This window comes from Mesocricetus auratus, unplaced genomic scaffold (genome assembly GCF_017639785.1).
Source record: "Mesocricetus auratus isolate SY011 unplaced genomic scaffold, BCM_Maur_2.0 Super-Scaffold_100007, whole genome shotgun sequence".
NCBI lineage: Eukaryota > Metazoa > Chordata > Mammalia > Rodentia > Cricetidae > Mesocricetus > Mesocricetus auratus.
In genome coordinates this window covers 71,867,324-72,010,893 of record NW_024429191.1, presented here as the reverse complement: position 1 = coordinate 72,010,893, position 143,570 = coordinate 71,867,324, and the positions used below count along the sequence as shown (strand labels likewise).

The following is a 143,570-nucleotide window of genomic DNA, read 5'->3' as shown; positions in this document are numbered from 1 at the left end:
GAGACAGAAGGATTGTGAATTAGAAGTCAGCCTGAGTTATTTAGTACTTAGTGAGCACCAGGTAGGCTTGGGGTACAGAGTAAAGCCTTGTGTCAAAACACACAAACACTTTAATCCCAGCACTCGGGAGGCAGAGGCAGGCGGATCTCTGTGAGTTCGAGACCAGCCTGGACTACCAAGCGAGTTCCAGGACAGCCTCCAAAGCCACACAGAAACCCTGTCTCGAAAAACCAAAAAAAAAGAAGAAAAAAAAAAACCACACCCAAACACACACAGATAGATGGGGTGGATGGATTGATGGATACATAGAGGAGAGAAACTGGAAAGGTGGTTTAATGGTGCTTACTTAGAATACACCAGACCATAGGTTCAATTGTCAGTAGTGCAATAATGAAATAAATAAAATAATACTATGGATTCAGGGAGAAGTAGATCCAGTGGAACCATATAACATGTTATAAGAGAGTTGAAAGAAAATGGTTTCGAAGTTAAGAAACTTGTGGTCTCCTATGGACTGTCATTATGAACAACTTAGGTGGGGTGGGAACCAACGAATATTTACTGAGCACCTGCTCAGTGCCAGTCACCACAGTAAAGACTAGTGGGTCTTAATTTCTTCATTTGTAGAATATTGGGTTTTTATTTGTTTTTATGTCCAATGGTATTTTGCCTCATGTATGTATGTCTGTGTAACCCTGAAGTTATAGACAGTTATGAGCTGCCATGTGGGTGCTGAGAATTGAACCCATGTCCTCTGGAAGAGTAGTCAGTGCTCTTAACTGCTGAGCCATCTCTCCAGCCCTGAATATTGGGATTTGTTAAAGACTGAAGTTTTCAGCAGGGTATTGAGGTAATATATTATTTATGATTTATTAAAGCTTGCCTGAGGATTCAGAAAACAAAGTCAGCCATAAGCCATAGAAGCCAGACACACACACCTTTAATCCCAGCAGCCAGAGTCTAGGAGGTGGTGGTACATACCTGTAATCCTAGAACTCAGGATTAATAGGAAGATGGATCTCTCTGAGTTCAAGGCCACCAAGGGATACACGAGATTGAATCAGTCTAAAAGAGTAATAGATCACACGCCTTTAATCCCAGCAATAGAGGGGTATAAAAGATAGAAGCAGAGTCTTCAGTGTTCAGTAGGAGGCATTCAGTCTCCAGCTACTCTGAAGAGAGCTTGTGGGTCAGCCCTCCCAGCCTGAGGTAGAGGTAAGAATTAGTGGCTGGCTGCTTTGTTTTTTCTGAACTTCAGCTTGAAGCTTGAACCTCAATATCAGTCACTGGGTCTTTTATTTTTTTGTACTACAGGGCTTGTTGATGCATAGTTTGAATCCCAGCACTCAGGAGGCAGAGACAAGCGGATCAATGTGAGTTCTAGGCCAGCCTGGTCTACAAAGCAAGTTCCAGGACAGCCAGGACTGTTACACAGAGAAACCCTGTCTTGAAAAACCATAGACTGATAGATAGATAGATAGATAGATAGATAGATAGATAGACAGACAGACAGACAGACTGAAGTTTTCCTTCCATTCTAGGATTCTGATTCTGAGGCCAGCAAGACAGCTCAGTGAATAAAGGCATTGCTGCCAAGCTTGATGCTATGTATTTGATTCCTAGCACCCTCATGGAAGCACACATAGTAAATGTACATCATACACAACACAACACACACACACACACACACACACAGAGAGAGACAGAGACAGACAGAGACAGAGACAGAAAGAGAGAGAAATTAATAAGTAAAATCATGACTTTTTAGTATAGTAGCAGGAGCTTGGTAATCAGTTCCTAATTATGTAGGCAATAATAAATCTCTTATTCCCAGATCTCATGTCTAACCCCTAAAGACCAAGAATTATCAAGGAAAAACAAGCCGCATTGGATTTTGGAGTGTTTACTTTTTATTCCTAAAGGGAAGGAAATTCCATTCCAAGAGATTCCTTACCCTTGCAAAATTAAAGGCGACAGTATGGAAGTAGTTGAGGGCAGGGCAGGGAGTTGATGAGGGAAGGAAGGGAGGAGTTTCTTCCTAAACACAATAGTTATAATCAGGGGAAGGCTGGAATTATCAGTCCAGTTGTGTAGCCAGCCTTATGGAGCCTTACAGTTATTTCTATCTAACTGCTTTTTCTTGTTTCACACACTTGTGTTCCCACCTAGGGAGAGAGAGAAAGTCACAAAGAGAAAGAGAGCTCCCAGGGCTTGAGTCTGCTGGAATGACTATATGCAAAACCAAGTGACTCATCGCGCCATACGAACCGAAACATGTTTGGAGAGGCAGTTTAGTGATGGAATGTTGGGCTCATGAAAAGTGTCAGAGTATTTTTCAGAGTGCCCTATTGCCTTTTCTTTTGAAAGGCTTGCTGCTACTGTTGGCAGTGCTACAGAGCCAACCCAGTGCCTGGGACATGTTAAGTAAGTGCCACTGAACTACATCTGTACCGCCAAATCTTTAAACAGATATCATGAGGGATGACCTTGCACATCCATTCTTGTTAAGAATTTAACATTTGCCAGGCATAGTTGCTCACACCTGTAATTCTAACACTCCAGAGACCAAAGTGGAAAATTATTCTAAGTGAGAGGCCAGCCTAGGCTACACAGTGAGTTCCAGAACAGCCTTGGCTCAGAGCTACAGAGTAAGAGCCTGTTTGGGGGGGCTGGGGAGAGGAGAGAAAGAACTAGTAAGCTAGCTGGAACCTGTCCTCAGGTTGCCACATCATGGGGGGGGATGACTGTATAGGAAATCACTGTACAGACTGTAAAGTGCAGTCACAAAGGTTAGTGTCCACTCCTACCCATCTGAAAAGTGAAAATAAATAAGCAAACGGCATCTAGACAAGGTCAGTCCATAAGCAGAAACAGGATATGAGCAAACTGAATCACAATACGTTGCTGTTGAAAACATTTTCTATTTAAGGTATAGAGTTTATCTGAAAGAAAAAGAAAACAAAAAAGGGGCTGGATGGAACAGGGATGGTGTCTGTTCAGAAGGGAAATAATACACAGAGCCTTGGTGACCTTTGTCACTTTTCCTCCACATGGTCATGTATAAAAATGACTCAGCTTGTCTGACACCAGTGGCTTATTTTTAGTAGGGACAACAGAGCCAGATGAAAACCTAAGGGTAGTATCCATTTACCAGCCAACCAGCAGCCCCGCACATCAGAAGCAGGGAACAAATACTCATCATTTTCAGTTTAACAAGGGACAGCAGAGAGTCTGCTACTTCCAATCACCCAGAGGACCAGAAACTCCCAGCAGGATGCTTACTCCTTGCTATGTGAGACAAGTCGGCCTTAGGAGGTCTGTTAGACTGCACAGAAAGCCATCATTTACGATGGAGGGCCCAGCTGTAGTTTATGGCCATGTAGAAACCAGTGTCCTGAACCAGTGACTCTCAGTTCAGTGCCCTCATTACATTCTACTGCTTCAAGTTCTCAAGTCAAAGGCCAAGCCACGTGACTCGTAGGGTAAAGTGTTCACTACAATGGACACAGTGGCAAGCACTGTGGCAGATGCATTTAATTCCAGCAGCTGGAGGCAGAGGCAGATCGCTCTGAGTTTAAGGCCAGCCTGCTCTGCATAGCAAGTTCCAGACTGTCAAGGCTATATAGAGACCTTGACTCAAAAAAAAAGTGCTTATCAGGCAAGCTTGTTGACTGAACACACACACACACACACACACACACACACTTTCAAGGTTCTAAGTCAAAAGCAAACAATATCCTGTTGAACATAATACTGTGGATCTGAACAAAGAAGATTTATCCATGTAGATATCCTTCTAAAGTAACAAGAGTTTTATATACAAGGAAAGAACAAGCTTGCCGTGGGGGCACAGGATTATAGTTTTGTCATGTGAGTGACTGAAGCTGCAGCTCATGCCTGTAATCCCTACATTTGAGAGGCACAGTCAGGAGGATCACCCGGAGCTTCAGAACATCATGGTCTATACAGTGAGTTCCAGGCCAGCCAGAACTACATAAAGAGATCCTCTCTTTTTTTTAAAAAAGGCTTGGGTTCCAGACATGGTGGCACATGCCTTTGATCCCAGCACTCAGTGGGCAGAAGCAGGCAGATGTCTATGAATTCAAGGCCAGCCTGCTCTAAATACTGAGTACCAGACCAACCACGACTATGAAATAAGACCCCATCTCAAAACACACAGGAAAGTCTTGAGTTTCCACCAGATGCCAGCCACAAACCTTGAGTACTCTATCAACCTTCCTAGGAACATTGAAAGACTTTCTGCTCATAGGCCAAAGAATGCCAAATCTATCAAGATCAAGAAAAAGAAGGATGGAGGCTGGGGGATGGCTCAGTGGTTAAGAGCACTGACTGCTCTCCCAAAGGACTTATGTTCAATTCCCAGCACCCACAGGGAGGCTCAGAAACATCTGTGACTCCAGTCTTAGAAGATCCAACGCCCTCCTCCCTCCTCTGTGGGCACTGCATGTACATGCTACAGTCATACAGGCAAGCAAAACATCCACATATATAAAAATAAATAATTTATTTTTGTTTTTGGTTTCTCGAGACAGGGTTTCTCTGTGGCTTTGGAGGCTATCCTGGAACTAGCTCTTGTAAACCAGGCTGGTCTTGAACTCACAGAGATCCACTTGCCTCTGCCTGGGATTAAAGTTGTATACCACCACCCCCAGCATAAAATAAAATAAAATAAATTTTAAAAAAGAAAATAAAAAGCCGGGGTTGGTGGTACACGCCTTTAATCCAAGCACTTGGGAGGCAGAGGCAGGCAGATGTCTGTGAGTTCGAGGCCAGCCTAGTCTACAGAGTAAGTTCCAGGACAGCCTCCAAAGCCACAGAGAAACCCTGTCTTGAAAAAAAAAAGAAAGAAAGAAAATAAAAACAAGCTTGAAAGCTTAATGGATGTCCAAAATCACTACCACAGATACATTCATTTCTACCCTGGTGGTCACAGACAAGGAGACAGAGACACTAAAGCAGACCCTTCCCCTTCATTTGGCAGTGAAGATGCGGAAATGAACTGGATCTCCTCATTTGAATATACTAAAACCACCCAAAAAAGTCTTACTTCCTAAATGTACTACCTTAGAATTCTAAGGATTTCAAAATTTTATTTCAAGCTAACCACTTTCCCTTTTGCTACTTTCCCTAATTTTATTTAATTTATATATTTTATTTATTTATGTCTGTTTGGCTTTTGGTTTTGTTTTTTTGAGACAGGGTTTCTCTGTGTAGCTCTGACTGTCCAGGAACTCATTCTGTAGACCAGGGTAGTCTGGAACTCAGAGATCAGCCTGCCTCTTCCTCCTAAGTGCTGGGATTAAAGACATGTGCCACCATCACCTGGCCTACTTTTTCTAATTTTAATATTCCATTTCCATGGGCCCTTTATTCCCAAAGACTAAATGACTGCTTCCCCCCATGAGGGACCCCCAAATCTCATATGCAATATTTCACACTGACCCATGCATCTCCCTACCACTTCTCTTTGTGTACCTAACCTTCAATATTTTGACCCTATGGTGGTTTGAAAGAAAATGGCTTGCTGTGGAATAATCCTTCTGTATACTGTGAAAATGTATTGCTCTTGTTAATAAAAAGCTAATTAGCTGATAGCTGGTCAGGAAGAGATTGGGCAGGAGAGCCAGAGTAGGAGGATGATGGGAAGAAGAGAGGAGTCTCAGGAGTCTCCAGAGATGCAGAGAGAAGCAAGATGAACATATTCTGTTGAAAGAAGCTATTACCTCATGGCAGAGGGTAGATAAGAATTATGGGTTAGGGGCTGGATAGATGGTTTAAGACCACTGGCTATTCTTCCAGAGGTCCTAAGTTCAATTCCCAACAACCACATGGTGGCTCCCAACCATCTGTAATAGGATCTGATGCCCTCTTCTGGCATGCATGTATATATGCAGACAGAACACTGTATATATAATAAACAAACAAATCTTTTAGAAATAAGGAATATGGGTTAATTTAAAATGTAAGAGTTAGCTAATGACATGACATGCCTGAGCTATCAGTCAAGCACCTATAATTAATATTAAATCTCCATGTTGGTTATTTGGAAAAAGGTAGGCAGGAAAGAAAAGCCCACCTACAATGGCCCCAAAAGGGAGTGGCACTATTAGGAGAAAAAGTATGTCACTGTGGGAATGGACTTTGAGGTCTCTTTTGCTCAAGCTTTCCTCAGTGTGACAGTCAGCCTACTTCCTGTTACCTGCAAGATGTAGGATTCTCAGCTACTTCTCCAGCATCATGTCTGCCTTTACACCACGTGCCACCACGATGATAATAGACTGAATCTCTGAACTGTAATTGAGCCACCCTAACTAAGAGTTGCTGCGGAACTGGAGAGATGGCTCAGAGGTTAAGAGCACTGCCTGCTCTTCCAGAGGTCGAGTTCAATTCCCAGCAACCACATGGTGGCTCACAACCATCTGTAATGAGATCTGGTGCCCTCTTCTGGCCTGCAGACAGAACACTGTATCCAGGCTGAAGAGATGGCTCAGCGTTTAAGAGAACTGGCTGTTCTTCCAGAGGACCTGGGTTTAATTCCTAGCAACCAATGGCAGTTCTGACACCCTTTCAAAGACATACATGCAGGCAAAATACCAATAAAGTAAAAAAAAAAGAAAAGAAAAGTTGCTGTGGTCATGGTGTCTCTCTCCATAGCAATGGAAACCCAACTAAGACAATAAGCCTTACCCATTTCTACAAGAGGTCATGAGGCCGATTTCCCAGAGTTCTTTGAAACTACAGTGATTTATCTAACTCTAGGAATGACTGAAGGACCTGACACCCAGAGGTGCTTTCACGCCTTTTGAAGACTGTCACCTCAAGGACAAATCAAACAGAACTACCATGTGACTTGTTCTCTCCACCCTGCAATAGTGTGCTTAGGTTTTATCTTAAGATAACATAGTCACATACTGGAATAGCCAGGTTCCCAGGGGAAAAGGTGCTGACCCTGAAGTCGACTTGAGATGGTGGGGACAGTTTGGTTTTGCTTAGTCATGGACACTTGGGATTTCTTTTTTGTTGTTGCTATATAACCTCGCCTAATACGATAAATACAAGAGGTACTATAGGGACATGGTTTTCTAGAAATAATAGGTCATATGCCATTGAGACTCTAAACTACAGACACTAGGAGAAAGAGCTAAGCCCGTCTAGAATTGCCCTTGGGGAAGACAAGAATCTTCAGAGACCCCAGCAGGCATCCTAGAGACTTAAACCACATGAAAGTAAGAAAGAAATTAATACCAAGTCACTGGCCTGAGTGTCGAGCCTCTTCATCCATAGAATCCTTTTCCCCAGAGAGAATTATCCTGAAAACCAAAACCAAGGTCAGGACAAATATACAGACTATTACAAACCAAAAGTTCATAGTTTTGCTAAAGGTTTTATTGAATCTAAGCTTAGAAAGTGGAAATAAGCCTGGTGTTGGTGGTATGGCACTTTAGTCCTGGCACTCATGAGGCAGAGGCAGGCAGATCTCTGTGAATTCAAGGCCATCCTGATCTACAGAGCCAATTCCAGGACAGGCTACAAAGTAATACAGAGAAACCCTGTCTCAAAAAACAAAACAACAGCAAAAGAAAATAAGCTTGTGTATTGATGCACACCTGTAATTCCAGTACTGGGGAAACTGAGGCAGGAGGATCAGAGTTCAAGACCAGCCTGAGCTATATAATGAATTCAAGGCCAGCCAGGAATACCTAAGAGCCTGCTCAATCACCACATCTAATGTCTTTCTCACACCCATGCATGCACCCATGCGCATACACACTTACTTTTTGGAGAAAGGGAGAAATGAACTCACAACCAAACCTTTGAGGTCAGGGCAGTTATTTAACCTTCTTATATCTTAGTTTCTCTGTCTGTAAAACAGGATTAAGAGTAGTGCCCACAAACTGGGCAGTGGTGATGCATGCCTTTAATCTCAGCACTTGGGAGGCAGAGGCAGGCACATCTCTGAGCTCCAGGCCAACCTGGTCTACAGAGTGAGTTCCAAAATAGGCAGGGATACTCAGAGAAATAGTATCTTGAAAAACAAACAAACAAATAAATAAGAAAGGAAGTCCCTACTTCCTATGATTGTTGCAGTAGACTGTGTGTGATAAACAGTCCCAGTCTCTCATATCTTTCTCCAATCAGCAAATAATGCAAAATTCCCCCAAAGCCATCTGCCTCTCTCTTTCAGGAGAGACTGGGGGTGGGGTAGGGAGTGCTGAGAAAGCAAAGGCCGATGAACTTGTGAAGCTCAGGCAATCACCTTCAGAAGAAGATCCTACTGTTTGATTTGTAGTTTGCCCCGGGAGTCAAAGGTAGGCGGGTTCATACTTCATCCTTGATTATTGGCAGTGAAAGTTCTCCAGGGGCTCATTCTCAATTAGTGTTATAAATGTCTTGTCTTTGCCCTGCCTCCCAGAATACCTTTCTGTTTCACATGCACAGGCATAATGTATTAGTTGCTCTGATTCTTTAAATCATTAATAACCACGCTTCTGTGTCCTAGATCAATTCCATTCTCGGTTCAGTATTACAGCTAGCTGTCTCATTTGCCTCAAATTCCATTGAAAAACAATTATGTCATCTTCTTGTCATCCCATTCTGATTGATTTGCATGCTGTAATGACCTTCTCCAGGAGTGAGACCCAGGAATGAAGCCTTGTGTAATTATGAAGCAAATCACATGTGGTTAAGGGCCACAGTCTGGCAGTATGGAGACTGGCTTGAAAGTCTGGTCCTACTCCTTCCAGGTATCTGCTTGTGACCCAGTAATCTGCCCCTTATGAGCCACATGAGGTTTTAGGTTTCCTTGCCTGAAAAGAAAGGATATCAAATTTTGTTGCTATTGTTCCTGGTTTTGCAGCACTGCTGATGAGACCCAAGGCATCCCACATGCTGGTAGAGTACACTACTAATGAGCTACACCTGAGCTCAATAGTAATAAGGTCACATGGGCCAGGCGGTGGTGGTGGTGGTGGTGGTGGTGGTGGTGGTGGTGGTGGTGGTGGTGGTGGTGGTGGTGGTGGTGGTGGTGGTGGTGCACGCCTTTAATCCCAGCACCCCAGAGGCAGAGGCAGGTGGATATCTCTGAGTTCCAGGGCAGGCTCCAAAGCAACAGAGAAAACCTGTCTCAAAAACAAAACAAGGTCATGCAGTTGTGTGATGAGTTAATACAAGTGAAGTATATAAGCATCATGGTACATGCAGGTAACCCCAACACCTAGGAGGTAGGGAAGATCAGGGGTTCAAGGACAGCCTCAGCAGCACCATTAAGAGCTCAAAGCAATCTTGGTTTATGAGACTTTGTCTCAAAAACAAACTAAAAATCAAAACATTTTGTTTGGCATAGTACAACTTTAAGAAATACAGACTAAGCACAAACCAGTAATTCCAACACACTGAAAGCTGAAGCAGGAGGATCACCTTGACTTTGAGATTAGCCTGGGCTACAACTACAAAGCAAGATCCTGCTTCAAAATAAGGAAACAACACCTCCCTCACAAAACGCACATCAAATGAATGGTAATTAGTGTACTAATCTTGATTCATTGCCCGGCCTGACCTATGAATGAAAATGAGGACACAACCACTCTAAGGTGTGGTTGAGAAGGATTTTATTGTAGATATGAATGAAGGTAAGTTCAGCCAAAAGCATCTGGAAGGATCCAGGCTGACCATGGCTAGCAGGCCATGGGAGGAGGGGGGGGGGGAGTGAAAGAGAAAGAGGAGAGGGGGCAAGCAGACCAAAAGCTAAGAGATCCAAGGGTGTGCAGAGCCACGAGCCAAGACCGCAGATGGCCAAAATGGCTGCTTTATATAGAAAGCAAAAGTTGGGGGAAGGGAAGCAAAGTCCAGCCCCTTGGCTGGAGAGGTTTAGGGTGGGGGTGGGGAGAGAAGTGCTGGGAGGAGCTACAGGTATTGAGTGGGCCTTGTTCTGGGTTTCTTTGGGACCTGGCAACCTCATAGCAATCCTTCTGTTTATTTTTCCTTTTCTGTTTTTTGCTTTTTGAGACAGGGCTTCTCTGTGTAATTGTCACCGTCCTGGAGCTCACTATGTTGACCAGGCTGACCTCACAGATGCTAGGATTAAGCGTGTGCAGACCATTGCTTGGCCACCTTTTGCTTGAGTGCTGGAATACCTGATTATCACCCCTTTTAAAATACTTTTAAGGTCCTATAGATCAATTCCAAAATGGTTGTCCTCAAGCCTGGCATGTCTTCTAAACCACCTGTAGTGGGCAGAGCAGAACACTGAGTGTCCTGATCGGATAACCTGAGACAGTTTCTCACTGAACCTGAAGCTAGGTGGGTGGCCGAAAGCCTTACTGATTCTTCTGTCTCTACCTTCCACAGCTTTAGTATTACAGACATGTGCTCAATCATGCCTAGTTTCTATTGCTGTTTTTAATGTGTGTTTGGGGATTTGAACTCAGTTCCTTATGCTTGGGCAGCAAATGCTCTAGCCCACTGAGCTCTCTCTCCAGCCCAGTTGCTGGACGCTTTCTATTTCAGTCCTCCACCAGTAACATTACAGCGAACCATGGTCCTCTAGCTGGCCCACTCTGTGCTTTCCTAGTTCCATTACTATCACATTGTCACAGTTTCCAAGGCTGACATTTACTATAGTATATCAGTCTGTTAACTTTTCATTGGATTACTTTATATAATTCTCACAACAATCTTTTTTTTTTTTTTTTTTTTTTTTTTTTTTGGTTTTTCGAGACAGGGTTTCTGTGTGGCTTTGGAGGCTGTCCTGGAACTCGCTTGGTAGTCCAGGCTGGTCTCTAACTCACAGAGATCCGCCTGCCTCTGCAGTGCTGGGATTAAAGGCGTGCGCCACCAACGCCCAGCTCTCACAACAATCTTACGATGGGGCTATCATCTTTATTTAACAACTACAGAAACTGATTCTTAAAAATGTTGAATAAAAGCTGGGAGTCGGTGGCACATGCCTTTAACCCCAGCACTAGTGAGGCAGAGACAGGCGGATCTCTTTGAATTTGAGGCCAGCCTGGTCTACAGAGTGAGTTCCAGGACAGGCTCCAAAGCAATACAGAGAAACCCTGTCTCAAAACAAAACAAAAACCCAAAAACAAAACAAAAAAGAAAAAAGAAATGTTTCTAAAAAAGCCCCTTCCTCCATTTCCCTCCAAACCCTGCTGCATCTTAGAAAGCCTGCCAAATGATCATCCTTCCCCCAGAGATGCTCAAGACAACTCCCACAGGGTATTCAAACTGCTCCCTAGAAACCAGGCTCATGGTTTTCCCTGTTTCTCTTTCTCCTCTCCTCTCTGGGGGTGGGGTGGGGGGTGGGGGCTGGAAGGCCATCCAGGAGTGCTGTGTCCATTAAACGTGGGCTTTTTCTAATACCGTTTGAATTGGTCCGATTTGAATTGCTGCATCGGTGGAAAGACTTATCAGGGTGCAGAAACTTCAGAGTCCAGGGATCAAACTCAGGTCATCAGGTTTTGTGGCAAGCACCTTTACTCACTGACCCCTCTTTTCCCTTTGATAATAGTTGATATCATTAATAAAGTTCATTTAACATTGCTTCCTTTATTATTTTTATTATATTTTTAATATATTCAATATCATTTTAGCTATGCATGATGGCTCATGCCTTTAATCCCAGCACTCAGGAGTCAGAGGCTGGTGAATCTTGTGAATGAATTCCAGGATAGTCAGGGCTACACTTGAAAACACAAACAAAAATTTTTAGCGGGTATGTGTGGTGCTACTTTGTTATGATCTACTAAATAAAGCTTGCCTGAAGATCAGAGTGCAAAGCTAGCCACACTAGTTAGCCATAGAAGCCAGGCAGTGTTGGCACACACTGTTAATCCCAGCACTCGGGAGACAGAAGCAGATGGATCTCAGTGAGTTCAAGACCACCCTGGGCTACATGAAATTGATCCAGTCTAAAAGAGAAACAGCTCACACAGAGGTGATCCCAGCACTTGGAGTGACACTAAGGAGGTCGAGAGAGGAGTGATATGGCTGGGCGGAGAGAGGAATATAAGCCAGGAGGAGATAGGAGCTCAGTCTGGGGAGCAGTCTGAGGATGTAGTCTGAGGAGGCAGTCTGCGGAAAGGATTGACCCTTTGGTCTGAGCATTGGTAGAGCTAAGAACTGGCCACTTTGCTTCTCTGATCTTTCAGCTTTCACCCCCGATAGTTGACTCCAAGTTTTTTATTATTATGACCAAAGAGAATTCGTGTTACAAGAGTGTTGGCTATTCTTTGTGTCAGCTCAACTACATTCAGACTTAACTGAAGCCCAAATGGCTGGGTACACCTGCACATGTGAGGGATTTTTTTCTTAAGTAAATTGTTTTAAGTGGGAAGATCTGCTTTTAATCTTGGCCACACTTTCTGCTGGCAGCCTATATAATGAACAGGGAAGTGCTAGTGCTCTCTCTGTCTCTGTCTGTCTGTCTCCCTCTCTGTATATGTATATGTATATGTATATGTATATGTATATGTATATGTATATGTATATGAGGACATAGCTCAGTAGAGTGCTTACCTAGTATTCATGAAGCCCAGGGTTTGATTCTGAGTATCATAACAGCACACACACACACACATACACACACACACACACACACACACTGCCACCATTACCACACCACCACCACAAAGAAATTATGTAGGAAAGGCTGAAGGCCAGTAAGTGACTGCCAGAGGAGACGGTGAACTCCAAGCTGTGTGTTTCAGGGTAGTCTGAAATCCCTGCTAGGGTTTCTGGACAGGGCATAGGTTAACATGCCCACGATGAAGCCGGGCGTTGGTGGCTCACACCTTTAATCCCAGCACTTGGGAGGCAGAGGCAGGCGGATCTCTGTGAGTTCGAAGCCAGCCTGGTCTACAAGAGCTAGTTCCAGGACAGCCTCCAAAGCCACAGAGAAACCCTGTCTCGAAAAACAAAAAAAAAAAAACAAAAAAAAAACATGCCCACGATGGCTAATCTTTGTTGTCAGCTTGACTACATCTAGAATCAACTCAAACCAAAGCATCTGCGCATGCCTGTGAGGGATTGTCTTGATTAGATCATTTGGAAGACCCACTTAAATATAATGTGTCTCACCATGATTATTGATGATGCCAGCATCTTCTGGTGGCGGCAGTCCATGCCAAGGACACGGAAGAAGGAAGTTTTTTCTTTTTGCCTGCCAGTTTTTACTGGCCAATTCATTTATCCTGATACGAAGGCATTCCTTCACTGGTATGAGAATGTACTTCTGATTCCAATATAGACTGAAAACCAACTAAGACATCCAGCCTCTTGGACTGAACAACTACCAGATTCCTGGCCTTCGTTGCACTAGGTGGGCTACAGCCTGTAAGTCACTCAAATAAATCATCTGCAGAATTCTATCAGTTCTGTTCCTTTAGAGAACCCTCACTAATACTACAGTCAAAAACGTTTCTTTTACTTTTAAATTCTTGGCATTTTCTGACTTGGGTCATAGAACATTTACCTGGAGAAGGCCCTGTAGGTTGTGCAGTGCTAGGACAGTGAGGGGAGAGTCATATAAGCATACAAGTCCTGGAAGCATAAACATGCTTCCAGGAAGACAGGAGACCTTAGCGTCTGCCTCCCAACTCCTAGTAAAGCTTACTTAAATCCTCACGTTAAAAGAACCTGGCTGAAAAACAAAACAAGCCAGTGAGATGGCTCAGTAGGTAAAGGCTCTTGTTGCCAAGCCTGAAAATCTCAGTCTGACCCTAGAATCCACAACGTGGAAGGGTCAAATGGGCTCCTTCAAATTGTCCTCTGGTCTCTGATACACATGTCAAGGCACATGTCCCTCCACTCCAAATGTACTTAAAGGTTTTTTTTTTTAAACAAAAGCCGGACTGTGGTGGAACATACTTTTAATTCCAGCACTCAGGAGGCAGAGGCAGGTGGGATCTCTGTGAGTTCGAGGTCAGTCTGGTCTACTGAGTGAATTTCAGGACAGCCTCCAAAACAATACAGAGAAATCCTGTCTCGAAACCGCCCCCAAACCGCCCCCCTATCAACCAGCAGAATGGGACCTGAGTTTTAGCAAATGTCCAGGTGATCTTTTTGTACACATATTGGAAAAGCACAAGTCCATACCAACCATTAAAAAGGTGATTTTATTTTGTTTTGTTTTTTTTGAGACAGGGTCTTATGGATCCCAGAATTACCTTGAACTCACTATTTTAGCTGAGGATGACTTTGAACTCCTGGTCCTTCTGCTTAAGGTACTGGAATTATATATGTGCACTATCATGTGTTATGGAACATTAGTTTAAGATGTGTTACATTCATTTATGCAGTAGAATATTTGTTTAATGATGCAAAGATGTGTTGCATTCTTCTATGCTGTATTTGTTTAACTCTGTAAACTGTGTCACTTAGCCTACCTAAAGCACCTTATTGGTCTAATAAAGAGCTGAACAGTCAACAGGTAGGCAGAAGAGGGCTAGACAGGGCTGCCAGGCAGAGAGAATGAATCTAGGCTGGGGAGGGGAGGAAAAGGATGGAGAAGCAAGAAAAGGAGGAGAGGAGGATGCCAGGGGCTAGACACGTAGTAAGAAGGAAAGAAATATATAACAGAATAGAGAAACGTAAAAAGCCCAAAGGCAAAACAAAGTTAAAGAGAAACAAGATAACTTAAGTTAGAGAAGCTGGCAAGAAACAAGACAAGCTAAAGCTTGGACATTCATATGTAAAAATAAATCTCTGTGTATTTACTTGGGAGTTGGTTGGTGGGCGCCCAAAGATTAAACAAATAACAACAAGACAACTAACTACAATCATGCAAACCCTCTTTTTAAAAAATGGAAATGGAAAAAAAATAAACAAAAACAAAACCCAAACCAAAGATCCCAGGAAGTCCTCATTGGTTGCTTCTTTTGCTCATGTTCTATATCCAGTTTGTTTTGTTTTGTTTTTCATGACAGAGTTTTTCTGTGTAACCCTGGCAGTACTGAAATTAACTCCTTAGATACAGCTCACCTTGAACTCAGAGAACTGTCTTTCTCTGCTTCCTGAGTTTTGGGATTAAAGTCATGTACTACCATTGCCTGGCCCATGTTCTACATCTTGACTATCACAAAGACAGGGGCTTGATGCAAATATATATCCTGAAACTACTTGTATCAGTACTGTTTGCAAACCATCTTTGTCCCTTGGATTACTACCTTAGTTTCAACTAATTTTTCTTATTCTGCCACTGGCAGAGGGAGATAGCACTCAATTTCGGTTGAGTAGCCTGAGCAATTCTCCTCAGAGACCTCTACTTAGATTTGATCAGGATGTTCACTTGTGCCACAGAAAAGTTTTCAAGACAAAACATTGTAAAGAAAAATTAGAGTAGCTGGCTGCTGGTGGTGGTGGCCGAGGTAGTGTTGCACACCTTTAATCCCAGCACTCAGAGGTAGGGACAGGTGGATTTCTGAGTTGGAGGTCAGCCTGGTTTATAGAGTGAGTTCCAGCACAACCAGGGCTGTTACACAGAGAGACCCTGTCTTGAAAACACAAACAAAACAAAAAAAGAAAAATAAAGAGTATTTTGTTGTACTGGTGACTGAACCTACAGGCTTGGGCAGGCTACGCAAGTGCTCTGCTACTGAGTTTACATCCCTGGTTGTCTTTGTCCTTTTTATTTTGAAACTGTCTCACAAAATTGACTGGATTGTCTTAAAGTCAGTTGGGAGCACTGGCGTGCCTTGAACTTGTGGTTCTTTTGTTTCTGCCAATAGCTGGGATTAAAGGACTGTGCTTGCTTTGTTGCTGCTGTTGTGTGGTTGCCGTTGAGACAATGTGGTGGACTGAAGGAGAACGGCCCTTCATAGGCTCATGTATCTGAATGTGTGGTCCCCAAGTGGAACTGTTCAGGAAGGATTTGGAGCTGTGGCCTTGTTGGAGATGTGTCATTGGCGGTGGGCTCTGAGATTCCAAAAGCTCATGCCATTCCCAGCTAGCTGTCTCCCTCCTACTTGCAGATCAATATGTGAGCTCTCAGCTTCTGCTCCTGCGTCTCATCTGCCTGCCTGCTGCTATGCTTCCCACCATGATGGTCACAGACTCTAACCCTCTACCACAGTGAGCCCCAAGCTAAATATTTTTATTTAAATTAAAAACAAGCTTGCTTCGAGGCCAGCCTGGTCTACAAAGTGAGTTCCAGGACAGCTTCCAAAGCCACAGAGAAACCCTGTCTCAAAAAACCAAAAAAAAAAAAAAAAAAAAAAAAAAACAAGCTTGCTTCACATGTCAATGCCAGTTCCCTCTCCCTTCCCTGCTCCCCTGGCCCGCCCAAGCTAAATATTTTATAAATATTTTATATGATACTTTGGTCATGATGTCTTATCTTGGCAACCTAAAAGTAACCAACACATACAAGGTATATTAATTTTTGTTTCTGTTATTCCAACTGAATGCCCTTAAAAAAGACAACTTAAGAGACAAAGTTGGTGTGTGTGTGTGTGTGTGTGTGTGCTTGTGTGTTCGTGTGCACACGCATACACTCCTAGTTCCAAGTCACAGTCCAAAACAGCAGAGAAGTCATAGCAGCAGGACCTTGAAGGAGCTGATTGCACCCACAGTCAAGAAGCAGAACGACAAATGCATGCTTTTTTGTGCTCAGCTTACTTTCTCTATTTTATATAGTCCAGGATCCCCTGTCCTTAGATCCCTAGCACCACAGAAGCTAGGTGTGTGGCAGACACCTACAATCCCTGCATTTGGGAAGAAGATGCAGGAACATTGAAGTTCAACGTTATTTTGGTTATCTAGTAACTTTAAGGCCAACCTGGGCTATAAGACAAACTGTCTCAAACAACAAACAACAACAATAACAAAACTTAAAACCAAGGAATTAAGCTGGACATGGTGTCTCATGCTTATAATCCCAGAATTTGGGGAGCTAAGGTAGAACTTCTGTAAGCTGTGGGCTATCCTGGGCTATATAGCACATTAAATCTATATAGAGAACTACCTCCAAACAACAAGGAAAACAAAAACCCAAACCAAACTGATGGGAAAGTCCTCTGTATATGTCAATAAAGCATTGTTGGCCAATAGGGAAGCAAGACAGATGGGACTAGGAGTCGAGGAGGACTCTGGGAAGGAGAAACACAGGGAGTCAAGATGTAGCTGCCATAAGGGTAAGAAGTCCAAACCTTTTCTCCAGTAAGAGAAATACTTAGAATTACAATTATGGGGTAGCCGGGAGTTGGTGGCGCACGCCTTTAATCCCAGCACTCGGGAGGCAGAGGCAGGCGGATCTCTGTGAGTTCGAGGCCAGCCTGGTCTACAAAGTGAGTTCCAGGACAGCCTCCAAAGCTACAAAGAAACCCTGTCTCGAAAAAAAAAAAACCAAAAAAAAAAAAAAAAAACAAAACACTTATGGGGTAAATACTTAAGTCAGAGCTAGCCAGTATAAAACAAGCAACGCCAACAGCTTCATAATTAATACACCGTCTTGTGTGTTATTTGGGGACTACAACGCGGCAGACTGGTGGGGAAAAACCAAAGCTGCTGGCAAGGAAAAGGCTTCTCTCAACACCAAACCAAAGCAAAACATAAACAAATCCAGAAAACTGTCATTCTCGTTACCCACAAGAATTCTGCCCACCACAGTGTTCCTTTTGCTCTTTTATGTCATGTATTTTTGATTTCTTAAAATTTTGTTACATGTGTACAATTGCTATCACAGTCAACATGCAGAAATAGTCTAGCTACAAAATAAATGAGGTTGCCGGGCGTTGGTGGCGCACGCCTTTAATCCCAGCACTCGGGAGGCAGAGGCAGGCGGATCTCTGTGAGTTCGAGACCAGCCTGGACTACCAAACGAGTTCCAGGACAGCCTCCAAAGCCACAGAGAAACCCTGTCTCGAAAAACAAAAAACAAAAAACAAAAAAAAAATGAGGTCAGTCTGAGCTACATGAGGCTCTATTTCCAAACAAACCACAAATAAACAAAACCTGTAATTAACTATCTAACCTACCAAACAAAACCTAAACCAAAGCTTGCTAGGTTAGGCATGGTGGCAGGATTTCCTTATGGCTATAGAACACCTACTGTTATTGCAGAGAACCTGAGTTTTATTCCCAGCACCCACATCAGATTACTTACAGCTGTTTGTAACTGAAGCTCCTGGGGATCTGACAACTCTTTATCTTTGTTTGGGTGTCTATTGCTGTGAAGAGACACCATGGCCACCATAACTCTTGCCTGGAACTCACAGAGATATGCCTGCCTCTGCCTCCCGAGTGCTGGTATTAAAAGCATACGCCACCAATGCTTGGCTTCCACCGTAACTCTTATAAAGGAAAACATTTAATTAAGGTGGTGTCTTACAGTTCAGAGATTCAGTCCATTATCATCAAGGCAGGGAACATGGCGGTGTACAGGCAGACTTAGTGCTGGCTACCCCTTGATCTGAAGGCAACAGGAAGTTGACAGGTAGTAGGTGGTATCCTAGGCATAGGAAACCTCAAAGCCCCTCTATAGTGACACACTTTCTCTAACCACTCCAACAAAGCCACACCTCCGAATAGTGCTACTCCCTATGAGCTTATGGGGGGGGCAATTACATTTAAACTACCCCACCCTCTGACCATTTCATACACGAGAACATATAAGTAATCACAAATAACACTGGACGTGACGCCTTTAATCCTAGTATATAGGAGGCAGAGGCAGGTGGATATCTGTGAGTTAGAGACCAGCCGGGTTTACATAGCGAGACCTTGTCTCGGAAAAAACAATAATAATAATAAAAAAATCCTCCTACAACAAAAAAAAAAATTCTCCTACTAAGTTTCCTACCATCCAGGGCTCACTATAGTTCTCTGCTCTCTAATAATAGGCTTGGTGATTATAACTACACTTCATGTAAATCTATTTGGTTTCACTTCTGCAGAGATTTCTCAACCTTATTTTTCTTCTCTGCTCTGTTCTTTCTTCACAGCACTTACATAACACCGTGTATTCTCTATCAATTTCCAGAAGCCTCAAGTGAGCTTATTGCTTTATCCCTGGGTTCTAGAACAGGGCCTGCTGGGCACATAGTTTTTTAGCACATTTGTTGCTTGACAGGACGAAGGGGAAAGGGAGCGACGGTTCTACTGGGGCTTTAGTTTTACTCCGTGCAGTGTGAGCGCCACCTCCCGGGAAACCAAATTTTCTCGGGAACGGAGGAAGTGAGTCACAGGACAGTAGGATGGGAACAAAAGATGGCCGCCAGCGGGAAAAGCTGGGGAGGCGGCGGGGGAGGGGGGGTCGACAAAAACAAAAACCACACCCAGTGCCGGAAGTTAAATCCTGGAAAGAGTGCCCCCTAGAATGACATCCTACTCACTGGAGGAAGCGTGGGGCTGGCGGTGTTCCACGGAAAGGGCTCTCCTGAATCAGAACTGCACGAAAAGGTTCCGTGCGAGCAGCTGCTCGGAACCACGTGAGACCAGGGCGCGTTTCCGGTGCAGCCGGAGTAAGAGAGACCTGGCTTCTGAAGGGGTGAGAGGGGTTCGAGTGCTGAGGGAACGTTGAGGGCCTAGGTAAGCGGAGTGGGAGGTGAGTGCTAAATAAAGAGAAAGGGGTGCATTCTCTGAGAGGCGTTCAGGAAGACCGCAGCCTCGACTGTGGACAGGTGCAGACCTGTCCACTTGACACGTAGGCTCGCCTTTGTCCGTGGCCGCAGTTCCTGTCCCACTGCGCCGGCAGGGCTGTGCCTCACTCTCCTCCCAGTGACACGAGTGTGTGTGTGTGTGTGTGTGTGTGTGTGTGTGTGTGTGTGTGTGTAGAGCTTTTCATGGGGGCTGTTTCTGTTATAGTAGGCCGTTTCTTAGGATTCTATGCTTGCTCCACATTCCTTCAGAGATTCTCCAGCTAGTCTGCAGGTTCTGTCTGTCTTTGGAAGGCATGATTGGCCGTTGAAGGCATCCTCTTTGCTCCTATTGCCTTCGAGGTCCTGTGACTTGGAATCAAAGCAGGGGCTGGAGTAGATAACTCTTTATGCAGGTCACAGACCGGGGAGGTGGGAGAGGGGAGGAAGGCACCAACGGAAATGATCATTAAAAGATTATGTATTATTTATTGTATGTTCGTTTGCATGCATGCCTTAGCACACATGTGAACACCAGAAGACAACTTTGTGGAATGGGCCCGAGGGATCAAACTCAGGTTTGTGGTACAAAAACCTTTGCCCACTGAACCGTCTAGCTGAGTCAGGCTCCATTCTCAAGGTCTCAAGGTATAAAATTAGAGGTTAACTCACGTTTAGACAGCCAGAGTCAGGAGCCGGTGTCTCTATTCTCTTAGGTATTGTCTTTCAAGGTGGAGTCGCCTTTCATCTTGTGGGATTGTGTTCCCTGAAAATGGAAGGTTCTGGAATGATGCTCTCCAGGTGTCTTCCTTCAGTGATGATGTCCCATGTTAGGAATTGTGCTGTGGGTATCATAAGCCACCGTTCATTGAATATTCATTGCACTTTCCCCCAGTATATAGTTTAATAAATGTTAATTGCTGTTCTTACTAATGAACCTTCAATTTTCTTGTCCTTTGTTCTCTGACAATTTTATACATGCATGTAATAGTCACCCCCCCCCATTACAATCTGTTGAACTTCTTCCCAGGGAGTCACCTCCTACCTTCACCTCTTATGGTTTTTTTTATGTTTGTTTTGTGTGTGTGTGTGTGTGTGTGTGTGTGTGTGTGTGTGTGTGTGTGTGAGAGAGAGAGAGAGAGAGAGAGAGAGAGAGAGAGAGAGAGAGAGAGAGAGAGAGAGAGAGGGTCATGGGTGGAGGAGTTAATTAATTGCTGGAGCAGTTTACCCATGGCTGTATCTCTGAAGAAGATGATACCCACTCAGGCAGGGGTAAGGCCTTGGGCCTATGCGTCCCTCCCCATCTACGATGGCGTATAGTCATTGTATCTTCTTTGTTGGTTTTTGAAGTCTTATGTAGCTCAGTTCAGGTTGGGATCACTGACGTGGGCTACCACGCCTCGCCCACTACACTCAGTTCTGTTTTCATCCCACTTTTTTCTTTTTTGAGTCAGGGTCTTAGGTTGCCCAGGCTAGCCTGGAATCCTTTGTCCTTTTGCCTTAGCCTTCCTAGTGGTGGGATTATTGGCATGTATCCTCAGGCTTGGTTTTCCTCATTACATCTTAAGGTGTATCCCAAACTGCATAGGGCTGGGAAATCACATTCTTTGTATAATGAAGATGGTTGTTATGACATAGTCTCTAAAATTCTTGTGGGTTCTAATGCTGTAGGCCACACTGTGTTGAATCAGATATAACTTTCAGTAGGAAAACCATATCATTGCAGTTTCCCCTACCTGGTATTATGAAAAAAAGGGATGTCTTTTTGGTATGTTTTTTACAGATTTATTTATTACATATACAGTGTTCTGCCTACATACCAGAAGAGGTCATCAGATTGAATTATAGATGGTTGTAAACCACCATGTGGTTGCTGGGAATTGAACTCAGGACCTCTAGAAGAGCACTCAGTGCTCTTAACCTCTGAGCCATCTCTCTAGTCCCTGGTATGTTTTAGTTTTACATTTCCCTTTTTAGTTCTATCAGAGTATCAAGTACACAGAAGCTCAATAGGAACTTATGAAATCAAGTGAAATAGAAATTACATTTCTTCTTTTGAGCCCTTCGCTACTTTAGGATCAAAATTCATTGATCCCAGTTAGCTGGGCAGGGATTGGGATTTTACTGGAGAGACTTAAAGTAGACATAATATATTAAATCCAGTTTTAGGAGAGAGTAATCTGATTGAGAAGGATCATGATGAGGGTAGAGATTCTGTCCTGTTTCATTCCCCGCTTATCTCTCCAGGACCATGGCCAACAGCGAGCGCACCTTCATTGCCATCAAGCCTGATGGGGTCCAGCGGGGGCTGGTGGGCGAGATCATTAAGCGTTTTGAACAGAAGGGGTTCCGCCTTGTTGGCCTGAAATTTATGCAGGTGAGTGGATCTTACATTTCCTGTTTTGGTTCTTTGGAATATAGTAGAATGTTGCAGAGTAACTTCTGTGTTTGCTTTGTTTCCTGTCTAGACTTCTCCATGGTAGGGTGTCCTCTCAGTGACTAAGCATGTTGGCTGAAGCTTGGAACAAACCAGATCATTTGGGGCTTTCAAAAATAGTCTGTCTTTCCCCCAACTTTGTAGAATTCCACATATTGCTGCAGAACTGTAATTTCTGACTCAGCTCTGGGTGTTTTGGAGTTCTTGGTCTCTAGCCTCCTAAACGGATAATTCTAGAAACTATCCTTCCACCCCCATGCTTTACTAATTACTACCTGATAGTGCCTAGCATGAATCAGGCATGATACATGGGGCTTTGTGGGGAAAGCTGCAATTTGGCTTGTGGGGCGCTCCTGACAGAACAGAGAAAGGAAACAGTTCTAATACTCTTGGTGAGCCTCCTTTCTGAGTCCTGGGATTCTGTGCATAAATCATCCACTCAAATAACAATATTCCAGTAAATACCAAGGATTGGTTGGCCTCTCCTTCCAGAATGTTGGGATTAAAGGTATGTACTACTGTGCTCAGATACACTGTTTTTTTTTTTTTTAATTTGTATTTATGTGTATGTCTGTGTGCCTGCTCGTGTGTAATGTGCACCATATATGTGCAGGTGAATGTGGAGGCCAGGAGATGGTATCAGAGCCCCTGGAACTGGAGTTATAAATGGTTGTGAGCCACCTGATATGGGTGTAGGAACCAAACTCAGGACCTCTGCAAGAGCAGCAAGAGCTTTTAACCACTCCTCCTCCTCCTCCTCCTCCTCCTCCTCCTCCTCCTCCTCCTCCTCCTCCTCCCCCTCCTCCCTCCCTCCCTCCCTCCCTCCCTCCATCCCTCCTTGCTGAGATAGGTTCTTATGTTTCCAAGGCTGGACTCAAATTCACTATGCAACTGAGGATGACTTTGAATTCCTTGATCTTCCTGCTTCTGACTCCTGAGTGCTGGGGTTATAGGATACTTACCCTCCCCCCCCTTTTTTTTAATTTAAAAGCTTTTATGTATATGGGTGTTTTGCCTGCATGTATGTTTGTGCATGGCTTGTGTAGCTGGTGCCTGTGGAAGTCCAAAGGCGTTGAATCCCTCAGAACTGATTGCAGATGGTTGTAAAAATGCCATGTGGATGCTGGGAATTGAACCTGGGTCTTCTTGATGAACAATCAATGCTTTTAACCACTGAGCCATCTCTCCTTTCTTTAGCAAAATTATTTATTGCTGTATGTAGGTAGTTTAGAGGAAGGTACATCTGGAAATTACACAGTCATTGCAGTGGGCCTTTATATCCTTTGAATACATGTCAGGTGTCTCTGGGAGATGGCCAGGTTCAGTTTAATGCTCCTCTAATACAGACTACCTTCCTTGTTTCCATCTAACATTTTAGTTGAGGTATTTTCTGGGAACAAAGAGCCATTGAATTGTTACTTTTCCTTTCTAATAGTGGGTTCTTTTTGTTGTTGTTTCAAGACAGGGTTTCTCTGTATAGCCCTGTCACTGCTCCCCTCTGGTAGGGTAGAGGATGAATCTAGTTATAATGGCCCCGCTAGCTGTGAGCTCATGGTTCAGACATCAGGAAGAATGGAGGAGAAACTAGCTTGCTGATTCTTAACGGCCTGGGGCCAGTTCTCACTGTCCGTCCTTTGACAGGCTTCAGAGGACCTTCTCAAGGAGCACTACATCGACTTGAAGGACCGTCCCTTCTTTACTGGCCTGGTGAAATACATGCATTCAGGACCAGTGGTTGCCATGGTGAGTATTTCTGTGTGGGATGTTGATGGGAATGACTCATTTGGGTATAGAACAGAGTGAGTGTTGCATTTCCTGTGCTGGGTGCCAGACTCTCTTTGTTGCAGAGGAAACAGGCTAGTGGGATAGCCGGTTAGGATGAGAATTGGCTCTCTGACGCACCAAAAAAAGTTTACATTTGCTTGCCAAGCTGAAGACCCAGGACTGGAAGAAATCAGGAGAGATCTGCTTGATTGAATTCCCATGGAACAGAGGGAGCTTGGTTTATTACAGTACCATACCATATACTTATTCAAGAATGAGCTTGCTATATTTATGCCAAGTGCCTTGTTTTCATTCTTTCTTTCTGAAAATGGTTTATCTTAGTATGTATCCCAGCCTGTATCTTATAATTCATTATGTAGCTCAGGCTAGCCTCAAATAGTTCAGGCTGGCTTGGAACTTTTTTTTTTTTTTTTTTTTTTTTTTTTTGGTTTTTCGAGACAGGGTTTCTCTGTGGGTTTGGAGGCTGGCCTGGAACTCACTTGGTAGTCCAGGCTGGTCTCGAACTCACAGGGATCTGCCTGCCTCTGCCTCCTGAGTGCTGGCTTGGAACTTTTGATTCTCCTATTTACAGTGTATTAGGATTACAGACTTGCATCACTGTACCAAACAGAACTTTGGTTTTTTTTTTTTTTTTTTTTTTACAAGACAGGGTTTCTCTGTATTGTTTTGGAGGCTGTCGGTCCAGCCTGGCCTCGAACTCACAGAGATCCGCCTGCCTCTGCCTCCCGAGTGCTGGGATTAAAGGCGTGCGCCACCAACGCCTGGCTGTTTTGACTTTTTGAGACAGGGTCTGCCTTAGTTGCTGTTCTTTAGCTGTGAAGAGACACCATGACCCCAGCAACTCTTATAAAAGAAAGCATTTAATTGGGGGCTTGCTCATAGTTTCAATGTGTTAGTCCATTATCATCGGGGCAGGCAGCATGGTGGCGTGCAGGCAGACTGGTGCTGGAGAAGTAGCTGAGCGTTCTACATCTGGATCTGAAGGCATCAGGAAGAGTGAGCCATTGGACTTGGATTGAGCCTTTGAAACCTCAAAGCCCAGGGCTGGAGAGATGGTTCAGGGGTTAAGAGCACTGCCTGATATTCCAGAGGTTCTGAGCACAATTTCCAGCAACCACATGGTTGTTCACAACCATCTATGATGAGATCTGGTGCCCTCTTCTGGCATGCAGGCAGAGCACTGTATATATAATAAATAAAAAAAAAAAAGAAAGAAAGGAAGAAAAGAAGAAACTATTTCAGAGGTAGAATAAAAAAAAGGGGGGAAAAGAAACCTCAAAGCCCACCCTGGTGACACACTTCCTAATCCTTCTTAACTAGTGCTAAGCATTAGTTTAGCTTATGACTAAGTATTCAAATATATGGGCCTATGGGAGCCATTATTCAAACTACCACATTCCATTTCCTGGTCCCTTTAGGCTTATAGCTATATCATAATGCAAAAATGCATTCAGTCCAACTTCAAATGTCTCCACAGTCTATCACAGTATCAGCACTGTTTAAAAGTTGTTTCTCTGTAGACTCATGGCATTCTCTTAATTTTAACCCCCTATATAATCAAACTAAAAAAAGCAAATAACCAACTTCCAACATAAAATGACACAAAATATATATTACCATTCCAAAAGGGAGCAGCACAGTGAGGAAATACTCTGGACCAAATCAAGACCTAAAACTGGGAGGGCAAACTCCAAACTGTGTGTCCATGTCTCATGTCAAAGCACTCTTCAGATCTCCTACTCCTTTCAGTTTTATTGACTCAGGACTTAGCTCCTGAGCCGGTTCCACAATTCTTACGCAGCTTTTCTTGGCAGGTCTCCCATGACTCTGGCATCTCCAACATCTTGGGGTCTCCAACACAGGGTCTTTCTACATAGCCCTGGCTGTAACCTGGGACTCACTCTCTTATGTAGACCAGGCTGGCTTTATAGACCAGGCTGGCTTTACCTGACTCTACCTCTGGTGTGGTGGGATTACCTCAGTGGCAATATTTAGCATTTAAAAAGGCTGTCACATGAATGAATCTGGGGAGGATAAGAGTAGGGGCAGGGTGACCAGCATCCCTAGTCCTGGAACAAGTAGGCATTCTGTCCAGTGAATGAGAGGACCCAATTCTGGTGCCTTTTTCTTTTGTTTGGAATCACTAGATGGCAGGTTTTCTACTGAGTTTTTCTTCCTTGACTGTGTCTTCTCTTGTCCTTGGAGGTATGGGAGGGGTTGAATGTTGTGAAGACAGGCCGGGTGATGCTTGGAGAGACCAACCCTGCAGACTCTAAACCTGGGACCATTCGAGGAGACTTTTGCATCCAAGTTGGCAGGTAAGAATCGGTGTTCTTCACCTTTTTCCAAAATCCAAGTTAGTTGCTATAAGAATTTGAACCTTTGAGGCTAGAAATGGACATGATACCATCTGCAGGCCAATTTATTTTTATTTTAAAGATTATTTATTATGTATACGGTGTTTTGCCTGCATGTATGCCTGCAGGTCAAAAGAAGGCACCAGCTCTCACTACAGATGATTGTGAGCCACCTTGTGGTTGCTGGGAATTGAACTCTGGAAGAACAGCCAGTGCTTTCAACCACAGAGTCATCTCTCCAGCCCCCTATTTATTTTAACTTTTTTTTTTTTGGTTTTACGAGACAGGGTTTCTCTGTATTGTTTTGGAGGCTGTCAGACCAGCCTGGCCTCGAACTCACAGAGATCCACCTGCCTGTGCCTCCCGAGTGCTGGGATTAAAGGCGTGCACCACCAACGCCCAGCTACTTATTTTATTTTTTACTTTTTCTTCATGTATATGGATAGTTGCCTGTATATTTCTTGGTGCCCAAGGAGGCTTGAACAATGCATTGGATCCCCCAAAACTGGAGTTACAGATTAACTGTGAGCCTCATGTGGATGGTGGGAACTAAACCCAGGTTCTCTGGAGGCCTAGCCAGTTCTTAAAGTCATCTCAGTTGTTTTGTTTGTTTGGTTTTTGATATTTTGAGATAGGGTTTCTCTGTGTAGCCTTGCTGTCCTGGAACTAGTTCTGTAGGCCAGACTGGCCTTGAACTCACAGAGTTCTGTCTGCCTCTGCCTTCCCAATGCTGGGATTAAAGGCGTGCGCCGCCGGGCGTTGGTGGCGCACGCCTTTAATCCCAGCACTCGGGAGGCAGAGGCAGGCGGATCTCTGTGAGTTCGAGACCAGCCTGGACTACCAAGTGAGTTCCAGGACAGCCTCCAAAGCCACAGAGAAACCCTGTCTCGAAAAAACCAAAAAAAAAAAAAAAAAAAAAAAAAAAAGGCGTGCGCCACCACCATCAGGGAAGTTTAGTTGCTTTTGAGACAATGTCTTAAGTATGCTAGCTGGCCTCAAAATGGCTATCCTTGAATTCCTGAATAGTCTTTTCTTTCTCCTTCCTTCCTTCCTTCCTTCCTTCCTTTCTTTCTCTTTCCTTTTTCCTTTTTCTTTCTCTTTCTGTCTCTTCTTTGTCTCTTTTCTTTCTTTCTTTTTACTTTTTGAGACAGGATTTCTCTGTGTAGCCCTGGCTGTCTTGGAACTCTATCTATAGACCAGGCTGGCCTCGAACTCAGAGATTCTCCTGCCTCTGCTTCCTGAGTGCTGGGATTAAAGGCTTGAGCTACCACTTCTTGGCTCAGGTCACTTTTAAATGGGAGTTTTGTCTTCCTGCCTCTGAAGGTGGAGGCTGATTTGGAGGCCCCCCTGTGTTTGCTTGTCTTCATTCCATTGCCTATACCTTTCTTAAATGTAGAGTCTGGCCAAAACCTTTCTGAAGACTCACACTCTTCTGTCAGGGTTTCTGGGAGGGTCACTTACAGGAAGTCATTCTATGATGTTTTTCTTTTGACGTGTTCTGAAGTACAAGGCACTCTGGCTTTTCTGCTGCCATGGCTTTCTGGTCTCAGCAGTGGGAATACAGGGGACTGTGGGCAAGTTCATCTTTCTGGTTTTGGTAATGATGCAGTATCTCTCCCCACCCAGGAACATCATTCACGGCAGCGATTCTGTGGAGAGTGCAGAGAAGGAGATCGGCTTGTGGTTTAAGCCTGAGGAGCTGGTGGATTACAAGAGCTGTGCACAAAACTGGATCTATGAGTGACAGGAGGGCACCTGCTTTCCCCCTCTGCTTACCCCTGTTCTTACAGGCAAGGGACCAGCAACTCTAGAATTCCGGGAACTTCCTTTGACCTGGAAGGAACCTCTGGGAGCTGTGACTTCCTGTGCAGTGTTAAGTGCCACTGGTTGATTAAAGTGTTTCATCTCCAGTATTGGGTCAGCTAGCTACTTTGTATTGCTGTATGATTTTGCATGCCTTACTTCCTCCTCAGGCTCCTGGGTAAGCTGAACTGACAGGATGTAAATAGTATGCAAATTACTTACATTGACCTCACACACACATAGAGACTCTTGGTTGTCCTTGTGGTTTGAGCCACCGTCCTGGGACGCACAGATATTTCTTTGCCTATCTTTCTTCTTATCCGCTGCACCCCTATTCACTCTTGGCAGTGAGCCAGTGAGGAATGTCTGTGTGAGGTCCATAAAACTGGGCTGCGGACAGAGGATTCATCAGAAATAAAGATGCCAACTCAAGCATGTTAGCTCAGGCCTGTAATCCCAACACTCAGGAGACAGAGGTAGGAGGATTATAAGTTCCAGGCCAGCCTGGACTACAGAGTGAAACCTTGTCAAATCAAAACAACTGGGTGTGGTGGAGCAGGCCTTTTAATTCTGGCACTTGGATCTCTGACTTCAAGTTCAGTGTAGTCTACATATTGAGACTCTGCCTCAAAAAATGAAAACAGGAATCCCCCACCCCTGAAACTGGGGAAGTAGCTTAGTTGGTAGAGAGAATGCTTGTGTGATATGCATGAAGCCTTGCGTTCTATCCATCACTACATAACTGGGCATAGTAACACTGTAATCCCATCACTCAGGAGATAGGATCAGAGGTTCAAAGTTACCCTCAGCTTTATAGTTTGAGGCCAGCCTGGACTATACAAGAATTTATCTTTAAAAAAAAAAGTGAAAAATGGAAAATGCCCATCTTGTTCAAAGGTTCTCAGAAGGGATGGGGAATTGTAGCTGGGTGTGGTGGCAGACGCCTTTAGTACCAGTACTTGGGAGGCAGAGTTCGAGTCCAGCCTGGGTCTACAGAGTGAGTTCCAGGACAGCCAGGGCTACACAGAGAAACCCTGTCTTGAAAAACCAAAAAGAAAGAGGGAATTGTGAGAAGTTGTAGCTACCCTCAAAAAAGAAAAGCCATGTCTTCTGTAAGCCTGGGATGGATCATCAGTTGGTGTCATATGAAGTGGTAGAGACTACTATTACAGGGTAGGGAGGTATGTGACCTCACTAAGGGGTAAATGGTAGATAGATACTGTAGTTGGTTTTTTTACTCTTTGGCTCTTTGGTGGCCTACCACACAGCTCCCAAATAAATCACACAGAGTCGTTTTCTTTCTTATAAATGCCCGGCCTTAGCTGGGTGTTGGTGGCGCACGCCTTTAATCCCAGCACTTGGGAGGCAGAGGCAGGCGGATCTCTGTGAGTTCAAGGCCAGCCTGGTCTACAAAGTGAGTTCCAGGACAGCTTCCAAAGCCACAGAGAAACCCTGTCTCGAAAAAACCAAAAAAAATAAAAACAACCAAAAAACCAATCGTGTTTTAGTCAGGCGAAGTTAAATGCAACATAAAAGAAGGCAACACATCTTTTCACCGTTAAACAAATGTCCCACAGCACAAATGAATGTAACACATCTTGAAAGAATATTCCGCACAGATACATTCAGTGAATTTCCAGACTCAGGACAGTTGACATTTGGTAGCTCCAAAACCAGACCCTGGTGTTACATGCCTATAATCCTAGCATTTAGGAGGAAGAGGCAGGAGGATTGCAGCAAGCTTGAGGCCAGACTGGTGTAGTCCAGCCAGGACTACGCAGTGAGATTATCTCAAAAAACTAACCAGCAGACCAACCAGGTAAACAGTGAAGGAAATGGCCCCAGAAAGGGGACTGGTGCCAATCATTGCCAGTGATCCTAGGCTGATGCTCTGTTAACTGAGGTCTGGGATGGGATGGTGATGAGGTTATTAATTATCCACTTGATTACTTAATAATGAGCCACCATGATTAACCTCAGTTCTGAGGTTAGCAGACTCTGAGAGAGCCTCCTATCTGAGGCTGTATTGGTGTCAAAGAGAACATGAGAGAAGGGCTAGCTGGTTCCTGAAACATAGCACTCCTTGGGAATCAGAAAAAAAAAAAAAAAAAAAGAATGTAGGCCAGGGTGCCCAGTACAAAGCCTGTATGAAGGGACTTTAGAGTATAATCATTCATCTTAATGGTCAGAAAGCAAAAAGATGTCCAGGTGAGCAGCTCCTTAGCCAGAGGTGATGGAATGGAGTTGGAGGAGGGTTTTAGACATTTTGACTCATCTGGGCTGGGCTCAGTGTTTTGGGCAACACTCTAAACCTCTTACTGGGGATGTTCAAGGCCCCAGCGTGAGCTCTAATCCCACTGGGAGAAGAAGCAGCTGGTTCTATCTATTATTTCCCTCTGGACACAGAAATGAAGCAGTGACACGGGTGGGGACCTTTAGGGTGCCGGTGGTTTGCAAAGAGGACGAGAGGTGAGGAGTGTCTGCAAGCTGACTGGCAGGACTTCTCAGAGTATAGAATCTGTTTGGAATACTTAAGGCCTTGTGCACGTTACACTGGTGGGCCTACCACAGAGCTCAATTTTAAGTCCTCCCCGTCCTCATGTAGTTCAGCTGGTCTCTAATTCCAGGGTTGCCAAGGATGCACCACCGTACCTAGGTTATGTGGTGCTAAGGGTCAAACCCAGGGCCTTGTGTATGCCATGCAAGTCCTAAAAGAACTCCGTCTTCAGCCCCTCATGTACATATTTCTCAAAGGTTTACTTACTTTTTTGGTTTTTCAAGGCAAGGTTTCTCTGTGTAACCCTGGCTGTTCTGGAACTCTCTGTGGACTAGGCTGGCCTCACACAGACCTGCTTGCCCCTGCCTCCCAAGTGCTAGAATTAAAGTTGTGTGCAACCACTGCCTAGCTTAAAGTTTTATTTTTAATTTTTTGGTTTGTCGAGGCAGGGTTTCTCTGTGTAACAGCCCTAGCTACCCTGGAACTCACTTTGTAGACCAAGCCATGAAAGCATCTGCTGCCACTCCTGTTTACTATTGTTTACATGTAGGTGTGTGTGTGTGTGTGTGTGTGTGTGTTGCTGGAGGGCACTTGGACTCGGAGATGAGAGGCAGCAGATCCCCTGGAACTGGAGTTACAGTTGTGAGTTACCTGCGTGGGTGCTGGGTGCTGAACTCAGTTCTTTGAAAGAGCAGCAAGTGCTCTTAACTGCTAACCCATCTCTCTCTGACACCTTTTGTGTATTTTGAGATATAGACCAGGCTGACTTTGAACTGTGTAGCAGTGGCTGTCCTTGAACTCCTGCTCCTCCTACCTAGAGTTACAGGGTATCTGTCATCTATCACACCTGGCTTTGCTTCTTTTGAAGCAAATTGTCCAGGCAGGCCTTGAATTCTTTCTGAAGCACAGGCAGGCAGTCAACTTTTGGAAACTCTAGGCTTGCCAGGAGTGGCTCACGAAGAAGCGGGTTGTGCTGGGTGGGCAGCGAGCCCAGTGTCTAGGTGGGAACAGGATGGCTGATGGAAGCTGGAAAGGTAGGTGGGAGACAAACAGGAGGGGGTAGATCCTGGTGTCAAAAGGTATGGGTTACCTTAGGAACTGGAAAGTCCTTCTGAGACACAGACTTGAACAGATGGCCTTCTGAGGAGGGGCTGAGGGACAGACTTGGCTCCTAGGGAAGCTGTCATTTGGATTGCTAAGAACTGAAGCAGAGGGGAAGGAATAGAGGGTTGATTTTCAGAGTGGGAAGGACTTGGGGTACCCTAGGGTGGTGAGAGTGCTGCTGGGTGCTGGTGCCCTAGGGAGGAGTGAATGAAGATGACTCCAGTGATAAAGAATTAAGGACCAAGCCGGGCGGTGGTGGTGGTGGCACATGTCTTCAATGCCGGCAGAGGCAGAGAAGTAGAGAGGCCGAGGCAGAGACAGGTGGATCGGAGTTCGAGTCCAGCCAGCCTGGTAGAGCGAGTTCCAGGACAGGGTCCAAAGCTACATAGAGATCTGTCTCGAAACACACACACACACACACACACACACACACACACACACACACACACACGCACACACACGCACACACACACACACACCCCGCCATCACCACAGGGTCCAAAGCTACATAGAGATCTGTCTCGAAACACACACACACACACACACACACGCACACACACACACCGCTATCACCACCACCACCACCAAAAGAATTCAGTACCATTATGAGGCCCCTGGTGTTGGAGCTTGTACTAGGCAAAACGCAATACTTGGGTGGGGAACAAATCACTTCCTGCCTCTCAGTCTCAGAAGCCTTGCCAGGCAAAAGCGTGCACCGCGGGCTGCTGGGCGGGGACAGAGACTACTGGCAGATTAGACCGGCTGAGCGTCCCGGGTTGGGCAGCGGGTTCTTCGGGGTGTGGCGTCCCTTGTCCCGCCCTGCGCCCCTCCTCCTTTTCCCCCTCTCCGGCCGGTGGTCGCTCAGGTCTCAGCTCCCATCGCTCAACGCAGGCACCAGCGGACCAGTCGACTTTCGGTAAGGCTGGGATGCACTCTCCACCCCAACATCTCCCCTCCTCAGGCTACCACGGTCCCCTTCCTGGGCTTCTTGGGTGGGGAAGAAGTGCCCGGAAAGCCACGTGTCCTCCGCAGCGGCGGCGGCGGGAGCCCACGTGGCCTCCTGGGCCGGGTTGGTTTGGCCGGGCCTGTTCGACTACTCTTCTTGCCCCAGCAGGACCATGGCCAACCTCGAGCGTACCTTCATTGCCATCAAGCCAGATGGCGTGCAGCGTGGCCTGGTGGGAGAGATCATCAAGCGTTTCGAGCAGAAGGGGTTCCGCCTAGTGGCCATGAAGTTCCTTCGGGTAACTGCCCCTAGCCTTCCCTACCCTTCTGTTGTTGGGTCCTTGGTGTTTTGCCCCTTGGCCAGTGGTTTGTCCAGGTCGCCTTTTGGAGTTGGAGTCAGGCTTCTTGGCTGATTTCGCTCCCAGGAGAATCCTTTTGACCTCCGCCCCTCATAGACGGTGGTGGCCGGCTGGCCCCTTCCCAGGCCCGGGAGGACAGATGCCCTTGGGAAGGTTAAGCGGAGGTAACGTGATTCAGGCCTGGCTTCTCTCTGGCTGAGTGTCCTGGATCTGTCCAGGTCCTGTCCGTCTAGCAAAGGGTCTCCACTCTTCTTGTGTGTCTTCTGGGGCAGCAAGGAGTGGCGACAGCCTGAGGCCCACAATGTACAGTCTTGCAATCTTTTGGTGCTTTAGCGGAAACTTTGGGATCATAGAGGTGTTAAGGATTAATCCCTCCATGGAGTTGGAGAGCTGAAGGTATAGTTCATTTAGTATAGTGAGTACCATACATGAGGGCTTCAACTGGATCCCCAGCCCCACATAAACAGTCGGGCGTAGTGGCAGGTACTATAATCTCAGCACTTGGACGGTGGAGATAAGAGGATCAGACGTTAAGGGTCACCCTTGGCTAACACACCCTGACACCCAGACTAAAAAGGAAAAAAAAAGGGCTTACCTGTCCCCCCCCCTCCCGTTTTTCCGAAGTAGTCCTGGCTGCCCTGGAACTCTCTGTAGACCACATTGGCTTCGAACTCACAGATCCGCCTGCCTCTGTCTCCTGATTGCTGGGATAAAGGCATGCACCACCAGTGCCTGGCTAAAAGGTTACTTTTATTTTTTTTATTTTTTATTTTTTTGGTTTTTCAAGACAGGGTTTCTCTGTATTGTTTTGAAGCCTGTCCTGGAACTCACTCGGTAGACTAGGCTGGTCTCGAACTCACAGTGATCTGCCTGTCTCTGCCTCCCGAGTGCTGGGATTAAAGGTGTGCGCCACCAATGCCCGGCTCAAAAGGTTACTTTTAAAGTATAAATATCTTCTGAAATTTAACAAAGGGCATCAGTTTAGTTCTTGGGACTGGAGAGAAGGCTCAGTTGTTAAAATACTTTACTCTTCTTGAGGATGGGTTCAATTTCCATCACTCACATGTTAGCTCAGAACTGCAAGTCCAGTTTTGGGGATCTGGCACCCTCTTCTGGCCTTTGTGGGCAGAAGGTAAGCAAAGGATGCACACACGCAGGCAAAACACCCATACACATAATTATTAAAAAACAAAACACAATGGGGCCAGGTGGATGGCTCAGAGGTTAAGAGCATTAGCTGTTCTTTCAGAGGATCCATGTTCAATCCCCAGCACCCACATGACAGCTCACAAAAAAATCTGTAACTCCAGTTCTAGGGGATCCTATACTCTCATACAGACATACATGTAGGCAAAAACACCAATGCGCGTGAAACAAACAAAATAACCAAACCAGGAAAGCTTCTCAGGAGCAGAGGCACGCAGATCTCTGAGTTTGAGGCCAGCCTGGTCTATATAACAAGTTCCAGGGCTACACAGAGAACATGTCTCAAAAACAGAACAAACAGGATTCCGTGGAGTTGGAGAGATGGTTCAGCAGTTATGAATACTTGTTGCTGAGGCCACAGGTTTGATTCTCAGCACTGGACGGTGGCTCACACCATTTCTAACTCGGTCCAGGGGACCCATTATCTTCTGGCTTCCTGGGTACCAGGTACAAATGTTTGTTCTTTTTGGTTTTTCGAGACAGGGTTTCTCTACAGAGAAATACATTGTTTTGGAGGCTGTCCTGGAACTTGGATCTGTAGACCAGGCTGGCCTTGAACTCAGAGATCCGCCTGCCTTTGCCTCCTAGTGCTGGGATTAAAGGCGTGTGCCACCAACACCCGGCTCCAAATGTTGTTATCTGGAATGTTTGAAGGTTCACTTGACCAGGGGAACCTCGGAGGTGATCTATTATCTGACACATTCAGCCAGCACTTCACGAAATCTTGCCTCAAACCACTTTAGTGTTATATATCCTTAACATCACTGACAATGTGAGTCTTCTGTGTAGCCCTGGCTGTCCTGGAACTCGTTCTGTAGATCAGGCTGGCCTTGAACTCAACAGAGATCTGCCTGCCTATGCCTCCCAAGTACTGGGATTAAAGGCACACTACTGCTACCTGGCTGAGTCTTATTTTTTAAAGGCAAGATCTCTGTCCCATGCTGGCTTTAAACTTGTGATTACCCCTGCCAGTCTCCCAAGTGCTAGGATTACAGACATGAGCTACATGCAGAGTTTGTTGTGTAAACACTTGCTCTTTTTGTCTTTTTTTTTTTTTTTTTGGTTTTTTGAGACAGGGTTTCTCTGTATTGTCTTGGAGGCTGTCCTGGAACTAGCTCTTGTAGACCAGGCTGGCCTCGAACTCACAGAGATCCACCTGCCTCTGCCTCCCGAGTACTGGGATTAAAGGCGTGCACCACCAACGCCCGGCTTTTTTGTCTTTTGCATGGTGTGTGAATGTGTGTTTTGTCCCATTCCGTTTGAGACAGTTTCTTGTTCATTGTTGTATATTCCAGGCTAGTTGGCTGGTGAGCTTCCAGGAAATCTCCTGTCTTTACCTCTCATCTCTGGGTGGGAGGTTCTGGGGATTCAGACTGAGGTCTACAAGCCTGCACTTTATCCTCACATGATTCCTCATGGAGTCATCCTCCTTTTAGTGACTGGTGCTGGCTGGGTGTTGGTGGTGCACGCCTTTAATCCCAGCACTCGGGAGGCAGAGGCAGGTGGATCTCTGAGTTCCGAGGCCAGCCTGGTCTACAGAGCGAGTTCCAGGGCTACAGAGAAACCCTGTCTCGAACCCCCCCCCCAAAAAAAAAACTGGTGCTGAAGAGTGAACACAAGGTCTTTCATGTGCTAGGCATTCCCAGCTCAAGGGTATCTTTATGATCAAAAGGGTTTTTTTGGGGGGGGAGGGGGAGGGATCCAAGACACGTTTTTTCTGTGTACCTTTGGAACCTGTCCTGGAACTAGCTCTGTAGGTAAGGATGGCCTTGAACTCCTGCCTCTGCTGGAATTAAAGGCATGCGCCACTACTGCCTGACCGCCAGAATAGTATTTTTCTGCTGTAATGGTGTCAGTTTCATAGGATGGAACCTTTTCAATGTACTGAAATACCAAACCTGGAATTAAGAACCTGAAATATGGGATCTATCCTGTCTGCCAGGCTTCTGAGGAACACCTGAAGCAGCACTACATTGACCTGAAAGACCGGCCTTTCTTCCCGGGCCTGGTGAAGTACATGAACTCAGGGCCTGTGGTGGCTATGGTGAGTATTTGTGAGGGACTAACGGGAATTATTACTCTGTCCTCTCTTTTGGGACTGGCTTTTGCTGTGTGGCCCAGGCTCATCCAGAACTCTGTCTACCTCTTTCGTGCTGGGGTTGTAGATAGGAAGGAGTTAACTAGGTGTGTGGGAGGGGAAAGGAAATCAGATTCTGAAAATCTCTTGGACTGGACAGAGTTCAGTGGTAAGAGCTCATGCTGCTCCTGAAAAGGTCTGTAGTCAGGTTCCCAGCCTCCCACCACCTGTAACTCCAGCTCCAGGGATCTGATGCCTCTGCAGGCATCAGTATAAACATGTGCATGTTTGTGCACACACATAACTAAAGATAAGTGGCGGTGGTGGCGCACGCCTTCAATCCCAGCACTTGGGAGGCAGAGGCAGGGGATCTCTGTGAGTTCGAGGCCAGCTGAGTTTTCTAGGACAGCTAGGGTTATATAGAGCTAGAGCCTAGGGCAAGTCTCTAGGTTTTCAAAGCACTGACTATGTCTGACAAGTCCTTTTGACTGCAGTGTTTCCTAGATCTAGAAAAGTATTTCTAAGTATGTAATCTGTAATGCAAAAGTTCTCTGGCCCTGCACTACAGGTGCAGTGTCTTCTGGGTGGCTTTGATGTCCCCTAGGGACATAGAGTATAAGGAAAAGGCACTGAAATTGTTTAAGTGTACTTTCAGTTCCTAGACTTGTCCTTTCCTTCTTCCCCTGCAGTATCCTTTACAGTTAACCCTTTCCCAGGGAGGCCCTTCCACTCATCACTGATTTTTCCCCAAACTTTGACCTTTTTTTTTTTTTTTGGTGACTGTTTATCCTCAAGTTGTGTCTTTTCCTATGTTCTACTTGTTCAATGAATTTAAAACATCGGCTCTTGCTCTCTGCTGGGGTTATCGTACCACAATGTCAGAAATCAGTGTCCTTAATGGTTCTGTAACAGTAATTGTCTTTTCTTCTGTCAAGGTCTGGGAGGGGCTCAATGTGGTAAAGACAGGGCGAATGATGCTTGGAGAGACCAATCCAGCTGATTCTAAGCCAGGCACAATTCGAGGGGATTTTTGCATCCAGGTTGGCAGGTAAGTGTGTGTGTGATGTGTGTGAGCGATCCCCCCCCCCCCAGGGTTTCTTTGTATAACAGTCCTGGCTGTCTTAGAACTCACTTTGTAGACCAGGCTGACCTCGATCGAACTGAGATCTGCCTGCCTGTGCCTCCCAAGTGCTGGGATTAAAGGCATGTCCTACCACCACTAGTCATAATAACACTTATAACACTTAACTCTTAGTGGAGTATACATCCTTTGGGGCATATCCCAAGTTTAGGAAAACCTGAACTTAATATAAGGTAGAAATTATCACTAAATACTTTCCCCAAATTAGGGCTGGTTCTTGTCTGGCTTTGATTTGGAGGCTTGCCCACTTCTTTTTTCAGTAATTTAAGAAAGATGCTTTTTTGGCAGTAGTAGCAATCTTGGGCTATAAATACTCTTGAAGGGAAGACTTTAGTCTAAGGCTTTTTGTTTGAGCACCTTTATAGCTTTTTTTTTTTTGGAATGACATTTAAAGATTTTTTTGGAGTGTTTTGTTTGCATGTATGATGTGTGCTCTGTGTCTAGAGGTTAGAAGAGACTATGGGATGCTTTAGAACTGAGTTAAGCATGGTTGCAAGCCACCATGTGCTCTTAGTGGATTTCAGTTAAATGTTCTATTTACATTGAAGGTTCAGTGTAGTGCCTCATACATTCTAGACCAGCATTCTCAGTCCTACAGTTGGTTTTGGGATACCTGGGGTAGGGAAATGTAATTACTGTCTGCCCTTTGGTGTTACCTATTAAATGGACTCTGGCACTTTAAAACGATGTAACAAGTGAGCTTTCTTTTTTTAAGGAATATCATTCATGGTAGTGATTCGGTGCAAAGTGCAGAAAAAGAGATCAGTCTATGGTTTAAGCCTGAAGAACTGATTGACTACAAGCCTTGTGCACATGACTGGGTGTATGAGTAGAGGTGAATAACTCTGGGTCCTTTCCCGAATTACTGATGGATCCCTGGACACAGCTCTTCATTCCACAGAATGAATGGATCATCCTTTCTAAAACAATAAAGACTAAAAAAAAAAAAAAAACTTTGAAAGTGGATAGTTTCCTGTGCTCATTTGCTAGGCCTAAAAGTGATTTTGTCCCATGACTATGATGGAATTAAACAAAGCAGCGTTGTTTATTTATTTTTCAGGACAGGGTTTCTCTGTGGCTTTGAGATTGTCCTGGAACTAGCTCTTGTAGACCAGGATGGTCTCAAACTCAGAGATCCGCCTGCCTCTGCCTCCCGAGTGCTGGGATTAAAGGCGTGCGCCACCACCGCCCAAGAGTAGTCTTATTTATGATGAATAATCTGAATCTTCTCAGAAACAAGCTAGAGATCAAGACACTTATGAGGGAAGGTACTAGGGGAGAGTCAAAGTGTGACACTGACTTTTTAAAGAAATAAACAACCCAAATTGCACTAGCTTAATGTGTATTAATGTGAAAACATAATGACATTGAACCAAAGCCAAATAGGCCAGATTTGTCTTTGTTGCTTAGGAGAAAGTCTCAAGACAAAGTTAAAAGGATACCACTGGAACAAAGGGTTAAAGAACAATTATGTAGTTTCAGCCTGAAGCTTGTGTCCTGCAGCCTTATGCCCTTTCATCAAAGACTGCATGTTTCTAAGTGCTTTGTCTGGTGTACAGACGTCAGAAGTGGGTGTCTGATTGCCTGGAACTAGATTTATAGATGTTAGCTGCTACATGGCTGCTGGAAAGTATTGAACCTGGGTTTTCTACAAAAAGCAAGTGTGTTTAATCACGGACTCTTAACATGTGCCCCTGTGATAGGATGCCTATGCACCGGTGTGGGTGACCTCAAATTGGAGGTAAAAGTGGTTGAGTTGCCCACTTTGGGTACTGGGAGCCAAACTTGGGTTGTTTGGAAAAGTAGTGTGGTTTTAACTGCTGAACCATCTCTGCAGCCCCCTTGAGTAAGAGGATTTTTTTCTAAGGCTCATCACCCATCGGCATGGGGTATTTAGTGTATTCTTGGGAGTCTAAAAGCACAGTTCCATTTTTAAGCCTAATCTTCCTGTAGTATTTGTGTCTCTCAAAGCCTAGCTTAAAACACAAGTGCCTGCTGAATATTTAGAAACTGATAAAGCCTGGGGTTGGTGGCTTACATTTATGTCTTGTCACTCAGAAGACTGAGGCAGCAACCTGGGGCCTCACAAGAGAAAAGTTGGTGAAAACTGCCATTCCTAGCTAAGACAACAGAGTTGTCCTGGAACTCAGAAGTCTGCTTGCCTTTGCCTTGTAGGTGCTGACATTAAAGGTGTGCTCCATCATTATTATCTGGCTTTTTTTTAGTATCCTTGTACACTGAATACTGACACTGATGTAACCAATACGTAACCTTGTCTCTGCCTGTCTGCACACAGCTCCTAAACCAACTCCTTTGATGAAAAGTGTATGCTGAGAGGATGGAGGGAGCTTCAGGACACCCCAAAAGGAGGGTAACGGGGAACTAAAGGTTGAGCTGTCACCAGTGGCCAAACATGCCCAATCATGTCTAGGTAATGACATCCAGAGCAAGCCCAAAGGACAGAGTTTGGTTGCATTCACATTATTCCTGTTTAGATGCTTTACCTTCTATGTTGTATCCTGTCTTTTGTGATGTTAGGGAATCAAATCCATTTATTGCCTCTTTACAGTGCCAGAACCCTCTCTCTTAAAAACAGCAAAAAACAACAACAACAACAACAAAAAAACCCAAAAAACCCAAATAAAACAAAAACTGCATTTATTATGTGAAGGCACACATATGATGTATCTTGCAGGAGTGAAAACCAGAGGACAGCTTTTGGAACTACTTTTTCCTTTTACCATGTGGAACCTGGGGACTAAACTCAGGTTTTTAGGCTAGGTGGCAAGCACCTTTACTTGCTGAACCAGCTTGCCAAGATACCCAGCTGGTATTGGAATTCTACTTGGTGGGGGGAAAAACTCCACACATCTGGTTCAAATGGGGCTAGGGACATGCCTCTGGTAAAATACTTGCTAGTGTCCCTGAGGCCCTGGGATGGATTGCTGCTACTTGGCACAAACACGGTCACCCAGAGTATGGACTCCAAAGCCCAATGTTCTAGACTATTTTTCCACAAGTGATATACACTTAATTATGCGATTGCTCTGGGTTTGGCTCTTTTCCTGCCCGGCAGTGAAATCTCAGCTCAAACACAGCTTAGGATACAACAGGAGCAAGAGGACACTGATTTGTTGGACAGCAGCAAGTTCCGCGTCACAGTATCCTCTTCCTTTATTTTGTATTGTGACTATCCTTTGGGCCATGTAATGGCCATCTTGGGGAGTTCAGTTGTGCCCTCTTGCTAAAGGATCATCCTATGCTCATCTGTTTATGTTCCCTCATGGACTATTGGGAAGTGTTGCTCTCTGGCCCTGGTACACAGTCATTCTACCATCTACTGTAATACTAATTGCATATGGCCTCAGGGAGAGGTTAGAGTATACAGGGCAAGCCTGACTAGTTCAATTCTCAGATGACCCAGTGAAAAGAATCAGTTCCTGAAACACACACACACACACACACACACACACACACACACACACACACACACACACACACACACACACACACACACACACACGATTGATGTCATAACATGAAGGGGAGAACTGATTTTTTCAAGTTGTCTGACCTCCATATGTACACCACAGCATATCCACCCACACTCCCTAATAAACATGTGTTGAAAAAATTGATAAAATAAAGCTCAACTTTAACATTTTATTTTGTGTAAAAAAGGGCAAATTTAGTGAATTATTTTCATCTTGTACACAAAGTTATAATTTTAATGCTTTCCACATCCATGCTGAAAATTTGCATTTTGGTAAAAATGAAAGGAACATAAATTTCTCTAAAGGAATTTTTCACGTCATTATATACATTTCACGAGAAAGCTTCAAACGCTTCCTCAATGATCACAAGTTACCAGAAAATAAAAGATTAAATTTGTCCAGATATTGATCTATATATCAAACGCACACAGAAATGATGTAAAAACCTTATGTACTTTAGCCTGTCCTTGAAAGGTTTGTCCAGGGACAGATGCATCTTTATTTATTTATTTATTTATTTATTTGTTTTTTGTATAAATGACTGTGGCTTTATTTAAAATATGAAAATCAAAGGAAGATACCCAGTTTAATCACAGTATTTTTAAAATCCCTCCCCAATATTAAAGGATCATTACCAAATATATAGCACCATAATACAAATATTGATGGGCGAGGGTATTCACATCACACAAAATTAACAATAATAAAAACAAACAAACACTGAAAAACCCGTGTTAGTATCCGCAGAATAAGAAGTTGATAACAGCTTTAGCTTTCCTCATACACCGCAAGGAAAAGGTTAAAAGTTTAAACTACTAAAAGTTCCCAGGCTCCTAACAGGAAAACAAAAACAAACCCAACGTCAGCAGTACATTTTGAACTGTAAAAGAGAACAGGGCTACTGAGTTGTAAGACGACAGAATTATGGCTACAATGGAAGCCTCCTCTGGTTAACTTTTTGTGTTAGCAGCAGGAGTGGAGGGTCTTAACAAAGAAGAGGGCTTCAGGTTGTGTTCAGACTCTAACAAGTCTTTACTAACCCTTCACTGTTGGTGAACACAAACACTTTATGAATGTAGGTGGGGAATTTTAAACACGTCAAGCCTGGTTTTGGTGTACAATTGGAAGCTTGTAAAACCTGGCTACAAATGAGCATTTCACAGAACTAACTACCAGGACTGGCTGGCATGAAATCACATCCTTCCTGGCATACAGTTCGTTCCCCAGAGAGCTCTGACACCTAAGGTATGAGGAGAGCATCCCATACAACAGGCTTCTTGTGCTGGTAACATGGAAGCACAGTCCTGGGTTTAATCTGCTGAGCCTGAGAATAAAGACTGCTATAACCTTTGCTTTGGACCTCTTCTAGGCTTGAAGCTCCTGGGAAGATTCTTCAAAGTCAAAGATTTGGAAAGTTGGAGGATGTCACATTTACAGTAGGTCCCCCTCAGCAATGTTGTTTAAGATAAATATCCAGTAATTTTACAGCTGAATTCACATATATTTGACACGAGATTCAACTTGCATTGATGTGATCTACATTTAGCCCCCAGAGTCAGTATTAAGAAATGGTGACATGCGATTCCATACATTTTTACACTATAAAGTAACACATTTTACTTCCAGTAGCTACTACAAAACCTTATATTAACCCCTCTTGCATAGAATGAGGTAAACCTGTGCGTATTACCAATGCTATTATTCCCAAAAGTAGAGCAATATTTTAGAAAATAAATTGCTGGTTTTTAATGTTCTATGCATTTAAAAGTCAAACAAAAATCTTACCTAAAACGTCTCCTGGGGTTTTCCATTAGCGTTTTTTTTTTTTAAAGCATTCCATAGGCTCAAGGGCTGCAGAGGTTAATCATTTTGATTAATTTCTCATTAGCCCTGCCTATTTTCCAGAGGAGATGGGCAGTATTACCACTCTGAAGAGGCCAGGCTCAGACCCAGAAGCACTTCTAGAACAGATGCAATGAATTCCTGAGAGTTTAGTTTATGAACCTCACTGGTAAATTCTAGAGCTCTCATTCAGTCACAACTCGGCAGAAGGGTAGAGAGCAAACCTTTCACCAATTTACCCTTTTATCTTATTTGTTTTTAAAGGAAGCCATATGAATTTTAAAATAGGGAATGTTTAAAATGGTCCAAATCAGTTATTGTTAAAATAAATTCCAACTACAATTAAGGAAAACTCATAATATGTGTGTACATATGGAATTTTAAGAAAATTAAGTTTTTTTTGCAAACCAGTTTCTAACAAATCCAGGACAGTTAAAAGTGGTGCTGGAATGATTCTGAAATCTAAACTTATTCTGGTTAACAATTTTTTCATCTGATTCCCTTGGTAATACAAAACATCTGTTTTCAGGTGTGGTGACATTAAGTTGCTCTCTCTCAGATGGAGAAAAATGGCAGAGGTTTGATAAGAATATCCCTTTTATGGGATGTTTTCTAGCAAGGAAAATAGAATAAACTTAGGAAAATATTCATTTTCCCAACCCCTTATATAGACTGAGATCCTGTGTATCTTGTCAATCATTCCAGTTTAACACCTTAGTGTTAGAAAAGTTTATCTTTTTTATGTGAAGGAGAGCATATAAAAGTATCCAGGGTTCTCCTAGTTTCATATACAACTTCAAATAAATTTTAGCAGAATGAAAAAATTTCTGTACAAACATTTAAATGGGCTGCAATAAAATGTCAGCGAGCACAATTAATGACCCCTTCCGTGATCTACATGGTGATGAGCCCTCTGTGAGGGGTTCAGTTGCATATTTCTGCAGCAAGGGAAGCTGGAGATGTGACTGGCCTAACTCTAAAATCCAAAAATCTCCCAACAGGTACCAAAAAGGTTCATTTGTAATGACAGTTCATTTGCATTTACAGCTATATCCTTCTTAATAATTTCCTTCAATCCTGCTACCTAAACTTTAATCTTACCAAAAAAGTTAGAATTTCAGTTCTTGTTAACAATGCACATAAATCCAAACTTGGAAAATATTACAAAATTCTTTCAAAAGCTTCAAATACAACACAAAAATTGTCCATCTTTATAAATTGAAAAATTCCCCCCCACCAAAATAGTTTCCCCCCAACCTGAAAAATCTGGAACTGAACTTTTCTGTGTTTAGCAAAATGTCCCAGTAGAATAGCCGGCTGTACAGCTGGATGACTACAAATCTGTCCTGTAAAACAGTCCCTCCCACCCCTAGTTTCTGAGCCACCTCATGGCTCTTGTTTGATGTAGAAGGTAGCAGAGCCATTGCTTTCTTGGTCAGATGCTCCTTGGAGGAAGCTATAATCCTCTCCATCTAGCAGCTCCTCCTTCAGCTGCGATGTGGTCACTGTATGAGACAGAAATGCACGGGATGTTACCAAGTCTTCTGGAGTGCCCTGGTTGTTCATCTTCATGTTCTATCAATTTTACAGCTAAGAAGACGTCATTTCTTCAATACCTATAAAGATGAAATCATGGAAGGCTAGGTGGAACTCAAGGGTAGAATGCCTGCCTAGCACACATGAGGTGATGGACTTGACCCCAGCATTGCAAAACAGACAACAATGATAACAATGTCCTAAAATATATTAACACTGTATGTGTGTGTATGGTTTTAGGGCACTACATATGCGTGTGTTAGGCAAGTGCTCTACCATTGGGCTACACCTCTCAATCCTAATTTAAATTTTAAAGTATATAGTCAATTAAATGTTTAGGAAAGGAACAATGATGCACACTGGGTACTATACTGAATAATCTTCAATAGGATGATGAGTAACAGCGTTCATTAATTCAACTAAGATAACTGAAATTCTTAGTATTAAATTTTCACTTTTATACCAATGCCTATACAAACTAACATATTTCTTATACATTTGGAGATGTAACATACAACATGACAGTGTCTGCCTATGTAGACCAAGATGGCCTTAAATTTGTGGTCTTTCTGTCTCTTCCTCCAGAGGGCTGGGATTGTAGGTATACATTACCACATCCAGCTAACGTCTCTTCAGCCAACTTAGTTCTGATAAATCTGAAGTCACTAGCTATGGGCCCTATGATTATGATTATAATTTTTCTTTTATTAAGACTAGGGCTCATGTAGCCCAGCTAGCTTCCTGTCTCAGCCTACAAGTGCTTAGATTACAGATGTGAGCCACCACAGTCAACTGCTTTTAATATTTTAATAAACCTAATTATCAAATTAGCTTTATTGTATGTGTGTACTATAAAAAATACAGCATATAACATACACACTGATGTCTATATATACACAGACATCACACACGTGTGTGACTTAGTACTATCTATGGTTTGAGGTATCTAAGGTCGGGCTTTAAAACATACATTTGAATGAAGGGTGCCTGCATGTAGAATATAAACCTCCTTACACCAAAGCCCCTAAACACTGTCACTTGTATTTCCTTCCTTCCCTCTTACCCTCACTCCTGGTACTAGAAATTCATCCTAGAGCCTTGGGCCTATTAGACAAATACTCTACCCCATGAGCTACATCCTCTACCCCCAGGGTCTTTGCTAGGTTGCCCATACTGGATGAGAATTTGTGATCTTCCTGCCTAGCCTCACAAGTGCTAGGATAACAACTATGTGACATCACCACACCCAGCATTATTTCATTTTTTCATGGTGCTGGGGAATGAATTTTGTGTATGCTAGGTCAGCACTCCACCATTGGGATACACTTACACACTTTGTAACATTATTTTAGTTGATGAAGATTTCTTTAAAAATTAATGATGCCTTTCCCAGTCCAAGTGTGTTGGCTCACATCAATAGTCCCAGCAGTCTGGAGGCTGAATGAAGCAGGAGGATCTTGAGTTTGAGGCATAGACTAAATACTATATAACAAGATCAACAAACAAATATAAAACCTAACCTTAGGACATCTTTTAAAAATTTTATCTATATTTTTGAGACAAGTTTTCACTAAGAAGCTCTGGATGACCTGGAACTTGCTATGTAGATGGACTAGACTAGCTTTGAACTCAGAAAGATCTGACTCCTGAGTGCTCAGATTAAAGGTATGCACCACCAGCCAGCACTTCTCACATCTCTTACTAATTTTAAGGAATAATGTTTTACGAGATGACAATTCATCTTTCTTTGGTTCCTATTTTAGTATCGAGGGTGAAAGACTTAATAGCACAAAGACAAAAAAGTGCTATGTATAGTAAGAGCAGAAGAAACATATTGTTGGAAGGCAAAGCATGCACAACTGTATAGTTCTTCCTTTGCTTAATAAAAATGTGTTCTAATGAACAGTACAAATATGCAATAGTTATCTTTCAGATCTAACCAACATGCAGTAGACATTTTAGTATTATCACAAGGATAAACATGGAAACAAAACCCACATTTCATTAAAGGTGCAGTACCCACAATAAAAGGTTGAACATTACTTGTTATACGATGATTAGATGGCTAAATGAATGGGAATCACCATGCTTCAAGATCAAAGATGTTTCACTCAAACGGATGTGTTTTTATGTAAGGAAGATAAGCTGAGGATCTAAAGCACATCCTAAAGCTTTATTCATTTGTACCCAAAACAAGTATTTGGAGTAGAATCATGTTAAAATATGGAAATGATGTACTTCAAAATCACTCAAGATAAAGGTGAAACATTCATCACTCAGGTATGAAATGTTCTAATGCAAACTTTCATTATCATGGAAACAAAAATAAAGCCTGCCTGGGATAATCCTTTCTTCCTAGCCTTTATTCTCAACTAATGATGGATGAATGCAATAGATCAAGTGGCTCAATGTCTCATTTTATACCAACACGATTTCTAAACTCTGCTTTTCAAAGTAATTCGCTTTAGTGACACCAATCACCAACACAAATGGAAGTGACATTTCATAAATACAAAGCCAATAATAATAAATTCTCCAAACAGTCAATCCAACAGCGATTTTAGACATGAAGGCAGTACTACAGTTTCCACAGAGTTTCACTGAGCAGATCACACCACAGCCCATAGGACATGCCCCAGAGCTCAGAAGATAGGCACTAAAGTTAGAAGCCATGAGGTTTTCCTTGTAGCATCTCACAAGTTGAGTTCAGCTTGTGAATCAGAACCTCTATCAAAATATGTACTTTTAAAATTAGTCTGTTTAAAGAAACTGCTCTGAAGAGCTAATACACATTTTAAAAAGCAAGAATATTCATATTTAATTAGGTAAAATACTGTTTCCTAAGTAGCATGTATGAAAAGAGAAAAGTTAACAATGAACTGGAATGCTATTAGTTCTTGGAGGAGTAGCTAACATTGTTGGTTTTGTTGAAACATCAGAAAAACTGGTGGGAAGCTCAAGATGACTATGCACAGTCAGAGCTGTGAGAGCTAAGGAGTTCATCTTAAATCGAGGTGAAAAAAAAAAAGGCTGATAATGTCAGGTACAAACACCCTGGCAAGGGAACAAGGTACTAAGTTTCATGTAGGCTTTCAAACTACAAAGCCATTGAGGAAATGCTGATCAGCTAAAGCAAGTCACTTGAAAAGCAATCCTAAGATGTGAAGGATAAATGCTAACCAAACATGCACTCTAGCTTTGAAGTTCCAAGATCACCACTCTTATCTAAAGGAAACTTTGGTCTCAGCAACTATAAGGGGTAAAACGTTGAGCAGTCTTCCTTGATTCTACCTACGACAGACCCTGGCCTAACCAACTAACACCAAGAAATGCCACCTACTTAATCACTTAATCACTGTGCACACCAAAACATGAAGTTATGGAAACAAATTTCAATCTAATTCAACACCATGACATACATAATAATGTGTTTCACATCGGTGATGATACTCAGCTAAGATTTACTATCATGACCAAAATTACTTGAACTCAATACACATTTTCCAAGAATGAGCCACTATGGAATGTTATGAAAAAATATCTTACTTTTGATTAACCAGATGAGTTCTTCTGAACCTCTCTCCCTCAGGTTAAGTTACATGGAAGTCTACAATGTAATATGCTAGCCATTTTAATTAAAGCATGAAATATCGGAAGTTGTCTCCTAATTCTAAAAGTTAAAATGACAGCTCGCTCATATGTTCCTTAAGGACAGCAAAAACTCCTTTCCTAATGATTCCTCTTAGTGAGATGACTACTAAGAACCAGTGAAAATGGATATTTTAGTTAAAATTAAAAAAAAAAGGAAAGAAAAAAACTTTGATGAGTCAGCACTGTCACGCCAGACCATGCTTTGTTTCCCACCACCCTGCCCAGCACCTGACCCTCTGTAGTACCTGAGGTGCTGCCGTGACTAGTTACCTGTTTTGAGGCTGGGCCTGAACTCTCGGCTAGTGCTGGGAGGTGGGAAGGCCTCCAGGGCTGTCTGTGCTGGCAGGGTTCGATATGGAGGAGGAGTCAACTCTTCGTCCCCAGAGAAGCTCCTCCGCACCCCGCCTGTCATGGGCAGGCTCGACAAACTGACAGGCTTCTTCCCAACTGGCATCTTCCTCTCTAAACATCAAGTCAGACTGAAGTAAGCTTTGACTTAGGTGTGTGGTAAGAAAAGTGCATTGTATTACTAGGGAGGCTGGGTTGGATAGGACACTGTAGTTAGTTGACTGTGCAAGGCTTTAACTTCTGTAAATAAGTATGTGTGTGTACCCATATGTGTGTGCGCGCCCACATGCACAGCGTATGCTGGGGGGGCAAATTGTTTTTAATCTCTCGGGTTTGATATTCCTGGTCTTGACTCTCAAGCTTAAAATGAACAAGAAAACAAACTATACAGTAAGTTAGTGAGGACAACTGCTGGGTTAATTTCATTCAAGAAAACTCAGCTTGAATGCTGGGGTGAAAAGCCAATGGAAGAAGGGGTCTTCACTTTCTTGTGGTAGTGCTGGAGACCAGCAGGCTCTCACACACACTAGGCAAGTGCTACAGTGATCTGCACACTGATCCCAAGAGAAAGTCTCCTCTGAGCATAAGTTTTAAGGCTGTATTTTTCTCTGGCTATAGAAGCCTAATTATGGCCCTTCAGGGGAGAAATCAAACAAACTAGCATCATATGTCTTGATTGGGTACCACAATCTCAGTGCTCTCCTAAGTTTTTGTCAGCAGTACATCCAGACAGCATTTGTAATTCTGACCCAGAAAAGTACTTCTAAAACTCAAAAAGCATATTACAATTACATACTTCTTACAAGTTCTTAATCTCACATATTAGGACAGGATCTCAGGCAGCCCAGGCTGGTTTTGAACTTACTATGTAGACAAGGCTGGACTTGAACTTCTGATCATCTTGCCTCCATTTCCCAAATGCTGGAATCGCAAGTGTGCGCCATTGTGTTCAGCTTTCCTTAATTAATTAGTTTTCAAGATAAGGTCTCACATAGACTAGGCTAGCCGTAAACTAATTAGATAGCTGAGAATGAATTTGAGATTATGACCTTCCTTCCTGTGTCTATCTCCTATGCACTAAGGCTAAAGGCATGTACCTCTTTTAGTTATAGGTTCATAAGCAAACATAAACATTCCAGAACTCACAAAATGCTTTTACCAAACTAAAATATGCTTTAAACTTCACAAACACTGAACTGCCAGGCATAGTGCAGTAAGAGTACAAACTGAAAGATAATCTTATCTCTATAAATGTACATTTTTCCTGCTAAGTGTACAATGACTCAGTAATCATCTAAGCTTTAGATAATAGGAATGAAATACATAAATCTAAGTCAGCAGTATTTCCATATAAAATGAATCTGAAATCGAAGTGAGTTCACACTCAGCTTTCAACTGCCAGGCTACTGTCATGTGCAGTAACTACTTGACTTTTTCTAACACACTGTGAGTATAATACTAGGAAAATCCACCAAGTTCTACACATAGCAGCTCCTGAAAATGGTGCAATTTGAATCTACTTCAGAATTACTATGGTTTGAAATAATGTTCTTTGAAGTTGAGCAGCTCATATGACCTTCCTGGTAAAACTATACTCTTATTTTCCAAAAGGCTAGTTAACAACTGGCCTCATATATCACAACTATAGCACACACCGAACTCACTGTTCACCAAGCCAGACAATGAAGACAATCAACTACTCTGGTAGGCAAAAAGGACTACCATAACAACTTCAGGACAGAAGAAGACTGAGCTTGAAGTAACAACAGAGCCACAACACAACATTCTACCAGCAAACGTAAAAGACACCAGGTCCTGAAACTCGTCTACTATGGACAAGTTTGCCTGCAGTGGGTAACTTGGATTTTTATTTTGGTTTATGTGCCTGTGTGTCAGCATGCAGATATATGTAGGTACCATCAGAGTCAAGAGCCTGTTGGATACCCTGCTACATACAGTTACAGGCAGTTACAAACCACTCAATGTGGTTGGATTCTAACTTGGATCCTCTTGCAAAGCAAGAGATCCATCTCTCAGACAACTTAGATTTTATTTTTTTTCTAAGACAGGTTTCTCTGTGTAGCCTTGGCTTTACAGGAACTCGATCTATAGACTAGGTTGGTCTCACACTCATAGAGATCTGCCTCCCTCATGCTGGGATTAACGGCATGTGCCACCATTGCTAGCAACAATTTAAGATTTTTAAACCTGAAGCTCTTTCATGTTTTGCTAACAGATTTTGTGGGAAGGACTTATTTATGTGTTTGTGTGTGTATATGTGCTGATGACAGTGTACATGTGTATGGCCAGAGGTCAACTTCAGGTGTCATACACTTCTGGAACTTGCCAATTAGGCTAGGCTAGTCGCCAGAGAGTCATGGGATCTTCCTATTTCTGCCTTCTAGCACTGAGCATGTGCCACATTGTTTTTTTTCTTAAATGTATGTTTAGGGAACCAAATTCTGGTCTTCATAATTTGTGGCAAGTACTTTACCAACTAGACTTCCAGCACCACTCTGTATCCCCATCCCCTTTTGAGACAGGGTCTCAATTCTGCAATTTAGGTTGGCATGGAACTCACTATGCAGCTCAGGATGGCCTTGAATTTGCAGCAATCCTCCTGTCTCTGTGCCTGAGTACTGGAATTATGGGTCTGAGACACCACACATAGCCTTATGGGCAAGATTTCTAATAAGTTTGTGTAATGGGGGAAAAATCCTGCCAGTCAGTGGCATATGCCTTTAATCACAGAGGCAGAGACAGGTGGATCTCTGAGTTCCAGGACAGCCAGGGCTATACAGAAAAACCCTGTCTCAACCCCCACCTTCTCAAATCATACAAAACAAGAAGCAGATAGTAACTTAATAATGTAAAACTATTGCTTATTATATTTCTTCTAACATTCAAAAAGCATTTTTCTAAGATTTTGGCAACAAAACCATACTCACTTGATGATACACTCACTATCTTTACTTGGTTCACTTATTGTAAGCATTTGTATTTTGCTTCAGAAAACACTTTCCTTTCTGAATGGGAAAAATTCCTAATTCCAAAACAAAAATATATCTGGTCCCAAGGGGTTTCTAGTAAAGAATCATTATTTACTTTCTATGTTCATATAATTTTAAGGCATTAGAGATGATGGCCATAGTATTAAATCAAAATGCCAGAGTTAAGGGGTATGTTTCATCTACAGCTAAAGTTAATCTCTAATTCAGAAATCTAGCAATATTAAATAGCACCATAATTGGTTTAACTGATATTCTTACTTTGTCAATTCATTCACGTATCCCCATATTCCTACCCTAGGAATTCAACGATTCAAATATTTAAGACAGAAACAAACCCTGCAAGGATCACAAAGAGGGAAGCAAAGGAACTGTGAAAATAATGCTCATCAGTTAGCAAGAAGGATTTTTTTTTTGAGTTTTTGAGACAGGGGTTGTATTGTTTTGGAGGCTGTCCTGGAACTCGCTCTGTAGACCAGGCCTGCCTCTGCTTCCTGAGTGCTGGGATTAATACAATTTTTATATGTATTCATGTGCATCTGAGTTCGTGCGTGCGTGTTCGTGTATTCACTTCATGTGTGCAGGTCACCTCTGATCTAGAAAAGGATCTAGGATCCCTTGGAATTAGAGTTATAGACATTTGTGAACTGCCTGATATAGGTCCTGGGAACTGAACTAAACCTGGTCATATGCAAGGATAGCCAAGTGCTGTTAATGGCTGAACCCCCTCTCTAGCTCTTTTTCTCTTTCTCTTCTTCTTCTTCTTTTATTTTTTTGAGACAGGGTTTCTCTGTGTAGTTTTGGAGTCTGTCCTGGAACTTGTTTTGTAGACCAGGCTGGTCTCAAACTTACAGAGACCCGCCTGCCTCTGCCCCTTGAGTGCTGGGATTATAAAGACAAGCTCCACCATTGCCTGGCTCCTCTTTCTGTTTTTGAAGACAGTCTTATTCTATAGCCCAAGCTAGCCTGAAACTTGTGGCAATCTTTCTGCCTTATCTTCCTGAGGGCTCGGATTACAAGCATGAATCACCATACCTAACTAGTAAAAAAGACTATTCATAAATCTTCAGGAGGGAATATATATACACATGTGTGTAAGTTAATTGCATACATATACACCACATATTTATGTGTGTGTATGTATTCTCCCTGCCCCCTTATGATAGGGTCTCCAGTAGCCTAGGAAGGTCTTGGACTTGCTATGAAACTGATAACCTTGAAATCCTGATCTTCCTGCTTCTGTTTGTTGAGCGCTAGGATTACAATCATGTGCCTAAAACCACTGTTTGACTTCAAAGGTCTTAGAAACTTCTGAAACCTTTCTCAAATTCTTGTCTAACACAAAATGGTAATGCGTCTGTTAAATTCACTTTACAGAAAGCTGAGTGGCATACCTGCTATAGTTCATATAGGGACATAATATTCACATGTGAATTCTTCATAAGCATGTGCAAATCAGCAGACTTCACTATAACTGTGAATGGTCTAGCAGTGCTCTCTAAGCTCCTGTAGTCAAACTGCTACACTACCAAGCTCCTGATGGGCAGAGTAACTCTGGGTCTGTGGGAAGTTTTGGCCACAGAAGAAAGGGCAAGGGACAAGACTGTTTTGTGATGATTTCATGCAGGTCATCACTAGTTGAGGCTAGATACATTTTCATGATGGGAGGAACATTGTTTTTCTTTTTTGTTTCTTGAGACATGGTTTCTCTGCATAGTCTTGGCTATCCTGTAACTCATTCACTAGAGTAGGATGGCCTCAAATTCTGCTTCCCAAATGCTGGGATTAAAGGAGAGCTCCACCACTGCCCCACCTTGGAAACTTGTTTTTCAAAGCACCAACACAGTAATTAGGTTTGCCACTTAAAAAAATTACAAATAACTGTTAATTGGGAAGAACAGAGACTATTTGGTTAATCCTTAGGTACATTTTACTGTAAGAAGTATCTTAAACATCTTTTTTAAATGTTAGAATAAGATATTCTACAACAAGTTTCATGAATAGCTTTCTATGGTAGTAAAAAACATTTTATATTACTGTGGACAATAATGACAACCACAATTTTTTAAGAAAAATTCATTATTGGAAGCATTTAAAAATTGACTTTGTTAGCTACACATCAACTCAGATTTTCCCCCCTTTATTTTGGTGTGTGTCTGTGACATGTGATATATATATATATATATATATATATATATATATATATATGAGGGAGTATGTTCTTCCTTGTGGAGGCTTATCGCTTAGTGGTTCTTTTGAGACAGGGTTTCTCTGCATATATCTGGCTGCCCCAGAACCTGTTCGATAGACCAGGCTAGCCTAAAACTCAAGAGACTGGCCTGGTTCTTCCTCCTGAGTGCTAGGACCAAAGATGTGTGCTACCACACCAGGCTTCCTCCTTTGCATTTCCCCCACTAAGCTCTAGACTTTCAATGTGGATTTCTCAGGGTTATTGTTCTAGATAGAGCGGTACTTTGTAGGAATGATGGCTACTGTAAACATCAAGCACTGTTTTTTTGCTTCATTAAAAAAGTTTTAAAAGGGATTAACTTTGATAGGTATATAATTAATCCAAGAATCATTCTCAGGCTCTATTCTTTATCTGTGTGCTTTAAACCGCAGATAAAGAATAACTGATTTATCCTGTCAATTAAAAGTGTTTCTTAGTATCAAAAAGGTTGGCCTTTTATGTCATACTGCACCTTTAAGCATAATACATAATGAACAAGCACCAGTTCTCACAGAGATGTATTTTTCTGTGCAAGAATACTGTGACCTCAATTGATTAACAATTAGAAAATATATGCAAACACATGGTGACCCACTTTTCTTATGTCCTTTGTATTGCTGGGACTTAGCCTTTTTCTTCTGTTTTGAGGAAGCTGACTGGTTTTCTCTTGATGCTGAAAAATAAAAGAAAAAATTGGTAATGGAGAATGGTTAACAACTCTAGACACAAATTGGATGAACTATTTTTCTGAATATCATTATACTTTCAGAAGTACACACTGCTTTTAAAAGGTATATTTGGTCTTACAAAACCATTCACCTCACTACTAGACAGAATCTACTATTTATTCAACAACACTTATGAATGATACATTTTTAGCCTGCAATGTTCAATTTGACAATAATGTAGTTTAACTTGGTGACTTCTGGTTTTCTCTGTTTATTAAGTAACTGATACCGAGTTCACACTACTATGGCACACATGGTCTAATTCTGTAATATTGTTGAGTCTTAGACCTGTCAACTCAACAAACATTGATATAATCTTGTCCTGTGAGCTTACAAGTTGATTTACATGAGACAGCCTTCTGAAGAATTAGCTGTTTTTTATAAAAGTACATGTCTTCTGTATTAGCAACTTACACTGTGATGCTGGAGGCTGTAGTTGATATCCAGTTAACTGACACCACCCTACAGGATAGAGGTCAGGGGACTCACAGTCTACCCACTGATCATACTCTTCTTCCCATCCATCAAAATGTATCCTCAAGAGACGATGAATAATTCGAGTAACTGTGGCTACACATATTAAACGTGGCTCCATGAGATCTACAGCTTCTAATTTCATTCCTACACGAAATCCGTGATTTGGAACATCCTGACACAGAGAAAAAAAGTATTAATACTGACCTCAGGAGAATGCAGTCGGCTATAACCAGAACAGCAAATGATACATCTAAAATAATTCCCCCCCAAAACATTTTTTTGCTAAGTCACCATAATGCAATAGGGAGGCATTTAAGAATTAGTCATGTAAAGCATTCATTTTCAAAAGACCAAATAGTTTAGGGCTGACAGAAATGGTTCAGTGTGCAAAGGTGAGAAACCTGGTGACTTGAATCTGACCCCAGAATCCATGTAAGGTGGAAGAGAGACTTGACTCCACAGATTTGCCCTTTGAATTCTATACATGAGTCTTGGCACGAAGAATCCCCCTTATTCTAATAAAAGAAAAGAAAACATTTTTCTTTCCCTAAAGAAAATACTTATATTGCTAATCTTCATTAAGAAATTCTACCTCCAAAGCCACAGAGAAATCTTGTCTCAAAAAACAAAACAAAAAACAACAACAACAACAAAAAAGAAATTCTAATACATGACAAAGAATTTTGGCTCAAGAATAACTTCTATTCTTATGTTTGATCATGCCACCATTCAAATTTACCTTATTAAATAGTTTTACTGGTGCTGCAATGGAGCCGGTTTCCCTGAGGTAGTCAAACCATTTAAAAGGAAGTTTTGTGTAACCTAAAAAATAAAACTGGTTTAGTTAACAGTTCATTTAAAATTAGCATAATCTTAAATAACTTAACACATGAAATCTTAGATTTGATATAATTTTTTTTTTAAAGACAGGCTTTTTCTCTGTAGCTTTGGTGCCTATCCTAGTACTTGCTCTGTAAATCAGGCAGGCCTGGAACTCATAGAGATCCACCTGCCTCTGCCTCCCAAGTGCTGGGATTAAAGGCATGGGCCGCCGCCACTACCACCACCACCACCACCACCACCAGGCTTATTCTGTTTTTAAAAAATTGTACTTTTATTTTTGAAATTGGGGTCCAAAATAGCTCAGGCTAGCTTCAAACATGCTACGTAGTAGTAGAAGGTAACCTCATTCTCCGTGTCCAAGTATGGAATTGAAGGAATGTACACTTTACCTGGTGATAAGAACTTGTAGCTCATGTTCTAACATTACTGAGCACACTGGCTCCATATTGCGAAGATGTCCTCCTTTGCAGATGCACATGTATGCTTCCTTACCATAATGCAGGCAGTGACTTTTTTGTTTACTACAAGGATAGATGTAAGCCTTTTTCTTTCCCTTGGTGGCATTGGATATCTAATCCAGGGCCTCAGCATACTGGGCAAGGTGTTCCTACCACCAAGAGCTACAACTCCTGCCTATAATACTAGGCTTTAGAGCTAACAGTCTAGCACTTTATACTCTGGAATTTCTTTTTGTGATGGAAATTAAACTAGCTGAGTAAATACTTTTGGCAAATCTTTCCTTTTCTTTAATACCACTTAGAGAAAAACCCAAGCCACAGGTACTGAAATAAGAAAAGTCACCGGTGAGCTGGGAGATGGTGGGGCACACCTTTAATCCCAGCACTGGGAGGCAGAGACAGGAGGATCTTTGTAAGTTTGAGGCCAGCCTGGTCTACAAAGTGAGTTCCAGGACAAGTTCCAAAGTTACAGAAAAACCCTGTCTCAAAAAAACCAAAAACAAACAAAAGTTACGGGTGAAACTATGAGTTGCTAAAGAAATAATTTCTTTTAAAAGGTATAAAGCTAGGTGTGGTCATGCATGCCTTTAAACCCAGCACTCTGAAGGCAGAGGCAGGAGAATGCCTATAAAGTGAGTTAGGCAGGAGAAAGCCTATAAAGTGAGTTCCAGATCAGGTAAGAATATATCTCAACAAAACAAACAAAAATAGAAGCCATGTGACAATCTAAAGGGTCTTCATTTCCATGAAGGCTAAGTATCCATTTAAAAAGTGCTCATGTAGGAGCTAGAGAAAGGGCTGAGTAGATAAGACCAGTGGCTGCTCTTCCTGAAGACTAGGCTCACTTCCCAGTACCTATAGCTCCTAATAGTCTGCCAACTAATATTTCCAGGGAATCTGATGCCCTCTTCTTGCCTCCACAGGTACACAGCATACAAGTGGTGCACAGACATACATATAGGCAAAACATCCATACATATAAAATAATAAAAAACATTCAGGAAAAACTTTCACTGTAATTTATTAACATGAGTTAGAATACAAAATCTGTGTTTTCATTTTAATTAATGTATTAACCTTGAGATGGACTTTTGTTGTGTAGCCCTGGCTGACCTGGACTCACTATGTAGAGTGGGCGGGTCTCCAACTTGTGGGTGATCCTCCTGCCTTTGCTCATAAGTGCTGGGATTTCAGGCATAGACCACCATGACCAACTTTAGAGCATCCCATAGCTCTTGCAGATTCTATTCTATCTATACATACCCATACATACTGTGTATAAATATACACATAACAAGGAAATTAGGGCTGTGCTAAAAGTAAGCAGATATCATACAGAAACAAAGAAAGACTAAAAACTGAGTGCTTATACCGGGATGGAGTACCTCTGGGTGGAGTCAGTTCTATCATGTTAATTTCACAGAAACCCACAGGGAAAATAGAAGGAGAGGTTGCATGATAACAGAACCAGTCAGATCCATCTGCTGCTTCTGAGCCATCGATCCCAATCATCAGGAACCCATCAGCCAGCACCTTTGAAATCAAGAGAATCCCAAGTATGTGAACATGAATACTACTATTACAACAGTATTTTAAATTATAATCTGAAAGAAAGGAAAGTCTATCACATAAAGACACTTTAAGAGTAAAAAACACTCTTATTGGATGTTAAATAGATAAAATAACAAGAAACTGATATAGATAGTTTATGTGTACCAGAAACAAAAACCATACAGAAGTGATTTCAAAAAAGCGAGTTTACACAGCGCTAACTTCAGATGCTTGGAAAAACCAGTGTCTTTGCTGAATCACACACACACACACACACACACACACACACACACACACACACACACACACACACACACGCAAATGTCTTTAATCCCAGAACTTGCAAGACAGAGGGAGGTGGATCCCTGTGACTTTCATTCTAGGCCAGTCGTCTACTACAGAGTGAGTCCCAGGACAGCTAAAGCTACACAGAGAAACTCTGTCTTAACCCCCACCCCAATCAGACCAACAACAACAACAACAACAACAACAACACGTAGTGTAAGTGTCAGGTTCTTATTTCTAATATGGTAATGCTTTCCTTCTCTTCTGACTTGTTATAGAGAATACTTTTGCTAAACTGCTTCTTCAAGTTTCAACTTGCCTTCTTTTGCCATGCTTTTCTACAACACTAATGCTGCTTGGGTTCAACAGAGGGTCATAACTCTACTTTATGCCTCAGACTGCTTTTTTTTTTTCGAGACAGTGTTTCTCTGTGGCTTTGGAGGCTCTCCTGGAACTAGCTCTTGTAGACCAGGCTGGTCTCGAACTCACAGAGATCCGTCTGCCTCTGCCTCCCGAGTGCTGGGATTAAAGGCGTGCACCACCAACACCCGGCCAGACTGCTGTTAATAAGTAGCACACCTGCCTCCTAATATTAGGATTTGAACCTGAGAAGCTCTTGCTCCAACTTCTACATCCTGGAAATACAGACTTGCAGCACCTCATCTAGCTCCTCCCACAAAAAAAAAAAACCCAAAACAAACCAAAAAACAAATTTATTTATTTAGTATGCAGTGTTCTGCCTGTATGTCAGAAGAGGGAACCAGATCTCAATATAGACGGTTGTAAGTCACCATGTGGTTGCAGGGAATTGAACTCAGGACCTCTGGAAGACCATCCAGTGCTCTTAAACTCTGAGCCATCTCTCCAGCGCCCTCCCATTTTTTTTTTTTTTTTTTTTTGAGAGAGGGTTTCTCTGTGTAGCTTTGTAGATCAGACTGGCCTCAAACTCAAAAAGATCTGACTGTTTCTGCCTCCCTAGTGCTGGGATTAAAGGCATGCGCCACCACGCCTGGCTTCCCATTTTCTTTTAAAGTATAACAAACTTCTACATCTTGCCCAATTATAAAGACCTTGTCCAAACACATGTTTTACACTCTAACAGCTTCTAATTTCCATCACACTGAAAATATTTTATACCCTGCATAACAATCAAGAAACAAAAAAGGAAAAATTGAGACAGGTACAAACACAAATGGCATAAGGTTACTGCAGTGAATTCAGTAGACTGCACTCTGAGGCCTAGTATGTAATTTGTTGCTCCTCCACTTCCATCCTTATCTATACTGCAAAATTCTCAGATAACCTTATTTTCTCCATTCAGTGGTGTATTTCCCATAGGTATCACCTCCTCAAATGTAACTCTTATTTATTAGTGAGACCTTCTTACTATGCACTTCTCCAGCTGGCTAGGAACTCACTATGGAGATCAGGCTGGCCTCAAACTCAGATTAGCTGGCCTATGCCTTCTGAATGCTGGGATAAAAAGCATTCAATCTAGACTGTCATATTCTGTTCTACACTGATTAATATACATACCTCTATTACTCCTTCTGTAACTCTTTTAGTACTTGGCTTTTCACCTCCAACCCTGACATTTCTGATTTCAGCTCTTTGCTTTGTTTCAATGACCTCAGACACGATCAACTTCATTATCAATGTAAATTTTGCCTCCCTTCCAGAGTCTCAGTATTTACCTCCATGCTGAACATGTTCTCTGAGAGCTAGCTAGTCTGTTAGTGTTTGTGTCAAGCAAACAGCTCCTTCTTTAGTACTTCACAAGTAATCAACCACTTAATTCACAACTCCTATCTCAAAACATTCTGGCTCTTGTTTAAAAATAAAAATCTTATTAAATTTTTAAAAAATGTTATGCATATGGATGTTTTTGCCTATATGTATGCCCAAGTAGCATGGAAAATGGCATCAGATAGCCTGGAATTAGAATTATAGATGATCATGAGCCACCATGTAGATGCTAGGAACCAAGCTTAGTTCCTTTTGCAAGAGCTTTTAACTATGGAACCAATTTTGAAACCTCACCCGTCCCCCACATTTGTGTAGCCCCGACTGTCCTGTTGCCATCTTTTTGTTTGTTTGTTCAGGGGATTGATCTAAGAGCCTTGTACATGTTAGGCAAATGCTCTACCATTGAGAGCTACAGCCAAAGCCCCAACTTTTGTATGCATATTATATGCATGTCAATCATTTACCATTTCCTAAATGTGCTAACTAGAGCCACCAGGAAAAAGGGAACCTCAACTGAGGAACTGCCTCTATCAAAATGGCCTATGGGCATGTCAGTGGGACATTTTCTTGATTGTTAAATGGTGTAGTAAGGCCCAGTCCACAGTGGTTGGTACTATCCATAGCTAGGTAGGTCCCAGCTGTGTAAGAAAAATAGCTGATGGCCAGGCATGGTAGCACACACCTTTAAGCTTTGCACTTAGGAAGCAGAGGCAGGTGGATTTCTATGAGTTCCAGGTTAGCCTGGTATACATACAGAGTTTCAGGATAGCCAAGGCGAAATAGTGAGACTCTGTCTCCAAAATAAACAAAAAACGTTGCTGAGCAAGCCAGTGAACAAAATTGTTCTGTGATTTCTGCTTCGCTCTGTGATTTTTGTTTCATGAAGTTCCTGCCTTGGCTTCTTCAATGATGGGCTATATGGGTAAAAAGAAACTCTTTCTTCCTCATGCTATATTGTGCACACTGTTACAACAGAAGCTTCCTGAAATATTCCTAGTTCACACTTGAATTTGAGACTATCTTGTACCATTCTTCAGATTATAAGTATCAAATTAACCTTTATTTGTATTGTTCTATTAGACAATAAGCATATCTATCTCACTAGTATGTAAGTTTGATTTTGTCTTTAATAAACAGTAAAATTATACCAACGAATTGTTTTAAAATAAATTTGTGATACCTGTAGGTGTTTGATTTTCATTAAGTACTTCTTAAAACTGTATGCAAGGGGTTGCATTAAAGTTTTGTGTGACAAGTGGTTGTAAAGTCCTGATCTTGACTATAACACATTAAAAATTAAAACGGATCTGACAACAGAATTCAAATTTATTTAGAAAGTTTTAGTAACTTTCTTCCCAATGAAGATCCAGATATACATTATTTTTTTTTCAAAATATATCTGCTTGTGGCTCCCTTCTGTTTTTAAACCTGGTTCTTCTGATTGAATCTCTCCAATTTAGAACATATTTTCTTACCTTTCTAATGGTTGCAACACATATTGTAGAAAGATTTAATGGGTCTATAGCCTCCAATTTCATTCCTTCTTTGAACCATTCTCCACTCTGGTCTACTTCTTTTACCTATAGAAAGCATATACACTATTATACACGTTCTTTAGAATTACTGATTTAGTGTGCATGCACACGTGTCCAGGTGCCACTGTGCATGTGTAGGTCACAAAACTTTGGGAGTCGCTTCTTCCTTACACCTTATTGAGGTAGGGTCTCTCTCTTGTGTCTGCCTCACTGTGTACTACAGACTGTAAGCTTCCAGGCAATTCTCTTATACATACCTCCCATTTTGCTGTAGGAGTGCTTGGATTACACATGAACACCAGGTTTTTTTTTTTTTTAACACATGTTCAGAGCATCAGGATGTGCAATAGTACCTGAACCTGCTATCTCTTCCTGGTCCATAAATGTCCTCCCTCTGCCCAGACAGGGTCTGTCTCTGTAGCACAGACAGGTCTGAAACTTGTAATCCTCCTTCTTCAGCCTCCTAAATGTTCTCATTTTAATAACGAAAATATTTCTGGCTGGGTGGTAGAGGCGCATGACTTTATTCCCAGCACTCGGGAGGCAGAGGCAGGTAGGTGGATCTTTGTGTTCAAGGCCAGCCTGGTCTACAGAGTTCCAGGGTCACACAGAGAAACCCTGTCTTGAAACACCAAAACAAACAAACAAACAAAAAACAACTTAAAACATTTACCAGATGTCTTTTCCTATCTATCTGTTATAATTCCCTTTGTTTAGAAAAACAGAAAGAACTTATACAGGTACACATAATTTAGGAATGAGTATACTCCTTGTAACACCTAAGAATCATAGACTTTAATTTTTTTAAGAGAGCATTATGTGATACCCATAATTTTAGGAAAAACCCCACAACCTTTTTTCAACCTAATTTACAAATGAGGGCTCTTATAGAAACTTCTTACCTTAGCAAATAAATGTGGTGGTGTATCAAAATGTCCATCCTGTTTCTTTGTAATATCTACAAGGAAAAGTTACATACTAATGTCAGCATTTGTGAGAAGACAAAACAAACAAACAAACAAACAAAATCCCCCAAAACCCACCATGCTTCCTTGAAGGGTTCAAATTCACAAGGTATGCAATACTCTAAAACATGGCAAAAACAAAAAAGCATGTCTTCTACGTTTATGATGGTGAATAATATTAATAACCTTTCACGAGTTGAGAGCACATGTACATATGCTATTACATTTCAGTTAATTACAATGCTGGTAATCCATAATATGGGAGTTGCAACATTAGAAGGTTGTTTTCCTTTTGGTGTGGTACTGGAGACTGAACAGAGCACCTCACACTTCACACTTGCCAAATACTCTTAATACCAAACTGTCTTCCTAGGTGTTTTCACTTTTGGTTTTGAGGCAGGGGCACATGAAGCTGGTGAGGCTGACTTTGAACTCGTGATGAGCATGCCTGACCCTGCAGCATAGCCTGCACCACTAGGCCTTCCTAGAAGAATGTTTTTGTGAGTGTAGTATCATGTCTAGTTAAACTTAATGTTGCCATTAGATGACAAGTGGAAAGGGGATCCCTTCACATCTTTCAAATGGCCTGGATAAGAAAAGAATAAATAATGAGACAATTGTAGTTGTGAGGAAAAAGAAATTTCAAAAAAAATTTTTTGGTGCTAGAAATCGAACTCCTGACCCCACGCATAAAAAGTACATTATTTTAAGATCCTTTTTTTTTGTTTTTAAAGATTTACTTATTATGAATACAACATCCTGCCTCCATGTATATCTGCACGCCAGAAGAGGCACTAGATCTCATTACTGATGGTTGTGAGCCACCATGTGGTTGCTGGGAATTGAACTCAGGACCCCTGAAAGAGCAATCAGTGTACTTAACCTCTGAGCCATCTCTCCAGCCCCAGAATTTTTTATTTTTTTTATTTTTTGAGACTGGGTTTCTCTGTGTAACAGCTCTGACTGCCCTGGAACTCACTCTGTAGACAGGGCTGGCCTTGAACTCACAGAGATCTGCCTGCTTCTGCCTCCATCCCCCTCGGTGATGGGATTAAAGGCATGTGCCACCAACGCCCAGCAAAAGTACATTATTTTAAATGGGTAAGATGAGGAACACAAGGATTAATACTGTAGAACAGTCAAACTAGAATGCATCTTTGATCTATGCTTTGTAGAGAGAAACAATCAAGTAGTTTATTTACCCTCACTGATACTTTTGAAAGTTTTTGTGACAGATGCTTACCAGATCTTTTGAATCGATGGCCTATGCTTCGAGACCATCCGATATGGTGGATTAAGGGGCTGTGCATGTGGCACCAGAAGTCATCCGTTCTATCTTCACTCTCTTCATACACTAACCTTAATCTTCCTCCAATTACACTTTCCACCACTGCTACTCTTGTTCGACATAAATGTCTCTTGTCAACTACTTCTACTCTCATGCAAGGTTTGAAAGGATACTGCATACTCTCTGAAACCTTCAAACAAAAGCAGAAAAAAAATCCCATTTGAGACTCGTGACAAAGGTCTACAAGTAGTTTTGTGATTGCACTCTCAATACTGAATATACTTATATGTTACTTTTGTCTTTTTTTTTTTTTGAGACAGGGTCTCACTATGCAGCCCTGGCTGTTTTGGAACCTGCTATGTACACAAGGCTGATCTCGAACTCACGAAGACCCACTAAGCCCCTACCTCCTAAATGCAGGGATTAAATTGTGCACCGCCATGTCTGGCTCTTGTTTTGTTTTGGGGAATAGGGTTTCACTTTTTAGTCTAGAGGTTAACTTTAAACTTTTGACCATCTTTCTGCCTCAGTCTCTTGAATACTTAGATCATAGGTACGAGTCACCCATTCTAAACATATACTTTGATATTTAACAGTTCAGAATTATAATTCCTTAAGCCACCCCCCCCTTGCTTTTTTTCAAGACAGGGTTTCTCTGTGTAGCCTTGGCTGTCTTGGAACTTACTCTGTAGATCAGGCTGGCCTCAAACTTAGAGTTTTGCCTGCTTCTGCCTCCCGAGTGCTGGGATTAAAGGTGTGTGCCTAAGTAATTCTTTTAAATCGGCACTTAAGGGCTGGAGAGATGGCTCAGCCGTTAAAGGCTAGGCTCACAACCAAAATTAAATCGGCACTTAAATTCTTTAAGGATCCTATTTACCTTTTGTGAGAAATCAGGAGGAAGAGTTTTGGCACCGGTAAGTCTTTTTACTAGAAAAGCTTTCCAGTTTGTATATTTGTGTTGAACAGCTAAAACAAAAGAAATAACTATAGTTATTGTTTAGCAAACAGAACTGTTTCACAAAATAATTAACACAAAACAAAAACAAGGCTAACAAGTTTCTCTGGAAGTCATGCGTATGAATTACAGTATTGAAAAGCAGCAATAGCCAGGCATTGGTGGCACACGCCTTTAGTCCCAGCACTTGGGAGGCAGAGGCAGGCCGATCTCTGAGTTCGAGGCCAGCTTGGTCTACAAAGTGAGTTCCAGGACAGCCTCCAAAACAATACAGAGAAACCCTGTTTCAAAAAACCAAAAAATAAAAAAAAATAAAAAAAAAAAATAAAAAATAAAAATAAATATGTCTTGCTAACATAAAAATCATGTGACTTAAAAATAATTTCTGTATCACTTAAGGATATTATGTGTAAGACAGCACTAAGGTACATACATTTAAAATGCAGTTGGGCTGAGAGTTGGCCCAGTGGTTTAGAGCACTCTCACAGAGTACTGAGGTTTGATTCCCAGCACCCAGAAGGTGGCTCACAACTGTCTAGAACTACAGCTCTGGGGGCTCCAATGCCCTCTGTGAGGCCATGCATACATACATACATACAGGCGAAATACTCACACCTATAAAATAAATGAATGTGGCTTAAATAAAATAAAATGATCATGTGAGGCTACTCACTTCTGGGAGGAACGAGAGGTTTTCCACTGGCTGCACACCAACCAACTGGATGAATATCAGACCCACATATATTGCACCAGAAGTCTAGAGAAGAATCATTTTCAAATCCTTCATATCTCAAAAGGGCATTGTAACCTAAAACCAATGAATCAATCATTACATAGTAAGATAACAAAACTAAAATAATTCAGTCCCTAGGGTAATAGCTGTCAAACTCTACTTTCCCTCTGTAGCAGAACCACCTGCTGCTTCTATAAGCAGAGGGTAGTCTCTTCCAGGGTGGTTTCTCCTGTGTCAGGGATTGGGATTTAGACATGGGGTGGTATGAATAATCTACACTTTTAAGTCCCTGGGCAATATTAAACCTGTTGGACTATGGTTCAACTTTGAGAGTCCCTTGTTAATACAAAGTCAATTTCTCAGAGCATGGCTTCCCCTGCGCCCCCCCCCCCCCCCGCCCTATTTCAATTTATTTAAATTTCTCAAATTCCCGGAAGGGGGAAAGACCTCAGTGAAAACAAATGGTGGGATAGTTTCATGAGAATGTGCAGTTTTCTTTTTAGGGTGGCATGTAGGTGAAGCTGGCATAAAATTGACTACATAGCTGTAGACGACCTATTGCTCCTCCATCTCCCAAGTGCTGGAATGTTAAATGTGACCAACATGTCTGAACCAGTTCTTAAAGTTTTGTTTGTGTGTGTGTGTGTGTATTGTATACATATGTGTGTGCAGGTGAGAGGACAATCTCAGGTGTTGGTCCTCTCCCTCTACTTTGAATAAGGGTCTTTTTGTTGTCTGCCACAGTGTATGCCAGGTTAGCTGGTCCATGAGTTTTGGGGGGGATTTTCTTGCTTTTACCTCAACCTGCTGTAGGAGTATTAGACTCTGTTTCTCCGAGACTACCAAAATAGTACAGTGACTTAGAAGATATATGAGACAAACAGAAAAAATAGAAATATAAACCAGAATCAGTAATTAATTAGGAGTAATTCTTAGATTGTAAATGTGCTGATCTTACGAATTATTTACATGTAAGTGACTCAAACATCTGGGACATAAATGCTGTCAAGAATTCTAGTACAAAAAACAACAGAAGCATTTAAAGGTGCTTACATAGACCAATGTCTCAAGGAAAAGACATGGGATTGAAGTGGATAGGAGAAAACAGAGCCTGAGACTCTTGCCAGAGTAATCAAAGGCACAGGTCAGATAAAAAACTTTGAATGAAAGAGAGAGACCAACTTCATTTAAATGTTAACACATCATTTATACTGGGGGAAAAAAATCTGTCCAGCAATTTATAGAGTGAAGGTGGAAACTGTGACTACTTTAAAGTATAAAGAGGCTACTGATGATGCCCACAAAGAAAAGTGTCATCAGAATTATTTTTAGGGCATAGGGATGTAGCTAGCTTACTGGGAGAGGCCTTGCCTAGCAGCACATAAATTCTTGAATTTATCTCCTCACCCCTGTAGGGCACTTTTTTTTTTCCCTGAGATAAGGTTACATAGACCTCGCTGATCTGGAACATGCTACAGAGACCAGGATGGTCTGGAACTCAGGGATCTACCTGCCTCTGTCTCCTGTGTAATGGGATTAAAGGTATGGGGCCATCACACCTGGCACCAAGGTCACTTTTAGGTAATACAGGCAGTGTACAGTAAAGTAATATTCAGAGTGTTATAGGGAGACAAGTTGGAGTTTAATAAAGCCCACCCAGCAGGCCTGGCCTACTGCTTGTTTTTTTTTTTTTTTTTTCTTCTCTGAGGCAGGGTTTCTCTGTAGCTTTGAAGGCTGTCCTGGAACTCACTTTGTAGACCAGGCTGGCCTCGAACTCACAGAGATCCGCCTGCCTCTGCCTCCCGAGTGCTGGGATTAAAGGCGTGCACCACCAACGCCCGGCTCTGTTTTTTTTTTTTTTTTTTTTTTTTTTACCTTTCAATGGCCAGAGAGGACTGAAGAGAGAGTATTTCTTTCAGGTAAAGAAGTGACAGCTTCATGAGACTCAAATTTCATAAATAAAATTCTACAGCTATATTCATCTATTTATAAGTTACTATAGTTGTTCACTTGTTAAAATGGTGGAAATGGGTAGTATAATAGAGCAAACCCTACAAATTCAAGAATAATTATTGTCTGGCCATATATATATATATATTTGCCAAATCCTACTATACATGTATTATTTATTTGGTAATACCCATAACATTTATACTTTTATACTTTTTGTTTGAAACAAAAGTTTGTGTTATTGGCATTTTCTAGTAAATCATCATGTATGCTTTTCACCTGCTAATTTTATAATTCCAGCAATCCAGAAGACTTTGGTAGGTAGACTGCAGTCTGTATTGGGAACTTCTATTCTTACATTTTCTGAGATATCACCCCAGCAGGTCCCCATAGGTGCCTGTCATACAAAAATTATGAAATTATTATCTTAGTAACTAACAAGCAACAAAAAACATTCAAAATTAAGTATCACCAACAATGGACTATTTAAAAAAATGTCATTTTCACCCATTTATATTTTCTTAAAGTATAGTTTCTATTTGTTGTTGTAAAGAATCCTATTTTGAGAAAGCCAGAGTCAGGCTTAAATTCAAGATAGAAGACAGAATCTGAACCTATTAGATCCACGATGACCTCAAATGACTTCAAGATTCAATACCAAATGTGACATTTAAGTAACAATTATCCTAAAACCTGAATTACAAACTTGGCCAACATCATAAAATCAAGGTGACTTGAGGAATTTAATGTTTTTAATGTGTACTGAATGAAAATACTTTAACCCCTAATTTTTAAAGATCTTGTCCAAGAGTAGGAAAAAAAATAAATTCAATTAGCAGGCTTTAATATGATCCAGAGAAATAAAACAGGTATTTGTATTTCAAATATAACATACATACAGACTATTAAGAGGTACAGGAAAAAGCAGTGGGAAAGTCATTAAAGGGGGACGTGAAGAGAGGCCTGCAATAATTGCTAAATGATTTATTATTTCAAAATTTCTCATGCAACAATTACTATGAAAAGAAAACTTCCCATGTTAAGAGTTGCTAACCATTGGCCTCCATACTACTGGTTGAGATGCAACTGAGAAAACTTTACCTAAGAGTGTAACAGTCACATTTCCCAAAAGGTAATGTTCCCATTTCTCTAATTCCTAAATTGCAAGGCAATACACAGTTACTTGGACTTTATGCAACAGTAAATTAGTCAAGTACATGAGTTTATAATTATTCCCTAGTGCTGATTAATTCTAGTCTCTGTGGCCCTGGATAATCAGGTTTCCATGAAATGTATAACACTGGACACAAAAGGATAAGGTGAGGTTCCAGAAGGCCTGATAATATGAATAATCAGGTGAAAACAAAAAGCCTCAAATTAAAAGATAAGCAAGCACAGACAAAACTAATAAATATGAACATTAGAAAAATGTATTTCATAGAAGGAATGCCCCTTATACTTTGATGGTAACCCAGAACAGAGTCAGCCTAAAGCAGTATTTAATTCCTGCCCTCTAGCAGTTTATAAATTTCTGAACGGAACAGAGTGTCAAATAATAGTGAACTAAGATCTAGAAACCAAAACCAGAACCAATTAATAGCTAACTCTTTGAGTAGCAAGCAATGAGTATACCTTATTAACTTAGAGACACACCCAATCTCAATTATTTGTGGTTATGGGGAAGAAACACATACATACACATCTTCCCAAACAAACAAAGCCACCTCCTCCCCTTGACAAAGGGTTTTGCTATATAGCTCAGGCTGGCCTGGAATTTGCCATGTATACCACACTGGCTTCAAATTTGCAATGCTCCTGCCACAGCCCCCTCCCCCACAAGTGCTAGGGTTGTAGGTGTATGTGCCACCATGCCTGATTTTCCTTTTTAAACAGGAAGATTGAACCCTTCAGGTTCTGCTACCTCTCCGTACATCATTCTAGACTGTAGGGCCATCCCTATTGCCAGCAGATATGATCAGAAAAGGAGAGGCTAGGAAGACAGGTAACACAAACTAAGCTAACATATATCAATACAAAGATCATACATTCATTTCTTGGGAAGCTAAGCAATCAGAGAAGATAGGTGCAGGGAATTGCATGCATAAAGCTGCATTAAACTCAAGTAGAGTAGCTACTCTTTTCTTGACTGCCAAATCTGTGAATTTGGTTTTTATTGAGAACTGTGGTTATGCTGACAAGCTACAGGTTAGGTGGGCACAATGCTAAATGAAATTTGCATACAGGACTCTTTTCTGGGCTAGACTTCACAATCTGTTGCGCTGATTTCTTTTTAAAGCTTCATTATCATCTTTGGTGACAATATTTTTTAATGCTATTTATTAAAGAAAAGAAGTGTCAATATTTACTAAAAGAAAAAAAAAAGGTAATGTTCACTTGAGTGGGAGATCTTTGGTTTGGTCCCTATAGTCTGGATTGGTATAGGAGAAAGTAGCAGAAAGTGACATTTGTTCTTGCCTGTAAGGTTGTGGTTCTGCTAGGCCCTCTTAAACCAATCCATATGGTTCACACTATGAAAAAAAAAGAAGAAACAAACATCAACAAGATAGAGCACTACAGTTATAACTGAGAATGTGCTCGATGTGTTGAAATGATAGTGATTTCATAGATAAATCTGCCCTTTTTAAAAAAAAAGAATATTCTTTAAGTGTGGAAGACCAAATGACCCAGGGCTTGACAGCCATCTTCATCCAAGTCATCTGTCTTCTCTTGCTGGCAGGAGGGATACCTCTGAAGTCTGGATTGGTATAGCATGAACTAGCAGAACCATCATTTACAGGTAACAACAAATTTACCTTCCAGACTCAGGATGCGAGGTCTACCTCAGGCTCCTCCCAAACAAGGAAGATCTGCTCCACCACTTCCTGCTCCAGGGCCACTCGTGAGAGCTATCTGGGAGCGACTCTCCTTCCCTGCAAAGTAAGCTGTCATCAGGTCCTGTAGAGATGGCCAAATCCAAATGCTGAAGGGTCCCCAACACAATGTATGAATAACCTCCACCTACCTATCTGAAAGAAAATAACCTGGCGGGAAGTCTTATTTCCTTCACTCTGAGAACATACCCAGACAGTTCAATAGCCCAGATGACTGTATTTAGACTGTAAGAGGGCACACATGATGCTCACAAATAAAGATTTCCTTTTATAGCACTGCAAACCTTCAACTTTTGATAACCACAACCAGCTAAAGAGAGTGTAAATGGGCATAGGTTAGACCTGAATTTGTAGGTTGGAAACCAAGTAAAATCTACCATTATGATTACTAAAGTACATGAGTTTTAGAGAAAGATGAACAAGAAAAGAAGCCAGGCACAGTGCTGCACATGTGTAATTGCAGCAGTTGGGAGGATGAGGCAGGAGCTTTGTAAGTCTGAAGCTAGTTTGGGATACACAGCAAGGCCCTATATCTCAATATACAACCTGACCCAAACAAAACAAAACAAAAACTCCAACCTATTCTGTCCAGAAAGTATACTCACCTGATCTGACACTAGAATCTATTGAGGGTGTGTGGGGGTGATGGTAGCATAGAGATGGAGAATGTAAGGAAAATGGAATGTTTGAGAACACCTGAGAAAAATGCTACACATGTTAAAAAAAAAAACGGAAGTAGAAACTACTAATTTGAAGGTTGTTTTCTTTTTCTTTTTTGGAGACAAGGTCTTACTCTGTAGCCCAGACTGGCCTGGAACTTACAATGTACACCAAAGTAGCTTTATAGTCGATGTAATCCTCCTGCCTCAGCTTCCCAAACAAGGAAGACTTCTATGTGTGAGGTTACAGGCATGTACCACCACACTTGGGTTTAAAACTGCCTAATTAAAATAAAACAAAACATAGTTTAATCATTAGGAGATACTAAAAGAAAACCAAAAACCACTTAGGGATAGAGTCTGAAATGAAGACATTCATTGAGATTTATTTGGCATCCTTCTAAATTAGGTATTCCTGAAAACCTATGGCAGGTGATTTTTTCACTATGGGGCTTGTTGCCTTTGTAGAGACAGAATGCATTTTGTGTTAGTGTTAGTATGGGTGGAACCTAAGCACCAGAAACCAACTCAAGTTTTCTTAGAGATTTATTTACTTTATGTAGATGTGTGCTTTATCTACATGTATACCTTTATGCCAGAAGAGGGCATCAGATCCCACTAGAGATGACTGTGAGCACTGTGTGATTGCTGGGAATCCATCTCAGGAGCTCTGTAAGAACAGCCAGTGCTCTTAACTACTGAACCACTTCTCCAGTCCCAAGTTTTATTTTCATTAGAAATAAATTTTATAACCTAAGATGACACATGGAGGTATGATCTTTAATTATAAAGGAGATGAAGTTATATTAAGCATTTCCCAGAGTTCTCTTTCTATGGGTCAAGGACAGAGGGGGAAATACACTAAAAGGTAATTTTAGTTGAGTAATATTCCTAATAAACCTGTATTGTATTGTGAATTTTACTACAAAGCTAAACAATTGTTATATATAGCTCATATGCAAACAAGACGGCTTCTGTTTTTATTTTTTATTTGTTTTTTTGGTTTTACGAGACAGGGTTTCTCTGTATTGTTTTGGAGGCTGTCGGTCCAGCCCGGCCTCGAACTCACAGAGATCCGTCTGCCTCTGCCTCCCGAGTGCTGGGATTAAAGGCGTGCGCCACCAACGCCCGGCTATTTTTATTTTTTTTAAATTTTATTTTCTGTGCATTGGTGTTTTGTCTGCATTCATGTCTGTGTGAGGGTATTGGATCCTTTGGGAACTGTAGTTACAGACTGTTGTGAGCTACCATGTGGGTGCTGGGAATTGAACTCAGGTCCTCAGGAAGAACAGCCAGTGCTCTCTTAACTGCTGAGCCATATCTCCATTAAAACAAAATAAGCATGTATGATACAAGTTGCAAATAAATAAAAAAAATTCTTCAAAAAGGCTGCACTCAGATCACAGACAAAAACAACGAAGACTGTATTATGTAAGTGATACCAGGTATATTCATGGAGGCAGAATGAAAAGGTCAAACAAACTCAACTTTAAAGTCATAGTATAAGCTAGGTGTGGTAGATCATGTCTCTAATCACAACATGTAAGAAGCTGAGGCAGGAGAACTGCCATGATTTTCATAGTAATCTGATCTACAGAGATCCTGCTTTGAAAATCAACCAATCAACAAATAACACCCCCATTCCCTACCATAAAACCCAGCACTGCTCCCTGCATCACAAGTCATAGTACAACTGCCCATGACGGCACACACTTAGAATCCCTGTTAGGAGGCCGAGACAGGAAGATTAAGTTCCAGGCCAGCCTGGGATAAGTAGTGAGAGACCGTATCAATTCTCTGACACCCTCGCCTGCTTAGATAAACATCTGTGAATCTGAGGAATCTATACAGCATCTCTAAATGGAATGTGGTCCTATATTATTATTATGTGTTTTGTTTGTTTTTTGTTTTGTGTGGATACCACTAACTAAGAACCAAGAAAGGGCTGGAGAAATGGCTAGGGGCATATTGCTTTTGTAGAGGACTTTAGTTTGTTTCTAGACACTCAAGTCAGGTGGTTCACACCCACTTGTGATTCTAGCTTCAAGGGATCTGTTATCTTTGGTCTCCTTGGGCTTCTGTATCTATGTGTGCAAACCAATGGGCAGAATACATATAATTAAAATAACAAAAGTAATTGAAAAAGAACTAAAAACTTTAAATTATGAAAATTAAGTTTAAAATTACAACTCAGCTTCTCAAAAAAGCAGTAAAGCTTTATCTAAGAAATAGTCTAGGTGAGCTAAAGGATTCTGAAGATATTGCCAGCTTTTTCTGGTAGTCTCACACTGTAGCCTGGTTAGCCTGGAACTCACAGTGCTCTTGCCTTAGATTCCTGACTCCTGGGATAACAAGTATGTGCCACTGTATCTGGTTAATTCAGGATTAAGTAAAAATTTTATTATCCAATTCAGCGATTTCCAACTCAGGACTGCATAGGAAAGTTGGACAATAGTTGGAGACCAATTTGTCAAACCAGTCAGGGTAGTTTGTGATTGAAGTCTGAGTCAGATTTTATTAGGAAAGAAATAATATGGGAAAGGACAAAAAGGACTCAATTTTGATTGTAGACTTATCTTTCTTTCTTTTTGGTGGTATTGAGGTCACACCAAATTGCCCAGGCTGGCCTTCAACTTGTAATCCTTTTGTAGTTGAGATTACAGGGATACAGCACCAGGGTTGGCTCCAATGAATTTATTTATCTATTTATCTATTTATCTATTTATCTATTTATCTATCTATCTATCTATCTATCTATCTATCTATCTATCTATCTATCTGACAAAGTCATGCTATGTCACCTCATTGGCCTGGTACTAAGTACACACACGATGGCCGCCCACTTAGTTTATCCTTCCCGAGTGCTGGGACTACAGGTGTATACCATCACTAATTGACTCCATACCTCTATTTCCCTAAATTTATTTATTAAAGAGAGTTACTGGTAGTTCTGAACCACTCAACTTGGGTCTTGGGAACAGAACTTGAGTCCTGCAAGAGCAGTGTATGAGCTTAAGTGCTGAGCCATCTCTCTAGTCTTACAATATATGTTGTAGAACTTCATTTCTAGAAATTAAAACAATTTCATACTTAAAAGTGTCTGAATGTTTTAAGTGCCTTGAATAGGGTATTTGGATCCTTACTTGAGTAGAGGCTGGTTAAACTGGAAAATCCAGGCAGTTAGGATTCTGACAACATGCTCATAACAACTCCTGTTTCAAGCAGAACAGCTTTGCTTCTAAGTCACACATAACAGATGAGCTTTTATAAATTAGATTTGAAAAAGAATCTCTATCAGCAAGAAGGTTCCTATTTGATACCCAAGTGTGGAAGAGGGCAGATGTGAGTCTCTAAGAAGAAAACCCTGTTAGAGAACATGTGAAATCTTAAATGGATGATGGTATAAGACAGGATCTTCTTTTTTTTTTTTTGGTTTTTTGAGACAGGGTTTCTCTGTATTGTTTTGGAGGCTGTCCTGGAATTCGATCTGTAGACCAGGCTGGCCTCAAACTCACAGAGATCCACCTGCCTCTGCCTCCTGAGTGCTGGAATTAAAGGCGTGTACCACCAATGCCCACCAAGACAGGGTCTTCTGTTCCCAGTAATTACTGATCACAGACTTCCCACAGCCCAAACCAGTAACTTTTCTTAGAGGCAAGATAGAAAATAATCTCTGGGAAAGACTGTAGAGCCAACTCTGAGGAATAAAATCAAGTGTAGTGTGAATTCTACATCTTAAATCAAATGGCTTCACCTGAAAATGTTGATTAAAGTAACAAAGTAAATTCACTGTACCAAGTCAAAGCTTTTCCTCTCTGGTAAGGAGGAGGAAGCAGTAAAGAAAGGAACGTCAATCAGGAATGTGGGCTCCACATAACCAACAGATCTTTATTCTGAGTGAGAAAGTGAAGGTGCCACATTATCCTTACTAATAAGTTAGCTATTCTTTTTTTTTTTCTTTCTTTTTTTTAGTTTTACAAGACAGGGTTTTACCATGGCTTTGGAGGCTGTTCCGGAACTCACTATGGAGACCAGGCTGGCCTCGAACTCGTGGAGATCCGCCTGCCTCTGCCTCCCGGAAGCTGGGATTAAAGGCGTGCGCCACCACTGCCCCGCATAAGTTAGCTATTCTATTCTATGTCATAGAATATCCTTTACTGTCTTGAACTCACTATGTAGCTGAGGTTAGCCTTGAACTCTTGGATCCTCCTGCTTCCACCTCCCAAGTGCTAGGATTATATGTATATGCTATCATACAGATCCTGAACTGAATTTTAAATTATAAAATATATATTCTCCTTGTTAAAAAAAGCAAAATATTACAAATCTAAAGGTCCTTTAATTACTATCTCCAACCCCAATCAAACAGCTCCACTTCACATAACCACAACTCTCAGTTATTACCAATTTTCCAGTCCTTTCTGGAATTGTACTTATTTCCAAGGTAGAATTATTTGCCCCATGACCATTTCAATTCTTAAAATAGCAAAGCTGTAAGCAAAACCAACCAACTTAATTATTTTAAGAGATGTACTCGAAGAACATGATTCAGTATAATTGTTCAAAGATATGGAGAGGAACTGAAATATACTTTCAGGACCTTGAAATGCTACTTTTAAAAAATATTATGGTACTTATATAAAAAGGCTTGACCTAGTTTACGACATAAAACATTAAAAATAAGATCTGAGGAAAGATGAAAGATAAAAAGAGACAACAGACAAATGTGCCAGGAATCTGGGATGAAGACTTACTATGGAATTCTGAGCATCTCAGCACCACAGAGCAACACTGTGAGGGCTGAGTTTGTGCTTTGTGCTCTGCAGTGCTAAGTACAGGACCTTTTCTGAGCTGCTGGTTAGGTGTCCTCAGAGTGAGTGACAACTCAGCTCTGTAGTTTTCTTTGTAGCTGTTGTATATAATGCAACCATATATGTTACACAGTTCACTAATATTACCAACAGTACAGCATAAATCACCCGCTTAACTCTAAGCACCTAAAGGTTACATTTTAGGTTATCTTAGCATGTCACAGACAAAGGGCTTAACATTTGTATGTTAAAGGAAGAAAATCAACAATTAATGCATGGGGCTTTAATATACATTTATACTAGTGAATTAATATGCTTCCGTCTGCTAAAAACCCTTCATCGGCAGAATGAGTGAAAACTCATTTGGATTTCATAGTAAGAAAGTATGTGTATTTTTGTTCACATGCTGTTACTTAATAAAGCCCTTAGCAAAATGTTAAGTGTGAAGAAAACTGCATCAATTCTTAACTTTTCTGTTTATATATACACAGAAGTAGACAGTCTTTAAAAATAAATTAATCATGCCAGGTTAATGGGTTCCTTTTTTTCCAAGACAGGGTTTCTCTGTGTAGCTTTGGCATTCGCTCTGTAGACCAGGTTGGCCTTGAACTCACAGAGATCCTCCTGCCTCTACCTCCCAAGTGCTAGGATTAAAGGCGTGCGCCACCAACACACAGCCTCATCTCAGGTTAAGAAATATTAGGGCAAATTACCAAAGATAGATCAAAGTGAAACAATATGACATCTGACACATTGTTTTTACATCAGATGCTCTGAAAACAGCATTTTTCAAACTGTTTTTAACGACACAGATTATACTCCAGCTCACAAGAAAACATTCCTGCTGCTTCTTTAGTGTGTGATTTTACATTTGGAGGCAAAAACAGAACTGGAGGAGATAATTCTTTTAGAAATTACCTGTTCAAACTGCAAACTTTCTGGGATGTGCTAGGCTGATCACATGACACTGCTAGTAGTCACCAGCAACAGAACTCCTTCCACACACTTCATGTTTCACATGGTTTAACATGGAAACCGGATGAGAGTAACTTTTATTGTTAAAAAGTCACTCATATTGTAATTAAAAACTTTAAAAAAATTTTATGGTCACTGGTGTTTTTGTCTGCATGTTATGTCAGAAGTCGTGGAGCTAGAGTTACCCCAGGGCAAAAGAAGAGCCAGTGCTCTTAACTTCTGAGCCATTTAACCAGCCTATGACTAAAAAAACCTTTTAGTGTTGGAGGCAAATCATAGGGTCTTGAGTGTTTTAGGTAATCATCGTGCCACTGACCTACAATACTTCAAAAGCCCTCAAAAATGGCATTTTTTTTTTTGGTTGGGATAACAAAGATTTTACTTGTAAAACAAGTTATTCTTAACTATTAAGTATAATAACTATTACTGGAGAAACATTTTTATTTCATGGTACAAACAAAAACTTTCTAAAGATAAGATGATGAGGTGTTAGTGTATCTTCAGATTTAAAGGTCACATTTCATGGTAAGGGAGAAATCCCATACTCACATGCTTAAAGCAGGCAACTGGAGCTGCTATGAAGCTATTGCTGTTGATGTAGTTACCCCAGCTGAAGCCTTCCACAGAGACTGCTGAAATAAAGCAAGCTTAGATATAATTTTTCAACATTTTATTTTAAAAAATTGTTCATTTATTTAATGTGTGTTGGGGAGCATGTGTACCAAAGCATGTGTGTGAAGCTCACAGGATAACTTCTGGGAGTCGGTTCTCTCCTTACAGCATGTGGGGTCCAGGGACTAAATTCAGGTTTCTAGACTTTTACTTGCTTAGCCACATCTTGCTAGCCCCAAAGTTATTATTATTATTTTGTTGTTTTTCAAGACAGGGCTTCTCTGTGTAGCCCTGGCTGTCCTGGAACTCCCTTTGTAGATCAGACTGGTCTCAAACTCAAGAGTTCACCTGTCTCCGACTCCCAAATGCTGGGATTAAAGGCATGTACCATCACAAAGTTTTTGAGTTGGGCTGTGGTGGTGGCACGCCTTTAATCCCAGCATCTGGGAGACTAAGGGGACAGAGGCAGGCAGATTTCGGAGTTTGAGGCCACTCTCATCAAAAGCTTTTGTTTTCCCATAAAGAAGAAAGAACTTGACTAGTAATATGAGCTTTTACTGGTTAAGCCCCTTTCTAAATACTTGCTACCAAAAGTATATTAAATTTCAGAGTTTCATGGATTTTTCAGGCATTTGCATGGCCTTTATTTGTGCAAATAGCACATATTAAAAAACATTTTGGATTTCAGATTTTCTTTTATGGTAGTACAAGGAACTGAATGGAGAGCCTTATACACTAGGTGAATATTCTACTACTGAACAAATGCCTTCCCCAGGTCAGATTTCTTATTTTCTTATTGGGAATTTCCCACTTGTATTTACAACACATTACCACCACCACTAGAACACATCTGTGTGTCAACTACCTCCTTCCATAATAGGTAACAACTGAATACCTGATACCAGGAAGCACATAGTCTTAATGTGCTAACAGAAAAAACATATAGCTCAAACATAACCCAAGGTTAAAATGCTATTACTTGAAACCAGTCATATGAATATTTCTTTCATTACACTCACCAGAATTACCTGCTTTTGTCTTTGCTTGATTTTGCAAGGTAGCTTGATATTGAGCATAGGCAGCTAATTTAGCAACTAAAGGTTGTTTCTGAAGAACTTTTGCTTTTTTTGTTGGAGGCTTACCCTGAAACAAGAAAAGTTAAGTAAATAGAGTTCTTCAACCCTCCACAAGTGAAATTTAACATGATTGCATACTAATTCTGTTTAAATACTGAGGGTTTAGAAAATTATTAAAGCAGAGGAAACATACAAGGAATTTTAACATGAGAGTTTTTCTTTTTGTTCTGCTACAATGTAGTTATCTAATATGGACAGCAGAGCTGGCGCAGACTAAAACAGCAATATGCGAATTAATATGTTAATAAAAATTATATACCATAAAATGTTAAAATACAGGCTGTGGTGGATACTTGACCTCTTCTTATAGTAGACAGAATCAGTGTTATTCATTCATGCAGCTGCGAAGCATTGCTACTGATATGGTAAGAGAAGACAACTGAATGTTCAAAGAGCAAGTGACTGAGGTTTATACCTTTAGTGCTAACGGAAAAGATCAATGACATAATGATCATGGCCAAATTCAGTGTGACAAACTGCCATCCATTTGGGTACAGACCACTGCTCAGGATCTTTGGGAACTGTCTATCTGAAATATAGAAATACATCTAAGTGATGTATTTCCTTTATCTGGGGGATTTAAATAACTTTTCAGTGCTATGTAATGATCACATAAGTTAAATGAGAGAGGAAAACTGTGACCATACAGAAGATAATTACAAAAATAAGTAATCTAATGCTTTAAGAAATTTTTAGATGTTACAGTAACAACTAAGTGAATCAGTCAAGACTCCAGGATTCTGTAGGCACTAATACACACTTAAAAGAAGATGATTTTCAATTCATGGATTTTTTTTTAAAAGGTGAGTTATATTAGCAAACATTTGGTTAAGGCATCAAACTGGTTGTACTCAAGAGTACAAAGTTGAACTTGCCTATCACGAACAAGGTTGGGGGTCATCACCAGCAACAAAACCCCCAAAAACAAAAACCAAAGTATAGAGCATGATGAGGAAAAAGGTAAACAAAACAAAAAACCATCAAAAGAAAATAGAAAAATCCAAAGAATAAATAATTTTCACCAAAATGGGGATTCTACCTTGTATTTATTTATTTACTTATCTATCATTTTTGGTTTTTCGAGACAGGGTTTCTTTGTCCCTGTCCTGGAACTCTGTAAACCAGGCTGGCCTGGAATTCACTGAGATCTGCCTGCCTCTGCCTCTCTGGTGCTGGGATTAAAGGCGTGCACCACCACCACCTGACATCTACCTTGATATTAACTCAAGGTAACACTAGGAGGGAGCAGAAAAGAAAATGACTATATTTTCCACATATTAACAAGGTGTTATACTTATGTGGATAAAGGTCTTTTTAGTTCATTTGTATGCTAGTATACAGCTTATTTTGGAAAGCCTGTCTTCACCATGTAAGATACTCCAGTTTATATTATTTGTGGCTCATACACTTCCTAAAAGCGTAGGCTGTAAATCATTGGCCAGTTGGGCAGACGTGGAGTGTGGTGAACTACAGACAGATGACAAGTAAGTAAAAGCTGTGTGAAACAGGAAGAATAAGAAGGTTTCTGTACCGTTACCTGAAGTCTGGCCAGAATGCTTGCCTTCTTAGAGTTCGACGAGTAACTTCTTGAACAAGAAACACTGCAGAAACGTTTTGTTTTAGAGTAAAAAGCGTCTCGTACACCGACCATCCCACACATCTCACAGGTAGCTAATTAATAAAATAAAAACAAAGGTATGAAAGATCAAACCATAAAATCAAATCTCTCCACCTGTTTACAGGCATTTATCTAAAAATCTGCAATGAATTTTTCCCCCTCCCTCATACACAAATGATAGAGAAAAATTATAGATAGGACCTGTATGATACCCTGGTGGTGGGAGCCTATAAAGTCTGAAATTTTCCTGAAGTCCTAAAGGTAAAGGGGTATGGTGATGCATGTCTATAAACCCCAGCACGCACGCACGCACGCACGCACGCACGCACGCACACACGCACAGAGAGAGAGAGAGAGAGAGAGAGAGAGAGAGAGAGAGAGAGAGAGAGTTTGTGTGTGTAGGGAGGGAGGGAAGAGAGGAAGGAAGACAGACCCTGTTTTCAACTAACATTTTCCTAATGCTAACTATGTGGTAGGCATTTTCATATATACTGATATATATATTATGAATTTCAGCTTTTAAAAGGATTATGAGCAAAAGATTAAAAGGAGTGCAACATAATTAAGGATTAACAAAATTATAGCAAAAGTCTTTAAAATATTGCAAAGGCTGAAACCAAAGAAAAGGAAGTATCTGGAAAAATTAAGAGGATTATTTCAAATTATGTCCAGGGGATACAGAAGGATGAGGCAGACTCCAAGTGTGAGGCAGAGGTCAGGACAAGAGACAGCTCAGCTTCTGATGGATATTACATAATGACCAGCAGCCCAAAAGGCAGAATTACATAAACATACGTCACACGAACCAAGTTCAAAAGAGTCAAACTGCTGGGTCTGGCTATGTAAACAGGCTGAAGCAGAAGGTTTAAGAGTTCAATGTCTGCCTAGGCTAAATAGTCAACTCAAGGCCAGTGTGGGTTAACTAAGTAAAATACTATCTCAGTAAGAAGTAGGCTGGGATACAGTTCAGTGTCAGAGCACTAGCATGCATGAGGCCCTAGGTTTAATACTTAGAATTATCTGAGAGAGAGAGAAAGAACAAAACAAAACAGAAAAATCCATAGGTTAATGTTTCACCTAAACAGTTAAACTGAAGACACCTACAGTACAACCAGTACTTACAAATCCATAAGAAATGGAAACAAGACAAAACACCAAATAGCCAAGCTATTAGCAATGAATACTGGGTGTTCCATTCGATAAAAAAGAATGGTTCTCTACAAGTTTTAGATTATTAAAAAGATTTTCAATTACCTATGTTAAAAAAGAAAAAAAAAGTCTGCCATAGTAGCACACTGTTTTGATCCTAGTACTTGAGAGGCAAAATCAGACCCTGTAACCACACTGAATTCCAGGCCAGGCTGGTCTACATAGTGAGACCCTGTCTCCCAACAAAACCAAACTAGTCAAGTGGACAGTGAATCCTTGAATAGAATTGTACAATGTTACACAGAGAAAACCTGTCTTTAAAAACTAAAACTAAACCAGAAAAAGAGACTGGCTCAAAGCTTGCCAGTAAGCTCCATGGATTCACCCATTTCCACCACTGTAGTGCTGGCTGCGATTACAGTGGACACTATCATACTTGTCTTTTTATTTGTTATCTGGGGATTAAACCCAGGTCCTCAATCTTACATAGCATGCACTTTACTGACTGAAGTTGATTTTTATAAAAGAATTGTTTCTTGGGTAGCTTCCTTGTGTAGTCCATGATGGATCTTCCTGCTTTAGCATCTTCAAATGTTGCCACTGCAGCCACTCTTAGCTAAGTACAATTTTAAAAATATGGTTTGAAGAACTCTGTACCAGGCTCTACCATGCTCAGCTTCTTAGTTAAAAGACAGTAGGATGCACATCTATAAGTGATACATAGCTTAAAAATTAGATGACATAGCATCCAACACTAGATGACAGAATTAAAAACCTCTACCATCAAAGGTTAGTAAGAAAGAGGCTTCCAAGAGAGGTTCAACGCCCAGCATTGGTTTAGGTTGGGGTTGGTTTATATATGCCAGAAGACAACAACAAACAGCTGGGCTGTGGAGGCACACTCTAACCCCAGCACTCGGGCTGTGGAGGCACACACTCTAACCCCAGCGCTCGGGAAGCAGAAGCAGGTGGATCTCTGAGGTTGAGGCCAGCCTGGTCTACAGAGTGAGTTCCAGGGCTAAACAGAGAAACCTTTTATCAAGAAACAAAAACAAAAATCAACCAGACAAAAGCAACAACAAATAGTGAGCTCGTTCTGAGGTAAAGGCATTTTTGTCAAAGCAAGTGTGACAACCTGAACTGAATCCCACACATACACATAAACGTGGAAGGAGAGAAATAACTACACAAAATTGTCTTTCTAATCTTTCCTAGTGCACTATGACATGTGCACCAACATATATATACATACATACATACACACACACACACATATATATACACCTTCACCATTTTCTCCCTATCTCTCAAATTAAAAAAAAAGAAAAAAGAAAAAAAATGCTAAAAGAAGTATCTATTATTTGAAATTCAGTATTATTTTAGAGAAAAGTGACTTAACTGCAGTGTCTTGAAGAAGACCGCAAGGCTGAAATACCTTTTGGCCTGATCACAGTTGTAACCAGCCATTTTCTGGAAGTGTTTTGAGGATGGGGTACAAATCAGGCAAATCAGGAGGAGCTGTTCCTATTAGCAAAATAATCTGAATATCCCAGGAAAAGTGGCCAGAATATTGATGAATGGAATTATTTAAATGGAAGAAATGACTGGTTATCTTGATATGCCTACCAAAGGAAGTGGTCAAGTATGAAAAAATATCATAAAAAGATTAGAATTATTCTGGCAGCTTGATTTAAGAAAAAAAAAAAAAGGGTCACTTTCTTTATAAGGTTGATTCTCAATACACATGCAGACACACTTTTTCATTTGTGGTCCTAAGGATGGAACCCAGGCATTGTGTGTGCTAGGGAAGCATTACCTCTTGGCCCCTAGTTTAGCCTTAAAAGTAGAATTAAAACCAAATGAAAAGAGTCAAAACAGGGTACAATATAAAGCATATTCTAGTGCTGAGAAGCACTAAAAAAAGAGACCACTTTCTGTGTAAGATAGGCAGCACCAGGGCTGGAGAGATGGCTCAGAGGTTAACAGCACTGCCTGCAAAGGGCCTGAGTTCAATTCCCAGGAATGATATGGCGGCTCACAACCATCCATAATGAGATCTGTTGCCCTCTTCTGGCCTGCAGGGATACATGCAGACAGAACATTGTATACATAATAAAAAATAATCTTAACAACAACAACAAAAAAGATAGACAGCACTTTATTACTGAGGGTGGTAACTTATGTTCCAGGGATGGTGGGGCAAGTGAGGCAGGAGTATTATTAGCTCAAGTTCCAGGCCTGCCTGTGATTTACAGTGCAACACCCCTCCACTGCCCCCTGGCCACCACATATCTTGATAAACCGTCACAGAGAAAGAAGCTTTGTTGCACTGTTTTTAAAAACTCTATGATCCTTTCTACTTTCAGTCCTGTAAGGATAGTCATTAACTGAATTATGTCTTATAATAGATTGCTTTTGATTTTCTTCTACTTGCTTCTTACTAGAAGGTAGGATGGCAGAGATAAACTCTGTGATCTTATCTGGAACTTACAGAGTTTCAGGTTCACTATCTTCAAACAATCTTTCAAAAATTCTAAAGGAGGGGCTGGAGAGATGGCTCAGAGGTTAAGAGCACTGACTGCTCTTCCAGAAGTCCTGAGTTCAACTCCCAGCAACCACATGGTGGCTCACAATCATCTACAATTCAATCTGGTGCTGTCTTCTGGCATGTAGGCAGAACACTGTATATGTAATAAATAAATAAATCTTAAAAAAAAAAATCTAAAGGAGAGGCCAGGCATGATGCCATTGTTTATAATCCTAGCACTTTGGAGGCTGGATGATTGTGAGTTCTCAATCAGTCTGGGCTACAAAGCAAGACACTGTCTAAAAATAAAATTACCAAGCCAACGTAACAAAAACGTTAAATTAAAACACTCTCAAACACAAAGTTATGCAACAGGTGAAAAGTACAGATACTCACCCATGCCAGATTTACCATCTGGGTATGTGTAGACTTGTCCATTATTTTTGATAATTGGGAGATTGGCAGGTAAAGGAGCAACTTCTTCTTCACTCTCCTCGGAGCTGGAGCTGCTACTTGTGTCCTCACTGCAGCTATCATAGCCGTCAAACATCCCGAACGAGTCTTCTTTTTCTTTTGGATTGTGAAGAATGTTCTGTCTTTGTACAAGAAACCAGTGACATATGACACAGTGCTCACATAAATCCCCTTTACAAGCCCTTAACGCAAATTCTGCCTAGTGAGATGTGACAAACGAAATCTAGTACTGAGAACAGAGAATTTTTGCTCGTTTATTGGGATAGGGTCTTATTGCTATAGCTCAGGCTGGCTTCAAACTCAGGTGATCCTCCAATTTCAGTCTACCAAGCTGCTGGAATTATAGGTGCAGGCCTAGCAGACAACATTATTTCATAATGAAATACTAAACACTGTGGCAAAATGTACTTCTTTACTATGAGACACAAATTAGTTAACTTAATAATGCTGACAGAACTGAGAATGATGTTAATGACTTGTGTATTTAATGAGACATGTCTTTCCTCCCCTCTAAGAAATCACACCAGATCCTTTCTTAAAAAACAAAAAACAAAAAAATGAGATATAGCTGGGTGGTCATGGTGCATGCCTTTAATTCCAGCAGGGAGGCAGAGGCAGGTGGATCTCTGTGAGTTTGAGGCCAGCCTGGTCTACAAAGTGAGATCCAGGACAGACTATGTTACACAGAGAAATCCTGTATTGAAAAACAAAAGAACAACAACAACAATAAAAAAGAGATACAAACGTTATTTCTCAATTTGCCTTTTATTTCTAAAATTCTAAATTTCTTAAGAAAATATAGCCGGGCAGTGGTGGTGCACACCTTTAATCCTGGCACTTGGGAGGCAGAGACAGGCAGATCTCTGTGATTTTGAGACCAGCCTAGTTCCAGGACAGCCTCCAAAGCCACAGAGAAACCCTGTCTCGAACCCCCTGCAAATAGATATTCTTTAATTTTTTAATTTATTTAGTATAGTGTTCTGCTTGCATATATGCTTGCAGGTCAGAGGCCAGAAGAGAGCACCAGATCTCATTACAGATGGCTGTGAGCCACCATGTGGTTACTGGGAATTGAACTCAGGACCTCTGGAAGAACAGTCAATGCTCTTAATTTCTGAGCCATCTTTCCAGCCCCCAAGAAAAAAAAATATTTTTAAAAAAATGCATGTGGGTGTTTTGTCTGCATGTATATCTGTGCACTGATTGTGTGCCTGGTATCCATGAAGGCCAGAAGAGGTTGTTGAACCCCCTGGAATTGGAGCTATAGACAGCTGTGAGTTGCCACATGGGTGATGGGAACTGAATCTGTGTCCTCTGGAAGAGCATTAACCACTGAGTTATCTTTCCAGCCCTCTTTCTTATTGTGAGGTAAGGTTTGCTTGTAAGGCCGGCCTCAATCCTCCTGACAGTCCAAGTGGCTGAGATTACACAGGTGTGTCTTCGGTGCCCAATTTAGTTCCTCAGATCAGGTACTGGAAATATTAGACCCTCAAAAATACTGACTTAGTAGTTTCCCTTGAAAATTTTGCATATTCCAATAATGTTGCTACAACTCCCAGCCCCTGCGTAGTAAGTACTCTTCTACTGTGCTGAGCAACTTTTGGATAGTTTTATAAATCAAATCTATCTTCAAGAGTTAAAATCAGATTCCATTGGAATATTTAAAAAAGAAGAAACCACAGCAGACATAGTTCCTATACATGGTGTCATGCATGGACTGAGAGATGGAGCAGTTAGTTATGTGGTAATAGAATAACTAAGAGGGATTGGTAGCATATTCAATGATGATACCATAGCACCTTCTTCTGGAGATAAGGTCTTCCTGTTAGAAGGAAGCCTGTTAAGACACAGGATGCTCTAAAGGGGAGGTAAAAAGTCATCTTTTAGGGAGTAAATCAGGAAGCAAGCAACTCAAATGCTGCAGGAAGTCCCTGAAACTGACCAGATACACTAGATGGCCCCTCCCTTAGCATGTAAATACTAAGGATTCCTGAGAAACACTGTCAGGAAAAGGTAAGAGACCAGCTGGGCTCCATGAAGTTTGTGCAGCATGTTCCAGGTTTCCAGTGTTTGTGAGCCTGTCACCCATGCTGGGATGTGCTTTGGTGATGCAGCTGTCTTTGAGTCATTTTTGCTCCCTCTAAGTAACCTCTCATTTTATTTTATTCCTGTAACATGAATAAAACTTACTGACTCACCAAGTTGGAATTTGGTATCCTTACTTTGGTTTTGTTATCAGTTTTTAACTGAGGTAAGTAGACATTAGTTCATTTCTCCCGAGAATAATGTCACACAACATGAGGTAAGACACCGAGGACACAAACGGTGACACTTGAATATCTGCTGCTGGAATAGGCAGAGGAAGGATCGAGATAAATGATTATGAGTTGGGCATGGTGGCTCATGTTTTAATCCCAGCATTGGAAGTAGGGTGTGGTGTGGTGTGGCATGAGTGTGTATATGTGTGTGAAGAGGCAAATGAATCTCCTTGAGTCTGAGGTCAGCCTGGTCTTCCTAGTGAGTTCCAGGGTAGCCAGGGTTATATAATAGAACTCTTGTCTAAAACCAAAACCAAAAGATAAAGGATTTGGGGTTATAATAACCTAGATACACTGACAGTTCAGCTATGCCTAGCATAGTGGAATGGAGATAATGGTTGTGAGGATTTGTAGTCAGATCATTACGGTCTTTTTAGGCTAACTCAGGTCAGGATTTCTTCCTACAGGGCAAGGAAAAGACAGTACATGAATAATTTACCTGCATCTGCAGTTTATGTTAACTAACACCAGCTAGACTAGACTCTGAGTAAATTCATACCACTCATTTGCAAGCAGAAATATCCACGAAGACTCCGCATGCTGACCAATGAGATGGCTCAGGGCTTGTAGCACAGCCCTAATGACCTGACTTCAGTCCCTGAACACCATGGCTGAAGGAGAGAACCAACTACTCTGATGTCTACACACACACACACACACACACACACACACACACACACACACACACACACACACACACAGTAATAGAACAATAATAAAAGATTCCACATAGCATTTAAATCCAGCACTAGCAGATCTGTGAGTTTGACGACAGCCTGAGTTTCAGGACAGACAGGGCTATGTAGGAAGACTCTGTCTCAAACAAACAATGACAAAAACAAAAATTACTTCCCCAAATAAAGATTCCCAAACACACACACACACACACACACACACACACACGCATGCTACATGCACATGCTAGCATGCACACTCACCTGCTACATAGCCATTTTGCAGGCAAGTAATATATGGCAACTCAAGATAGCTTATTCTAACTCTACTTTCAGAAGGTGTTATCTTGAAGTTTCAAGGGATTATGATTCCAAATGGTACAGTTTTAATAATCACAGGCAGTTAATATTTTTTAAAAGAGTTAATACCAGACATGGTGGTATACACCTTGTTCTAGTTTGCTATGATAAATACTATGACAAAATCCAACTTGGAAAGGAAGGGTTTATTTCATCTTACATTTGAGGTAACAGTCCATCACTCAGAGAAGTGAGGGTAGGAACTCAAAGTTAGAACTGAAGCAGAGGCCATGTAGGAACCCTCCTTATTGGTTTGTTCTCTGGCTTGATCCACTAGCTTTCTTACAGAGCTTATGTACACTTGCCTAGGGAAGGTACCCCCTCTCCCAGTGGGCTAGGCTCTCCTTTACCAACTAGTAATTTTAAAAATGTTCCACAGACATGTCAACAGGTCACTCTGACTACAGCAATTCTTCAACTGAGGTCCTTTTTCCCTAAGGCTTGCCAAGTTGACAATAAAAGCTAACCAACACTACATCTGTAATCCCAAAACTGCAGGCAGGAGACAACTTCAAGGCTAGCATCTGCTAAAGTACCATGATAATTTAAGAGATTTTCGTGCTTTCAAGGTGTCTTAGAGCCCTTAATATGCTTATGGACATTATTAAAAAGGAATATTCAGTATTATAGAGGAATGCTCTCTGACCTTTTCTACAGTCCTATCATACACAGAAAAGATCTTCATAAACATGTGGAAGAATAATTTCCCAGGCTAAGAAAATCTGGCAATGCCAACATACTGTATGAGTATTTGACATATTTGCAATTATTTTTGCATAAAGAAAATTTAATAGTGGAAAAGTGATCTGGAAGCCCTGGAACTGACCCTACACATTTGAGACGTCACATGGGTTAAGGGAAAGGCAACAGAGTCTCTGTTGTTCAGATGATCATTTCAATGCTTACATACATTTTTTTTGGTTTGTTATTTATTCAGAACTAATTTATAATTTACATTTCCTCATATTAACACAGGTTCCTGTTTAGCATGTAATCAAATTATGCCAGTGAGAAAAGTCCTCATGGCACCTTCATTTGAGTTGCTGTTCCTAAGAAAACACTGAACATGAGTATATACAAAAGAGGCATCAGGATAAAACAGCATGTCCATTTTAATAATTGTACAGTTTTATCTTTACATTTTTGCCTGGAAAAATATGAGCAAACCCAGGTTTACCATGCTAAGATAATGGTTTAGCCAACAGCTATCAAAGCAGTGGAGACAAACAACCAGGTTGAATCGTATCCTTAGTTCTGTGATTATTGAGACGATTCCCTGCCCTGAGTGCTTTATTACATTTCTTTAAAAGATAGGAGCAGTAGCTTATCATAACTCTCCACTAGTGCGTTAGTGATGGGAGTCACAACAACACAACAGACTCGTCAGGATGAGAGGCCTCAAAACAACCAGAAGTCAGTTTTATGCTTCTTCTTGCTCTGGATAATTTAGGATTTTGCAGTGTGCCTGATGTAAATATTGCTGCTGTTTGAAGTAAACCTTAAATGCTCCTTTTATGGCAACAAAAGCAATTCCACCCAAGATTGTCCCTTGTAAATCTGAGTTAACACTACTGAACATCAGTTTACCAACTATTGTCGCAATAGTAGGAAAGACAAGGGCTCCACACAAAATTCGGGTATCAGAGACATGATCAGCTAAAGGATTAGCTTCAGCTGGAATTCGAGAAACAGGACAACCAATCCCTGGAAATACACTGTTCAAAATTTGTAGTTTGAGTATTTGCACCATAGTCTAAGCACATAGTCCTCCCAGTGAATCATTTTACCCAGTTATTAAATGTGAGGGTAGGTGCCCATGGAGGCCAGTAGATCTCATATATCCACTGGAGCTGGAATTACAGCCTGGTATTGGCACAAAAACAGACAGACAAATGGAATCAAATTGACCACCCCGACATTAACCCATACACATATGAACACCTGATCTTTGACAAAGAAGCTAAAATTATACAATGGAAAAAAGAAAGCATCTTCAACAAATGGTGCTGGCATAACTGGAGGCTGACATGTAGAAGACTGCAGATACATCCATGTCTATCACCACGCACAAAACTTAAGTCCAAATGGATCAAAGACAACATAAATCCAGCCACACTGAACCTCTTAGAAGAGAGTAGGAGATAACCTCGAATGAACTGGCTCAGGAGACTGCTTTCTGAACATAAAACCAGTAGCACAGACACTGAGATTGAAAATTAATAAATGGAACCTCCTGAAACTGAGAAGCTTCTGTAAGGCAAAGGACACAGTCAGCAAGACAAAAAGGCAACCCACAGATTGGGAAAAGATATTCACTAACCCCACATCTGACAGAAGGCTGATTTCCAAAATTTACAAAGAACTCAAGAAGCAAGTGTTCAAAACACCAAAGGATCCAATCAAAAAGTGGGGTACAGAACTAGAAAATTCTCAGTAGAGGAGTCTAAAATGGCTGAGAGACACCCAAGAAAGTGCTCAACATCCCTAACCATCTGGAAATGCAAATCAAAACAATCCTGAGATACCATCTCACTCCTGTCAGAATGGCTAAAATCAAAAACTCCAATGACAAGTTTATGCAGGAGAGGATGTGGAGAAAGGGGAACACTCCTTCACTGCTGGTGGGAGTGCCCACTCGTACAGCCACTTTGGTAATCAGTATGGAGATTCCTCAGGAAAATGGGAATCAGTCTACCACAAGACCCAGCAATTACACTCTTAGGCATATATCCAAAAGATGCACATTCACACAAGAATGTCTGTTCCACTATGTTCATAGCAGCATTATTTGTAATAGCCAGAACTTGGAAGCAACCTAGATGTCCCTCAACTGAAGAGTGGATAGAGAGGTTGTGGTGCAGTTACACAATGGAGTACTATTCAGTGGAATCTTGAAATTTGCAGGCAAATGGATGGCACATAATATAGAAACATATACATGCATATTTAAGGAAGCCTTGAATCCACACTTTCACTTCCAATGCCTAATCTACTCCCCAAAAGCCTTTTCCTTCTCTTTCCAGTCTACATGTATTTTTCTTCCCAAATGGGAATGGTGCCCTACACAAAAATCAATTTACTTATGCAAGCCTTTTATTTGGTATGTAGTATATGCATATATTTTTGTGTATGTATGTGAATATCCATGAACCAGAGGTCAACTTGAGGTGTCTTCCTCAATTCCTTTCATTTCTATTTGTTGAGATGTGATCTCTCACTGAAACTAGAGCTCTCTGATTCAGGTAACGTCTAGAGAGCTCCAGGAATATGCCAGTCTTTGCCTTTCCCAGTGTTGGGACGATAGGCATCCACTACCATGCTTGGCTTTTTACCTAGATGTGGAGATCCAAACTCAGGCCTTCTTCTGCAATGCAAGCACTCTACTGATAAGGTCATCTCTCCAGTCTCCCACCCCTCTTTCAATTTTAAAAATGATAATCCACACAGAATACATCACTCCCTTTTTTGTAAAAAAAAAATCTAGTTTTTGATATATGCTCCAATAAACTGATATATATTATGTATTTTATATTATGGTAGGTAAATATGCAATCTTGTTATACATAAAGTCCCTTCCAAAGGAATTTTACCAGCTGTGCTTTTGTCCCAGCAATATCTAGAATGCTAGTTCACCCAGGTCTACTCAGGGAGATATACTTGCATTTTTGTTAAACAGATGGATGAAAACAATCTGTGGGGTTGCAGAGATGGCTCCGAAGTTAAGAGCACTGCCTGCTCTTCTAGAGGTCTGAGTTCAATGCCCAGCAACCACATGGTGACTCACAACCATCTGTAATGAGATTTGGTGTCCTCTTCTGGTGTGCAGACATACACGCAGGCAGAACACTATATACATAATAAATAAATAAATAAACCAATCTCTAAAAAAAAAAAAAAAGAAAAAACCAGAAAAAAAAAAAAACACAATCTGTCAGTATAGTCCTTCACAATTTTTTTGTTTTGTTTTGTTTTGTTTTACGAGATAGGGTTTCTCTGTGTATTTTTGGAGGCTGTCGGTCCAGCCCGGCCTCGAACTCACAGAGATCCGCCTGCCTCTGCCTCCCGAGTGCTGGGATTAAAGGTGTGCGCCACCACTGCCTGGCTGTTTTTTTGAAAGAAACAATTTTGAAAGAAACAATGTCATACTTTCAGCAAGGCTGGAAGAATAAATGCCTGTGCACTCATATTTACCAGTGAGTAACATTTTGCCCTATTTGTTGTTCTTCATAACTTAAACCACATACATCAATCCTAAGAATAAAAACATTTCTTCATATCTACACCATGGTTATCAGTTTCAGGAAATTTAGTAACAGTAATATAGTTACTGCCAGTCATGTGAGGTCTGCTACAATTTAGTATTTGGGAAGGTGAGGCAGGAGGATTCTGAGTTTGAAGCCAGCATGGGCTACAGAGCGAGTACCAAGGTGGCCTGAATTATATAGAAATAACAAAACAAACAAACAAACAAAACCCAAATAACATCAACAAACAACCACAACACCACCCCCAGAAATAAGCCAAGCAAATAGGGCACCAATTTCTAATCCACCATCCATATTCTGACTGACCTTAATAAAGTCTTTGGAAGAACACAGGTTCTTCCATTTTTTAATAGGATTTTCTTTCCAGTTTGGGGTTTAGCTGATGTCTCTTCTTTAAGTAATGTTTTACACTGTCATAATAGTAAGTGATGTTCTGTCTATAGAATACTGTATCTAGAGGCACAGGATAGACCCTAACAGCATCTTACTGGTGACATTAGTTCTGAATAGTTGGTAAAGTCTAGTTTTCTTATCTTTTCCCCAGGATACTAATTTGCAGATACCGTTCTTTTGTTTGTTTGGTTTTCCAAAACAGGGTTTCTCTGTGGCTTTGGAGGCTGTCCTGGAACTAGCTCTTATAGACCAGGCTACTCTTTAACTCACAGAGATCTGCCTGCCTCTGCCTCCTGAGTGCTGGGATTAAAGGTGTGCTCCATCCCCGATCGGCTTTTTTTTTTTTTTTTTTGAGACAGGGTCTCTCTGTATAGTTCTGGCTATCCTGGAAGTACTGGGATCAAAGGTGTGCACTCTCACACCTGCTAATATTGGTCTTTACAGTAATCTCACATAATTTTATAATGATGGCTGCAAAATTATTTTCCAATTCTAGTACTAGACCAGTCAGCAGTAGGTCCTACCACTCTTTACCTATCATTTTCTCATTATTAGTTAAATTAACTTCTGCTCTCCTTCCACCACTGTTGTTACTCATTTTGGGGTTCAAATGATCCCTGATTTGGATGCTAAGGTCTTCTTGAACTGGTGCATATATCCGTTTGTCATGCTATCTGTACTTTTTGGTTAACTCTTTTCTAACATATTAATATATCCCAGGCTTACTTTATATTAACTTCAGCTCTGAAATAGATTTCTTTAGGGAATTCTAATCCCCTTTAGTGGTCAGTATTAAAACCCAGCATCTCATATCTCAACACAGGATAGACAGGCTTTATACTGTCTCTCCTCAACTCATGGAAATCCAGGCTGACCTTGAACTGCTTTGCTAGAGTTGGGATCAAAGGCACTATCAACCAGACCTTCATACTTTTTTGTTTATGAATCATTTGACCTTTCTTTTTTGAATTTTTAGTCAAAAACATTTTCCCCCCACAGTTGATTTTTTTAGTATGGATCTAAATGAAAAATTTGCTTATGTAACTTTTTAGCAAGCAATTAAAAAATATCTGATTAACCCAGCACCGGGGAAGCAGAAATAGGCAGATTTCTCTTTTTGTGAGTTCAAGGCCAGTCAAAGTTGCATAGTGAGACTCTTTCTTGGTGGGTTCCTGAAGGGTAGTGTGATAAAATGTACCAAGCTATTTATTTTTTCTAATGCTAGAGACCAAACTCAGGGTCTTCGGCATGGTGAGCACTTATTCTAGCAGAGCACGCACTCACTAAGAACCAGCATTTCCTTTCATTTACCTGAGTCAACATTGGAAAAATTTCCCTAAATCGCAACACAGAAAAATACACCTCCATTTTCTCTTAGTGTCTGTACAGTTTGTTTCTATCTTCAAGTCTTTGAAGCATTAGACTTCATTCTCATGAGTGATGAGAATGATCTAACATCTGTTTTTATTTTTTTATTATTTTTTTTGGTTTTTACGAGAGAGGGTTTCTCTGTATTGTTTCGGAGGCTATTGGTCCAGCCCGGCCTCGAACTCACAAAGATCCGCCTGCCTCTGCCTCCCGAGTGCTGGGATTAAAGGCGTGCGCCACCACCGCCCGGCCTAACATCTGTTTTTAAATAGCTACCAGTTGGCCTAACATCATTTATTAAAATCTCACCTCTGATCTGAAATACCACTTAAAGTACTAGGTTTCTATCGTGAACTTTACCCTATAGTCATTTGTCATTAGTGACAGGGACATGTTCTGGAAATTACAACATAGGTCCACTCACTCCCACAGATTTAACAGTTAATTCAACTCTGGGTAAGTTCTGCTTTTCAACATTTAAAACCTTTTTATTCGGCTTTCATCATCATGGTGCCTAAGAAGATGCTTTTCTGTCTCATCTTCTACTTGTCATTGTGTTTCTTCATTCCTGATACCAGGCTATCTTGAATTTGGTATTGCTGACTTCAATATAGGAGATTTTTCAAGCTTGTAATTATATAACAGGACATGTCTGACAGGTGAGCTTAATACCCACTACTCACTTTTCACTTTTAATTTTGTTTCCAAGTTGACCATTCTTTAAACAATATCAACAAAAACAAACAAACAGAAAACCCTTGAGACAGGGTCTCACCATGAGGCCTTGACTGATCTGAAACTTACATCAGGCTGGCTTTGAACAAATACAGATCTGTTCACCTCTCAAGTGTTGAGACTAAAGGGGTACACCAACATACTGGCCAGATCTATCAATCCTACTGGCAATATAGGCAGTGGATTCTGAATACTTAGAAGTCATGAAAAGCAGAACAACACATTTTTAAGCCAAGCACAGGAGAATGTGACACAATATAAAGCTGGAGCAAACCTGACAACTCTGAGGCTGCTTCTGCGCAAACAAGGCAATGTATTTTATGCTAAGCTTTTAAAAAATAACTACTCTAAAGTGACACCCCCCAAAAGATGCTATGCACCAATCAAAGTGAAAATAAATCCACCAAACCAATGTGGCAAACAGAACTGCCAATACAATGCAGATGGGAATTGTTTGGAGCCTCAGGCTTGCTACTGTACAATCCAAAAAGCCCATCCGCTCCAAAACCCTGCCTATTCAGAGAGTCTCTGAACAAGGACTAGGTGCCAAAAAGATTAATTCTGTATTCTTGGTGACTATTTCAACTTCTTCCTCTGATGCCGCTAGCGGCCCAAGTAACCTAAGAGCTTAGCTTTTGACTATACTTGGGCACAAATCCAGCTTGTGGCAGACACATCAGCACCCCTCACCTACAACCTATGAAATCTCCCAGCTCTAGTTCAGGGCATGGGACCAGAGAACCCTGCCTGGAAGTTGTTTCAGTCAATATACCTGTTTTCACACTTTTTCAATTTGGCTTGATCTGGCTTACTGTGTTGGCAGAAAAATCTTATTATGGGGGTGAGATGGGGTGGGGGAAGATGATCTATTAGGAATATAAAATGGCACATTGCAAAACAGTTTCCTAGAAAGTTAAATCTATACATGCTATCCTCCCACTCCTAGATATTTAACACATATGAGAAATGGTATCAAAATGTCCATATAAAGATACCTAGAAATAGTCTTAACAGTCCCACAACACAAGGAATCTAATTAGCAAACCCTAGTCTGCAAAAATACAGACACACAAACCCGCGACCCTTAATTAACTATCAAACTTGATGTACTATATCTGCACTGACACATGCTACTTTGCTAGGACTAGCACCCTAGGTTTGTTGGTACCAGAAGCATATTACTAGAAGCAGACAGTGCTGTGTTATACTTTTTTCAGCTACAGCTACGATGTCACCAAGCAAGAGGAATTTTCTAGCAGCATAGTAATTTTCATGGGGCTACCATTGTACATGTAGTTAATTGACAGAACATTGCTATGGTGCAGGTGACTGTTTCACTAGACTTTCATGTGGCAAGGTTCTGCCTTTATAATTTTAGAGGCTTTCTAAGGTATTTGATGTTTGGTAAGTCTAAACCCATCTTTGGGAGATCCTCAATTTTTTTTTTTTCTCTTGGTTTTTCAAGGCAGGACTTCTGTGTTGCCCTTGCTATCCTGGAACTTGCTCTGTAGACCAGGCTGGTTTCGAACTCACAAAGATCAGCCTGCCTCTCTCTGCCTCCTGAGGGCTGGGATTAAGGCGTGCACCACCAACACCCGCTGGAAATTTATTATTTTATATCTATCTTGTCCAATTATTTTAAGATAGTTTTGCCGCTGATTTTCTGGGGCTTTTCTTTTTTTTTAATTTTTTTTTAAAGATTTATTTATTTATTACGACAACATCTTGCCTCCATATATGTCTGCACGCCAGAAGAGGGCACCAGATTTCATTACTGATGATTATGAGCCACCACGTGGTTGTTGGGAATTGAACTCAGGACCTCTTCAAGATCAGTCAGCGTTCTTAACCACTGTGCCATTTCTCCAACCCCTGGTATTCTTATCTTAAATGCTTTAGATGAGAATCAATTTCTAAAAGGAAATACATCATATGGTACAGGTTAAATACCTTTATTTAAAAATGTTTGGGATATTAAAAATTTCAGATAAAAATGGGTTTTCTTGGAGAGATCAAATCTAAGCACAAAAAATTAATTTATGTTCTGTATACATAAAAGTACTTAAATCATTTGTCTTCTGAGATACAGTTTCATTCTGTAGTCCATCATGGCCTCAAAACTGTGGCGGTCTTCTTGCTTCAGAGTTCCTGATGTTGGGACTACAAGGTATGAGTCACCATGCCTGGCTTCTATTATGATAATTATTATTATATAGGGTCTCACTAAATTATATAGGCAGGTCCTAAACTAATTTTGTAGGTAAGGTAGCACTGACCTCATTTGCTCAGCTAGTTTCTAGAATAGTTTGGATTATAGCCCTGTTGTACTAGCACTGCTTTTGTTTTTTGTTTTTTGCTTCAGACATGGTCTCAGTCTGTAGTCTAGACTGGTCTTGACCTTGGGCCAATCTTCCTGGCATTTGGGTGTGAATACCACACCTAGACTATTTATTCCCCCACCCCTCAAAGACAAAGTCTGATTAGGTAATTAAAAGCTGGACTTTAACTTGAAATCCCTTGCCTTTGCCTTCTAAGTGTTGGTCTTACAGTACCTGTCTTTACATAGAAGTAATCTTATTTTTATTGCACCTATGTTTTTCTTTTTTTGAGACAGGGTTTCACTATGTAGCCTGTCTGGCCTGGAACTTGCTATGTGGATCAGGCTGGCCTTGAATTCCCAAGGATGCTCCTGCTTCTGCCTTCTGAGTGCTGGGATTAAAGGTACATGATAACATTTGTTGGTCCCCTTTTTAAAAATGTATTTTTATTTTGAGTGTTTTGTTTGCATGTCTGTCTGTGTAGTACTGTGTGTCTGGTGCCTGTAGAGTCCAGAAGAGAATGCTGGATCCCATAGAACTAGGGTGACAGATGGGATGTGAGCCATTAGGTAGGTGCTGGCAACCAAACCTGGGTCCCCAAAGGAGCAGCCAGTGCTCATAACTGTTAAGCCACCTCTCAGCTCCTATACCTATGCTTTGACAGTTGACTATCAACATTTCAAGTCAGGTCAAATTTTCTACCTGTGTGGTGCCAGATGGTACTCAAAATGTTTTAAGACACCTCAGACTTTAGATTGTTTTGAATCAGGGAAGGTCAACCTGTATTTAAGATTAAGAGCCGGGCATTGGTAGTGCATACCTACCTGGAAGCCCAGTACTCTGAAGACTGAGGCAGGAGACTGCAAATACAAGGTCATCTTAGGCTACACAGAAATCGTGTCTCAAGGAAAAGATTGGAAAGTATGAACATTTCTGTGCCTCATTTCTTTCAATCAGCATTGCATATTTGAGACCCATCTGCTACTACATCTACAAATGGTCCAATGCCTTTTACTACTAAGCAGTATTCCATTTTATCCATGTATTACAGTTTATCTTTTCTCCATCCAGATTCTACTACGAATAACACTGTCACTAAATTTTTGTACAAAGAACAAACATGGTGGGTCTCTTTATGGGGATTTCTTCTAAGACCCATCCCCCAGATAATGGCAGAAACTGAGAGGATAGTTCTGAACCCTATGTGGGCAACGTGATTTATACACTATGCACACATTATCTAATACTAATAAAACATCACAGCAATATAGTGCAATAAAAGTACGTGACTGTGCTTTCACAGAATCTGAGCTCACCTCTTATAGTGATGACACAATGCCTACACAATGAGATGAAGAGTGGGATGATACAGGGTTAGGTTGCTATATACGTAAAGGTATTTGAACACAGCCTGCGACACCTTGACAGTCAATCTGATAATCAAAATGGATAAGTAATGGATAGATATGAAGTATGCAAAACATGGACAAGCTGGACTTAGACATAACTATCTGAGAAGCTGTGAGATACTAGATATTTTCTCAGATCTGTTTATTTATTTATTTATTTATTTATTTTGGTTTGAGAGAGGGTTTCTTTGCATAGCTATCCTGGACCTCTGTAGACTAGGCTGGTCTTGAACTCAGAGATCCATCCACTAATCCTCCTTAGTGCTGGAATTACTGCCCAGCCATTTTTCTCAAATCTTAAACTTGTGAGAACTCAAGAGAGATGATTGGAATTAGGAGCTAAAAAGCTACTTAGTTCTTGCTAGCCTCTGTCTCATTACACCACCAGAATCAAATGCATAGTTTGGTTAGTTATTAGGTCCAAATCTCTAAACTTCTGAGTTCAATTTCTGGTTCTATCTGTATTACAAGTTTGGATGCTACAATCACTTGGTTCTCACTTTCTTTTCTAAGAAAACATAACTTACTACAAAGGAAGGGCATTACTACAAATGGGTTTTTAGTTCTTTAGGAAAAAAAAAGTTATAAAGTTAAGTATGAACCTGAAATTCTAACTAAAAATAACATGGCTTTATAAAACTTAGTTAGGAAATATAGTAGCCTAGAGGGTCTTAAAGATCATTACCATTGTTTAACTTTTTTGTATAAGTTGGGGATTAAACTCAGGGCCTTGTAAATGTCAGGCAAGCATAGCCTTTAGCTACATCCTTGGTGCATCCATCTTTTAAAAATATATTTGGAACAGGATGCTCAAAAGACATGTATGATTGGTAAGATGAGTAGAGAGAAACTTGCCACCAAACCTGATGATGTGACTTCAGTCCCAGGAACCTAGATGGTGGAAGGCTACAAGCTGTTTTCTTACCTTCACACACGTGCTATGGCATGCACATGCCCACACACATAAAATACAAAAAAACAAATACATAAAAATGGAATGAAAAGTTATGTAATTACTGACTAGACGCTAACCAATACTGAATTAGATACATGTATACAAGGGGTATTTCTCGTATGTGTAATGATAGATTAAAAATTTTAAAGTCTAAAAATAAAGTAATAGGCATTAGTCAATAAATTATAATGCCAAACACCAGAAATATAAAAACGTACTAAACTTAGTATGTCTGCTCTTTGACTAGACTAAAAAGTAGGGTCAAATAATTGAGCTACAACACTTCAAATAAACTATTATATACAAACAGCTTTATAATAGAGGTGGCAATTATACAGTAAAAGGAGTTCTGGGAAGAAACTGACAGAGTTCCTCACTTTTTAAATGTAGCGATCATCATAACTTTGGAAGCCTACAGAAACCCTATCAAAAGATTAAGACTTGATTTTTACCCCATATTTCAGATGAAGACGAGAAAGCTCTAAGAGAGTAGGCAGCTTGTCTTAAGAGTAACAAGACAAAGTCAGAGCGAGAGCCTAGCCAGCTTGCCTGCTTTGTTCAGACCTCACTTCTGCAGCACTAAATTCTAAATTAACGCTCAAATCAGAGTGGAAAGCAATTCAGAACCAAACTTAGTGTTTCCCTAACTAATTCATTAAGAAAAACTTTCTGGGACACACATTAAACAGATTCTTAGCAGGGCTTGGTGCACACACCTAAAACCCTAGTAATTTAGAAGCTGAGGCAAACATAAGTTCAAAGCCAGCCAGGGCTATTAAATGAGACTTTGTCTCAAGAAATCAAATTGGGCTGGGAAGATGGTAGAATGCTTGTTGCCCAAGCACTAGGACTCAAGTTCAGATTCTCCTGCACCACAAAAAAGAAGTCACAATAGTGAGGTGGAGACAGGCAGATCCTTGAGATCTTTAGAGATCCTGTCTCAGAAAGTAAGTAGAGAACAATAAACACAATGTCAACCTTTGGCTTCCACATACATAGATGTAACACATGCACACACGCCCATCCTTTAGCTTACATACACATGCATGCCTGTGTGCGAGCCAAATCAGACCACACACACACCCTCCCTCCCAAACCAGAGCAAGCCCGTGTAACACACCCATCCAAACCAGAACTACAACAAATTCTCAAATGTTATAGTAGGACTAACAACCACCACCTCCAGGAAAGGGGTGTTTTTAACTAGTGTCTTCAAGAGACAAGACCAGTGATTACATTGTTCTAATACCCACATGTCCAATTTGGAGAGAAAAGGCTGTTTAAGTTGACATCAAGTGAAAACAATATGATAAAATATTGAATGCTTCAGCTTCCATACTGGTTAGCACAGGTAACACACATTTCCATCACTACAGCAAGTTCCATTAGATATCAACAAATGATTCTATATCAATCCTTCAACTATAAGGAGAAAATCAAGGCATCTGATGCCATCCCATAAGGCCATGGGTCTCAACAGTGGCAAAAGTGCAACTCAAGCCTCTTCTGACCAGCGTTCCCCTGACTATCACTGCACCCCTTTCTTACATTCAGCAAATTTATAGCCTTCTAATCTTTCATTATGCTTTCTAGCAAAGTCAGAAGAGAAACTGTAAATTCATGGGGGGGGAGGACCCTTAATAAAAAAGATTAAGAAGTAGTAAGCTCTTGGCTGTTAACAGCGCTCTGCACACATGGAGTTCTGGGTTCAGTCACCACCACTGCATAAGTGAGATATGGTGGCACATAGCTATGAACCACACTTAAGTTGCAGGCCAAGAAGGGATAATTGAGACCCTACCTCAAAACAAAAAACCAAAAGCTCCACAATAATCTAAAAGGAAAACATGCATCATTAGTAAAAAAAAAAGTTACCCGGGACCATTAAGGATACCCTATTAGAAGATAAATCTAGACTTGTAAATAATTAAAATCTCTTCTGTCTTCATGGTTTTTCCTGTCATGTATTTGAAACTCTGAAACTAAAGACAACTTGTCTTTGACTATTATGTAGAAGGTTAAATCTTCTGTTGTTTTTGTGAAATGGGGGTTTTACTATATAACCCAAATAAAGCTGTACACTCTGACCTTTGGGTGGTAGGATTAGAGGCAAACACCACTATTTCTGGCTTAGATAGACATGGAAACCTAAAAGGTGAGGAATAGGGAGCAATTCAAAACAGTTGACTTCTCTAATTTTAGAATGTGCTTATTCAGATTACCTGAGCACCCCTGGCTTTTGGTAATTTAGTACTTTAATGGATATGACATTAATACACCGTTTATACTTAGACAATTATGCTTTAGTTTGAATACTGTGTTTTAACATAATTTAAAATCATTTCCTTAGTTTTTAATTTACAAAAGTAACTAAGGGACAAGAGTATCTGGAAGATCCATGTATAGCCAGTCATAAAAATACAGCAATGTTCTCTTTAAAAATAAAACTAGTTGCCGGGTGTTGGTGGCGCACACCTTTAATCCCAGCACTCAGGAGGCAGAGGCAGGCAGATCTCTGTGAGTTCGAGGCCAGCCTGGTCTGCAAGAGCTAGTTCCAGGACAGCCTCCAAAGCTACACAGAGAAACCAAACCAAACCAAAAAACCAGTTGTTCCTGTTTAGTATGTTTAGAATGCAAATGCTTCCAAAGTCAGTCAAATTATGTCATGATAGTTCATGTTTAAAGTTAGCAGGAAAAAAACTTGGAAGTTCATACTGACTCAAACTCTGAAGACATGAGTAAGGAGCTCTGTAAATTTTCACAGTATCCAAGTCCCCATTAAACTCTAGTGACTAGCCCTGAGAGAAAACATTGTATACTCAAGTTCACACAAAGTTACAAAACGGTTAAAAACCTTGGCTCACCAGAAGATATTATGAACAGACACTTATTCAAGACAGCTTTTGCCCTAATCTACAAGGCATTTGCAATCCTTGAATATGGGGTTCTATATAAATAGAAGGCACTTGTTATTCAGAGGGGGTGGTGCAAAAACAGCTATTTTCTTTCTAAACACTCTTTGGTGTTGAGGTAAACAGTCTGAAACACACAAGAGCAAAGCAACAGCTCTAGCATAGGCTGAGGAACAGGAAAAAGTTTGTTTTAACAGTATCAGGGGATACTGGGAGTTAAGCACATCAGTGGGTGCCAATATGTATTTGCAAGTGAACTACTAGGTGACAAATTCTGCTGCATATTAGTGTAGGGAGGATTAAAAATACTGAAAACTCAAAAGTAAACATTAAAATGTTATAAACACATTAAGTCTCATAGAAGAATTTTTAGGGGGGGAAAAAGGATGGCTCAGTAGGTAAAAGTCTTGCTGCAAACCTTGATGACCTGGGTTTGATTCCTGGGGCCCACTTGGCAGGTGAGATGAGGACTTCAACCAGTTTTCTGAGCCACACACACCCAATGTAGCATGCCCTACCCCATAATAAGCAAATGTTAAAACAAAACAACCACCTTTGTGACTCAGAGCCTTCCCTTTTTGGAGGGGACTGGGTTTGCAAAGACCACAAGTCAAATCGACGGGAAGGACAGATCTGATCATTTGTTTTACCGGTAATTGCCTGTATCAGCTTCAACCCTATTCCAATTTCAGACGTTCTTAGGAAAAGCGATTCAGGCAGAGGCAAATAGACACTGCCAGTACTAAGGAAATGGCGTTAAAATTCCTAATCTCAAAAATACCAGTGAGATAGCCATGAAGTCCCCACGTATAAATTCTCTAGCTTCCCGGAGACTACTATCAACCCTCTTTAGTCATGTAAGCAGCACATTTGCAACCGACCCGGCAAAGTTTTCAGTCGCCCTTCACTAGCTCTTAACCCTCCCCATCCCCCTTCCTCCACTTCCCTGCTCTTCTTTCCTGGCAGGAAAATATAGGCCAATGAGCAGTGGGTGGGTGAGGAGGATGTGAGAACAAATTTGAGAAGTAAAAAAGGGAGCAACTTAACCAGGGCATGAATGAGGCTGAAGGGTCTATTAAGGGCAGAAGAACAAGTATCCGAAGGACTGAAGAGAATGGAAGGTGCTTTCCTGGGCGGGCGGTAGTGCGTGTCATTATGTACGCAGGTTTAAGTAGAGGTCAGGCTACCTACCACTTGTCAGAAGCTGGGCAGGGGCGGCTGCTTTGGGTGACTTCTAGTGACTCTTCCGACTCTGAAATGTTAGGATTTCTAGTTCACAAAGGAGAACGACAGGAGGACGGAAGCCCACCGCCTTGGAACTCTTCTGAAGCGGCAGCCTCGGCCGCCGACTCCCCGACACCACTCCTACGTCTCCCTCCCACACGCGCCCACCCCGCCCCCTTCCAATAGCAGCACCTCCACGTGCAAAATGCCCTGGGCACTGGCCCCACACTAGCGGGCTCGTCCCCTGCAAAGCCCCCAGACTCTGATGCGCCTGCCCCCACACCCCAGAGAGGGGGGGGACACCACTCTCCCACCCTTGGCAGCTAAAAAAAAAAAGGGGGAGAAAGTCTCCGATCTAGTCTCTCTCTTCAGCCAGAACAGGGTGGGGGAGGGCAGAGAAAAACTTTCTTCTCAATTTTTTTTTCCTCTCCCAGAGAGTAGAGAGAACCCCAAGTCTCAAGTTGGGGGGGAGGGGAACCCCCTTGAACGTTTAACGGCCAGCAGGGGGAGGGGAGCTCTGGAGGTGGAGGGGGCGTGGGAAGGACCAGGCCCGCGAGCGGGGTCCCCGAGCTGCGGGGTTCCCGGGGCCGGGCAGCTGCAGGCGTCCCCCCCCCCCACCTGGCACACAAAGCGGCTGCTGCGCTCGGCTCTCACCAGATCCTTTGTGTTTTCCATCAGGGCCTCATGGGTAGGGGCCGTCCGTGCTCCCCGAGCCCGCGGCGCCCCCTCCCCCCCGAGCAGGGGGCGGGCGCCTCTCCCCGGGACCGCGGCGACTACAGGGGGGGACCCCAGGCTGGGCCCGGGCCAGTGGCGGCAGTGGCAGCCCCCGGATTTCCCCCCTTAACTCGGGTGGCCCCAGGATATCAACAACATTAGCATAGCCCTCCCTCCCCAGCGCGCCTGCGCCGTGACCCGCGCCCCGATTGGCCCACTTCCCCACGTACCCTCCTCTCTCCCCTCCAGCGTGGGACCCTCGGCAGGCTCCGTACTCTAAGGACCGTACCAAAGCCAGAAGACGATGAGGTAATGAGGGCTCGCGGCAAGGCCTGGGGCCCACAGTCAGCAGGAAGAGAAGTTTCTTGCAGCCGCTTTCATTTCTACTCCGGCCTTCTTGGGTCCCTTCCAATATGTTGTCTCTGAGAAGTTGTGCTGGGAAAATTTTCCACTCCAGTCACGCCGCTTCCCCCTACACCCGGAAGATTGGCCTTCCCTGAGGAACTCCCACACGGGGAGGGGCTGTCGGGCTGAGTGGGAGTGACGTAGCGCGTGAGTGTCGGTCACGTGGCTCGAGGCGGCGCAGGCTCCTTCCGGCTCCCCGGGGCTGGGCCGCGGCGGCGAGCGAGACGCCTCGGCACATGCGCAGTGGTGCTCCACGTGAACGTCTGCGTTTCTCCTCAGAGCTGAGGATGCCGCCGGAACGCAGGAGCCGGACGAGAGCAGACCGGAGAGCCGGCGCGATGCCGGGGAAGAAAGCCAGGCTCGGGAGCGGCGGCACGCCCCGAAAGGCCGCCCGTTCATCCCAACGGACACCGCAGGCCGGGCAGACGGCGGCCCCTAGCGCGGTCACTGCGGTGGCGGCGGCGGCGGCGGCGGAGGAGGAGAGCCGGCTTCGGCAGCGGAACCGCCTGACGCTCGAGGACGACAAGCCGGCTGCCGAGCGGTGCCTGGAGCAGCTGGTCTTCGGCGACGTCGAGGACGACGAGGACGCGCTGCTGCGGCGGCTGCGGGGCTCGCGGGTGAGGGCGGGCGGCCTTGCTCGCGGAGCGGGCACACGCTGCCGCCGGGTGCGCGGCGGGAGGCGAGGCCCCGGGGGCGGAGCCTGGGGGACCTGCGGCGGCGGGCGCTCAGGTGGGAGGGCCCGGCGATCGCGGGCGCCGAGGGGCACCGCTGCGCTCCCCGCCTCCGGCGCTGGGCCCCGAGCTGGCGAGGGCGGAGACGCCGTCTTTCTCCGCCCTGTAGGGGCCGCGGCACTCGGCATCCAGCAGGCGCTCCACTGCCGGCTCCATTTGCCGGAAGGTTGCCTGCAGACTGGAGTTGGGCATCTTCGGGTTCTGATGCCTCCACTGCTGGAACCGCCGGGGTGGCCGTTGGCTCACCTGTCGCGATTCCATTTCGTGGGTGGAACCAGTGGCGTGGGCAGAAGGCGTAAAGCTGCGTCTTAATGATTTCTCCGTGTGATGCGCACGCCCAACTTTTGAGAAGGATCGGTGTATTCGTCTGTAACTTTTTTTTTGGATGCTAACTTTTCGTAGCAGTTACAAATCTTTCGTGATTGATAAAATTTTGCACTGTCGTTACTTTTGTTCTTCACCTGGTCCCTCGTCTAAGGTAGAGTCCCAGGTATTGTTCTAGGTACCGGAGGGAGAGACAGCAATGGAGAAAGCCAATAAAACCCCCGCTCTCGAGGAGCTAGTGTTAGTAGCGGTAGAAAAACAAGATAAAGTTGACGACTCGTAGAGTTAAAGTATGGTGGTGGAGAGGAAAATGAAACATTTGGGAAAGGGAATTACGTTTATGTGGAGGCCTTTTTTAGGTAGGGCGGTGAAACGCCTCAATAGGAATGTCAGCATTTGCTGAATTAAGCCGACCTTTTGTGTGGGTGCTTCAATGGAAGGATGTAGCAGTCTCCTTTGGGAAGTGGAGCAGTTACTTTCCGCGCTGTGTGACGGACAGTTCTGTGTCAGAAAGGAATCCTTTGGTGGGCTTTGAAAGATCTTACGTCAGTAGTGCGGGTGGATACTGTCATTGACTTCTTGGGCACTGTGGTGTGGGTTGGGGGTTCAGCCCATTTCAAGGGATTTCTTTTTCTTGGGAGCTAGGCTCAGGTTTGCGTGTTGTATGAAGTTTAAGGAGGTTGAGAGCAAGCACACAGAACACGAGACCCTCCTTGTGAGGGAGGGCAGGAGACAGGTTTTGTGAGATTCTAGATGGCCCTGGGTTCTGTAGTAGTTGAGGTTTGGATGTTTGTTCTTTACCGGTCCACTTACCTTCCCCTGGTCTACTGTGGCCTTTTCCTTTAAGGCGCTCACCTCTCCTTGGCTGTTCCTTGGCTGTTCCGTCCAGCCCCTCCCCTCCTGCCCCCCTGGTGGTTGTACTCTCCTTTCCTGCCTTCTCCTTCAGCATGTGCTGTGGTCGTATTCCATCATATTATTTCATCAGCAGACCAGGAAAGCAAAGCATTCTACAAGCCATCTAAGTGTGGGTGTCTGCCACCACCCATAGGAAAAGCACAGTGGCTTGACAATGGTGTGTCTCCTTAGGGTCACCTGCATGAAAGCTCAGATGACTCTGAAGTGGAAGATGAAGCCAAAGATAGTCTTCCTTCTCAGAAGAAGCCAGTTTGGGTGGATGAAGATGATGAAGATGGGGAAATGTAAGTTACCCATTCCTTTCAGAATGCCCCCAGACACTTTAAAACTTAACGTGTAGATTTTTACAAGCCCTTGTCTTGGAAAGTATGATTATATGAAGGATTGAACATTTGGAAGCGCAGGAAAAAGATGATTCATAAGTCTGTGTCTGAAAGAAAGGCGTTATATTGTCTTACCTTGTCTATGTGAAGGATACACTGCTTAAGGGATCAATGGTGTTAGTTCTTAGCTTGTCTTTGTAACTGGATGGTTCCTGACTACTTTGGACAAGTTCATTAGTGTCAGAATAGTGACTGTAGCCCTTCGGATTAAGTGATGTATATAGAATTTTTATCATAGTGCCTGAAACTCAGTGAAGACTTGACATAAAGTTAGCACACTGTATTATATGAGTTTTACTTTAACAGTTTTACTTTTTCTATCTAAAAGTTATATTTGAAGCATGGCATCTCACTTTTGAAAAAAGATCTTTATGAACAGCTTTAAATGACTGTTGTCCCTGTATGAATTAAAAATTTACTAAACAAATGAATTTTTCTATTTTTCATTTAAGAATGTTGACACCATCTTTATGAAAAACTTTTTGCGTTTCTAATTTCTTAAAGATTCTTTGGGGGTATTATTATTTGATCAGAGACTACATGTATTTTAGCGCTATTGATAAATTCTACCAGATTTCATGAAAATTTATCTTGCCCGTGTAAAGTGTGGGTTTCAGTTTTTGTTTTGTTTTGTTTTGTTTTGTTTTTTATGATCAGTGAGTGTTATTTTGCAGACTTTCTTAGTTTGATAGGAAAATAACCCTACTTAAATTGTGTTGATGGAAATTGATACTAGTTATGTGTATCATATATGTTCTCTGTTATCTTTATTAGTGATCTTAGTGTCTCAGATTTCTTAATAGGAATTTCAAACTTTTTTTGCTAGAGATGGCATCCAGGGTCTGTGCCTGCTAAGCATGTACTTTGCTTTTGAGCCCCAGTCCTTCATGCCATGTTTTCTTCACCTTTCTTACGCAAGAGATTTTCAAGTTGAGATAGTCAGATCTTTGAATCTTTTGATTCATTGTTTTTTAACAGTAAAATGTCCTTTATTAGACCGTTGTTTGCCTATAAAGTACAGGCAGTGTTTGATAGTTTGCTTTTTTTTGTATTTGACTTGCCTGGGATATTTTGAAGAGTGACTTGAAGCTTCACTCTAGATAATTAAGGATGAATTTTCTTAAATATTAGCTCTCCAGAGTGTATGAGAGACTCAAGAGGAGGAATGGAGAACATGTATATGAAACACTCCACATCTTAACAATCTTTAACTTCATTGTTTCAGTGAATTGTTTCTTTAGAATATCAAAGGCAGCACCATTTTATGATGGCTTTTTGCAAATCATTTAAAATATGCTTGTTCTATACTTCATAGAGTTGACATGATGAACAATCGGTTTCGGAAAGATATAATGAAGAATGCCAGCGAAAGTAAACTTTCAAAAGATAAGCTTCAAAAGAGACTTAAAGAGGAGTAAGTATCCTTTTTCCTGTGACTTACTAAGATGTGTATAAACAGCCATTTATTTCTCTTTGGAACAGCTTTGCAGACAGTCACATATATATCATGAAAAAGTAGGCATTGCTTGCTTGATGACTTCATGTTAAGTATTTATGGCAGGGAATACAATAAAGATAATTTGAAGAGGAAAATAACAGCTTGAGACACTACCATTTAAATATAGTCAGTAATACTGGTAACATGATTATTCATTTGTATGTCCATACCTTTTCCCCCCTGAGACAAGGCTCTCATTGTGTAGCTTAGTCTAACCCTGAGACTCTACTAAGTTCTCCTGCCTTAACCTACTGAGTCCTGGAGTTACTGGTAAGCACCACTGTGCTTGCCTTTTACCAGAATACGAAAAATTACAAAAATGTAAACACCCATTGTAATTGGGTTCAATTAAAAAAACACACAAAAAACTCTTTATTAGCTTTATTTATTTGAGTATTTGAATTTTCAGGATCTGTATGAGAGTGAGTTGCTGATAATGTGTCACTGAACACCTGAATTCCTCGGTGTGCATGCTACACCATAAGGTTAAAGAGATTTTCATGCATATTTATAATGTCATACCTAAGAAATTAGTAGCTGGCCAGTCAACATTAACTTCTCTTGATTAATAATTAAGCCAGCATACTTATCTTTGTTACTTTTCTTTTACATGATACTTACTTTACTTCTTTTTTAATTTTAAGAACATTCACTCTTTATTGTGTGTGAGGTCAGCAAACAGCTTTCTGGAGTCACTTCTCTCCTTCCACCATATGGGTTTCAGGGGTTGAATTTAGGTTGTTAGGCTTGGTGGCAAGTATTATTACTTGAGGTAGCTAACCTAAAGCTTCCCCCCAAACCAAGTCTTACAGCCCAGACTGGCCTCAAACTCACTATATAGCTGAAGATGATCTTGAACTTTTGATCCGTCTGCTTCTGTTTTCCAAGTGATGTGATTGCAAGTCTGTGGCTCTACATCTGTTTTTGTGTGGTACTGGGGATTGAGCATATTAGGACTTTAAATAATAAAATTTTAAGCAGGGCGTTGGTGGTGCATGCCTTTAATCCCAGCAGTTGGGAGGCAGAGGCGGTGAGTTCGAGGCCAGCTTGGTCTACAGAGCTAGTTCCAGGACAGCCTCCAAAACAATACAGAGAAACCCGTCTCGAAAAACCAAAAAAAATTTAAATACGTTTTTAAAATTCTTTTTACTGTTATTATTATTATTTGTTTTCATTTTGGCTTTTTGAGACAGGGTCTCTCTGTAGTTCAGGATATCCTGGAGCTGTAGACTAGGCTTGCCTTCCAAGCACTGGGATTAGTGTGTGCCACCATGCCTGGCCTAGTTAGTATTTTATATAAATCTTTATGTCGATTGAAACTTAAGGGACTTGCTAGGTAAGTGCTATACTGCTGTATTCCTGCCTCTCTCCCCGTTTATTCTAATACAGATATTTCCTAAGTTGATTAACATGGTACCTTTAATTCCCTCTGTCATGTTGGCATATTTCATACTTAAAATCCTCTCCCTAGCCTCTTGGAATTTTGTATATTCTAGTCATTTGTTTTCAGGTGTATCCTTTCTTTATGTATCTCTGTATTCTGGTATTAGTTTGTAACCACAAATAAACTACATAGTTCCAAAAATATATAACAAACTGCTAAGAGCAAACAGGATAGCCATGTAATTGAATGTAAATTTAACAACAAATATGGATTGAGGTGTACTGTATCCAATGCTGGTTTCAGTGGGCAGAGCTTCTTGAGTTTCTAGTACAGAGATCTTGGGACCATTTAGTGTGAGCAAAGATACTAATTTTGGAAGAGGTTCTGTATTTACACTAAAGGGTGCCAAGTTCTATATAGAGTCTGAACATTCAGTAGTGTTAACCACAGAATTTTTGTTTTTCCTCTCAGATTCCAACATGCAATGGGAGGAGTACCTGATTGGGCAGAGACTGGGAGGAAGCGGAGAAAATCTTCAGATGGTTAGTGTTGATGTCTGTGAGCTAGTAAATCCCTTCCCCTGTTTTGTTTTTATTGGAGTTTTCCCACGATTTTAAAAACGAAGGGGTGTAAATAACTTCCCTCCTTTTTGTTGGCTTTGCAGTTTGAGATTTCTCTGAGGGAGTCCTGTTTTTATAGCATAGGCCTATTTAATACAGATGGAGTATCTGCAGTTTGATCCTTGAAATGTTTTAGAATCTGAACTTTTGTAGTTCTCAAGTCTGAAACTTCTGGAGCACTGACTTTTTGAGGCCAGGAGTAGGAAATTCTACACAGTAGAACTGTTTCATGTGCAGAACTATCAGAAGAATCATTAAAATCATCTTCAGGCAACATGTAGAAGGTGTAAAACAAATGAGTTTCATGTTTAGCTGTGGGTCATTCCTGAGTACCTTATCACGTATATGCAGGTACTGAGTCTGTGCTCCAGAGCACCTCTGATCTAAGCCTTTCAGATGAGGGGTAGACAGCCTGTGGCATCTTACTTATTGTAAGGAAAATAGAGGGTGAATGGATTGTTTCTGTCTTTACAGGACTGTTGTTTTATGATATAGGATTAAGGAAAAATGAGTAATACTTGATTCAGAGCTCCTTCTGAAGATACCTGTAACTAATCTAGCTGCCCACCCAGTGGAGCAGATGTCAGATCAAGCCCAGATGATAAATAAAAACTGCAGGTTTTAAGATTACCCTGTGTTATTAAATATTTTCTAGTTTGGACCCTCTGAGTTTAGATACTATTTTATGGATGGCTTTGTCAAGTTCTGATTTGTGTACACAGTTAGAAAACTTAGAATTAACGTTTAAAATCTGTTATGTAGCCTCACATGTAGGAAACTCTTAACATCTTTTTTATTGGTTTCACTTGGAAATGATACGTGATACTCATGAGTGCTTCAGACAATATTTTGCCAGGTAACTTTTTAGTGAGCTATGTAGACCAAACTGGATTTGAGCTTTCAAAGATTTGCCCGCCTCTGGAGTGCTGGGATTTAAAGACTTAGGCTATCTGTATTTTTCCTGTATTATAGTCTGGATGTTTTTGGATCTGTCAGCTAATTTTGGGACACTGGTTAAAAACATCCATTGGAGACTAAATTTTAATTGCTGTGTTTTTTAGTTCTCGAATTCCCATCTGTTTTTTTTTTGGGGGGGGGCAGTGTTTCATGTAGCTTATGCTGGCCTTGAACTTGTGGCAGGCAGTTCTTTCTCTCTTTCCAGCATGTGGGGCTTGGGCATCAAACTTGTTAGGCTTTGTGGCATGTGCCTTTACCCACTCAGCCATCTTGTTATTCCTCATTGAGGTGCTTACACACAGTTGGCTGGCACTGATCTTTCTTTTTCATGTGTGGTGTTAAGCTATATCTCTGTCTACTCTGTTGCTAATTTTGCCATAATTATGAGTTGCTCTTTTTAAATGAAATTCTGGCTTTATTTAAACTTGATCTCTTTTCATCTTAGTAACCATCTGTGTGTGAGTCTTCTTCCGAGTCAAGCTTTAATTTTAACTATATATGTAAAGTGCTGTGCCATCTTTTTTTCTTTCACTGTTTTGATCTTACTTTTTTCAGCTCAAAAAGCAGTTGAGGTTGTAAAGCTAGGATGGGAGTTGGATTTAGAAATAGAGGAGGAAAGGGCCTTCTGATTGATTCTAAAGATTAGCCTTGTGGGTTTATTTGACTCAGATGAAAGTGAAGAGGATGAAGATGATTTGTTGCAAAGGACTGGGAATTTCATATCCACATCCACTTCTCTTCCAAGAGGAATCTTGAAGGTGAGAGTTGTTGAAATCGGACCTATCCAGTTACTGACCTGTGAACCATCCTGCTTCCTGTGTTGTGCAAGTATGGATACTGCTTGTATGTGGGGCTAGTGTTTTTGTTGTTCATTTCATTGATTTACTAAATATTTGTTAGGTTTTTCTTTTTTTGCAGAAATGATGGAGAGCCACCTAAGTGTATCCTACTTAAATACTTCTAGGGGATCCTCTTTGGTTTCTTTCCATTTCCACTGACAGCAGTCTCTTACTGCTGCCATCTCAGTCAGCCTGCTTCAGTGGTTACATGACTAGGCTCTTCACATATACTGTACCTCATTCTGTGAACTATTAATATAGTAACACTAGAGGGAGCTTTTATTTATTTATCTGTGTAAGTCAGGGTGTGTGCATGGGAATGCAGGTACCTAAGGAGTCCCACGAGAAGAGGGCATTTGATCATTGGAGCTGGAGTTACAGGTGACTGTGAGCTGTTTAATATGGGCGCTGGGTCTTGGATCTGAACTTGGGTTCTGTCTGGGAGCACTGCATACTCTTAACCACTGAGCCATTTCCCCAGCCCCTCGAGGGAGCTTTTAAAAATAGTTTCAGGTCACATCTTTTTTAGTTGTTTTTAAGCCCTCTATTTCTATCATAGTCTACAGTGTCCTTCATGGTCTTTCTTATTATACCCACATCCTTAGCTTCATTTCAGACTTCCTTATTTTATTTGTTACTTAGGCTCACACAGGCCTTTGTGTTTCTTAAATATACTGGGTCCTTTCTTATCTTTGAATCTGTACCTTGCTTTCTTCTGTCTATGACTTCCTTAGGCACTGCTTTCTTCTGTCTATGACTTCCTTAGGCACTGCTACTGGACGACTGTGTCCTTGTTTCTTCCAAAACAGCATTTTGGAAAGATACTTTGTTTACTTGCACCATGTCTGATTCACTAGTTGTAGTAACCAAGTGCTTCCCCAGCACAGTGCTTCAGCTAAGTATCTGTCAAGGTAGTAGCCTGTTAATAAACGTTTTCCTTTTTATAAAATGCTGTTTATGGAGCTGGGGCAGTGATAGTAGTTGTATGGTAAGTCACAATTAGACAAGAATGGTGCTTGCTCTTTCCCCTTCCCCATTGTTCTACTCCTTGGAGTTGAAGCACTTTACTGTAAAGACACTTACTGTGCCTCTGCCTCCGCCCTACATACTTGTACTGTGGCACACATGCCCATGCTCATGTGTCATTCACATTAAAAATAAGAAATGAATGAAGCTGCATTAAAAAAGTAAAAACAATTAATTTCAGTGATTCTGAACACAGTGCTTACTTTGTTCATAAATGAAGTTTTAGTGTGTATGTGTACACCTATAAAAATAAGAGAGACAGCTAGAATAGTCCAAGTGTTGTAAGAGATCATCATCATTTTAAACTAGCCACCTGTGTTTTGAGGGGGCCATAGTAGTCATGGACTGTAGATTGCGTGGACAGTGACGTAGAGTCTATTGCATTTATATCAAAGCAGGCATTAACGTTTGTCAAGTGCCAGTCTCTTAACAAAAATTGATATATCTTTGAGACATTACTATATTCTAGTACTCAAAAAGTGCTTAGTAAATTTACACTTCACTTGTAGAAAGGTATATCAGACTGTTGGTTACTGTGACAAAATATGTGATAGAACAACTTAGAAAGAAGATTTACTTTGGTTTGTTTTCAGATTTTTTTTTCTTGGTGTTTCAAATCTGTGTTGCTCTGTGTAGCCCTTGCTGTTCTAAAATTACCTCTGTACACCAGGCTGGCCTCAAACTCAATGATCTGTCTGCCTCTGCTGGGATCAAAGGTGTGCATCACCACATCTGGCTCTCAAGGGCTGGCATGTTTGTTGCTGGGCTTTGGTAATGCAGTGCATCATGTTGAGGGTATAGATGAGTTAAGTTGATTCTCTCATAGTCTCCAGGAAGCAGAAGAGAGTACCAGAGGAGGTCAAGGAAAAGCATAGTGTCGGGGATATTCCTCAGTGACCTTCCCCAAAGTTAGGCCTCTCCTCAAAAGTTTCCAGCTCCTTCCAGAATAATGATCTAGTCTTCGATGCATGAGCCTGTGAAGAACATTTCTTGTTCAGAACTTAGCAAGAGGACCTACGTGGCTTCCTCTTTCATTTCAGAGATGGTACAGATGGATTCTTGGGTAGTGAAGTGACTTACTAACTGGTGCCAGGTCCATGGTCCTTTGGTTACTGTTCAATTCTTCTGCATTATAAGCAGCAATGTTTTTTCCGCTTTCTGTAAGACAGTGGTTCTCAGTCTTTCTAATGCTGAAACCCTTTTTTTAATTCAGTTCCTTGTGTTGTGGTGACCCCCCCACCTTAAAATTAGTTTCTTGCCACTAATTTTGCTACTGTTATGCATTGTAATGTAAATATCTGATATGGAGGATATCTGGTATGCTACCTTTGTGAAAGGGTTGTTTGCCCCAAAGGAGTCATAACTCACAAGTTGAGAACCGCTACTATAAGTGGTGCTAAGACAACTTGATAAAATTCCAGCTTTGTATTTTCACAGATGAAGAACTGCCGGCCTGCCAATGCTGAACGGCCTACCACTGCTCGGATCTCATCAGTACAGTTCCATCCTGGTGCACAGGTGGTGATGGTCTCTGGGGTAGATAATGCTATCTCACTATTTCAGGTATGTATTTCTAAATGAAATCCCACAGTGAAAAGTATTCACCACCAGAATACAGAGTCTGTGGAAATAACCAAAGAAAATATTTATACTCTCTTACAGGTTGACGGCAAAACAAACCCTAAAATCCAGAGCATCTATTTGGAAAAGTTTCCAATCTTTAAGGCTTGTTTCAGTGCTAATGGAGAAGAGCTTTTAGCCACTAGTATGCGCAGCAAGGTTCTTTATGTCTATGATATGCTAGCTGGAAAGTTAATTCCTGTACATCAAGTGAGAGGTAAGACTTGTGTTAAACACAGAGTCAGTCATCCTTTTCTTACCTCTTCTCTCACCCTGAATTTACGAATATTTATAGCTACTCTTTGTAATCTTAGCCCCTGATACTTTATTTAAAAGGTTTTTTAAGGTTGTTTTATTTTAGACATATGTGAATTATGCTTGCATATCTGTATTGTACATGCATGGTACTCACAGAGGTCAGAAGATGATGTTGGATCCCCTGGAACTGGAGTGATATATATGGTTGTGCACCTCTACTAGGTGCTGGGAACTGAACTTGGGTCTTCTACAAGAACAAGTGCTCTTAACTGCTGAACCACCTCTCTAGTCCCTCCCTTTTATTTAAAATTGACTCCCTCTCCCTCCCTCCCTCCCTCCTTCCCTCCCTCCCTCCCCTCCCCTTCCCTCCCCTCCCCTAATGTGCATGGATATTTTCTCTCTGCACACCACATGTATAGGCTGGTAGCTGCAGATGCTAGAAGAGGGTGTCTGATCCCCTGAAACTGGAGTTACAGATAGTTGTGAGCTACCACATGGGTGCTAGGGCCTGAACTAGGGTCCTTCGGGAGATCAGCTAGTGCTCTTACCTGGTGAGCCATCATTTCTTCAGCCCTTGATACTGGATTTTAATGTTAGTAGGTGAGGTGATAAAAGAATGTTAGCTAGGGATGTAGAAGACCTGGCTTCTACTTCTTTGGATATAAATTGTTTTACTTCTCAGATAGGGCATTGGATACTTTAATTCTAATGTTGTTTATTTTAAATGTTGATTTATACTTGATATGAAACATTTTGAGAAGTACTTATGTAATGCATTTTAAAGAACAAGCTAGGCAAAACCAAAATCAGCTTTTTTCATCAGGCGATTTATTTACCTATCCTCTTATTAATTTTTTTCTCTGTATTGTCCTGCTCATGCTACCTGAAAATATAGATGGCACCTTCATGATTCCTTTTGGAATCCAAAGCCATTGTGATAATGTTGGCTGGCTTAACATACATCTTGGGCCAAAGTGTTGGCACAGGCCATAGGTCACTGTCAGTCTTCCTATTGTATTCGTGTTAATGGGTGATCAATGACTAAGACCAAACTAAAGTGACATATGTTTATCCTCAGTGTTTTAGTCAGTTCTTTCTTGTTTGATGACACCTTTAGTTATCCTTTCCAAGTTGGTTCTTTTTGAAATCCCAGCAGGGAGGAGTGTCTGTAAGTTGTGGTTTGGATTTTGTAGATGTGAATTCACATTTTCAACCTCATTAGGTGTATTTCCTGGTCTTTTGGATGGTCTTTGTTGAAAAGCCTAAAACTTATATTGAAATAAACTATTTTGATGGCTACTATATTTGCAATTCCTAGTATCCATGGCTCAAAACCATCTGTAAGCCCAGTTCCAAGGGATCAAATTTCCTTTTCTGGCCTCTGAGGGCACTGTAGACATAGTACACAGACATATATGTAGGCAAAACACCCATACACATTTATCAAAAAGCAAAGCAGACCCTATGGGATTGCTTAACAGGTAAAGGTGCTGCTTGTTGCCGGAGTCTAATGGCCTGAATTCTGTCTTCATAACTCAGGATAGGAGAAAGCAAAAGGAAACAAAAATATATCACACTTGAGAAATTTGTTTGGTGTGTTCAGGATTTAACTCAGGGCTTTGATCCTGTCAGGCAGGCACATTACCATCAAGTTATATACCTAGCCCTATGAAAGTACTAACTCAATAAACTCAAGAAATTTAGTGTATTTCATTAAGGTGGGAAATTTCTGACTAGGATATTAAGCTTTTGAATGTAAATTCTTGTTATAAATGCTTGTTTTAAAAATGAGAACAGAATTGATTCAGATTTTATTATGTTCCATTAACCTGTAAGGGCTTATAACTTAAGCAGTTAGAGATGGTCTGAAGGAGCGTCAGCCAGCACTTTCTTATAGTAAGGCTTTTTACCACATTAAAAAATGTCCTCGTGGTCTAATCAGTAGTTTCACTTTACAGCTTGAATTAAAAATAATTTTTTTTGACTAGGCAGCATTGTTTGCATGGAATAGAAATCCAGGTTATAGCTGGTTTTGGTGCTATATGCCTATAATTCCTGCATTTGAGGGAGGAGGATCATATCAGAGTCATGGTTGCCTACTTACCGAGTTAAAGGCTGTCAGTATATACAAATGAATGATAATGGGAAGTCTATTCTTCTTCTCCCTGGTTGCCTCCTTTCCTTCTCTGTACCATTTGTACCATTTTTATGTGTTCTTTTTATTAGATCACTTTATAATGAGAACTTAGCTCGTAGCATTCTGATAGGGTCAATGTGAAAGGATATATTCCTTTTTAAATGGGTGAGCAGACTCTCAATTACATGGCATGCCATCATGAGAACCTAATCAATTCGTAAGTACAGGTGAAAGTTAGGCGTCTATGCTTTTAAAATACAAAATTAAAGATTACTTTTCCATTCATCATAGGCGGAAACCAGATAGTTTGGATACCTTTAATGGCAGTGGGTTTCCTTTCTGTTGATGAGCTGCCCAACAACAAACTACAATAGTCCTTTTGGTTAGATTATCACTGATTACATTTGATAAATGTGTTGATTCTCTGGCTCACAGCTGAACTGTTGAATGATAAAAAAGATGAAGTTTGCCAACCATTTCAAAATGAACATTTGGGTTCTTTTTGATGTTACATGCAATCAGATTTATTCAGAGCTTAGGTTTTTGTAGCTTGTGTACATTTTAGAAAGTAAAGGAACTTAATTGTTAGTAGAAGGTAGACTTCTTAAAAGTCATTAAATCTATTGTTTCATCTCCATAGGTTTGAAAGAGAAAATAGTGAAGCGATTTGAAGTTTCCCCAGATGGATCCTTTTTGCTCATAAGTGGCATTGCTGGGTTTTCTCATTTGCTATCAATGAAGGTGAAACCTTTAGTTGCTTTTTGTTCTTCCATTAGTTATTAATTCTAGGGTTAAGGACAGTCTTGAACTCAATGTGTTCTTTTTGTTTTGTAAGTTTTTTGAGATGGGGATTTGCTATATAGCCTTGGCTGGCCTCCAATTCATAGAGATCCATTGCACTCAATGTGTTCTTAAATCTATACCTCAAGTAGAACTTTGGGAGTTGTAGACAATTGTTTGACAGTGAGAAAAATAGAGTCAGGGCCTGAGAGATGGCTTAGTGGTTAAGAGCACTAGCTGTTCTTCTAGAGCACCTTGATTCTGTTCCCAGTACCCACATGTTGGTTTGCAACCATCTATAACTTTAATTCCAGAAGATTGTTGCCCTCTTCTGGCTGCTGTGGGCAGCAGGTGCAAATTTGCACAGCCATCCATGCAGATAAAACAACTATACACATAAAATAAAATAAATAAATAAACTAGAAAATTAGAGTTAAATCCTTTCTGAAAGATAACAACCTTCTAACATCTGGTAAATAATTAACTCTTAGACCAAAGAACTGATTGGTAGCATGAAGATTAATGGAAGAATTGGAGCATCCACATTCTCTTCTGATAGTAAAAGGATATATACTTCTTCGGGTAAGTTTGGATATATTTATGTTTCTAGTTTTATAAAAAGAAGCCTGCTTGGTTTTCTACTTACTATTTAAGAAAAACAGATATATTTAGTACTTATTTTCTGTCATTTGCCAGGTCAGTTAAGAACTGATAACACAATGTTAACATGCTTGCTATGTGTACCCTTACTCCAGTATGTGACAATTTTCAAGGAGACAGTTAAAACAAGAGTTTCACTGAATTCTCTTAGGGAGCATAAGGTTTTACATAGAAGGGCAAACCTTGGAACAGTATCTGTAGAAAAGGAAGGGATGAGAGGGACTGATGGGCCATCTTTGAGGTGAATGAGATAATATCATAGGTATAATAGGATGAGAAGGTGCTGTAGGAACAAGAAAAAGAATTGATCAGTTTTGGGAATTAAGTATCTTAATGCTTATTGGTATTTTTACTTTTCATATATTTGCTCCAATAATTTATTTTAGTGGCATATAGTATCTTACTTAAAGTTCAACTCAAATGTGTGGGTTTTTGTTTGTTTGTTTTAACTTTAAATCTAAATGACTGATGAACTTTTGTATATATTTGAAATGTTTTTAGTTTTCTGGAAATAGGGCTGAGTTCCTTGTGCTATTAACAAGTGACTAAAAGTGGTAAGTCCACTTGCTTTTTAAAGCAACATTAACTGATCCCTTCTTTGACTTTTAGGGAATGGAGAAGTTTATGTATGGGATGTGAATTCAAGGAAGTGCATTAACAGATTTTTTGATGAAGGCAGTTTGTATGGATTAAGCATTGCTACGTCAAAGAATGGACAGTATGTGGCTTGTGGGTGAGTGAAGAGAATCACATTGTGCTAATGAGGAAATGTTTAGCAGTTAAATACACTAGATGGTACATGGCTTTATTGACAACTTAGAAATATGAAATCAGTAAACCCCGCTGAGTCTTTTGTTTTATAAAATTGTCTTGATGCATCATTTATTAATAATGGAAGTTTGTCAAATTTTTAGTGAAGAAACTAGACCACCTTAAATCATTATATATTTTCCCAATTTTAGAATACTCATTTGTTCATGGTAAGATTTATCTTAGTGTATTTAGCTTCTTGCCATTGAGTAGGTACACTGATTCAACTTTGTATTTAAATCTCTTAAGTCCTTTAGCTAGATGTAGTATGTAAAAAACACATTCTTTGGAAGTATCATTTGTTAGTGTGGTAGGTGTCTTAGCCACTTTGCCTTTGCTGTGAAGTGATACCATGACCATAGTAACTCTTTTAAAAAGAAAGCATTAAATTGGGAGAGTTGTTTATAGTTTCAGATTTAGTCCATTATCATCATGGCAGGGAGCACGGTGGTGTGCAGGCAAACATGGTGCTGGAGAAGTAGCTGAGAGTTCTGCATCCGTATTCACGGAGGCCCACTGGGCCAGGCTTTTGAAACTAAAAAGCCCATCCCCATTGATACACTTCCTCTAACAAGGCCACACCTTCATATCCTTCTCAGGTCGTACCACTCCCTGATGACTAAGCATTCAAATATATGAACCTCTGGGAGTCATTCTTATTCACACTATCATAGGCACTTAATATTTCATAAAACATGTTATTAGGTTATTAATGGAAAAAATGGTTTATACTTGGGAAATGATGACTTTATGTTCCTACCTGATCTTAAATCTATGTAGGTGGAAGGAAGAGTAATTAATTAGTGATAGTTCTAACCTAACTTACAAGATCTTGTTATCATTAATTTTAGTAGATCAAGGTGTTGTCTGTTTGACCTTAGACCAAACACAATTGAGTTATAAAGAACAAAAAGAAAAAGAAAAGAAAAGAAATTACAGTTAGGTATTCCCTGGAGTGGGAAGTTAAGGGTGGTGGTGGCATATACCTTTATTCTCAGCACACAGGAGTCAGATTATGGCAGATCTGTGGTGATATATTGTTTATGGTCCCCAGGCTACCTTTATTAAATCATAAACAATATATCATCACATGGATCTCTCTGAGTTTGAGGCCAACCTCAAGTTCTAGGACAGCCAGAGCTGTTAAAAAGAGAAACCCTGTCTTGGGACCCCCTGCACAATATTAAGTAGCCCAGGGTGGCCTTGAACTTACAGTAGCAAAAGGGCTGGAGATACACTTTCTCAGCATGTATGTAAGACCTTAGGTCCAATCTCCAGTAATACAAAACAACAAAAAGTAGTAATACTGGAAGTTAGGCAGTAAGCATTGTGGTTTGCATCTCAAGCACTCAAGTAGTACCTGGAATGGAGTGGACATTCTTTATCAGTAGGAAGTAAAATAGTGATTCTATACTTTCTTCAAAGTTGTACATAGACCTACAGTTGAAAAGCTTTCAGAGTTAAGAGTCAGCCAGACTGAAGCTGTGCTGAGAATGTCTTTTGTCTGGCTTTGAACTCTTCAGTCATTGGGCTCTTTGCAGTTTGTTTTCCATAATACCAGTTTGTTTTAAATCTGTTTTATTTCCTTTTCATTTTGCAGTTCTAAGAGTGGAGTGGTAAACATATACAGTCAAGATTCTTGCCTCCAACAAACAAACCCAAAGCCAATAAAAGCTATAATGAACCTGGTCACTGGTGTTACTTCCTTGGCCTTCAATCCCACTACAGAAATACTGGCAGTGGCTTCAAGAAAAATGAAAGAAGCTGTCAGATTGGTAATAACTCTTTTTCCCTTCCCCTTTATCCTTATAATTTAAAATTTCATGTTGAAACAGTAAATGATAACAAGAAAGTAGTATTAGGTTATTTTAAAAAGGGATTTCTAGATTGGAGGTGTGGTTTAGTTGGTAGAGTGCTTGCCTGGAATACATGAGGCCTGAGTTCTATCCCCAGTATCAAAATAAATCTGGTGTGATGACCCATGCCCATAATCAAGGTCATCCTTGGTTATGTAGGAGTTGAAAGCTGTCCTGGCATACATGAAAACCCTGTCTTAAAAAGCCAGAAACAACAGCAACAAAATGCTAAAAAGGTTAAGTCATTTCAGTTGTATTATATAGAAATTATTAGTTGGCAGCTTTTGGGTTTGGTTGTTGCATTATTGCAAAGTAGCCACCAAATTTTGCATATTGTCTGTTTTATTGGAAATTCTGCACTGTCCATTGTTAGCATTTATTAAGTAATGGTCCTTATTTTCAGAGATTTTTTTCCTCTGAATAAATTAAGGAGCATATTTAAGGAATGTACCTTATTTGTCTATAATTTCTTTAAGTTATTTTCTAAAAACCTGTAGGTACAGTGGAGTGGAGGCAGTTCTTAGATTTTGAAAGTAAGTTGAATTGTCATAAGTAAAGGTGCTGCAATTCAAATAGCTAAACAGGGAATATGAGTGCCTGTGTTAAGAATGCCTGAGACTACCCTCAGTTTTGATGATTTAATTGAAAGACACAGTATCCAGTATTTGTCTGTATTATGGCTAAGATTTATTGCATCCATAGCATACTAAGCACTGTCAGCAAAGGGAATAGCTACACAGGTAAATCGTGGCGCAGCCTAGGAGTCCCTTCCCAATAGAGTTGCACAGGATACATGCAAAACCTCTATAGTGAGGTACTGAATGTGCACACCAAGTATTTCCTACCTATGCGGCTCATTAGAGACTCAGTGCCCAGGTATTAGGCATAAATCACTTCATTTACACAACTGATTTGGGCTACCCAGCCCACGTCTACTATCCTTATCATTCATAGAAAGTAGGGTACTGTTTACCCAGGCATCATCCAAGGACCACTCTTGTAAGTCTTCCTGAGAATTCTGGCCTCAGGACCACATTAACTCTTTTTGCTTTTAGACTCAGGTATACAGATGCTGTCCAACGTTGAGTAGCAATATTGTGTTTAGCTACTGTTATATGTTCACTGGTGGTTTGTATTTTACAAAGATTAATTTTTATCTTGCTCCCTCAACAAAGAGCTTACGTATATTAGATAATAATGTGTATCTTACGAAGAGCTACAGAGAGCTCTTTAAAACTATTTTGTGTTGATAACAGCCCTTCAGAGGATTTAATTTTTTTTGGATTTTTAGTTATTAAAGGGCAGAATTATAATTTCAGATTTTATGCTCTTTTTTGTTTTATTGAGGCAAGGTTGCATATTGCACAGTCTAGTCTTGGCCTCCATCTCTCAGATGCAGGAATTACAGGCATGCACCACCATTGCCTTGCTTACTTAGTTCTATACTCTTTGTAATGCAGCCGTACAGGGCTTATTTGACAGGGCAAAGAAGAGGCTAAGTTCCTACCTGGTAGATATGCAGGTAGCTAGCTATCCTGGGCCACATATGGCCCATGTACTCTGGATAGCTATGCCTACAGGATGAAGCTACCTGTGAGGCCCAATACTTTGTAGATGACAATGGCATGATACAATGTCAAAAGGTTGAACACCCCTAGTTGTAGAGCAGTGTCACTATCATCTGTGTGGTATAATAGAATTTGGTGTAAGACTGTCCTGTTAGATGATTCTCAGAAGCACTTACCCAATTCCTGTGAGTTGTTAGTTATTTGATTTGGATTGTTGTTTGTTTTTTCTCTCGTTTCCTGACTTCCTGTGTTGGATGTGATAGATGGATTCTTTCTCGAACTTCTTTGGTTCACCTGTTTTTTTCGAATAGTTTCTTTGCTCTGTTATTAAGTTTGAGACTTTTTTCTTCTTCTGTAGTGTTCCTTCAGGTCATAGTTGCCTGCATTTATATATTTTGATCCTAATCATAATCCCTTTACCTTCCTTGGTCTTGATGCCCTGCAGAGAATCCTTTCTTCTTTGCTGGTACTCTTTCTGCCTCATGTCTGTTGGATAGATTCTTTATGCTGAGTTTTATCCTTGGCTTCTCCTCCCTGCCTGGGGTTTCAGGTTTTCCCACTTGATCCTATTTGAATTCTTCGTTTGTTTGTTTTGTTTTTCTAGACAGGGTTTCTCTGTGTAACCCTGGCTGTCCTGGAACTCAAGTTTGTAGACCAAACTCACCTGCCTCTGCCTTTCTCTACCTCCCAAGTGCCTGAGAGTAAAGTCATGTACTTGGCTCATGTCTGAATTCTTTTTAAAAAGTTCTATGTGTATGCATGTTTTGCCTGCATGTATGTTCCATATGCATGCCTGCTGTCCATGAGGGTCAGAATGGGGTATCAGTCCCCTGGAACTGGAGTTACTGATAGTTGTACGGCGTCACGTTGGTGCCTGGAACTGAAACCAGGTCCTCTGCAAGAGCAGACAATCTTTTTACAGCTAAGCCAACTCTCTAGCCCCTGTATCTGAGTTCTTGAGTGTTATTGTTGTACTTTTCTTTATAGATGTTTGAGTGCAGTGTTTTGTCAGCCTTGTCTTCCACTCTTAATAATTTTCTTTTACTTGGTCAGATCTGTTGGTGATACTTTACGTTTTTTCTTTCTTTTCTTTTCTTTTTTTTTTTTTTTTGTTTTTTTTGAGACAGGGTTTCTCTGACTTTGGAGGCTGTCCTTGGGACTAGCTCTCGAATTTCACAAAGATCCTCCTGCCTCTGCCTTCCGAGTACTGGGATTAAAGGCGTGTGCCACCACCGCCCAGCTTTTTTTCTTTTTTTGAGACAGCTTCTCACCACATACCCCTGGCTGGCCTGGAAGTTCATTGTACACCAGGTTGACCTCAAACTCAAGGAGATCTGCTTGCTTCTGTCTCCATAGTACTTCTGTTGTTAAAGGCATGCTCTCTCTTCATCTTTGATTAGTAAGCTTCTGATGTCTTTTTCAGACATCTCCCCTGTTTTGGTACCCTGAGATGAAGAACACTGGGGAACTGTCAGTTTTTCAGCACGAGGCATGCCGCTGTCCTTTTTTTCATGTTCATGCTTCTGTGTTGCTGTGAGTGCATCTGCGCTTTTGGTGTCTCTTCCCAGTTTTGTTTAGGGATTTTATTGAACACCTATTCTTGAGGACTTAGAATCTATGTAGTACCACTGAGAGGAGAAACTTAGCTCTTATAATAGTTACACCAAAATGAAAAATGTAGAAATATACTTAAAATGGATTAAAGACCACTGATAGATCCCAATGGCCATACAACAGAAAATATATTGTACTGTCAAGTTAAAAAAAACCAAAACAAAAACCTCCCCCAAGACAAAAATTTCCCAATGATGAAAAACTTAAACTTAGAGTCCACTCAATAGGTGAAGTCTTTTCAAGAAACAAAGTTAGAGATGACTTGGTGAGTAAAGTCTTTGCCATTCAAGTGTAAGACCTGAATTCAAACCCCAGAGCTCATTCCAGACTGTGAGATGGGAAGTAGATGCCCAAGAATCTGTGGGGTAAGAGACCGTCTCAAACAACGTGGGAGGCAGTGACTGACACTGACACTGGGGTTGTCACCTGACCTCCATGCAGATTGCTCACACTCATACATGTGAGCATGTGTCACACACACACAAACACACACACACACACACACACACAGATTTAGTTACGGACTACTTGGCTCCATTTATGCCACAGTCAAAGTGACCTGTATTTTATATCAGGATAGAATGAATTGAAAAATTTAAGATAGTTCCTAGTTTTTGTAATTTAAGGCTTTTTATAATCTGCAGGTTCATCTTCCTTCCTGTACAGTGTTTTCTAACTTTCCAGTTTTTAAAAAGAGTGCTGTTTCTCGTGTTCAAACCATGGATTTTTCTCCCAGAAGTGGATACTTTGCCTTGGGGAATGAGCAGGGCAAGGCCCTGTTGTATAGGTAGGTAAATTTATGTTTAAAAGTCAGATACATGATAAATTGCTTTTGAAAATGTGGAGAGTATGTATTCGAAATTCTACAGTTATGTAAAGAATTTATTAGTTCTTTAATTATAGGATGTCTAGCCTGACCCATCCTCATTATCTAACTGCATTTTTTCCCCATAAGTGTGTCACTAGCAGAAAAATTCGCCCAAGGAATAAAAATTGTGTGTGTGTGGTTTGTAGTTTGTATAATGATTATTTTTCCCCAGAAAGCTTTGTTTTTAGAATGCCAAATCAAGGGAAAGTAGCCATTTTAATAATACTGCTACTTCCTTGGTAGTTTGAGACATACTTCACTGATTTGAAGTCACTGTTTGCTTCACTGTTTCTTTCCTTGGAGCTCTAAACTATAAATAAGGACGTGAGCCACAAAGATAGCAAAAAGTTATGTCATCTATCCAGCTTTCTTTTTTTAACCAACATACATGTCTTTAAATGGACAGAAGCAAAATTAATTTGCATCAGTGCTAAAAGATACAGGCTGGCAGTGTATCTTTAGGGAGAACTAAAACTCCAGTGGGAAACTTCCCTGATATGATAGTCCCTTTCCCTTTTGTTGCTAGAGTGCTACAGGCTGTAGGAAAAAAATGCCTGGAAATTGGTTTTAAAAATAGTTGTGAAGGGCTGGAGAGATGGCTCAGAGGTTAAGAGCACTGGCTACACTTCTAAAGGTCCTGAGTTCAATTCCCAGAAGCCACATGGTGGCTCACAACCACCTGTAATGAGATCTGTTGCCCTCTTCTGGTGTGCAAGCATACATGCAGGCAGAACACTGTATACATAATAAACAAATTTAAAAAAAAAATAGTTGTAAAGTGAGAATATAGTAGACTATGGGTTATACTGCTACCTCTTTTGAAATGAAAATGAGTCATACCAGGGTAATTTTTATCAGTCTCATTTCAAATTAGTTTGGGATCAAGTACAGATTTTACTAAAAGAGTGCTCTTTGAGAGGTTTTTGGTATTAAGAACTGAACGGTTCTTTAAGTCCCATATTGTGCTCTAGAATGAAACTGTCCTGGCTGTGTTAGTGATTTGTCAGTTCTCTGGAGCTATCATAGCAGTTTATGCATATAGGGATCTAAACACATCTGCTTGTTGAGAATGACTGGAATCCTCCCCATCCCCCACCACCATCTTGCTGAGTGCTGCTCCATGACATATTTAATTATTCTATGGGTAATTATCTTTTGTTTTTCAGGTTACACCATTACTCAGACTTCTAAAGATGCTTTTTTTGAAGTAAGAAAATTCTCTTTTAAAATAAATACATGGATTTTAGGGTTGTACCACTAGTGTTATTTGGTAGAGGTACCGTATTGACTTAGCTCTGTTTCTGTGCCCCTAGGTCAGCTTTATATCCTTTATATTAGGAGAGTTGGGTGCAAATAGATAAGCAGCTGGCCAAATGACCTGAGCCTTCCTCAGAAATTACTAATCCCCAATCACAATGGCCTGCCTCATCTACTGAGGTCACATTTCTAATATTGCATTGAGTAATTGTCATCAAAACTGTAGTCACTGAGCATGTAACACGCAAAACAGAATAAATTTCACAGAAGGATCAGAACTACAACTTGTGTGAACTTAAATTCTTTGACTTGGATGATTATTAAGTGGCTTGCCTTATTGCAGAGAGTTCAAGGATGACTGGATAATAGACTTTTGCTGGCCAATATTTAAACAATATGGCTATATCTTAGACCTGACACAGTGGTCCTGACATTGAGCTTTACAATTAATCTTTTTACCACAGCTGATTGTTTGCCTTTTTAAAATTATGAATGTTGTCGGGCGGTGATCGCGCACGCCTTTAATCCCAGCACTCGGGAGGTAGAGGCAGGCAGATCTCTGTGAGTTCGAGGCCAGGCTGGACCGACAGCCTCCAAAACAATACAGAGAAACCCTCTCTCGAAAAACCAAAAAAAAAAAAAAAAAAAAAAAAAAAAAAAAAAGAATGTTGAAGAGACTACAGATAAGATTTAATTAGAGAAAAGGATTTCTAAAGATAGGATTTTGAGCGTGTAACCAGAAAAAGAATGCATTCCAGCCATCTTGCCTCTCAGAATTAATAATGGCAGTACAGGTTGCTTGTGGTGAATGGTTATAAATCAGCTGTGTAATTTTTTTCTCTTCTTTTTCAGATTCAAGTGAACCCATTTCAGTACATCTTCCCAGAAATTTTCAAGTGTGTATGATAATATATAGATAATGACTTGTGGAATCTGTGTTTCAGTTAGTAGCAATATCTTGATAAATGTATGGTAACTTTTGTTTGAAAATAAATGTACATGATTCTTTTTAGTCTCCGCATATGCATATGCACACACACATACGTAACTTGGATGCATTTCCTTTAACAACTGAATGTGAGAAATTGGGAACATCTGTCTAATAAAAAATAATATAGGTAGATGTTTTCATTTATATACCCCCTCCATGCATAGATATGTCCAGATTTCAGAGCAAGGCTTTTGAAACTACCCAGTTCACCTATTCTTTTGTTCATTTTATTTGATACAGGGTCTCTCTATGTAGTGCTGGGTGTCCTACAGTAACTTGCTATGTAGACCAGGCTATCTTTGAGCTCACAGAGATCCTCCAGGCTCGGCCACCTGAAAGCTGAGATTAAAGGCATACATTACCATACCTGGCTCCAGCACCAATGCTTTACTCAAGAAATTTTATGCAACCATAAGTATATAGGTATATAAAATCCTCTATGCAAGCATTTACTGATAATAAATCATACATTTATTTTATTTTTTCGAGACAGGGTTTCTCTGTGGCTTTGGAGGCTGTCCTGGAACTCGCTTGGTAGACCAGGCTGGCCTCGAACTCACAGAGATCCGCCTGCCTCTGCCTCCCGAGTGCTGGGATTAAAGGCGTGCGCCACCAACGCCCGGCCATACATTTATTTTAAAAACAATGATTTGGTATACTTACAGTTTTACCACTTACTAAGGGTAAAAGCAAGTTTGTATACTAAGAGGTGAATGTGTGTTTTTACATAAATAATTATTTCTTAGCTGGGTGGTGGTAGCACATACCTTTAATCTCAAAAACCAAAAAAAAAAAGAGAGAGAGAGAGAGAGAGGGAGGGAGGGAGGGAGGGAGGGAGGGAGGGAGGGAGGGAGGGAGGGAGGGAGGGAGAGAGAGAAACCTTGTCTCCCCACCCCCCAGAAAGAATTATCCTTGGCTGAATTTTGTTTGTTTGTTTTTGTTTTTGGAGACAGGGTTTCTCTGTGGCTTTGGAGGCTGCCCTGAACTAGCTCTTGTAGACCAGACTGGTCTCGAACTCACAGTGATTCACCTGCTTCTGCCTCCCAAGTGCTGGGTTTAAAGGCGGGCGCCACACTGCCCGGCCAGTTGAATATTTTATAACTGAAGGACAGTGCATTTCATTCTTCTTCAGGGTTGATATTTTCATTTTGTAATCACTGCTGAGAATATTGTTTTATATAAATACATTATAGTAAATGGTAAAAGTATATTTAGGACTGTTTCAGGAGTTATTAGAAATTCTGTCTTAATCCTAAATCAAACTATTATTAAAATAAAAATTTTATTACTTGTTTTTAAGAACTTTGCACATGTTTTGGTCAAGTTTACCCCCTTTATGGTCACCCAGATACGTCCCTCTTCCTTACCCACCTAACGTTGTGTCCTACTTTTCTTCAGAAACAAAACCCATCAAGTTCAGTTTGTGCTGCCTGTGTAGTCCTGGATGTGTCTCCTTTTACTGTAGCGGGTTTAACTTATCAGGGGCTACATTATTAATAAAATGGACTTTTCCTCTCAGTAGCTTTCAACTGCAGATATCACCTCTAGGAGTGGGATTTGGTGCCTACCTCCTCTCCATGTTGGGATTTGATCTGGCTTGAGCTTTTAAAGTGGTGTACATGCTTCTGTGAGCTCCTGATATGCAAGTCCCCTGCTGCGTCCAGAAGACATGGTTTCTTTGTAGTTTTCACTGCCTCTACAGTTGCCCCTCATGCACAGTAATCCTCAAGCCTTGGAAGGAAGGTGTGGGAACACAGTTAAAGGAATGGTACATGGTGAATAATGCCTTGGGGAACTGTGAGAGAGGATCCAGAAAAAAGACAGAAGGCCTTTTACTTTAAGTGTTCTTTGTTTCCTAGATTTTTCTTGGATTGATTTCATACCTTCTGTGACAGATATTTACATTCAATTTGTGTAGCACAGTAAAGATTCAGACAGCTATTGGGGTTCAAGCTGAAGATCAGAAAAGCAAAGCATCTAAGCCAGTAGATCTTACCTCTACCCAGCTGAAATGCTGTCTGTCTCCATGAATCCTCAGAGGCAAAAAGCTCTCAGTTCCTGTCTCCTCCTTATTTCTTTCTCTGCCCAGCCATAACACTCCTGTCTCCACCTCCCTAGTGCTGGGATTAAAGGCCTGTGATTCCAGGTGCTAAGGTCACCTTTGTGAGCTGTTTCTTTTAGGGCTGGATCAGTTTCTTGTAGTCAGTGTGACCTTGAAATAACAGAGATCTGATAACTTAATCCTGAGTCCTGGGATTAAAGGTGTGTGTCACCACTGCCTGACCTCTAGCTCTGGATCCTCAGGCAAGCTTTAATAAATCATAAATAATATATCACCACAGACATGTTTAATCTTGTTGAGAACACAGCTATAGAACCCAATCTGATCAGTGTACTATGAATCTGGATATGGCCTTCTGCCTTGCTTTTGTGCTATCCTGGATATAGTCTATATAGCACATGCTAGACAATTGTGTTTAAATTGATCTGTCCTGAGAAGGTTCTGGGGATGGGCTGTTCTGTTAATATGTAGTATGTGCTTATAGTATTTATGTTTTTTTCTGAGTTCAGCCTTCCTTAGATCATTGCATTCTTTGTTATGTTTATGTATAAAAGTACACTGAAACTGAAGTTGTCTACAGTATTAGACTAGTCCACCCCATTCTTTCAAGTCCTCAGATCCACGATCTCACAGATAAATCTACTTAGGTTTGATGAAAGGCAGCAGGAAGGGGTATGGTATTTATGTTCTTATAAGGGAGGATTCTGCATTCTCTTGTTCTCTGCACCTTGACTACTTGACTACAGAGAACACAATTTGTGTTCTCTGTTAATTGCCTTCTACAAATAAAAGCTTGTCTCATGTGGGTTGAGGTATTAATCTGTGGGCGTGATGGTGAGTCATTAGGAGTCAGTTTAATACAAAGTTCATGTAGTGCACAATGCATTTAGAATATAATACACACTGGGGAAAAGAGTCTCTTGATGATGAAGGTCAAACTGAATAGCTACACATAGAAGAACAAATGGTTTTGTCTCTTATCCTGTGCAAAATGCAACTACAAATGTTTCAGGAACTTCACTGTAAGACCCAATGCCCTAGAGAATACATTGGAATTCATTGGCACAAGGAAGGACTTTCTGAACAGGACTCCCAACAGCACAGACATTAAGACTAACAACTGCACAAAATTCAACTCCAGATAGATCAAGGACTTAAGACCTGATACTCTAGGGAATACATTTAGACTTACTGGACAAGGAAAGGACTCTGTGAATGGGACCCCAACAATGCAGGCATTAAGATCAATAATCAACAATAAATGATCTCTTGAAATTAATGCTTCAGTACAGCAAGGGGCAGTCTACAGAATGGAAAAAACATACTAGCTACACATTTGACAGGGTTAGTATCTAGACTACAAAGAGCTCAAACTAGATTTCAAGAAAACCCAATAAAAAGTAGGACATGGAACTAAGTGGGTTTTCAAAAGACAATATTCAAGTGGCTGAAAACCATTTTAGAATGTTCAACATCCTTAGCCATAAGGAAAATGCAAATTGTCTAATGGTTTCTTTATGAAATGAGTCAGCAATTCCAACACTTTTAAAAACACTTATTGTAAGCAATACAGTCCAAATATAAAGTAATTTGATTCATACTGAAAACTAAGGAAAATATTGGGCCTTGGTTTTTCCTAATTAAGCCATTGCATTTCTATAAGAGCAGAAAAATTATTTTTAAAAAATTTTAAATTTAAATTAGAAACAAGGTTGCTTCACATATCAATTCCAGGTCCCTCTCCCTTTCCCTCCTCTCCTCCCAGCAACCCCTCCAATATTCCCTCATTTCCCCAGGGAGGGTGAGGCCCTCCATAGGGGTGTCCGTAGTCTATCATTTCATCCAGGGCAGGGCCTAGACCCTCCCTTGGGAGTCCAGGATGAGAGTGCATCTCTCATTGTTGGATGGGCGCCCAAAGTCAATTTGTATACCCGGGATAAATACTGATCTACTACCCAAGGCCCAATAGATTACTTAGGCCTCCTCACTGACACCCATGTTCAGGGGGTCTTGATCAGTCCCATGCTGGAATCCCAGCCATCAGTCTGGGATTCAAGAGCTAACCCTAATTCTTATATACAGTAAAACCACCAAGTGACTGTGAGCCAGTGTTTTGGGCAACACTGCATGGGATGGCGTGGTGGCACACTTGGAAAAGTGCATGTGTTTAAGACTAAAGCTGCAGGAAAGTTGTGTGACGCAGTAAATATGAGCACTGCCAATCATCATCATTATTGTCACTGTACATTCAGAAACTTTTTACTCTTGCCAAATATTTTGCAATGGATGAGTCAGCAATTACATGACTCCATGTGGTGCTGGCATCCAGTTGAGATGCGTTTTAGGGTTTCTACTGAAAATGAATTATGGAGCTCAGTGGCTTCATGGAGTCAGCTTTAAATGTTCCCTTCTAGAAACTAATGCTAGGGGCTTTATGCAGGCTAGATAAGCATGGTGCCTACCACTGAGCTACTGTCTCAACTTCTCTTGCTAGAATATTGTCTGGCTTTCAGCATATTTCTCAAATTACATGTTCAGTGAAGTTGAGTTATTATCTGAGTCTTCTCCCCACTCCCCTTTTAGCAAAGGTAAAACTTCAAATTCTTGAAACCAATGGCTTGTGTTATTTTTCTTTAGCCGCCAGGGGGCAGCAGCGGATTATGTGAGTCTTGAAAGGCAAGGCATTTTGTAGCCTTGATGCTGTCACTTTGTTCAGTTAAATTATAGCTTGTTTTAGAAACGAATACGAAGCTGTGTATGTGCTTATTTTTTTTGTGGTTTTCAGGTACCAGGAGTTTCAAGATGTGCAGGAATTCATTTTTTATAGAGAAAATGATGGGAGCAGAGTTTAAATTTTATCTGTACTTCATTAAAACCTCTAGATCGATTTTGTGCTCTTAAGAGAGTTTAAAAAAAGTCTGTTTTAACCTATAAGGCAGAGGTACTGTTTATTCTATAGGCATACTATTGAACCTGTTTCTTGCCTTTAACATTTTCTTTCCTTCAGTGGACGTTGGGGCATTTGAGTCAGGCTCTCATTGCTTTTCCTTACCACCAGAACTAAGCTAATTGTTGAAGGAGACATGTAAGAATTCCTTCACACTAGACTGTATTTGCAGTTGCTATTGCTAGCATGACTGCAGCTCAGTCCATGCTTTGGGACAGCTATCATTAGCTGCAAAGTAATGATTTGCTGTGTAGAATGACTGGTCTTTTAAAGAAATGTACTGTGCCTAAATTACAGGTGAGAGTTGTGTGTCTTCTGAGAAATAAAGCGTATGGATGTTGAATGTGCTTTTGATGAGGATGTGTAACCCACTCTGAGCTGCAGGGCTGTGACATGTATTTCTGTCCTTTTATGGCTTCAGTTTGGGATAGAGGCAAGTGTAAATGCTTGTACACACCTCTGAAGAACACTGAGGCTACTTGTAATCAACTCAAATGCATCACCCTGCCTTCGTCGCATGAACAAAATGTTTCTATTCTAAACTGGAGGAAGTGTATGCTGAGCAGGTGTAGGGAAAAGGTAGAATATGGGGTGAAAACTCAGAAGCTGTGCCAACTGACATCAATATATATATTGGGCTTCATGTAATTCTCAGTACTGTATGAAAAGTAGTGCTCTGATTTCATAGGCCCATAGATGGAAATTTCCAGCAGTTGCACATCCATGCTATAGAGCAGGGAGTGCATACCCTAGGTATGAGCTATTGGAGCACTAGAGCATATGTGCTCTGCTAAAGTATTTTGTTTCATAATGTATTCATACTGTAAATTGGGTAATTTATAAACATACATGTTTGCACTGGGGTTGCATTTAACATACCTTACTTAAAAGACAATGGCTGACAGCATATAGCCACACCAACACATTTCTGTGCTCTGCCCTCCTCTTTCTCAAATTCTCTGTATCCTTATAGGATTAACAGCTGTATTGCCTCAGTCACTTGAGCTAGGTAGTAAGACTTCCTCCCCACCCCGCCACAAGGTTTTTCTGTGTAACAGCCCTGACTGTCCTGGAACTTGCTCTGTAGACCAGGCTGGCCTCGAACTTAAAGATACTCCTGCCTCTGCCTCTCAAGTACTGGCATTAAAGGCATATGCCACCACTGCCTGACAGTAAGACTGACTTTGAACTTGAGATTTTTCTCTCCCTGTCACACCTTTTTCCTTCTTGCAAACCCCCCTCCAATGTATTGCCACTTTCTCAGTTCTCATCTGCTCTCAAGTTGCACAGTTCCCTTTTGCATATTTTCTATTTCACATTCTTCCATCAGCTCTCCACATTGCAGCCTGAGATTTAAGAAAATATGGTAGAAAACTTGAAGCATACAAAAATATAAGGGGTATGTATGCATCATTCAGCTTCAGTAATTATCAGCTCATATAAATTGAACTGGCTATTTCGAAGCAAAGGCAAAATTATTCCATCAGTAAATACTCAGTATGTGTAGAGATACGTTTTAAAATGTAAATCTCAAGCTGGATGTGGTGGTGCATGCTTGCAGTCTCCCACTCAGGAGACTGAGGTAGCAGGATTGTTAGTTTGGGGCCAACTTGGGCTACATAGCTACATGGGGAGACTTTCAGGAAAGTATTATTTAGACACATATAAACAGTCCTCTTGCTCACAAATCCTTCAACAGCTCATCTCTTCCACAGCCTTCAGTTTCCCCCTAGAAAGAGCATAAAGAAATTCAGTTCACAAGCCCTGCAGTGACTCTGTGCTGTGTAAGTATTAGACCAATACCTGGATCATTCTCAGTGAATGTTAGCCACCATCACTATAATGACACAGTCAGGTGCAAGATGAAGGCCCGCTCTGTAACTTGGTAGAAGATCATGTGACTTAGGTCTTTTCCTGTCCAGCTTTCTCTCTGCTCCACAAGCCTTGAGGTACTTTGTAATCTCCAGGAAGACTAGCTGAGTTTCCCTCTGGGTCTTTGTTGTTGTTCAAGGATTCTGACTTTTTCTTTACCTGCTTTTCACATACCCATTCAGAAAGACTCAGTAGGAACTCCTCACCCACGTTCAAATGATAAGCTGGGTGGGTATGTACTGTATGGTACCCCTGCCTTTTACTGTACATATTGGTTATCACTAGATAATATTGTTCACAACTGAAACAGTGAAAAGTGGTATGTAGTGTTCTAGTCTGTCTGGACTGTGATTTTGAGTCTATTGAAAAAAAGAACAGGGGCTGGAGAGATGGCTCAGAGGTTAAGAGCACTGACTGCTCTTCCAGAGGTCCTGAGTTCAATTCCCAGCAACCACATGGTGGCTCACAACCATCTACAATTCAATCTGGTGCCCTCTTCTGGCTTGTAGACAGAACATTGTATATGTAATAAATAAATAAATCTTTAAAAAAAAAGAAAAAAGAAAAAAAGAACAAAAGATACGATTCATGTTGTCTCTAAGAAGTTTATTTCCAAGACTGAAGAAATGGCTCAATGATGAAGAGCAATCACTGCTCTCACAAAGAACCTGAATTCAGTTCCAACCGCCTGTGGCTGGCCTCTCTTAACACCAGCTCCATAGATCTAACACTCTGGCCTCCAAGGGCATCTCAACCTCTCACCACATAATTAAAATAAAAATGAAGTTTATAAGTGGGAACCTGTCTTCCCATGTTGATGCTGTGGTTTTTAACACATTTTTATCTCTGCAATCCTGCCCCGCAAAGCTGAGGAATGAACCCAGGGCCTTGCACTTGATAGGCAAGCACAATCTCCAACCCCCTTAGTACATTTATTTTTGGCTAGAATTTCATTCAACTTTGCTTCTCAAGTACCTAGCACTACACTTAGTCCAAATATTAAATATGTAATTTTATGAGCTCAAAATTGATCTTTTAATATAGAACAAAAGACAGGTATAGGGTACTGATTAAGTCCACATTTTCTGAACCTAGAATCAAGAATCTTGGCTGACACTGGAGTTGTGTTCTACTTCCAGATTTGAGAGCTGTCTTCTGAAGTTGTAATTTGAGTGTGGAAGCAGTGAAGCCTCTGACGTGTTTTGATGGTTTATACAGACAGCAGCCTGATAGTGCTTGGGCTTGGAACTAGTTTTTAGCGGTTAAGTTGTAGAGAAGAGCTTAAAAAATGAATGTTGAGGACTGAGAAGAGGTGGACTGTAGGTAGCCAGAGGCAAAACCCAAGAGAGTTTTAAAAATAGAGGATAAGTTGAAAATAAACTACAGAACTCTGAGTCAGCCAGCAGCTGGTAAATGCCTTTTCTTATTGACATTCAGGCAGCAATAAAATTCCCTCATTGTTGGACCTGTCTCTTTTTTAGAAAGCTTATATGGGTTTGGCATAGTAAAACCAAATTCCCAGAAATTCCATTGAGGTTGTTTGCTGTTATTTTTATACATGCTTGTGTTTTTCTTTAATGCAGTATCTTCTGTCTAGTGCTCTCATTTGGATTTTCAGACCATCCACCCACCCACCCACCTGTCCACCCAGTGAGCGTCTGTTGAGCACCTGTTTATGCCAAGCACCATGTTTCCATGCATGATTCCATGCACTTGCAGGAGGAGGACAGGGTATATGTTGGATGAGTATGGGGAATGGCGAATGGTGGAACCCTTTGAGAACATGGAGCAAGGGATCATGATGGGCCTGGGGGCTCCTGGAAGACTTCTCTAGCAAGATGGTTAAGCTTGGCCCTCAAAAATGCCACATATTTCCAAAACACTTTTTCAGAGTTTAGTCAGAACAACTCTCACAGTTATCTATAAACAAACAAACAAACAAACAAAAACCACCACCACCAAAACCCAACAAGTATGACCCTGGGTCTCAACTATAGCCTATGATGACTTAATCTCATTAATAGGGAGAAAGAAAATTTGCTTTTTGTCTGCTTGCTTTGGCTCTTGCTGATAAGTTCATTTATCCTATTGTGATATTCTTTTTCTGATATTAGAAGCAACTTCTTCAGGTTTCCAAAATAGACTGCAAACCAGCAGTCTCCAGGAACCCTCCAGGCCAGAATGGGAATGAGTGTTGAGACATCCAACCATGAAGACCGAGCAACTACCAGATTCTTGGCCCTTCTAAAATGCGACATCCATTGTTAGAATACCAAGCATATATACTCTCTTTATATAAATACACACACACACACACACACACACACACACACACACACAGGGAGGGAGGGAGGGAGGGAGGGAGGGAGGGAGGGAGGGAGGGAGGGAGAGAGAGAGAGAGAGATACAGACACACACACAGGTACACATTCTGTCAGTTTTGGTACTGTAGAGAACCCTAATACAGACCTATATCCATGGGTCTCCCTACATCTCTCAATCCTTTTGGAGGTGTTCTTGAAGCATCCCATTTGCTTTGACTGTGGGAGAGTGGTTCTCCAGGTATCAGTTGGTACCCACTGCATGTGTAAGTTTTAGTACATAGATAGGGTAACTCTAGAGATGAGCTCCAGGAGGCATGCCAGAGCTAAGGACACAGGATCTGGAGACAATTGACTTGGGTTTCATTTAATGTCAGTAAGCCCAGTTTTTCCCTCTGGAAAATGGGAGGACAATAGCAGCTACTTCAGTAGGGTGGTGCAGTGTTAAGAGGCACCATCTGAAAGCATGCAGCTCACTGATTGGCACGTAGTAAGCATCTGGTGTCTGTCAACTATTATTTGTTGCTCTTCCAATCCTATTGCAGTCTTGGGAGTGGGAGTGGGTTGATGCTATTAACCCTTTTATACCTCTGGGAGGTACGGATTCCAGAAATGTTAAATGACTTGATCTGAGGTCACAGAGTCAGCAAATGACAGCCAGGACCCCAGGTGGCCTCTGAGCCCAGTGACCCTTTACCCCTCTCTCTGTGGCCTTTGAAATGAATGATATTTCCCTTGGGGACATGACTGCCTTTCACGTTTGTGAATTCTTTCTCCTTCCAGCTGCAGCTCCTTTTGTTAGAATTCTGTGGTCTTAGTCTACAGAAACCCTCTGTTGCTGTGAGGCCTGGGCATGAACAGGCCTGCCAGCAAGGCTCAGGAGGGCCGCTCAGTTTATTGTAAACCTGTTGGATTTTGTTTATGCTGTGTTGAACTTTCAATCGGAAGTTAACTTAGTTGTCTGTTGAGTGGAATTAACTCTGAATTCCTTCAACTTGCACTAAAGCCAGTCATATGTTTATGCATTTGAAAACTGAAGGGTGGCTTAATTCTATAAAAGGCATTATAATTTAGATAATACTATTGAAAAGATATTAATAAGGTTTTGCTCTATTGAATTCAATACACACACACACAAAACTTCTCATGCGTGACCCTTTGGGTTTGTTGCTCTCATATGTTACTAACAACAGTCTGTTTTCAACAAAACCACTGAGTTTCATTCCCTTTGCTGTCTAATGGGTGGCAGGTAGTTGCTAAATTCTTATTCTCTTTTCCCTGGAATATTAATTTCTGAAATAAAGGGCTCTTTTGTCTGACTGGCTGGTGACTGTGGGTATATTTTTGAGTCTCAATCATTACATCTGATATGATGACAATTATCTCATATGTATAAGGAGCTCACTGAGATGTGAAGGACCTTGCATAATATGGTCCCCTGACGTTGATAGATACTTTGCAGCCTGACCTTATCTACTTATCTTGAGGTGCTGGGGATTGAACCTTGGGCCTTGAATATGCTAAGCAAGAGTTGTTAGGAAGCCCTTGAAAAAACATTTTTAAATATCATGTTTCTGGAGTCCTTCATACTAATCCATTCATTGTGACATTTCTCATTTTGTCTTTTTTTTTTTTAACCTGTGTGACATATGGACCAGGTATAACTTGAAATGTAGATATAGCTACATTGGCTGACATAAACTTTTACCAGTTTCCATTCTCATCAATTCTGTGTGAAGTGCCCTAATGTGTCATAGCATTTCTTAAGCACACCTTATCATTTTAAATTGAATAAAACAAAGCAGATATAAAACCCAACACATGGCATTTGTGTAGGTTATTGGATTGTCCTGAGATGAGAACCTAAACTGAAGAACTGACTTTGTTACTTACCCTCAAAACTGGCCACAAATCCTGTCCCAGTCCAGTGCCTTTTAAAAAGGAGTTTCATCAGATGTGTTTATTGTACAAGGTGCCATGTTACATAACAACATTTTCATACAGGTATATATTGTACATTGAGCATATATAATCCCTTTTCTTTCCCTATAAGGGATCACTCTCCTGACTTACTGTATTCTCGTTTTTGCTTTTCAGAGTTTCTGGAAGCCAGGTGTGGTGGCTTGTGTTTATAACCCTAGCATTTGGAATGTTGAGGCAGGAGAATTGCTGAGAGCTCATGGGCAACCTGGACTACAGTGTGAGATCTTCTAAAAAACAACAAAACAATAAAACAAAAGTCACACCCATCTATACCCAACTAATCAACCAAACAAAAATGAGTTTTTAAAAAATCCAAATGGATATCCCAAGATACGATAGTGTAATCTTCCCATTTGAAAAGGAAGTGGTATTTTTTTCTTTGTTTTTGACATTGGGTCTCATGTAGTATAGGATACTCACTGTATCACTATTGGTGACCTTGAACTTCTGATTCTCTTGTCTCTACCTCCCAAGTTCTGGAATTACAGGAATATATCGCAATTTATTTCAGTGGTTCTCAACCTCCCTAGCGCTACAACCCTCTAATACATACAGTTCCTCATGTTGTGGTGAGCCCCAACCAAAAAATTATTTTCATACTACTTCATGAGTAATTCTGCTACTGTTATGAATTGTAATGTAAATATCAGATAAGGGACCTTGAAGGGTTGAGACCCATAGGTTGAGAACTGCTGATTTATCTCTTAGTCATTGTGGATCAATGGTCTCAGATGTAAGTTTTTTCTTCCAATGTGAAACTTTCAAATCCTTTTAAAAAAAAATCCAGGGACGTTTACTTTGACAATTTCACACATGTATAGAATGTGTTTTGCTTGTACTCATCTCTTTCGTTCTCTTATCTCCTACTTGACCGACTGACTCCCTTTCTCCCATAAATCCCCAATCCTACCCCTATGTCTTCTTTCATTTTACAGGGGTCTTATAGCAGGGAACTTTTCTTGAATTACTACAGTCTGTTCCCTTGTTTGTTTTCTCTTTGTGGTGCTAAAGCTTGGACTAGGTCCTTACCTGGACTAGGTCCTTACCTGGACTAGGTCCTTACCTGGACTAGGCAAGCACCCCACTGAGCCACACCCCCAACTCTGGCTTTCTTGAGGGATTCCAATCATGTGAACACTGTCTTCTTTGGCTTCACTATTTGTCAGTTTCTGTTGAGTCGTTTATTTCTTTTCTTTTCTTTTTGTTTTTGTTTTCTGAGACAGGGTTTCTTTGTGTAAAGGCTCTGACTGTCCTGGAACTAGTTCTGTAGACCAGCCTGCTTCTGCATGTCAAGTGTTGGGATTAAGAGCATGCACCACTACTGCCCGGTGAATCTTTTGATTTCTTGATGCTTCTTTTTGTTTGTCTCTGACCCTAATTTTATTTATTTATTTATATTTTAATTTTAAATAGCTTGTTTTACATGTCAATCCCAGTTCCCTCTCCCTCTCCTCCTCCCGCATTCCCCCATCCCTCCCATCCTCCCACCCTATTGCCTATCCTTCCGCATAGGGGATATCTAGAGCCTATCATTTCATTCAGGGTAGGGTCCAGGCACTTCCCTAAGAGTCCAGGCAGAGAGAGCAACCCTCTTTGTGTTATGGACACACGATGTCTGTTAGTATTCGAGGGATAAACACTGATCCACTGCTCAGGACCCCATAGGTAGCCCAGGTCTCCTCATTGACTCTCACATTCAGGAGGTCTGGATCGGTCCCATGCTGGCCTCCCAGCTGTCGGTCTGGGGTCCAAGAGCTCTCCCCTGTTCGGATCAGCTGTCTCTGCTGGTTTTGCCAGCCCATTCTTTGCCAATTTGCTCTTTGCTCCTCTCTCTCTGTCGCTGGGTTCCTTGGGTTCTGTTCAGTATTTAACTGTGGGTGTTTGCCTCTGCTTCCATCAGTCACTGGATGAAGGCTCCAGGATGGTTATAGACATCTATTTTTAAATTTTATTTCTCCTAAGAAAGGTATTTAAAACTTTTCCTAGTTAGTTTTCATTTCTGAAATATTTTCTTCTTTTCAGTTTTTTTCCAGGTTCTGTCACCTCACTTCTGAGTTTTTTGTTTTTTTGAGACAGGGTTTCTCTGTATTGCTTTGCAGCCTGTCTTGGAACTCACTCTGTAGACCAGGTTGGCTTTGAACTCACAGAGATTCTCCTGCCTCTGCCTCCCAAGTGATGGGATTAAAGGCATGTGCCACCAGTGCCCGGCTCCTGAGTTTTTCTAATTTTGATTTATATCCTTTTAGGTTTTATGGTTATAAGAACATGTATCATCTTGGTTTGAAGCAGGTATCATTTCATTTTATGGATATAATTTTTTGATTTATTGTTTTTTCCTAGTATGATGCTAGATTCTAGACGGCAACCCTCAGCCCTTTTCCACAGACCTACATATGAACCCAGCGCTGGCAAAGGCCAACACCTTTAACAATACTTTAAAGACAAAAGTAATCTTTCAGTTATGGTTTCTAAGACTAGGAGATGAGACTGAACCAAGTTAAATGTTCCCAAGGCATGCCTCTCTCTGTGTATACACTTGGGTCCCCAGGATCCCAGACAACATTTGAGTTGCATCCCTCTAGGACAACATCACTTGTGCTATTGGGAAAATGTGCTTTAGTTGTTGATTAAATTCTAGTTCCTCTCTGGTACCTGGCCCTTCCTTGAGGGCTGGAGAATGTCCTAGTTCCTAGATTTCCTTTTGATATTTTACCAGCTGCAAGGACCTATGTAGTCACTGCTGCACACACATTTTGCACATCTCCTCTATACAGCTGTAGGCCTGTCCACATGTCTGCATAGACATCTACTTGCCTCTTTTGGAGCCAGGTAGTTCATTTAAAGGTCTCAATGTACCCTAGGGTCTTTTCATAATCTTTGGGTCATGTACAGTTGATGATCATGCAAATAAATTTTTATTGAGCACTTTTTAATGAATATGATAGGTACTGCACTGTGTTTCAGATGCCATTTCATTTATCTCCCACAGCACAGTCAGTTAAGTATTACTGCAGATGAGGCTGCTGATAAGTTGAACAGTTTTTGTCAAGGTCACAGTAAGAGTAAGTAGAAAAGCTGGGATCTGTATTAGGTGGGTGGTGTTAGGAATGAGCAAAACGTGTGTGTCTTGTGGGTTCCTGAAAGCAGGCTCTGGAATGGAGATTAGTGTGCAGGTCTGAGAGTGTGCTGGGATCCTCACCTGGAAGGAACTAGCTGATGGAGCTTAATCTCCACCAGCCCTGGGAAAACGAGCTGGGAAGGCCCTTCAGAATTTTTCTTTAGTGGAGTGTGAGAGCCAGAGGAAGGGGAAAAACCCAAAATAAAGAAAGTCCTACACCTCAGGAAGCTTGGTATTTCATTTATTTGCTCATCTATGCCTTCATTCCTTCTTCATTTAACATGCCAGTTTTGAGATGAATTCTGAATACAAAGTGAGGCCTCCATCCAGCATAGAGATGACAAACACATGAACTACCGAATACAGACTGGTGGGTGTTAAGTATCAGTAGCTTGGCTTTTCCCTTAAAGAAATGCAGATTTACTTCAGAGAGAGACAGAGAGACAGAGAGACAGAGAGACAGAGAGACAGAGACAGAGACAGACACACACACACACACACAGAGAGAGAGAGAGAGAGAGAGAGAGAGAGAGAGAGAGAGAGAGAGAGAGAGAGAGAGAGAGAGAGAGAGAGGACATCAACAGACCAAAGAAAGGATTCTGATCAAATCTAACTTGGTAAATGTGGAAAAGAGGATGGATTCTAAGTCAGTGGTAGAGCTCCTACCTAGGTTTAACATCCCAATAAGTAAGCAGGTAGGTAAGCAGGTGGGAACAGATGTAGAGACCCGCAGCCGGACATTATGAGGAGAGTCTAGTTCGAGGTCTCCATCAGATCCCTCCTCTCAGAGCTCAGGCAATCCATGGGAAAGGAGGTGCAAAGAGTCTAAGAGTCAGAGGGGATGAAGTACACCAGGAGAACATGGCCTCTGAATCAACTAATCAAGGCACCTATGAGCTCACAGAGACTGAAGCAGCAAGAACAGGGCCTACATAGGGCTACACTAGGTCCTCTGCATACATAACATAGTATTTTGTCTGATTTTCTTTTATTTAAATTAGAAACAATCTTGGTTTACATGTAAATCCCAGTTCCCTCATCCTCCCCTCCTCCCCTGCCCCGCACCGACCCCCATCCCATTCCCTTTCTGCTTCCCAGGGAGGGTGAGGCCTTCTGTCATGGGGGATCTTTAAAGTCTGTCCTATCATTTGGAGCCAGGTCTAGACCCTCCCCCATGTGTCTAGGCTGAAAGAGTATCCCTATATGTGGAGTAGGCTTCCAAAGTCCATTTGTGTACTGGGGATAAATACTGATCCACTACCAGAGGCTCCATAGATTGCCCAGACCTACAAACTGACATCCACATTCAGGGGGTCTGGAACAGTACTATGCTGGTTTCCCAGCTATCATGTGGGGTCCATGAGCCCCCCCCTTGTTCAGGTCAACTGTTTCTGTGGGTCTCTCTGACCTGGTCTTGACCCTTTGCTCGTCACTCCTCCCTCTCTGCAATCGGATTCCAGGAGTTCAGCTCAGTGTTTTAGCTTAGTATTTTTAATGGACTTCTGGATATGAGAATGGGTGGGTCTCTGACTCTTTTGCTTGCTCCTGGGACTCTTTTCCTCATGTTAGGTTGCTGTGTCCAACTCAATATGAAAATTTTTGTTTCATTTTATTATATTTTATTTTGTCGTGTTTGGTTGTTCTCTCTTAGAAGCCTATTCTTTTCTAATGAGAGACAGAAAGGGAGTGTATCCTGAGGGGAGGAGAATCTATTTTCAATAAAAGAAGAAAAAATTTGTTGTGCTAGAGAGACTCTCATTCATGTCAGACCCTGCATCCCCCTTAAAGTGTTCTTTAAGGATACTAATCTCATTTGGGATAGCTCCACCTGCAGTTCTCATAGTATTTGCAGAGACTTCCTCTCTTAATGAACCACCTTGGGGATTAGGACTTCACCATGTGAATTTGGGGGTTGGGCACAGTCAGTCCAGGATGACTCAGAGAGAGGGAGATGAGATCAGAAATGAAGGGTTTCCCTTAGTCCTCGTTTATTCTTGGTTCTCTACCCTCCTCTGTCCTCTCCAAAACAAGGGAGTCCAGCACTGGACTAAGGAAAAAAAGGGGGGGGCAAAGCTTTAATCCCTAGGACCCTGGAATGTGAGTGTGTTTGGACATCAGGTCTTTAAAAAGATAACTAAATGAAATTGTGTAGGTGGATGCTAATGACTGTTGCTGTATAAGAAAAGATTTGGATACAGACACACAGACAGAGAGATGATCATGTGAGACACAGCTACAAAGGGAGATCTGGGAAGAACTCAATCCTGACATCACCTTGACCGACTCTCACCGTCCAGAACTGTGAGAAAAGAAAATTCTGTTGTTGAAGCTTCTCAACTTG

The 143,570-nt window shown here is 41.2% G+C and overlaps 4 protein-coding genes and 1 long non-coding RNA gene across 28 annotated transcripts in view; 3 read left to right on the top strand and 2 right to left on the bottom strand.

Annotated features, from left to right (window-relative positions):
- The window catches only part of LOC110341960, a 12,372-nt gene extending 3,593 nt beyond the window's left edge, over positions 1-8,779 (bottom strand). The window contains exons 1-2 of the long non-coding RNA XR_002383964.2: positions 8,279-8,779; positions 7,267-7,331 (exon numbers count right to left, since the gene is read on the bottom strand). This is a non-coding gene — a long non-coding RNA (uncharacterized LOC110341960). The remainder of the gene's footprint in view (positions 1-7,266; positions 7,332-8,278) is intronic.
- Positions 8,780-19,356: 10,577 nt separating this feature from the next.
- LOC106021590 (nucleoside diphosphate kinase A) lies at positions 19,357-28,084 on the top strand. 3 transcript variants are annotated; one of them, XM_040749502.1, is made up of 5 exons: positions 19,357-19,507; positions 21,843-21,972; positions 23,674-23,775; positions 26,023-26,135; positions 27,801-28,084. In XM_040749502.1, exons 2-5 carry the CDS (start codon positions 21,847-21,849, stop codon positions 27,916-27,918), a joined length of 459 nt encoding a protein of 152 aa, XP_040605436.1. In that variant the 5' UTR covers positions 19,357-19,507; positions 21,843-21,846; the 3' UTR covers positions 27,919-28,084. The 3 variants fall into 3 exon arrangements, with proteins under 3 accessions (XP_040605436.1, XP_040605435.1, XP_040605437.1); XM_040749501.1 differs by having other exon boundaries at positions 19,393-19,548; XM_040749503.1 differs by lacking the exon at positions 19,357-19,507 and adding an exon at positions 19,540-19,564.
- A 4,250-nt stretch (positions 28,085-32,334) lies between these two features.
- Positions 32,335-38,270, top strand: LOC101838863 (nucleoside diphosphate kinase B). Of its 2 annotated transcripts, none has more exons than XM_005075827.4 (5): positions 32,335-32,494; positions 32,693-32,822; positions 36,031-36,132; positions 37,101-37,213; positions 38,022-38,270. In XM_005075827.4, the coding sequence occupies exons 2-5, from the start codon at positions 32,697-32,699 to the stop codon at positions 38,137-38,139; spliced, it is 459 nt and encodes a 152-aa protein (XP_005075884.1). In that variant the 5' UTR covers positions 32,335-32,494; positions 32,693-32,696; the 3' UTR covers positions 38,140-38,270. The 2 variants fall into 2 exon arrangements, with proteins under 2 accessions (XP_005075884.1, XP_021086169.1); XM_021230510.2 differs by having other exon boundaries at positions 32,348-32,494; positions 32,690-32,822.
- Positions 38,271-40,955: 2,685 nt separating this feature from the next.
- Positions 40,956-105,801, bottom strand: Mbtd1 (mbt domain containing 1). 18 transcript variants are annotated; one of them, XM_040749481.1, is made up of 18 exons: positions 103,657-103,894; positions 102,680-102,740; positions 83,704-83,903; positions 79,545-79,684; positions 77,897-78,020; positions 76,815-76,897; positions 67,209-67,326; positions 64,920-65,054; positions 64,169-64,257; positions 63,247-63,481; positions 61,941-61,996; positions 60,979-61,083; positions 57,307-57,454; positions 55,360-55,442; positions 54,558-54,792; positions 54,011-54,088; positions 48,100-48,291; positions 40,956-44,147 (listed from the first exon to the last, which is right to left on the bottom strand). In XM_040749481.1, the coding sequence occupies exons 3-18, from the start codon at positions 83,855-83,857 to the stop codon at positions 44,029-44,031; spliced, it is 2,094 nt and encodes a 697-aa protein (XP_040605415.1). In that variant the 5' UTR covers positions 83,858-83,903; positions 102,680-102,740; positions 103,657-103,894; the 3' UTR covers positions 40,956-44,028. The 18 variants fall into 18 exon arrangements, with proteins under 18 accessions (XP_040605415.1, XP_040605417.1, XP_040605414.1 ...); XM_040749483.1 differs by having other exon boundaries at positions 103,716-103,894; XM_040749480.1 differs by lacking the exon at positions 103,657-103,894 and adding an exon at positions 103,367-103,599.
- Positions 103,669-126,948, top strand: Utp18 (UTP18 small subunit processome component). 4 transcript variants are annotated; one of them, XM_021230509.2, is made up of 15 exons: positions 103,669-103,735; positions 104,111-104,448; positions 105,973-106,085; positions 107,500-107,598; positions 109,538-109,608; positions 111,313-111,401; positions 113,946-114,071; positions 114,171-114,345; positions 117,164-117,264; positions 117,795-117,885; positions 118,573-118,696; positions 120,374-120,548; positions 124,456-124,598; positions 125,846-125,886; positions 126,789-126,948. In XM_021230509.2, exons 2-14 carry the CDS (start codon positions 104,119-104,121, stop codon positions 125,868-125,870), a joined length of 1,662 nt encoding a protein of 553 aa, XP_021086168.1. In that variant the 5' UTR covers positions 103,669-103,735; positions 104,111-104,118; the 3' UTR covers positions 125,871-125,886; positions 126,789-126,948. The 4 variants fall into 4 exon arrangements, with proteins under 4 accessions (XP_021086168.1, XP_005075882.1, XP_040605434.1 ...); XM_005075825.4 differs by lacking the exon at positions 103,669-103,735 and having other exon boundaries at positions 104,016-104,448; XM_040749500.1 differs by lacking the exons at positions 103,669-103,735; positions 104,111-104,448 and adding an exon at positions 104,674-105,052.
- The last annotated feature ends 16,622 nt before the right edge of the window (positions 126,949-143,570 follow it).

Bases quoted from the DNA above. Each gene is read 5' to 3' on its own strand.
- Mbtd1 (XM_040749486.1), bottom strand. From the start codon at position 83,857: ATGTTTGACGGCTATGATAGCTGCAGTGAGGACACAAGTAGCAGCTCC. The intron at 79,685-83,703 runs GTGAGTATCTGT...TTTATTAATTAG, and splicing joins AGATGGTAAATCTGGCATGG to CTACCTGTGAGATGTGTGGG. The intron at 57,455-60,978 runs GTAAGAAAATAT...TTGATTTCAAAG, and splicing joins GTGTTGCAACCATTAGAAAG to GTGCTGGCTGATGGGTTCCT.
- Utp18 (XM_005075825.4), top strand. From the start codon at position 104,068: ATGCGCAGTGGTGCTCCACGTGAACGTCTGCGTTTCTCCTCAGAGCTG. The intron at 117,886-118,572 runs GTAAGTTTGGAT...TTTGACTTTTAG, and splicing joins AAGGATATATACTTCTTCGG to GGAATGGAGAAGTTTATGTA. The intron at 120,549-124,455 runs GTAATAACTCTT...TATAATCTGCAG, and splicing joins TGAAAGAAGCTGTCAGATTG to GTTCATCTTCCTTCCTGTAC.
- LOC106021590 (XM_040749502.1), top strand. From the start codon at position 21,847: ATGGCCAACAGCGAGCGCACCTTCATTGCCATCAAGCCTGATGGGGTC. The intron at 21,973-23,673 runs GTGAGTGGATCT...GTCCTTTGACAG, and splicing joins TTGGCCTGAAATTTATGCAG to GCTTCAGAGGACCTTCTCAA. The intron at 26,136-27,800 runs GTAAGAATCGGT...CTCCCCACCCAG, and splicing joins TTTTGCATCCAAGTTGGCAG to GAACATCATTCACGGCAGCG.
- LOC101838863 (XM_005075827.4), top strand. From the start codon at position 32,697: ATGGCCAACCTCGAGCGTACCTTCATTGCCATCAAGCCAGATGGCGTG. The intron at 36,133-37,100 runs GTGAGTATTTGT...TCTTCTGTCAAG, and splicing joins CAGGGCCTGTGGTGGCTATG to GTCTGGGAGGGGCTCAATGT. The intron at 37,214-38,021 runs GTAAGTGTGTGT...TCTTTTTTTAAG, and splicing joins TTTTGCATCCAGGTTGGCAG to GAATATCATTCATGGTAGTG.